Below are 144,179 nucleotides of genomic sequence, written 5' to 3'. Positions count from 1 at the left end.
TCTAGATTTACTAAAATCATACATTACATAACTATCGTGTGTGTTTCTTTTTTTTTTTTTTTTTGTTTGTTTTTTTTTTTGGCTGTTGCTTAGTTATTTGAGAGACCACAAGCTGTAATGCTTATTCTTATTATTAACTCCTTCCAAGCATGTTTATACAGTCCATAGACTTTAAATTATGAGACCCTTCTAGTTTCTTATTTGTTATAAATATATTTCCATCCTTACATACACACATATCAATACTTCAAGCATGGTCAACAATGCCCATCCAGTTTTGCCAGAATACCATTCACTAGTTCACGTGGTGTGTTTCCAGGCTGTTCTTAAAATATCCAAACCAATATCGGTCCTGTTCCATTTTACCAGCCTCTTCTATGCAGTGGCCACTCTGCCAGTGAACCACTCAACACACCTTCCATTCCCACAGATATTTCCATGAAGGAAATCTGATGACTCTCTAGCACTTCCTGGCAACCCCAAACATCCCTAGAATCAGATACCCCATATGCCCAACATGTCCGAGCAAGCTCACCTCTCAGACTACTGCAAAGGGTACTGCACAAGACCAAGTGCTCTTAGTCGTTCACAATAACTAAGACTTCCACTCTTATGTAAGTCCTTAATGTGTTTGGATCAAAAACATTTTAACTATAAAATCGCACTTATTATTTTATTTTTTATTTATTTATTTTTTTAAATCAAGAATCAATTTAATGAGCTAAACAAAGTGTTGGGTTGGGAGACCATCAATACATGTACATGTGGTTTAAAACAGCCCTTTTATTATTTATTTATGTTTTTTAAATTAAAAACTTCATTGCCGAGAAAAAAAACCTCCCAACAAGCCACCATAACAAGAGATAATACGTTCTTCCAACCTTCCCACCTCTCACTCAGCAGATGTAAAAACAAACTATTCTCTGCCAGGATATCCCAAATCACAGTTTTATCCACCCCCTTCCACTGGATCCAGGCTAAAACACCAAATGTCTCTTCCTAATACACAAGCATCAGAAAACATTGATTACAAGCTGCAACCCACAACTTCCCGGAGATGAAAACAGTAACATACAACAGCTGCCAGACACAGCTGCATCCACATACACCATGTCAGGCTTAGTCAAACAGCACTTGAAGCTATGATACCTGCCATAACTGATATTAATTATGTTTAGACAGAATAATAATGACATTTTGTACTAGATCCCAGACATGGCTGCATCCACGCACACCATATCAGGATTGATCAAACAGCACTCAAAGCTATGATACCTGCCATAATTGATATTAACTATATTTATACAGAATAATAATGGCATTTGTACTAACAGCTTGCTATTATTATTTAACCAATTAATGTTTGGGTAATTGAAATTACCCAATATCAGGGTGTTTGGTAGGACCTTTATGTTTCCTAGTGTTTCCAGGAATGCGGAGTGGGGGTCCTGGGACATGGTGTGTGATCTGTAGCAAGCTTTAATTTGAATAGTAGTTTTGCCCGTTGTTAGTTGCATGTGGATGATCTCTGAAGCATCGTGCTGTGCCACTAACCTGGAGGTGTGGGTATCCTTGATGAATATGGATACTCCCCCACCTTTTGTATTTCGGTCTGGGTTTTGTGGCCAAAATGTATGGTATGAGTTGTAGCCTGGTAGTGCTGGGTTGCTCTCTGGAGCCTTAAACCAGGTTTATGTTACTGCACATATATTGATTTTCTCCATACTGAGGAGTGCCTCGAGTGCATGCATTTTGAGGTTTAGACTTCTGGCATTGAGTAGCATTACCCTCAGTTTTTTGTTACTTGTGCTATTTACGGTGGTAGGTTTGTCTTTTGAGCCTTGCCTAAAAAAGGCACTATGGGGGTGGCAAGAGCCTTGGCCAGTATTCAAAAGCCTAAGGGGGACAGGTGCAAGCTGCCTCTAGCAAAGCAGCGTGGCTTGTTGAGCATGTCATCACAGTCTGACAGACACTGGATCCCCTTTGAATGACACCAAAAGCTTAGCCAATTATAGAAATTGATATTTTTTTCTCTATGCCGTGGTATCCTTCTTGGTAAGGGCAGGATGCTACTCAGGGTCAGGGTCACACCAGCCTGGGCTATGTGATCAGAGAGCTCCTCCATGTATCTTTTCATGTAGTCCAGGGAGGTATGGCTCAGGTCATTCACACCATCATGGACAATGACAGAGTCATATTTGTACTTGTTCTGGAGTGGCCTGAGTGCTTGTGTTATGTGGCGGATCCTGGCACCCGACAGGCAGCTAACAGTAACTTTCTCCTTGTTCAGCCTAGTGAGTGGGACATCAGGGTGACTGACTATAGAGTCACCTATTACTAGTGTGTTGGGTATGATATTTTGCCATAAGGGCTGTGATTGTGTGGCACACTGGTTTTGTGAAGTATGTGTTTCATGGTTTGTGTTGGGGGGTGGAGGTTGCTTGGATGTTTGCTTTGGAGGTCTCTGTTGCTTTTGCAGATTTTTATTTAGAGCCTCCGAGTATGTTTTCATGTATTTATGTGTGTTTTTTTGCCGGTGCTGGTTTCATAGGTCTATGTGAGACTGGTGGTGTGATGCAAGTAATTCCCTTTTCCTCTTGACTGCCTGGTCCAGTCTTGGGATGAGAGAGCTTAGACTCCAGTTTGGCTGTATAATTGCATCTCTGGCATGCATTAGTGTTTGGTGGAAGGAGGAGAGGGTTGTCTATGTACATGAGGCAGTTGTAACATTGCCTCAAAACGCCCAGTTTCACCAGTTGGACTGGAGGAATACACCTGAAACTGCCCTTTGTACATGCCTGGATAGGTACAGTGAACTGTTTTACTGATTGGTAAGGTCGAAAAGAGAGCCTTGTCATTCTCTACAATATAGGGGGGTCTAGTGCTAAGGTTTATTAGTGCTTGCTATGAGTTTTGAGCAGGTGCCGGGATGAGAAGTGAATGGTTTGAGTGCTTAAGTTAAAAGTTTGTCTAGTTCCAAGGGAAAAATTGAAGAGTAGACATTGTGGAGCCGGGAATAGTTATATCCTAGCTAAACGGTGCTGTCTGGTGCGCAAAACCACGCAAATGCGTGTTTTATAGCAATGAAATGACAGAGATAGAAATTAGCCCAAAATGGCCAATAAACTACTAATTCCTGGGCTGAAACCACTCCTCCAGGGACAGATAGGCTGCTCAAAGCTCCCTCTCTCACAGTGAACAGAGAAACTTCCTTATGTCCAAGGTATGGGCAAACACAGAAATTTGTAACACAGCCCTGAATTCAGCACTAACCTGAAAATTCGACTATACTAGCTTAGAAAGACAGGAAAACAAGTACATTTTTTTTGTTTTTTCATATTTTTTTCAGGAAATAAAGCAGATACAATAAAAAACACTTTAAATGCACAGAAATGGCTATCAGACTTGAGTGTGTCACCTGCAACAGTTAAACAGGTAATTTAAACACAAAAATGACTTTGTTAAAGTGCAGGCAGTAAAATAAGTACAATATGTAGCTGAAACAAGCTTTTAAAATCACAGAAACTCTAGACAATCAGTGTTTTAGGTGGAATTAGCTAAAGGCAGCAAGACAATGCAGAAAAATGATACGTAATCACTCCAAAGTCTCTCTTTTGTCTCTCTGCTGCTGTAGAACAATGCAGGGCACCAGGCAGGAGATTGCCGAGCTGTATACTAGCACAAAAACCTTGCAAATGCAGGTTTTATAGCAGGGAAATGAAAGAGATAGAAATTAGCCCAAAATGGCCAATAAACTACTAATTTCTGTGCTGAAACCACTCCTCCAGGGACAGATAGGCTGCTCAAAGCTCCCTCTCTCACAGTGAACAGCAAAACTTCCTTCTATCCAAGTAATGTATGGGCAAACACAGAAACTTGTAACACAGCCCTGAATTCAGCACTAACCTGAAAACTGGACTATACTAGCTTAGAAAGGTGGGAAAACAAGTATTTTTTTTTGTTTTTTTTGTTTTGTTTTTCAGAAAATAAAGCAGATACAATCAAAAAACACTTTAAAAGGCAGCAAGAAAATGCAGAAAAATGATACTTAATCACTCCCCAAAGTCTTTATTTTGTCTCTCTGCTGCTGTAGAACTCGGCAGGGCACCAGGCAGGAGCTTGCTGAGCTGTTGTTTCTCATTTCCCTGTTATCTAAGCCATCTGTTTTGTTAAGCAGCCATGTATTCTGTTTAAGCATAAATTCTTTTTGAAATTCTTCCTCTTTGAGTATCCCTTTAGTGTCATTTAGGGAAGTCTCTATATTTGTTATTTTTGTATGGTGTTGCTGTAATAGTTCCTTAAGAGTGTCTGTTTTTGAGAATTTCATTTGAGGTTTTTTAAGTAATTTTTAATGCCATCCATCTTCAAAGATAGTTCCTGTAAGATAGATGTCACCAATTGCAGTTCTTTTTTTCAAAGCAGCATCTGGATGAGAATTCCTTGAGTTGTTCATATTCAATGACTCAATATATCTCCAAGTTACTTACAGGAAAATGTTTGTATATCTACTCCAAAACTGATATTTATATAGTTTAGTAGTTTATCTATAGATTTCTGAAATTTTACACTTGAAAATAATAAGATTTTCCTATATTATTATACTAGTTTATGGAGCTCTCAAAATTCACTGCTCCCAGTCGGCCATCTAGGCTCCGCCCCTTTCCCTAGACCAGATTCTCAATTGACCCCAGATACTGTCTGGTTGAGTGACTTGCTCAAAGTCACATAGCTGGCAAATGAAGGCTGAGAAAACCAAACCCTTCCCACGTTTATCCTCTGCACTGTTTAGTGAATGGGATTTGTTTCTTTTTAAGTCCTATTGAATGTGCTATGATTGAAACATGCATGGTAGTATGTGAAGAGATGTGTTTGTGTTATATACTGATATAAATAAATATATATATATATATATATATATATATATATATATATATATATGTATATATATGGGTCTACGTTCATTTATCAAAATTACACTTACCTAAATTCCTAATGAGTGAGACCACTTCTACGAAAGACGACAATTACAAAGTTTAGGATCACTGACAGTCATTCCTAGGGTAAAGAACCACTTGGCCTCCATGATGAACTTTGACAGTTTCTCCTGTGTAGTACGATCTTGGAGTTAGTGTATTTAGTTAGTGGGGTGGGGTATGCATCCCCTCACTTGGGTTGGTTTAAATGTGTTCCCGATAGTTGTTTTTTCATGGTGTCCAAGTGGTTCTTTACCCTGGGAATAACTGTCTGTGATCTGAGGCTTCATAATTGTCATCTTTCGTAGAAGTGGTCACACTCATTAGGAATTCAGGTAAGTGTAATTTCGATAAATGAAAGTAGACTCCCCCATACATACAGATCTGTGTATGTGTGTGTGTGTGTGTGTGTGTGTGTGTGTGTGTGTGTGTGTGTGTGTGTGTATGTATGTAGATATATATATATATATATATATATATATATATATATATATATATATATATATATATATATATATATATATATATACATATATATATATATATATATATATATATATATATATATATATATATATTATCTCTATACTCCTACAACATTTAATGCCTTAGGTAAAAATCTGCTTATCCATAAATTGAATATGGAGTTCCTCTTCTAACCTTACATTGTAACTTAAGCATTTGTAGCATGCAAACTACTATAACCAAAATTTGCAGATTTGTTCTTCTTGTAGAACCCTGAACTTATCACTACCAACTTTTGATTTTCTAAGTATAAATGACAGAGACGCATTTCTTCTTAGCTGTTAAATCCACAGGCTGTTAGAAATAGGGCACTATACCCCCAAAGAACAAAATTACAAATCAAGCAGCCTAACTTCACATTTATTGAATGCCCACAAGATAGCATACCCACATTAAACCTCCTTTTAAAACCTTCATAGGAGAAAGAACGATATCCTGGCTAGGCCCAGCTGTCTGAAATCAGCAACCTGCGGAAGAATGCAGCAAGTGAATCTTCAGTTATTTACAAACAAACTAGAACAACTGTTTAAGGGCACCAAATGATCCTTCTTCCATAGCAATGGCTACTCCATGCAGCTCACAGTATAGTCATATCTTTCTTGTAAAGATATACACTTTTACAAATGACCACTAGTTGAATGTGGACCTTAATTGTACATACAATACCTAATATCACTTGCATTTATCATTGTAAATATCAAAGAAATGTATTAGCTCTACTTTGCTGCTGTACTGTCTCCAACTCTTTGTGTTTTCTTTAGTCTGTACATAATTTTCTCCTTATGTCTTGCACCAATGTGCTCTACTCATGGTTGAAAATGATTTTTTGGCCAGTCAACTTAGCCAGTTATCAGACTGAAATAAATAAATAATAAACAAATTCAACTTAGCCAGTTATCAGACTGAAATAAGAAAATAAATAAATAAATAAATAAACAAATTCAACTTAGCCAGTTATCAGACTGAAATAAATTAATAAACAAATAAATAAATAATTTATTGCATTACTTCAAATTTATCAATATCGAACAAAGATTCACCAAAACAAAATTTGAACTGACAAGGTATCATCAAACTAAAAATCGCAAAATGGTGTAATAGTGGTTTGCTTTTTGCAGGGGAGGCAAGGCCCACCTCCACACATACATTCCAACACCTCGTTACCAGCTCCATGGGTTGGATTCCATAAAGTCTGCAGATTTGTGGACAGTGCAGCATGCCAAAGAAAGACTTCTGTGCACTTTCTGTGTATATGATTTCAGAAGACAGACTGAACGCAACCAGAGTACTTAGATATTCAGTGTGGGATAATTAAGTATTCCCCAAACAGTGATCTGATTCCAAAATACATTGTGCACACACAACAAAACTTAAATGCAACAAACAGTAATGCCAGCTTCATTTCTGAAATCTTTGGTATATGCTTTATGGACCCCAAGGAATTCAAGAAATCAATATGGATTATAGCAAAATTTGTAGCAAAACATCAAAAAATATATAAAAATCCAAACTGCTGTTAATGAACTGCAACAGAGTGCAGTGATACAAGTGGCTGTGCAACCTAGAAGTCAGGCAGCTAGAGTCAGAGCAAGGCTGCAACTAAACCAGTTATTAGACCAGCAAATAATCAACAGGTACTGGCTAGAAAGACAACTGGTGCAGGCTGTCTACAACATGTGTGCCACACATGTCTGTGCAGCCCTTGCAAGGAAACCCTATTCTCCTTGAAACCAAAATGTATCTCAGCCTGGGTGTGCACAAGTATAGCGGGAGTATCACAGACAGATGGCAGTCATATCCTGACAAAATTCCTGGAAGGAATGATCAGCAAGGTGGATGACTGCATACACTTCTAGTCCACCCCCATGGAATGGAGAACTGTAATGCATAAGTTTTACAGCATCCCTAACATCCTCCATGTACTCGATGCAATAGTTCATGCACACAACCCTATGAAGACACTGGTTCATCCTGAAGCAGACTGATACATAAACAGAAAGAGTTGGCCATCCATCAACTGCTTGGTTGTGTGTGCAGCAGGTGGCAGCATAACAAACATCATGGCAACACACCCTGGAAGTGTCCATGATGCTGCCATATGGAGGGAAAGTGGACTGAGGGCTGCATTCCAGCAAGGTGAAATATCTGAGGGACTACTACTAGGTAAGTACAGGAGCATAGCTAGGATGGAAGTTAAAGATATCCCTTACAACAATATCCATTCTGACCAAATGTGTTTTCATTCCCTGCAACAGGTGACTGTGGTTATCCACTTGAGCCGTGGCAAATGGCACCATGCTGTAAACCATCCAGACCTGCACAGGAGTCCTAATATAAATCACATGCAACAACCTGAAATACCATAAAGTGTGTGTTTGGTGTATTAAAAGCTAGGTTCAGATGTCTGGATACATCTGAGGGTGCACTGCAATACACACCCAAAAAGGCAGCACAGGTGATAATGGTTTGTGCCATGCTGTAGAATGTGCTAATTAGAGCACTTGGTGATTTTCCAGCTACAGTTGTGGGTGAACCACCCCAAGATCCCCAGATGTCTGAAGATGACATTCCACAGGTATCAGAGGAGGAGCATGAGGACAGAAGACAGGGGTAGGCAACATAGGATGTGACCACAAGGGCAGGCCCAGGGAACACGGCAGTGTATGTCCCACATCTTTGAGTTCTGACAAGCCACATGTACCTGAGTACACAAACTGAACATTGAAGTTCAGGTGTTGCCCCACCACAGCAACACAGATTGCATCTAATGGCAATTGTCCACTAGATGAGCAAACTAAACATCAGACATAACACCATAATCATAACATATTACAACATGAACTTATGTAAATATGTCACAGCAGGGATCATCAACTCAGGTCACAACTGACACAGTTATACATACACACTCATGTTGTTGTATCATTGTATGGAAATCAGTAAGGGACATGCATCAGCACTACACATTCTTATCTCTGCAATATAATAAAGTAAAAAAAGAGAAACCACACAGGACGTAATGCAGAAATTTTTAATATCAGATGACACATATCACAATAACATGAGCCAGCTATGTGTACTACACTGTTGGATACAGTCTAACTCAGTCTAGGGTAGTCTTGCTGATATCTCACACAATGGTCTGCTCCGCCCCAACCATGTACAGACACATCTTGCCCTGGTTGCTCTATAAAGGAGATGGATGAGGTTACAACACCATGTTGAGATGAAGAAGCATGACTGTGAGTTGAAAGCCTTGTGACTGATGAGACCACAGCAGAAGGGCCAGCAGTTGAACTCTGTGCAGGTTGGGCCACAGACAGTGATTCTCAATGGTTCTGCAGACAGGTGGCCTGCTTCTCCCATGTTGCAATCTGCTGAAAACAGTCAGGAAATGCAGAATCCTGCTGGTAGTATGATACTGCTGCAGTATTGTAGAGGCCAGAGTTCAACTGACCGTGCCACAGCAAGCAGACTCTCATTCTGAGTAGCCAATGCAGCCATAATCTCACCATGTCTGCCAAGCATGACATGTAGCTGGTGTGCCACACAATTTGTGGCATGGGCAACTGCACCAACATCTGAATGATGCCATTGCTGTGACTGTTTAGCAGGAGGAGGACACACTCTGACACCTGGCCATGCACAGCATCTACTTGCCTATGTCTACCACAATGTCCTGTTTCTGGTTGTTGTGTGAAACTGCTCCTTCATCTGGGGTGTATTTGTAAATTACCTTACCCTGTTCAACATCAACAGCAGCAGCATCCTCCAAATGGCTAGATAAGTTGACCTCCACATGTGATGCTGTAGCTGCAGCAACATCACTGTCAACCTTATGGATGGGCTCTCAAAACAACTCAAGGTCCTGTGAGCCATGGTCTTACTACCATGCTGAGACACATCTTGAACCACATCATGATCATTGTATGGGCTACTGGATGATACAGATAGCTGATATGCTACCAGCTAAAAAAGGCACAGATCGGGACAATGTGCTTAAATCATGTAATGGATATCATCCAATACATCTGACATATATATCTCACTGCAACGTTACAAATGATAATGTCTTTAAATGAGGTCTACCATATGTATGTTTCACAGCGTCCACATACATGGAGTATATAATTTGGTTACCAGGCCAACTCTCATGACATATGTGGGGAATACAATAAACACACACTTGACAACACATCACGGGAAGATGTTGCTGTAGAAGAGGGATGAACTTCAACTTTTGAAGGGAAAAAACAGCATTAGTGATCACATCATTGAAACCATTAACCAAGTGAACACAGTTAAAATATACATAAGATATGACATACACATATCACTTGTATGTGCACTCAATGACGTTGATGCAGATTGGCCTAGGTATGGGAAGAAGGGCACAGTATTAATGGAGGACAACAGGATTAACAGTAATGACAGGTATGAAGCACAGTTAATAGCATACTGCCTCTCCTGTCTAGAACTTGTATGGATCATGCAGTGGGAAAGTAAAGTGAAAGCCAACACAGTCATTCATTTATTAAAAACAATACTGACAGCATCACATATATCACACAGTAACAGGGGCTGCAAATACTCATGTAATGGGCATTGCAACTGTAAATCAGATGTGCCTGTGTTTACAAATATCGGTATAAATGTTATGAATTACATGCGTGCTGCACAATGATGCAAGCTATTATAATTTTGCTGTAACACACCTTGTCTGTCTGCACTTGAACTTGCATGGCTTTGGTCCCCACTGGATGTACTTCTAGTGTACAATGTTAGATTAATAACAATATGACAGTAAGCAGCAGTGCCATGAAATTAGGCTGAGGCAATAATACGGTAGTGGTGCAGTAAAAGTATGTAGGCACTCACCTGCCAATCCCTGGTTTACTCCTGAACTTGATGGACCTGTGAATATTAATGCAAATAGCATCACATATTTTGTTTGGAATGCTCTGTCTGTACTTCAGTTGTATCAATAAATGTCATGAGACTTACGTTCATCATCCATACCTTTTACAAATGTGTGTGCATGGCTCAACTCTGCTGCTGTGAATCAAAAACAATATATGAATATGCATACTACAGCAATATGCAGTAATTGTCTCAATACACAGACATCTAATGGAAAGAAAGACATACATGTTCAACCTGGAACCCCAACTTCAATCTCACTACTGGGAATGCATCACAGCCCTGTTGCTGTATGCAGTGAGGACAGAAATATTGTGACGTCATGGGGGAGGTCAATGGTGGTCCACCACCCATGGCATCCCTCAGTCTGTCATGATGTTGGCTGCACAAAGGATCATGTCAGAGCAGCAGCACCTACAGGCTTCACAGGAGTGGTTTTGGCCTCCAACTGCATTGATCATGTTGGTGAGGTCAGTCTTAATTTCATGTCTTCAAACTATATCACCTGAACTGCTTAGGAGTCACCATCCATGTTGCCAGAGAGCATCAATTATGATGTTATTTTCCTGGGGAGAAGCTGCCATCCCTAGGATGGTTGGCCATCTGAAAGGCAGTGATACACACATGATAATATTCCCATGTGAGCCCATTTTTGCATTTGGTTCTGTGAACAGCACATATCAACATAAACAGTATGCATTTCTGTTCAGTGCAAAGGTCTGTGTTACACTGTCTGTGATAATTACTAACACAACATATAAAAAGTAACAACAATACATTCGTACATAATATTTCTAAAATGAACATAACATGGAATATATTTACAGTTTATGAGTGAGATTAGAACCCCTCACATTACATATATGCTGAATGGATGGCCAAAAAGAACAACATTGTGGCACAAGAGTCTGCTTTGATTTCTCATTAAAATACTACAGCAAGTGAAAATTTAGCAACTTACAAAAAGCATTGGAAAACCTCAGGATCTGTAGGCAGACCACAGACAGTATGGATCCTCAGTACATTGAACCAGTAGTGATAACACCTTTGTTAAGAAGCATCATTAAAGAAATATCTGTAACAGTAACAGCACATGTTTTTAACAGTTTTGTTAGGAAAGATAAATTAAGAAATATCTGTAATATCAGCATCACGTCATAGATACAGATAGTGTCAGAATCCATAGGTTTCTATAGCTCCACCACAGAATTCCAGGAATTACCAGTACGAACTGGGGATGGTCTGTAAATCAGCCTTTATATACTGTTAACATTTATAATATAATCAGTCTATACAACTGCTTATGGGACTGAAATCACTTATGTAAAATAGCAACACTTTGTGCATAAAGTTCAAACCAACACCACACCAGTAACTTATAACAACTTCTGTTAAAGATAACATTTTGAGTAACAATTAATTTAAACAGGTACCTTTGGAAATGACTGACTTGAAAAGATTTACTATTCACCAAAGCAGAAATGCTACCAATTGCCAATTTACCTCTCACTCCGAATCAAAGTGCACCTAATATACACCCAACTTTAAGTACCATTTGTGCCATACATAATTAATGAAGTTCATTAAAATTTAAGTTTTTTAGAATCTCATTTGTGCACCTCTGTGTAAATAGACTTCATGTGCTGTAACACCAAGGCATTCTGTTGAAGTACCCAATAGGTATTGATAAAATACCATGTGTGGCATATGCCGGTTATCTTCCAATGATCTGATAACATGACATCAGCGTCACTTTTAAATATTGATTTTGTAGCTAGCTCAAATATTGACTTTGATACATTTACTTGACCAGACCATTGCTAACTACTAACAAGTGGTGGATTTAGGCCTTGAGGCAGGGAACCACGCCCCCTTTTCACTAGCCCATGCTACAACATGGCATCAGACCCTCACACACATTTTTTATTATTTTGGTGAGATCAAAAAGTGTACCATTTTGTTAGTATGTGACTGAGAGCATACCTAATTTGACAGTACATTCTTTTTCTTCCCCAAGCATTTAATTTCATTTTTTTCTTTACCTTTAGTGTGACAATTGGAGATCCTTTTGGATGAAGCAGTCAAGTGACCTGACTCTAAGAACATAAATGGCTCCTCCAATGGCTTCTCCATGAGAAAGCACTTAAGAGGAACATTTTAGTGGAGAATAGTAAGCCCTGGCATGCCTGATAGCTGAACTGACTAGTAGATTCCAACAAGAGTGCGAGTTAAGTCTTTGTTTTTTTTTTTTGTTTTTTACACAGCCCTTGCAGAATTCCTCATAATGCATGTGAGTTTGTGTGTTTGTTTTGTAAAGGCTGTGAAGTCACTTGGCCGCTGAAACACCTCGACCACTTGTATAAAATTTAAACACTTGGGAGACTCTGAGGATCCTAATTTCAGTACAATTTGCTTATTTTTTGCATTTTCTTCTGGTTCGTCGTAATGCTGGCGCAAACAAATTCAGTAGGTAATGGTATATATCTTCAGCAGGATACATTTGTATTAGTAGAGAACTGCATGCAGGGATCCTGTACTGTTTTTTTTTTACTTATCGCAACTGCAAAAATGCATTATAAAAGAAGATACCAGTTCTTAAGCCATAACATGGCGTAATTACAATGATAGTTTATTTTCATTCTTGCCTACTAACACTACTTGGCAGAAAACATCTATTTATTTTAAAGACAGGTTAGGGAAAATGAGAACATGAAAATGTAGTGCATGCTTCTAATGTACTTTCTAAACCACTCGATAGTCGATGGGGTCAGAAAGATGATATTTTGAAGCAGCATTTTAACACTTGCAGATGATAAATCTTGAATATGTAGAAACTAATCTGATTAAGTACATACACTACTGAAAAATGCAAACTGCACTCTACTGTTAAGGGTATAACCCATAAAACTCATTTCTTATGATATGGAGGTGAAGAATAGAAAATGTTAACCTAGTCTTTCCCTTTGGACCCATCGACAATAAAGAGGTCACGGTGTTTCAGCTCCCAAGTGATTTCATGGGGTTTTTTCATTTGGTTATCAGTTGGTTATATGCTATTTGCCATTGTGTGTTTTGTTTGTAAAAGCCCTTGTGGCAGCATAACTTTTGCGTCAGACTATTGACCCTAGTAATTTGGCAGCAGGCAGCGTCATTCTGTTTAACTTGTGGTGCCTTGTCTTGCATGTAGAGGATTATAGTTTAGTGTGTCTGTGTGCATGAATACTTAGTTCCTACATCCCAGGATAGTTATGGTGCAAAGGAAGGGAACTGATTGTAGTAAACAGGAGCATTATCATGTGACCATGTTGTTTGGATGTGATCCTCTGTTTCCTTGTTTTACTGACTGCTGACAGTGTGTTTATTATTGGCCGTGAATAACTAGAGAGCATAAAATCTACAAGTTTAATGTTAATACTTTAACTATGAATGTGTTAGAAAAATATGTATTAATGTGTGTATTAGCAATATGCTTAGTGCATTTAGTGCTTGAGAAGGGTTAACACATTTATTCTATTTCATACTGCATAAATCTGTACAAACTGCAGTTGCTTCCTGACCTTGTATTGTCAGCTAAATCTTGCTTGTGCTTTGGAAATTTGCTGAGAAGCAGATGATTTCTGCTTGTGTTAGGAAAATAATGAATTGAACAATACTGCTTATATGAAACTCAGACAAGAAGTTCCGCTGTGCTATGAGAACATACACAGCTGTAGAAGTAACAGATAATTAGGACAAAGCCTGCTTGAAAATATGAACTGCAATCAGCATTTGCTTGCATCTGTATTAGAAGAGTACCTTGAAATGTAACACTGTACAATAGAGGCTTGTAAGCGAAGTACTGGTCATCAAGGCCAGGTTGTTTTTCTGAAAAGTTTCTCACAAATCTAGTCATGTCAGCAGAAAATCTGAAGTAACACCTGCTGTAGTACAATGCTTAAAGTTGTGTTTGATTACGTCAGCTTAGAAGGCCATGTCTTGTAAAACAGTATACAAATGAACATACTTCCTGTTAGTAGTTAGACAAATCCTTGTATTTGCATGTTTTTGTCTCCTTGCTGCAAGTAAATTAAAGTGCCTTAACTGAACCTTACGTGTATTGGTCTTTGGAGTTTTTTCCTTTGACAGATTGGTCCTTCGGACCAGAAACCTTCACTTCGCCTCGGATCAGACAGGCCAGGTGGCTTGAAACCATACGGGGAAGAAACCACATTGGTTCTTCTTATTTGAAAAGTCCTCCAACTGAATTGTCGTACAAAAGAGGCCAGCCACTTTCTGATCTGCGACTGAAGGACAGGTTTACTCGAACCAGGTGATCAATCACGAAGGCTCAGGTAAGTTGAATCCACCTTCTTTTCTCTGTTTTAGATCAGGGACTAGATTTGTATTTGTTCTGTTAGAGACTTTGTTTATAAGTCAGGGACAGAAAGATTACTGTCTTGTCATAGATCAGGGAAACAGAGCAGGTAAGCAGTCATTCTGAAGAGACAATAAAAACATCCGTGGTACCACGTTAAAAATAAGGTGTTATGTAACGATTAAAAGGGTAGAATAAAATGGGTAACAATTGTACAAAAAGGTCCCAAAATCCACCGTTAATCGAAGATGCAAAATACATGCAGTCACAGCATGCTAATAATATTAAATACTACTCAAAATGGGTTAATAAGTATGAATTTGATGGTAAATTAGAAAAATCCTCGCTTGTCAAACTTGTCAGACAGCTTAAAACCGATTCTAAAGGTCGGGTAAAAAAGCAACGTTAATTAGGAATTCCTCAGGCATACAGGTGGATTGAGGAAGTAAACCGAAGGGAACAGAAAAATAATAATTCAAAAGCAATGTTTTTAGATAGAGAAGACAATAACTTAGTAATAGCATCAGCCCCTCCGCCTCCCTTACCAGAATATGAGGCAAGTGAACAAGTTAGCCCACCCCTGCGATATCCTGCTGTCACTGTAAGTAGAGACACTACAAAAGCAACACCGTTTATTAGAGATCCCGTCGAGACCAGGTTTCGAACATGGGCAGGAAACTCAGAAGGGGACATTGAGTTATAAAAAATGGGTAGAAATTCACTATTTATGAGTGAAGAAGAAATATGCCCACTTATAGAAGTGCCTAATCTTCACGCAGGGCAAGAAGGTCAGGACCCAACTATTCTAGTGTATAGACCCTAGACTCCGGAAGACATCCGGAAAGCCACTGAGGGAATTCCCCATCCAAAAGTTAATTTTAGAAAGTTCTTAGAATATTTGCAAGGAATGAGGCTGAGTTATAATTTAAACGGAGAAGAGGTAGAAAAAGTAGTTAGACAAATTGTGGGACCAGATTGGCACATGATTAGTGGCGACTGGAATCCCCGTGATATTGCGCTCAGGCCCCTATCACATAGCAGCGCAGAATTAGACAACAGAGTGAAAGGTCTTACAGACCGAATCTCTGAGAAATGGTAGCCTAGGGCAGACTGGACTTGCACTAATCAATGCATCCAACAGGAAGGTGAAGCTATTGACTGGTATTTTGACAGACTATTAGAATGTTTTAATAACCATTGTGGAATGCAGGTTCCTGAAGATCAGACACATGATTCCCCATATGAGCAGCAGCTAAAGAATGCATTTTTGAAAGGCAGTATTGCACCCATCAGCAGCTTTATTACAAAACACATGGTAGATCATCGTACAAGCAGGTTACAGTCATTGCTTGAGTATGCTAGACATGCCGAAAGGCATTTTAATAGCAAAAAGAAAAAGAAAGCCCAAGTATTTTCTGTAGAAGATGGAGCAGAAGTATATGTAGTACAGTCCGGGAAAAAGGGCAAGAGAAATGCCCAGGGAAACAAACAATCAGATCAATGATCAGAGGACTTTGAAGGGTGAAAGAAAAGAGGTGAATGTTTTAAATGCGGTAAGAAAGGACACGTGGCAAGGGATTGCAAGAAAAACAAGAAGGCAACCACGGAAGATAAGTAGGGTGAGGACTGACTGTATTATAGTCAGGAATCACTAGAAGGGGATAGCAGAGAAGGGACAGATGAGAATGTGATAGAAGGAGTAGAGAATGTGACAGAAGAAATACAGGAAGTGCAGGAAGTCACGGATAATGAGGAAAATGAAATATTGGATTTGGCTTTATTGAGCTTAGAGCTCTATTTAGCAGACACGAAACCAGAAATTACACTCCTGGTAGAAGGGATGGAAGTCAGATTCTTGTGTGACTCAGGGGCCTCACGGACCCTGATACATCCCTCCAAACTGCCAGAGAATTCAGAGTCACCTGATTACATATTAGTGAAAGCAGCTAATGGACAGCTGTATCGGGAGCCTCTCTCCCATAATATTGTGATAAGTGATCCTGTTTCAGGATTGACCCAGAAAAGTAAAATTGCTGTATCTGCAAAATGCCCAGTAAACCTCTTGGGCAGAGACCTTATGCAGCTATTTGGTATAGTAGTAGTTCCGACTATGCAGGGTATGGAAGCACAGCGACAAGATGATACGTTTGCAGTGCAATCGGAGGGTAAAACGTATTATTGGTACAGCCAAGACTTGGTTACAACTGGTCCAGGGGCAGTGCCCGAAGAGTTGCTGAACATAGCCGTCAGCAAGTTCCCCTCCCTTGACACTGATAAACAGCATTTATTGCACTGTACTGTGTATTATTGTAATACACCAGGACCTGATAAGGAATATGAGCAAGAATTGTTTAGAAATTGTGCAAACAGATTGATATTACGTAATCTGTACTGGGACACAGAAGGGAACAGTGTAGCCAACTGTTCATTGCCCCAGGAGTTCTTTGCACTCTATAAATCTAATTGATTACCACATGTTAGCTTAACTAAGGACAAGAATGTAAAATGAGTAGACTTAGGAGAAAATGTCACGAGATGGGAAAAACAGACAGAGTTAGAACTGTCAGAACAGGGAATACAAATGCAGAAGTTGAATTGGATAACTCAAACCCACCCAGCTGTACACTTGCAGTCTAGCAAGGACAGCTGATTAGCACTCCTATTGAAGGAGGAAGAAAATGCATTACAGAATATACCAGAAAATCTCTGGTCAACAGGAAAATCAGATGTGGGACTTATTTGTACAGTGAGACCAGTTACTATTACGCCAAAGTCAGCATTTAGACCACAAAAGAGACAGTCTCCCTTAAGAAAAGATGCAGCGGTAGGAATTAAACCTATTATAGCAGCTTTACTTAAGGAAGGGGTGCTGGTTGAATCTCCTGATTCACCATGTAACACACCCTTATTTCCTGTTAAGAAAGCAAATGGAGAGTGGCATATGGTCCAAGATTTACAAGCTGTAAATGATGCAGTTATACCAAGGGCACCTATGGTGCCAGACCTACACACCCTGTTGAATGATTTAAAACCTCAACAGAAATAGTTTTCTGTGGTAGATATCAGCAATGCGTTCTTTTCGATGCCGATACACCCTGACAGTCAGCATTGGTTTGCATTCACATTTCAGGGGAAAAGGTATACATATACGTGACTACAACAAGGGTATTGTGAAAGTCCAACAATATTCTCACAAGAAATGTCAAGCAACTTAGTGGGGTTTACCCCACCAAGAGGTAGTCAAATTTTGCTTTATGTTGATGATATCCTGCTGGTATCCCCCACCCAGCAAGATTGTAAAGAAGACACTATAGCGCTATTACAATTTTTAGCCATTGAAGGACATAAAGTAAACAAAAATAAACTGCAGCTTTGGAGAAAACAATTTAAATACCTAGGATATGTAATATCCAAGGAGGGTAGGACATTAGATGAGGACAGAAAAATAGAGATTTTGCAAGCACCAAAACCCACTACCAAGAAGGAAATGATGTCCTTCCTGGGTACGACTAATTTTTGTTGGAGTTGTATTCCAAACTATGCTTTGGAATCTGCACCGTTGACTAACCTGATTTATAAAAAGCCTATGGCAGCACAGGATTTGTTACAATGGACACCAGAAGCAGAATCTGCTTTCTGCAAACTGAAACACTTAATAGCGTCCTCATTAGTTTTGGGATTACCAAACTATCATAAACATTTTTTCCAAACTGTAGATTGTAAGTAAGGTTATATGACATCAGTATTAACACAGCAGCATGGGGACAAGCAACGCCCTATTGCTTATTATTCATGACAACTGGACCTCACTGTGTACAAGCAGTAGTTGCAGCTGCAATGGCAGTACAGGCTTCGGCCTCAGTAGTGTTGTTCCACCCTCTCACATTGAGAATGCCTCATGCAGTCACAATTATTTTACTGCAAGAGAAGGTAGCATATCTTTCCCCTGCTAGGCATCTTTCCTGTATGACTATACTGTTGAGCCAACCTCATATAACAATTGAACGATGTACGACTTTGAACCCTTCTACCTTGCTCCCAACCCCTGCAGATGGCACACCACACAGCTGCCTTCAGATGATTGAGCAAAAGACATTACCTAGAAAAGATCTTACGGATGTTCCCTTGGATGATGCCGAGGTGACATATTACATGGATGGCTCATGCAAAAGGGGTCCTGCAGGACAGAAAGTAGTGGGATATGCAGTCATTTCTGACACAGACATTATAGAAGCAAAATCTTTACCACACAGTTTATCTGCACAGGCAGCAGAATTGATTGCCTTGACATGGGCATGTACCTTAGCAAAGGATAAATGTGTAAACATTTTTACTGACAGCCAGTACGCTTTTTCTACTGTACATGTTTTTGCGCAACAGTGGAAAAATCGAGGAATGATAGCATCTACTGGCAAACCAATCAATCATGCACAGTTTATTTTAGATCTTTTAGAATCTATTCAGTTACTTCAGAAAGTAGCTATTTGTAAATGCACAGCTCATACCAACCAACAGGATAGGATTTCAAAAGGTAATGCGAGAGCTGCTACAGCTGCAAAACAGGCAGCTTCAGAAGTATTTCTTTTGAATGAGGAATTACAACCCTCTGAGATTTTAGACTTAGAAATGTTAAAGACAATGCAGATACTTACTACGCAAGCTGAAAAACAAAGATGGGTAAAACAAGGAGCAATTCTCAAAAAGGGGCTGTACATCTCTAAAGAAAGGAAACCGATATTGCCATCTAATTTGTTTAGATATACAGCTTTGTTAAGCCATGGGCAGAGCAATGTCTCAACAGGGGGGATGGTACAGCTGGTGAACCGAGTGTTCACGACATATGGCTTCTCAAATTACTCTAAAAAATTCTGCGCAGTATACCATGTTTGTAATAAACATCATGCACAAGTGGCATTAAAGCCCAAGCAAGGGAGTTTCCCTATATCACCATATCCATTTCATACTATCTGTATGGATTTCATAGAGTTGAATAAATGTGAAAATAAGAAGTATTGTCTTGTCATTGTAGATATGTTTTCCAGATGGGTGGAAGCCTTTCCGACTAAAAATCCAGATGCTTCAGCAGTGGCCAAGGTCCTGGTAAAAGAAATCATCCCTAGATTCGGCATTCCGGAAAGGATCTACAGTGACAATGGCACACACTTCGTGAACCAGACCATACAACAGCTAAGTAGATTTTTCGGTATTTCTTTAAAAAACCATTGTGCATATCACCCACAATCTGCAGGGCTAGTAGAGAGACACAATGGGGTTTTGAAAAGTAAGTTAAGGAAGTTAATATCAGAAACACAGAGAAATTGGGTGTACCGTCTGCCCATGGCACTGTTGAGCATGAGAACTGTTCCGAATGCGAAAGGTTTGACTCCTTTTGAAAAGCTCTTTGAAAGAGCTTAGTATATACCTCAGTGGAAATCTCTCATGCCCGCAAACCAGGAAGCTGACAGTACATTAGCAGAGTATATGCATAAGTTATTAAATTCTAAACATTTGTTGCAGTTAAATTCTGTTTCAGATAAAGAATGAGCCAGACCATCAGAAGTGGCAGTGCCCCCTGGAGCGTGGATCTGGCTGAAGGTAGTTAAGAGAAAAAATTGGACGTCTCCGAAGTGAGAAGGTCCATATCAAGTACTTTTGTCAACACCCACTGCAGTCAAGATAGCGGAGCGAGCCTCTTGGATCCACCTGACACACTGTAAGTTAGTTAAAAACTTTGAACTGGACAAAAATCTTGTTACATGCCAAGAGCAAAAATGATAGAGTCCAGAAGAAACAGGAATGCAGAACAACCCTTTCCTCAGAAGTATTGCATAATCATCCTGTTAACTGCATTAGTGACAATAATATTTTTGTTGTGGCCTTTCCTGTTCTCAGCCACACAGACTGAACTGAATAAACGTGAAGCGTTACTCATAAACTGGCATCCAAACTTTAACACTTACCAGGCAATTAAATATGTGTATGCTGAGACTTTTAATGTTTCGAATTGCTGGATTTGTACAGCTTTGCCGACAGCATACGTGGGGTTATTAATGACTACGGTCCCCCTAGGGGTCAATGAGACCTGGGAGAACTTGATTTATGATACCTCAACCATTACAGCATAAGATAAAATAGCATTGCACTTGTCTGTTCCCCAAAAGGGAACTATGTGTTTTTATAAAAATGATACTGTTCAAGTGGGTTGGAGCAATTGCAATGTAACTGCTCCTTATAGATGTTACACTAAAGGTAACAAAGTAGATCTTTATTGTAATACAAACTATGATTCATTTCTTGGATTGATGCACAAAACACTTGATGAAGTAAAACATAATTCTGTTCTTTATAAACAGCTGTCTACAATTGATAGAAAAATGAATCATGCAGGGCGAGTGTATATTCATAGCAAGGTTACTACTAAAGTAGAGGACTGTTATTTTGTGTGTGGTAGAAAGGCATACAAATGGTTACCTGAGAATTGGTCCGGCAGTTGTTTTATGGGTTACCTGGTTCCGGCCATATGACACACTGCAGTTTTGCCTCATGGGAAAATTTGAAATGTCCGAGAAGTCGTCAAGAAACCTGTAAATCCAGTGGGACAAATCGATGCATGTTGGAAAGACCATCACTCTCTAGGCAAAGGACTGACACACATGGACTTGAGTGATAGCGTTATATCATGGGCAGGCATATTACCAGCATATGGAGCAGTGAAATCGATCTGGGAGCTGAGAAAACTGTCAAAACTTCTCGAAGTAATGGGCAATGCAACTTTTTCTGCTCTCGAATTGGTGACCGATGAACTGAATGCTATGAGAATGTAATGCTCCAAAACCGCATGACTCTTGACTTCACCCTAACGGCAAGAGGTGGTACGTGCGCTTTAACCCAAGAAGAATGCTGTTTGTATATTCCTGACCATAAACACGAGATAGACAATCATCTTGAGGTAATTCAGCAAGTGTCGGCCATGACCAAACCAGGCCCAAACCCACTGACTGACTTTTTCCAGAAATGGTTTGGGGGTGGGGTACCATCCTAATGAACATCCTGATTGCCTTTTGTGTAGGAATGCTCCTACTGGGAATATGTGTTTATTGTGGTATCCCCTGCATGAAAAGATTGGTTAAAGACCTAATAGACATTTCAGTTTCTGAAACCTTATATCAAAGTACTGAGTTTGAAGAACTGTTAAAAGACTAAAAATGCTTTCATAAGTTTAAACTGAATGACTCTCTTAACTGCAACTCCTGAGTGGAAGAGGTTAGGAAAAGAAAACAAACTGTTTATGCTTATTTTGAAAGTAGAATAAAAGTATTAATAGGGGGGAAATGTTAGAAAAATATGTATTAATGTGTGTATTAGCAATATGCTTAGTGCATTTAGTGCTTGAGAAGGGTTAATACATTTATTCTATTTCATACTGCATAAATCTGTACAAACTGCAGTTGCTTCCTGACCTTGTATTGTCAGCTAAATCTTGCTTGTGCTTTGGAAATTTACGGAGAAGCAGATGATTTCTGCTTGCATTAGGAAAATAATGAATAGAACAATACTGCTTATATGAAACTCAGACAAGAAGTTCCGCTGTGCTATGAGAACATACACAGCTGTAGAAGTAACAGATAATTAGGACAAAGCCTGCTTGAAAATATGAACTGCAATCAGCATTTGCTTGTATCTGTATTAGAAGAGTACCTTGAAATGTAACACTGTACAATAGAGGCTTGTAAGTGAAGTACTGGTCATCAAGGCCAGGTTGTTTTTCTGAAAAGTTTCTCACAAATCTAGTCATGTCAGCAGAAAATCTGAAGTAACACCTGCTGTAGTACAATGCTTAAAGTTGTGTTTGATTACGTCAGCTTAGAAGGCCATGTCTTGTAAAACAGTATAAGAATGAAAATACTTCCTGTTAGTAGTTAGACAAATCATTGTATTTGCATGTTTTTGTCTCCTTGCTGCAAGTAAATTAAAGTGCCTTAACTGAACCTTACGTGTATTGGTCTTTGAAGTTTTTTCCTTTGACAGAATGCATTTTTAATTTAGCTAGTTTTTAGCAGGCTTGAACATTTAAAATGCATTGAGTTATCTACAACAGTTTGTCTCACACACAGTGCAGATGAATAAGGCTATGAGCTGTTAATGAGCTGCTTCATGTAATGCAGGGTTTGCTTCCCTCTGTGTTTTGTTTATCAGCTATGTGATTCTGACCAAGTCATTTCACCAGGCGGTGTCCTGGTCTGTCCCTGTAAATGATCTTTTATATCCGTTGTGCTAATCAGGATATTAGCAAATGCATTACAAGTTTGTCTTTTGAATTCTTGCATACTTTACAAAGTTGCTAATGTGTGCTTTACTATATGCTGTTTGACTATGAGTCTCAGTATACCTCTTGTAGTTTAATGGGTTGTCAGATGCATTTTCAATTAATGTGAGTTTCAAGGGAACAGAAGTTTACTGCTGTTCATGCTAAATCAGTTTTCAGTGTGAGAGGGCGTTGATTTGTTTATCCAATAGCTCAGGGTTTTGATGTAAATTTTGAAATGAATGTTTGAAATTAAATCCAAATCTATGTAATCATTGTAAAAGTGAAGAGTTTGGGAGGATGGCCTAATGGTTAAAGTGTTTGCTTTACAAACACAAGGTAGATGGTTTGAGTCTCACAAGGGATAATTGGCTAGGCTTAAAATGGCTGGCAAGGGCAGTTAGTCCTAGTACTAATCTATGAACCTGTAAGAGGAAAATAGTAGGTACACTGACAAGTCTGAGCAGTATTTTATAGTAATTTCTAGAGAGACAGTCAACTAATGGGATATTAGCAAGGTTAGGGCTAGGTGATCAAGTACATTACCCTGTCTAGAGCCCTGTTTGACCATGACCCAGCTCTGCAGAAAAACAGAGACATACCTCTCAACTGTTCAGATTTTTGCCTCATATTTTGATCTGTTCATCATACAATTTGTGATTTTTTTTGGATTTTGTGGCAAATCAGTGAGGATTGAATGCACAAACTAATGACAGGCATTTGAGTTTCAGACCTCATATGCTTCAGAAAATGCATGGTAAAACAAAAGCTTTTATTCTAGCAACTTTCTAAGTTTATATACATTTGGATTTATTTTTGGGACTTTGACCCCCATTATTTTTGGCTTTGTCCACATTTTTTGTGCTAAGAGGTTGAGAGATATGGAGAGACAGCAAACAACTGCACACCTCTCAACTTCTCTACTCACGAATTCTGGACAGAGTCAAAATAATGGGGGGACAAAGACTTTAAATTAGGGAGAGTTTTTAAATATAACTCTAATTTGCTTAAAACATTAATAGAAAGACATGTTTTGTATTAACATATTTTTCTGACAAAATAAAATACTGCTATCTGCAGAAATATACCAGAACATTAAACATTTTTGAAAATATCTGGCAAAAACAAAGGACTGCTGAGAAGCAATGGCTGCACTGCCTTGCACTGTATGAATTTTTTCATTCATCACAGTGAAATATCTGAGCTGTATTCAATAAAGAAAGTGACTGTAATCGCTGGGAAAATTTGTGTGTCTGTCTGCGTATGTGGTCATTGCATACTTACATAATGTATATCTTGGATGTAAAATACTTCTTCCAGCAACAATAACATGTCCTGCAGTAACTATGAAACATTAATGGAAGAACTGTTTTGTTATGAAAACTATAAAAAAATGTATCAAGCATTAACCCCCCCCCCTTTTGTACATGGAGTTGGGGAGTCACATCAACAATGACCAAATCACTTAAACCCAATGTTCAGACTGCTGAGTGGCTGCCCCTGATGCCTTTTTTCTTCTGTACCACTTACACACACACACACACACACACACACACACACACACACACACACACACACACACACACACACACACACACACACACACATGCATTCACACCTACAGGCAATTTAGAGTCTCTGATCCACCTATTACATGCCTTCGAAATGTGGGAGAAATCCTACAATAAAACAAATACAAAACACTTTATATAAATGCAACAATGACATCCAAAGTTGTTGTTAAAGGGGAAATAATAGATCTTTGAGGTGTAGAGAGCCCTGGCACCATAGCACCCTCATTTCCTCAATAAAGCCTACCTTGTCAGGCATTTTTTTCTAGTTGTGGCATTAAATGCTTATATTGCTCACACTTGTACTTTCAACTTCTGCAATTTAGAATGGTGGACTGCTACTTATAAACAAACACTGAGGGTGGCTTGTGTAAGCCTTTTTATGTTATGGGTTTACTATCAGATTAGTCTTGTTATGCCAAGACGCATACAATTAAATCTACACAAAGGTTTGGTATCACTATAAAATAAGTTAGATACTGTGTCTTGGTAAAACCAGTGACACTAATTATTCAATTTTAATTGATCTTTTCACAACCCACAACTACCAGTGTTCTGCTTTCCATCCCTCACTCCACTGGTCTACATTGCAGACTGCCCCCGCCCTTCTGCAAATTCCTGGATCCACCACTGCAAACTGAGTGGCACCTCAATGAGCATTTCTCTGTGGTTGTATTTTCCAGACTTCTTGAACTTGAGGATCATTATGGCTACTTCCAGGAGGCTAAGATGTGTAATGTGCCCAAATGGACTGACGAGGAGATGACCCAGATGTTGACTATGTATGCCATATTGAAGCAGAGGATGACAGCTTGACCCAAGAACCTCACCATAATAGATGTATAGAACTGGATTGCGAAGGAGCACAGAAAGAGGGCAGGGATCTACCACACTGGAGTGCAGGTTCACCAATGCATTGGTGGACTGAAGTGATGCTGAGGATCTACAATGGAAGGTTGCAGAGGAGTGGAGTCAGCCTGTAGAGTCCTACTGTAAGTGTCAATATTGTACAGATACCTGAGCATTCCTATGGATGTTACAGATATTTCTGTGTCACATATATATCAGATAGATGTTTTTATAACCAGTTAGTGAGTACTGTAACAATTAGATCATGGGGATAATTAAGTGGCCCTGGTAAATACTGTCTTATTAACTGTGGGTTTTACTCCCATGTTGTTAATTCATTTAAAACTGTCTATAATATCCATAATTATGACCTTTGTAGAAATACATATGTCTTATACCATCTAATGACATAATTTTACATAGCCACTCTCCTCGTGCAACACCGGTGCCTATATCACCTAGGCCGTGGATGACTGCACACTTTATAGTATTCCATTATAGTACCATGGTATCCCCTACTGCACCATTATACATTGAAATAAAAACACATACATAACTTCATTCATTTCTCCTAAGAAAGTACACATACACATTTATTTAAGATGACTGCTTATGCATATGATTTCTGTTATGCGCTGATAGCTGTCATTTCTGTACAATAAAATGTCCAATACATTTTTGCAGTTTATGTATTTATCCATTCCCTGCAAGAATTCTAATAAACACCCACAGTACCTATTTTCAGAAATGAAACCCCTGCTGACTATTATCTTGGCCTGTAAGGCAACTGTCCTGCATGTCTAAATGTTGGCGTGCTGTGGGTTCCAATTCAGATAAAACATATATCTATAACTGTTATCTTGGTTTAATTCACCCAAAGCATTTTTTTGGGGAAGTATATTCCAAAACTTGATATTAATGTTTCTGTTCTGGATATTTATGAATAACTTAGTTAGTCACTGAAGTCCTAGGAATATGCTCATAATACATAATGCTCTGATGACATCAACTTTCTAACAATGGGTTTTGTAGAGCAATGCCTGTTCGTTTGGGAATAAAGTGTGCTGGCTATTATCTTGGCTTGTAACGAAACAGGGCAGCATGCCTACATTTTGGCATTGTGCATGTTCAAATTCAGAAACAGGACACATATCTGAAATTATTATCTTGCTTTAATCTACCTATAGCATTTATTTAGAGAAGCATATTCCACTTATTGATAGTAACGTATATTTCAAGCATGGCTGTGAAGAAACTTGGTTATTCAGCAAATTACTGCAAACATATCTGTAATCCAAAATATTCTGTTAATATCAGCTATTTAACAGCAGGATCAGGAAAGCTTACTAAAGACTGTTATATGTCTGAGCAATTCTTTGGTTAATATTGCATACTTTGAAAAAGTGATATCAAGGTCTGTTTTATCATAACATCATACATTTAATTCATTAACAACATCATACTCATCTTTTGAGGGAGTGAGATGGCCAGACTAACAGTTGAAATGCAGAATAGGAAAGATGTATTTATTTTCTTAATGATGTCCACTTTGGCAAAGAATATCACTACCCTCACACATACATTACAGTGTCCTTTATGTACAGCAACTTGCATATTTCTGTTCACCATAGCTGTATGCTACATGACACTGTCCCACGGTCTGAGGAATGGATGCTGTCCATTACTGAACACAGTGCTGACATGAGTGAAATTTTCAGATTGTTCAGCTACATGACCAGCACATGTTCATACTTTTATTTTTTATTTAACATTTGTTGACCGGGATAGTCCGACTGGATGCATGTCCATTTTCAGTGGAGGCTCTGGGAGAAAAGCTCCAAGGGTAAGCAGATACAGCATTACATAATACCAGCATTACATAATACAAACAGACTATTTACAGAGATTACATAAGTAAGCAAGTTAAACAAGTTCAACAGGTTAGAGTTAATCCCGAGTGTAAATCAGGTTTAAATTAAATTGCACAGTAAACTGGTTAGCAGATTCTTACACATTCTAGAGAGAGTCAGCCAGGCTTGATACAGTGACTTACTGGTTTGGTGCATACTTTGAAATCCCAAGGCAAGATACTTAGTAGTAGACCATCCCCCAGCCAGATGATATCATAAAAAGAAGTCTTCTTACTGCATTCAAAACATGCTGGTTCAATCAAGATATGTTAGCTAGGCAGATAGCTCTCAAGATTAGAGACTGGATATAGATAGTGGCTGCAGGTTTGAATTTCATGTCCTCCAATCTGTACTCAGTAATGATAAGACCAGTATGTAACACTGCCAAATGTTTAGTGGAATTATTTAATGTTCTTCAGCAATAAATGTCAAGAAACTGTGCTGAGAAATGTATATCACTGTTATGTGAGGAATACATCCTATTTTCTGTTTTCGGGTAAGGATGATCGCAGCAGGAACTGAGCCATTTGAGTTGAGCAGATGCACAGGCTTGAGAAGCAGTGGATGGAGAGAGGTATGTGTATTATTTTTTCTGTTTTATGAAATAAAATGCATCTTTCCCTGTTTAAAGACCTGCATATTTCACAATAACGTATATTGATTAGAATGCAGGAATACCTATCTTCGTAAGTGACATCATTATATGATAGCTGTGTTTACAACTGTGATTTAAATCTAAAAATGTTGAACTTTCATGTAGCAGTGAGCCATTGTTTCAGCACGCAGTTTTTGTATTGTACTCCACAACCAAAATAACAGTAGTTTTGGTATATCTGTGACACATATTTTGAGCTGGGTGTTTTGCAGTATAAGTGCTTTGATTGCTTCCTATGTTGCATGGTTTGGTGCATTGTATGATTGTATTTTCCAGTGATGATTTATTGTGCATAGACTGCTTATTCACAGAGTGAATGGGTGTCTCTGCAGGCTACGTGGCATACCCTTCAGTTTAACATTGGCATTGCATCTGCTTTCAACACCTTGGGTGTTTTTGTAGAACCACATTTTTAGCCTCGGTTTACTAAAGCTTGTGCAGATAGACATCTGATAGCAGCAGTTCATATTGCACAAGCATATTCACAATGTTTTGCTTTTTCAGGTTACTGATTCTTGATGCGGTTTGGTAGATAATGAAAGGAGCTGTACGCCTACAATACTGTTAGTACCAGATATATTTGATTCTCATTTATCAGCAGCGATGGTGATTGAACAAATAACATTGTTTTTACTTGTACATTCAGTGTATTGATGTGTGTTCAGCAAATTATCATGCTGCCTGTCTCAGACATTTGTCATATGGCTTGCTTATCGCCCAGAATATTGTCATATCACAGTCTCCACCTTTTAACAGTGGCACTTTGTTGATATAAATCATTGAATGCACAGAGTATAATCTATTGATGTGAGCATTCAGAAATTCTTACAAAGCTAATGACCCAAGTGGGTGTGTCTAAACCTATAGAATTGTTCAGAATACTGACATCCTGCATATGGATAGGACATACAGGCCATGCATTTATGAGATAACTCTGTCCATAATGGATGTGTGTCAGTCCCTGTGTAAATTGACATCATAATCATATTTTGCTGTGCTATGGAATTCATGGGGCTGTTTTGTGTGATAGACATTTGCTTTTCTTTTCTGATGTGTTTTACAGATAATCTTGACAGAGCATGGGACCCGTGGATGTTCTCTGATCAGAAGACGATGATGAGCACATGCCAGGCCACCCCCAGAGTCCTCCTAGGATGTCAGTGATGATGTTGATGATGACAATGATGAGGAACCTGGACCCACCCCTGCTTAAGCCATTGTGCCTACACCCCAGAGAAGATGATGATGACACAACCAAAATTGAGGTCATGACCAATGTGTTCCAAACACAGATGAGGGTCATGATAGGGTCCTTCTTTGAATATATGGCATGGGCTATGCAGGATTCATTCAGGGCAATAGCTCATGAGGTCATTTTGGAGTTTGAGCCCCAATGGCCCAGTCCTTTTTGTCTGTAAGTATTGTCTGTGTGTTCCAGTCATGCTATTCTTCCAACATGGTTATTGCCATTTCATTGATTGGACTGTGTATGCACTCTTGTGTATGCATACCATGTGTCTGTTGTGCTTATGTGTTGTTGTCATGTGATATTTACTTCTATTTCAATGTGTGCATGACACAGATTAACACATTACACTTTCCTCCCATATTCAACTGTTCATGCATTGTGGCAGTTAAGCTGCAGCTAGTATTGTAAGAGGTAGCCTGTATACATGTCTTTTACTGGGACAAATAGCAGGCAACATATTTTGTCCATACTCCATCAGTAATAGTGTGATATGCTTTGGAATTGTGTTTTACCACATCAGGTGTCAGCAACAGGCAGACATGCTATTCCCCATGTGTTTTGGATGACAATTGTCATGATATCCCACTGCCATGATGTGGTGTTATGTGGCATGGTTTGGCAATACTGATACCATCTGAGATCATATACAAGTATAGCCTGTCTATGTGCACTTCTCCTTTTCTGACTACATCGAATAGGAATATAGCATGAATCTATATACAGTGTTTCAAGTAACACATTCTTTAACAATATATTCTAATCTATATCTATATCTTTATCTATATGTATCTATCTATCTATACATATATATTTACACACATACACACACACACACACACACACACACACACACACACACATATGTGTGTGTGTGTGTGTGTGTGTGTTTGTGTGTGTACATCATCTGTCTTTATATATCCAGTTATTTATATTTTTAACTTTAAAGGAAGGCTGTGATATATGGGTGTATAACTTTAAGGGCAATAAGTTAATGAGTTAGCTACAGTAATGTCTACATTATGTGGTGCATGTTTCTTTCCAGGGAGGTCCCTTTTGGAATATAGGCCTCAGGAAATATAGACAGCATCTACTGTATCTGTGTGCAGTTTATTGCATCTCCTTATAAGTTAACCTCATTATGGACATAATCAGATTCATAGGTTCATAGGTTCATAGGTTCATAGGCAGGTACTAGGCTATCAGCCCAAGGGCCTGTGTAAGCCTAGCCAACAAGGTTCCCTGGCTTATGCCACCCAAGAAAGTTATTTTCCTGTGCCACTGTTGAGCAGAGACACAGAAGTGATCCCCGGGGTGTATTTCCTACTTCCCATCCACTCATCAAGATTTTTCTTGAAGAGTGCTAATGAAGAACTTTGCTTGACATAGATGGGTAGCCTGTTCCAGAGTATGGGAAGTCTCTGGGAAAGGAATCTATCCCTCCAGCATGTCCTGTTTATTGTGGCGACAAGGCTTAGGTCCCTAGAGCATGTAGCTTGGAGGGATTGGGATTTCTTTAGGTGTAGCATGTCCAACAGCTCTGGGTTTGACATTGCTTTATATGTTAGGCAGAGATCACCTTGGAGTAGGCGATATGCTACGGAGTAAAGCTGGAGTTTTGTGAGGCGGTCAGTGTAGGGCATTTGTTTGAGGCCAGTAATCCTCTTTGTGAGGTACTTCTGTGGCCTTTCCAGCTGCTGTAGATGTCTTGTGAGGTACATTCCAAAAGAGGCATTCTACTCTATAATGGGTCTAATGAGTGTCGAGTAGAGAGGAAGAATTACCTCTTTTTTCCTGGATGAGAACCCTTTTATGATGAGGTGTGCCACGTAGAAGGACTTCCTGACTACTGTGGCAACGTAGAAGGACTTCCTGACTACTGTGGCAACTTGACTATCAAAGGAGAGACTACTGTCCACCTGGGTCCCAAGGTCTCTTATCACGCATTCGGTGTTAAGTAGATTGCTGCCTATGTGGTAGTTCATGGGTACAGAGATTTTACCAAAGGGGATGACACTGCACATTTTGGCATTGAGCTTGAGGCCATGGCTCTGACACCAGGCATCTGTCTCATTGAGGCCCTTCTGTGGGATGCCCACATCATTTGGGGACTTGATGCCAACTTCATTAGCCAGAGGCCTTCTGTGTTAGCCTGTACTTCAGAGAAGTAGATACCAAACAGGAGAGGTCCCAGGACAGAACCCTGTGGTACTCCACTTGTCACTGCTTTGAGGACAGATTTGGAGTCTGCAACTTTTACAGTGTGGGTTCTGTCAGTGAGCCAGTTGGCAACCCATCTTGTGACGTAGGGATTTATACCTAGTTTAGTGAGTTTAGCTATAATTCCAAAATGGGGGATGGTGTCTAAAGCCTTGGCGAGGTCAAGATAGGCTATGTGAACCATCTTACCCTCATCTACGGCTTTGGTGACTGCCTCAAAGAAGTTGATCAGGTTCAGGAGGCATGATCTGCCTTTCACAAACCCGAACTGGGTGGGATCCAGAGTTTGGAGGATACTATTGTCTTTGTTTATGAGTTCCATGATGATATGTTCAATGGCCTTGGAGATCAGGCTTGTCAGGCTAATAGGTCGATAGATCCTGGGATCAGTGGTGGCTCCCCCTTTGTGGAGTGGGATAACTGTTGCTGTGCACCATTCAGTGGGCACAAAGCCTGATGCGAGGATCATATCTTGGAAAGGTTTATGGCTAACATAATGAAGACTATAAGTATGTTAATTTAAAATAGATGTCATGGAGACAACAGCTTTTAGGCAATTTAAGTGTTTACTCGAGTATGACACCCAAAAACAGAGAGAACACAAGCCAGCCTGATGTTCATATATGACTTCATAACAACAGTGACAGTAAGGAAGAAAGACTTTGAGTGACAGCTAAGGACGACCTTGTGCCAGGTGAAGGGTTGGCACAGCGGTACTTGGATGATGTTTCCCCTAGAACCCAGTACATGCTTCTGGGTACATGGCACAGACAGAAAAATGACTGGTTGTGATATAGATAACCAGGCTTGATTACTTACCCAAAGTAGATAGGGTGAGTGTCTACCACTGACTTTCCTGGGCTGGTTAGGAAGGATGTCACCCTGATCTGCTCCAGTAATGAAACAGGGTATGTGAAGTATGGTGTCAATCAGTGTTAAGGCCAAGAATAAGGACCTACCTAGAAGTGGGCTTGCTGTTTCAAGAGAATAAAGACTTGTGTGAGCACATACAGGCTTGTCACTTTGTGAGTTCCATTGTTCCAAAGTTGCCTTTGAGGGTGTGATGCCCCACCACTGGCCAAGTAATCAAGGTGCCTCAATCATCACCACCGGCACCAGTGGGGGATGTACATTGGGAGGATGACAGGTACAGACACAGTATTTCCAGATACATCTCTCTGCATCCAGTGCAATTTCCCTTAAGAGCACACAGAGACTACAGTCAGTCTGGGGCTGGTTTCTCCCTCTTTCTCATATCTCCAATAAGACTTCCCACTGGCACAGCTATAGAGTTCAGATCTCAGCTGACCAAACCAAGATCTCCAGCACCCTCTCTGTCCAACCAGTGCTTCATGTCCCTCCCCAAGTAGCTGACACACACAGTCTTTGAGGCTTGAGGTACACACACACACATACACACACACACACACACACACACACACACACACACACACACACACACACACACACACACACAGACACACACACACACACACCTGGGAAATGCTGGTACAGGTTTACTGGCTACGCCCCTTCTCCCCAGACTATAAGGTAGTTTCAAAAATAAGAATAAAAATAATGAACAGAGCACAGGATGGCACATGGCAGAAGATAAAATGTTAAATTTTATTTAATATTTTATCTTCTGCCGTGTGTCATCCTCTGCACTGTTCATTATTTTTATTTTCATGTTTATTTTTGACCTGCTCATTCGTGAGTGCGGTAGAAAGTTTATTCACAGTGGCATACCTACTTTTTTATATAAGGTAGTTTCCCCTGTCACCAGTCACTCCTTATCAGCTAAAGACCCTTAACAAAGGGTGTCCAATTTTACTGTGCAGTGTTACTTTCAATACAAATTGTAGTTTGACCAAGAGCAAGGCTATTAGGAGTGGCCCACACATTGTCACCAAATAAATATGCAAGTACTTTCAGAACATAAATATGTCTCTACACAGACCAGCCACAATGAAAGGTTTAAATATATTTAATAATAAATAATAAAAGAACAAGAAAATATTCAGTATATACTTACAGTTACATCTCAGTTCAAAATCACAGGAAATATTTAAAACAACATTGCCGGACAGTCTCAAATAAATAACAAAAACATCTAAGCTAAGCTTTGTTGTATTCCTGACTGTATCTAAGAGAATTACTGTACTCAAATAACTTACTTTAGAGCAAGTAAGGCAGATGTGGTGAGTGGATCTTTATGTTGTCAGACCAAAGGCAAAATATAGAATACTCTCTCTCTCTATGTCAGAGAGTTCTTAAATTAATTTCTCAAATATTACTGCTGGTATAGCTTGCAGAAAGACATTATTTCTTGTCATCTGACTCTATCCCAGGTAAACCGCCACTAATGCAGCTGGTAGCATTTAGCATCTACCTGTGAAAATACATAGACAAGGGCTTTTCTTAAATCTAAGGCAGATCCTGGAAGTCATAAAACAATAAAATACTTCCAAAACAATGAAGACAACTTTTAGTTCTAGACATTGTGTATGTTACTGCACCGAAACTGAAAGATAATATCCTTATATGACCATAAGGTAATTTAATTTCAGCTATTCGTCTAAAGTTAACCTCTTGTGTTACAGTTTCCATTTTTAAAATATATGCATCTAAACAGTTACAATAGTGCTGGTATATTTCTGTTCTAATCCAGTAGGGCATGCTGTGGTTACATCTTTAAACAGGACTTTGTAAAATACCTCTTCAGCACACGTCTGTACAAACCATCTTATATGACATACAGTTCTAATACATTTGTAATACAAACATATGAATCATGTTGATATTCACAAATGACTTACAAAATTCCAGATAGCTGTGCTGGCAGGATCTCCTTTCATGACAGAGGGTAAACAAGGCTTAATGCAAGAGAAAGCAAGCAAGAAAGAAAGGCCTAAATGACTATCTGGATAATGTCTGATGATGGCCTTTTCCCAGAAAGAATGTATCTGAAAATAGGCAAGAATGAGAAAAAAAATCTCAAAAAAAAAAAAAAAAAAAACACAAGAAAGATTCAGATTAACATATAATAAAAGGATGTTATCTTTCAGTTATGGTGCAGTTACAGACACAATGTCTAGAACTAAAAGTTGTCTGTATTGTCTTGGAAGTGTTTTATTGTTTTATGACTTCCAGGATATGCCTTAGATTTAAGAAAATCCCTTGTCTATGTATTTTGGACTTAACTTCTGGAAAGAAAACTTTGTCTTGATAAAATATGTCTGCCAGAATAAATATTAACCGCACATGTTTTGTGAAAGTTTTTAAAAAGGGGACTATGATAACTGTTTGTAATGGACAGATAATTTAACTAGGCATCAGGCCTCTGAACTGTCCATATTTTTAAAGAATGCTCGTGTTTCCCGGCCTGATTTACCACTGCACAGGATGTCTCTATTTTTTTGTGGTATTTAGCCCCCCTCATTGATTGTGATTTTTGAAGCTGTCCAGTGCACATAAAATTGCACTTAATGATCAGCATACTAGTGGCGACAATAATTTAAAGAAAGAGATGTGCATCTTATAGTTCCCTTTTTCCACAGCAAAAATAAATAACTTTGTGTGATATAATTTTGAAATAGAGTTTATTAAAATCTTCAGATTTTACACTATCTCTTTGATAATGTGATTGATTATATTTTCCATCATTTTTGTCACTGGGGGAATTCAATAAACGTGCACGTTGAGCAATTTGAATTAGTTGGGTTCGAGTTTGTGTGGATTTTTTTCATGGAATTCAATAAAGCTTAATGCTTTTACTGTGTGCACATCGCAGCTCGATGTGAACATAGGCATGAACAGTTTTAGATTCAGTAAAGTCCATGTAGCGGAGCTCAATCACATTCACTCACATGCATATACTGAAATTTTTATAGAATGCAAATTTCAGCATAATTAGGTGAAATTTATGCTAATGAAGTGAAACAACATGGTGGAGTAATCCAACCACCTCTAATAAAACTGTGTAGACTCCATGTCTGTGTTGGTAGAGTAAGCAGAAATTGTCTATGTACAGGAATCTACATGGAAGCAAGGGCATGTAAGAGTCCAGACATATGGACAGAACTCCCTTGAAAATGGTTTTAGCTATGATTGCCAAAAAAATCATGTTAAATAGGACTATAATAGGTTCATAGGTGTGTACTAAGCTAATGGCCCTAAAGCCTTTGCAAGCCTAGCCCATGGAAGTCCTCTGGCATTGTGCCACCCGACATTAGTTCCCGGTGCCTCTATCATGTAAAGCCACTGGAGTGATCCCCAGGATGAACTTTCTATTTCCCATCCACTCATCAAGATTTTTCTTGAAGAGGGTCAGTGAGTTGCTCTGCTTGACATGCATGGGAAGTCTATTTCAGAGCATGGGCAGTCTCTGGGTTATGAACCTGTCCCTCCAGCATGTTCTGTTGATTGTGGTAATGAGGTTGAGGTCTCTGGAGTGTGGTGTGGAGGGATTGGGATTTCTTTAGCTGTAGCATAGGTAAAATAATACCTTGCTTTAAAATTGTGCTCCTGTGTGGTTGACCAGCTTATATGGCTTCTACCTGTGTAGATTCCAGACTGTCAGCATGGTTATTATGCAAATGAGTGCAAAAATCTATGGATTTGTTGAATCACAAAAAGCATGAACCATGTAGAGATGTTAACTTTATGTAGGCACCTACACAGTGTTTATGTTTCCAATCGATGGTGATGACATGGGGGGGGGGGGTGACAGGTCACGTTCTTTTTTTTTTATTTTGTATTGTGCATGGTCGCATAGTGCTCCACTTACCACAAATAGTTTTGGCGATACATACCTTGTTTGTGCAACTAGACCACCCAAGTATATGACATCAGCTATACATCCAAAACTAGAAACTGGATGCATTCAATTGATATTGCTAAGCACAGCTGGACATCACACAAACCCAATAAGTGGGGCTGTGCTATGCTAATACCCTCAAGTTAATGGACTGTGTGTAATTACTCCTGTGGCAGCAGGTGGTAAGTATTGGTTTGGATTAAAGATAGTCATGGGTTCTAGTGCAGGGTATGAAAGCTGTTCTTATAGTGCTGTGACATTTCAGCTTTTACAAATAAAGTGTAACTTGCAGTAAATAACATTTTCTGCCTGTTTCATGATGACAGAGATAAAAATATAAAATTTTGACATGGCTTACCTTAGTTATGCACAGTAGCACTCTGCTGCACAACAATGCATACAGTACACTCCCATGCATTGAAGCAGGAATGTTAAATCATGTTAATTACAGCCTAAGGAGGTGAATTGCATCTTAATTAGCCAATCTCACATGGTGGACCTACACAAGAAATGTATAAAGTATGCATAGAGCTTACATTCTGATTTTCCATCGATACTTCAAGACTATTGGAGTAGAGGCTTGGAAATTTTAAATGGGATAATGCTAGGGACTGCTGCAGCTATTCTACATTTGTATGTGCTAGAGGCTGAAGTCAATGCTGGGTGCTGCTGACAATAGGCTTAGGCCGAGAAGGAGAAGAGTGCTCAGGCTCAGGGTTACCTTCCAGGTGCTACATGAGATGGAGATTGTATAGTGCTACAGGGTGGACAGGAACATATTACAAGTACTCTGTGAGCTCTGCCACCCTCAACTCAGAGCCAGAGCCAACCAAGGAGAACCCCTCCCAGTGGAAACTAAGGTATGTGTAGCCTTTAGGATATTAGCTAGAGGTACTTTTCAAAGGCCAACTAGGGACTTGATGGGGTGTCACAGGGATCAGCATCCAGGATACTTCACCAGTTCTGGATGCTCTGCTCATACATGCCAGTGAGCACATATATTTTCCCCTTTCCTCTGAGGAGAGGGTCAAAAATATACAATGGTTATACCATGTAGCACACTATCCTGAAGTACTGGATGCCACAGATTACACTCATGTATACATCAAGACACCACCTGGTGAATAGGGTAGAATCTACATTAACCACAAGAGATATCATTCCATCACCTGCAAGTCTTGTGCAGTGCTTAGGGGGTTATCTTGAATGTGTGTACTGGCATCCCTGGCAGTTATTATGACTCACATATCTGGCGCACATCACAGCTTTACCAGTTGTTTGTTAGGGAGGACATCCCACAAGGCCATTTACTGGGGGATGCTGGCTATGACCTGGAACCGTGGATGAAGACACCTATTAAAAATGCACACACACCTACAGAAGAATGCCATAATGAGGCACACGCACAAGCTAGAAACATCACGGCACAGTGGTGCAGTGGTAGCATTGTCGCCTCAAAACAAGAGGTTCTCTGGTTTGATTCTCAGTTGGGGTGCCTTGTGTGTGGAGTCTGCATGTCCTCCCTGCATTCATGTGAGTTTTCTCTGGGTGCTTTGGTTTCCTGCCACGTTACAAAGACAAGTTTTTGGAGCATTTCTCCCTGGCATCCGCTGAAAATTGGCTCGCTTCAAGTTGGACTTTCCCATTTAACAAGTGTTAAATAAATAAATAATCAATAAATAAATCATAAAGCATATATTTGGGCTTCTAAAGTCATGGTTTCAATGCCAAGATATAGCCGGTGGAGCCCTGCAGTATGCTCCATGCACATATACACAAATATTCACAGTATGTGCTATGCTTCACAATCTGATCTTGTGGAAACAGCTGCAGCAGGATCAGCAAGGGGAAGGGACATAAATTCCCCTCACCCATGCCTAGGTCACCACAGCAACAGTCACAGGAGGACTCGGAGGAAGCAACCCCAGCTGATGTCCCTGTAGGCAGACATAGGTGTGCTCTGTATGAGCTTGCTTTGGCCAAGAGACATCACATAGCGCATTCACTGACCACCTAGGGACTAATACCTTTCTTCTACCCACATGCATATATTAACATTAATGCCAGGCAACTCACACAACCTGTACCTATCCATGTATTGGCTGTGTACTGCTTGTATCAGAGTCAGCCCTGAGCTAAAGTTGTGTCAACCGCTCCAATTGCAAGTTAAGGCCTGAACCTAGACTGTATTCTTGAAGAGTATTATGACATATCCTTGTATCTATTACCTTGGTACAGTATGCAAGTATATAGTGGTGATTTTGTTGACAACTTAAATTAAAATTCGAGTACAGACACTTGTATTACTAATATGTGCCCATATGTAATTAGTAGGTATAAAATATTCACGCAGTCCTACCTCAGCAGAATACTGGTACATCAGTCAAGAGACAAGTTAGAAAGTGAGGCTTGGCACTGCAGTTTCTGACTTCAGACTTGTTTATATCCTAACAGTAATGTGGTTTGTTTCCCCACTCCCCAAAACAGGAATATCCCCTTGTAACTGCCATAACAGTAACTCAGCTATGCTACCCCCAGACCCATGGTATATGCATGTTTATGTCACAGTCATTATCCCCCACATTTTCAGTACAATTATATAGACTTGAGTATATGTCATATGTATTAGGTAACTGATGAATTAATTGTGTGATGAATGACCCCACTTCTGGCAAGCTGCATCTGTGGCCAAAATGACTAAGGCAGCCATCCTGCTTGATGAAGCTGTATTGCTGTTGAGGGTTCTAATCCTGATATAAATAGAAGTTTTGGAAGTGGACTAGCCATAGGTAGTGTATTTTACAGACTGTAACTCAGCGTCCCATACTGTTATCAGCTTTGTATTGTTTTAATTCCACATTTGGGCAGTGCACCACATTTATAAAACATTTTTGATAAGGCTTAGCCAGTTTGCGGGAAGCACAGCATTGCAGAAACAGTGAAAGAGGAAGTAGAATTTATGTCAGACTGCCAACCACAGACACTGCATGCATTCAATAATTATCATTAGTAACTGGGAAATCCCAGCTTGGAGTAGAGGTAGGAGTGGACTCTAGTAGCAGGTATATATTATATTATAATAACTCTCAGATGTAAGCAATGTGCCTCACATTTGCTCACTGCATACATATGTGCAAACAGGTAAAGAGGCAAATGTGCAGGCATGTACAATCACAGCCCTTAAGGCAAAATAACATACCCAACATACTAGTAATAGGTGACTCTATAGTCAGGCACAGTGATGTCCTGCTCACTAGGCTGAATAAGGAGAAGGTTACTGTTAGCTGCCTGTCGGGTGCGAGGATCCTCCACATAACACAAGCACTCAGGTCACTACAGAACAAATACAAATAGGACTCTGTCATTGTCCATGTTGGTGTGAATGACCTGAGCCGTACCTCTCTGGACTACATGAAAAGAGCCATGGAAGAGCTCTCTGATCACGTAGCCCAGGCCAGTATGACCCTGACCCTGAGTAGCATCCTACCCTCACCAAGAATGATACCACGGTATAAAGACAAAATTCTCAATTTCAACAATTGACTAAGTTTCTGGTGTCATTCAAAGGGGATCCAGTGTTTGTCTGCCTGGGATGACATGCTTGACAAGCCACGCTGCTTCGCTAGAGGCGGCTTGCACCTGTCATCCTTAGGCTTTTGAATACTGGCCAAGGCTCTTGCCTCCCCCATAGTGCCTTTTTTAGGCAAGGCTCAAAAGACAAACCTACCACCGTAAATAGCATAAGTAACAAAAAACTGAGGGTAGTGCTACTCAATGCCAGAAGTCTGAACCTCAAAATGCATGCACTCGAGGCATTCCTCAGTATGGAGAAAATCAATATATGTGCAGTAACAGAAACCTGGTTTAAGGCTCCAGAGAGCACCCCAGCACTACCAGGCTACAACTCATACCATACATTTCTGCCACAGAACCCAAACCAAAATACAAAAGGCGGGGGTGTATCCATATTCATCAAGGATACCCACACCTCCAGGTTAGTGGCACAGCACAATGCTTCAGAGATCATCCATGTGCAACTAACAATGGGCAAAACTACAATTCAAATTATAGCTTGCTACAGATCACCGACCATGTCCCAGGACCCCCATTCCACGTTCCTGGAAACACTGGGAAACATAAAGGTCCTACCAAACACCCTAATATTGGGTGATTTCAATTATCCAAACATTAACTGGGAGAACTACTCAAGTACTAACTCCCTTGCCCAACATTTCCTAGAATTTATAAACTCAAACACCCTGGTTCAACTGGTCAACAATCCCACCAGCGGTGACAACATATTGGACCTGGTCATCACCAATATGGGTGCCTGGTGTTCCACACCGGAGGTCAACCCATTGCTGGTTAGATCTGACCATAAACAAATCACTTTGGATATCCACATTCTGCCCCTATCCCCGGACAAGAAAACCGCCGTGAAAAACTTTTCAAAAGCAAACTTCACGTTACTTAAGACCAAGGTGGAAAGTTTCAAAGCCCCAATGCTGAATGATAATGCTGTCTAAGCTGCAAAATTCTTTACTAATGCATTCTACGGGCACCTACAAGAATGCATGGATCATGCGATCCCAAGCAAAACCAAGACTCACACCTCCAAGAAAAGGAAACCAGTCTGGTGGACTCCTGCCATAAACAAGCTATGCAATAGAAGGAGGAAACTAGTGCAGAAAAGAGTAAAATCCCAAGAAGGGAAGACATCCCTGATCAGTATCAGCAAGAAACTATGATCCCTCATAAAATCATCCAAGGTGAGCTTTGAAAGAAAAATTGCCAAGGACTCAAAAGATAACCACAAGACATTCTTTAGCTATGTCAAGAATCTAAGTGGCAATGCTAAGATCTGCTCGGAATTGGTGCAGAATGGCACAAAATACACTGAACCGACCAATATCGCCAACATCCTGGCAGACAGGTTCAGCGCAAACTTCATACCCCTCTTACCCCCAAGAGGACCCATAACCATACCAGAAGAATGTAGAGTCCCTGAAATCACAGACACTCAGGTTAAAACAGCCCTCTCCAAAGCCAAAAACACAGCATCAATGGGACTGGACGGTGTCCCAGGCTGCGTCCTACAGGAGCTCAAAGACAAACCAACCCCTCACCTAAACACACTGTTCAAACACAGCCTCTCCACAGGCTACGTACCCATAGAGTGGCGCACAGCAGCGGTTATTCCTCTCCACAAAGGTGGAGCCACAACAGACCCCGGGAACTATCGCTCTATAAGTCTGACTATCTTGGTCTGCAAGGCTAGGGAGCGCATCATCATGGAATTCATTAACAGAGACATTGGGAACCTCCAAACACTGGACCCTACCCAGTTCGGCTTGGTTAAGGGCAGATCATGCCTCCTAAACCTGGTGGACTTCTTTGAGAGAGTTACCAAGGCTATAGATGAGGGAAAGGTGGTACACACAGCCTAGCTAGACCTCGCTAAGGCCTTCAACACCATTCCCCATTCTGGTATTATAGACAAGCTCACCAGCCTGAACATAAACCCCTACATCACAAGATGGGTTGCCAAGTGGCTCATGGACAGAACCCACATGGTGAGATTTGTGGGAGCTAGGTCTGACTCTAAATCGGTTACAAGTGGAGTTCACCAGGGCTCAGTCCTGGGACCCCTCCTGTTCGGCATATACTTGTCAGAGGTACAAGCAAGCACAGGAGGACTATGGCTGACCAAGTTCGCAGATGACTGCAAACTAGGGGCTATAATTGACTCTCCAGCTGACACAAACATCCTCCAAAAGGGTCTCACTGAGAAAGATACCTGATGTCAAAATCATGGCCTCAAGCGAAATGCCAAAAAGTGGATAGTCATCCCCTTTGGAAAAAGCAAAGTACCTACAAATGACCACATCGGTGGTAGTCCCCTAAATATGGAAGATGTAATAAGGGATCTGGGGACCCAAGTAGATAGTAATCTCACCTTTGATAATCACATTGCCAAAGTGGTTAGAAAATTCTTCTACGTGGCCCACCTAATCACAAAAGGGTTCGCATCCAGATCAAAAGAGGTCATTGGGCCCCTCTACTCATCACTCATCAGACCCATCAGAGTACAACACCTGCAACAGCTGGAAAGATCACAGAAGTACCTCACCAAGAGGATCACTGGCTTCAAACAGATGCTCTATGCAGCTCGACTGAAGAAATTACAGCTGTACTCGGTTGCATACCGCCTGCTCAGAGGTGATCTCTGCCTGACATACAAGGCCATGTCCAACCCAGAATTGATGGATCTGCTCCACCTAAAGAAAACCTTATCCCCACGAGCCACACACTCTAGGGATCTAAACCTCACCACAACAATAAATAGGACATGCTGGAGAGATAGATTCCTTTCCCAGAGACTTCCCATGCTTTGGAACAAGATCCCAATCTACATTAGACAGAGATCCTCAGTAACACTCTTCAAAAGAAATCTTGACGAGTAGATGGGAAACAGAAAGTTTACCTCGGGGATCACTTCAGTGGCTCTGCTGGACAGAGGCACAGGGAACTAATCTAAGGGGGCAACGAAAGCCAACACATTCTGGCTAGGCTTATAAATGCCTTTGAGCAGATAGCCTAGTACCTACCTATGAACCTATGAACCTATGTACACTTAGTTAACCATAGCACAAATCCAATACTTCTCACTCTATTGCATTATATACATACTTATGATATGTCCTTAGTGCCCTATCATTCGCAGATCCCAACTCTCACCTAAGACTACATGTGGAAACAATATAAGTATATGTGTATATATATATATATATATATATATATATATATATATATATATTGACAATCCATCCATTTGTTTTCCCAACAGTAACAACAATAATCTCAACAACCCTGGGTCTCCATGATTTTTCCATACACATATCAACCACTGTACAGGTTTTAATATATAATGTTGTGTGCTCACTCATGGACAGGGCCAATTGATGGTGCCCACAGGCCTGCTCATCCAAATGCAAACAGATAAATATGCTCAATAAGGGCATTTTGCTTACATAACTAAGCTAATAAACAGTATTTGTCTGCAAGGCTACTAGTCTCAGATGACACTAAGAAGAAATGTGATTATGCAGGCTTCCCAAGCCATTGTTCAATACATGGCTTGGTTATGTCATATAGTATAAGTTCACCTGCAATCTTACATATATCAAACTTGTGCCATGGCATGTGCATTAAGTACTGTGTTCTGTAGTCCTTGTACTTAGATAGGTAGGGGTTCTAATCTCACGGCAGTCAACTGTGTGAGCTGTTGGTGGACATTACATAGAGCATTTTATAGCAGCCTATGGGATACTGTCCTCTTGTCCTGAGTAGACACTGCTGATTTAATCAGTGATATCAGATTATTGAATATGTGTTCATCACAAAAGTAAAACAAAGACGAACTGAGTAGGGTAATACTTAATCGTAAGAACAAAGCTTTCAGGTTAAACACCCTTCATCAGTATTAAATCAATACACCTACTTAAAACAATTTATATAGACATTAATTAGATCACAGCCAATAAAAATTCATCACACACTTAAAGAAACATCACAGTCTTTTTTTAAAAATATTAAAAATGTTGCACAGGTCCCAATATATAATGGAACATATGCATAAAAAATAATGTAAACAGTTATGTCTCTGTTTTAAAATCAGTTTCAATGATATCATTTGATTTAAAACAGGTAATTTATCTGCAGATAAAATAAGTATCCATTTATATTCACTCAATTCTAATTTAGTGTTTATATCACCCCATCTATTGTCTTTAGTTATATTTCCAATAACTTTAAATATAAAACCATGCTCTTAGTCTTATTTATATGCTTAGCTAAAGCATTTGTCAAGATCTTCCATCTATTGTCAGAATTATGTTCAATTATTCTATCCTTAAGTCTTCTATTACTTACCTACATAGAAACAGTTACATTTTTTGCACATAGCCAAGTATGCAATGTTAGCACTATTACAAGTTGCAGCACATTTAAATTCAAATCTTTTTCCAGTTTGTGTATCAAAATAGTTCACATCTTTATCAATATAAGTGCAGCAACAACAATTATAGCATGGAAAAGTACCATATTTATTTATCCTAGTTGAATTCCTACTCCTCTTTGTAACATAATTGTTGCTTCAAATTAGCACTATTTCTATATGCAAACCTAGGTGTAGGATTAATAAATTTCCTCAAATCTAGCAATGCCTGTAATATGGGTCAATTGTCAGAAATAATTCTCTGTATTTGTGAGGTACTTCTGTTATATGTTGCTACATATCGAAGTTGTACGCAAATATCAGGGGCAACAGATTTTATGTCAGTAATATTTCTTCGGTCCCTCAAGTATGGACTAGCCTCACCATCTCGTACTCTAGCTATTTCATTGTAATAACATGTAATCATATTGGAATCATACCCCCTATCTATTAATAGTTTGCCCATCTCATCTGCTTGTTGTTGAAAAAGATTAATGTCAGTATTCAATCGACTTAAATGTTTCATTTGGGACTTTATTATTCCCCTAAAGATATGTGGAGCATGCATACTTTTTTATGCAGATATTTATTACCATGTATAGGTTTTTTTATATATGGTGGTATGTATATCAATTTCATCAAAATGCAATGTCACATCTAAAAAATTAATTCTGTTTGAAGAGCATTCCATAGAAAACTTTAAAAAAACAGTGCTGCCATTCAGCATTTCAACATAGTCATCCAGTTCTTTTCTATTGCCCTTCCATATAAAAAAGACATCATCCACAAAACGTTTTAAAAAACAAATTTTGTCTGACATAGGTACATTACTATTAAAAATAATTTCACATTCCAAACAATCTAATACCAATGTTGCATAAGTATTAGCCACCGAAGTACCCATAGCAACACCAGATACCTGGTGGTAATATTTATTATTGAATGTGAAAACATTATTTTCAAGGACTACTTCAAGTAGTTCACAAATGGTTTCAATACGACGCCCATCTAATAACCCTCTTTCACATAGCACTTTTCTAATAGCTGCTATTCCATATTGATTAGGAATTACAGTAAAAAGGGACTTGATGTCCATTGTGACCATCATAAAGTTGGTTACATCTGTGTCATAAAACCATGTGCTCAAACTAGTTAAAAAATCAGGAGTGTCCTTGATATAACTTTGTACGTATCTCAAATAAGGTGAAAGGCAATACTGTAGGCTCAGTAAGCCAACCATGTCCATAGACAATTGGTCTCATGGGTGGATTTGTAAGTGACTTATGTATTTTAGGACGGCCATATAAGGCCGGTATAACAGGTGCAGGTACTGTAAAAAAACTAAATGTTTCTAAATCAATATCTTTCGTAAGCTGTAAGTCATAAATTATCATATTGACCTGGCTTATCATTTGCTTAATATCTAAGCCAGATATTTCAACAAAAGTATCTCCATCATTCAACAATACATTCATATTAGAAAAAGAATCCATTCTATTCATTAGTACAATCGCACCACCCTTGTTGGCCTCTTTTATAATTATTTCATCATTGTTCTTCAATATTGTTAGAGCCATATGCTCATCATTAGTCAAATTATAAAATTTAAAAAATCGGCCTTTCTCATATAATTCTCTAATTTTTATTTCACAAATACTGTTAAATGCACAAACAATTGGATGACTCAAAGGAATAAATGTACTTTTACGTCTATATCCAGCTCGTTGCATGCACAAAGTATCACAGAAAGTTAATTTCAAGTCCAGCTCTCTGAAAAACAATTTTAAATCAGTTAGTACATCAGTTACTGTGTCTAAACCAGCCAGTATGAAACTGAGTCCCTTTTGCAACAATAATACCATAGCTGGTGTAATTTCATAGTTTGAAAGATTAACAATAGTTTTAAGTGTGAATGTTCTCACTTCCGTTGTTTGTGGTTGGAACAGGATCCACTCTGACTTCTCTCTCTCTTTTTCTGTGCCGAATGCCCTCTCGATACACTCCGCAGTCTTTCCTGCACTTGTTCCGGTAATTTCAAATGAACAGGTTGCTGAGAAGGCTGAAAAGCCAAAGGAGTGTCTTTATTCTGTGAACCAGCCAATCGTTGAATGGAAGGTGAAACATCCAAAGTGCTGTGTTCATTGATAGATTTAGAAACCGGTTGCTCTCTGCTCGTCAAGCTAGTGGGCGGTCTAACTGATTTAGCAGACATTTCTGCTACATTTATTGTATCCACTGTATCCATTGATTCATGTGTTCGTCTACGCAAACCACTAGCATTATTAACAGTACTCCTCAATGGTTCATAAGAACTTTGATTGGGCCATGAGAAGATATGGCTGGTATTAAAATCATTAAAATCTCTCTTAAGCTTGTGACGCTTGAGAGCCTCCATTCTAACATCACAAAAGGCCATGGTCACACACTGGCCTGCCAGACAGGTAGATGTCATATCATCCTATATAAGACAGACAGTGACATTCCTTGTATTCCATGCACAAACATCATGACATCTATTTGCAATGGTGATGGACAGTTTGACACATGAGATCACATAGGAGTCCCTGTGGACTATGCTGTTTGCGGATGATACTGTGATCTCTACAGAGAGTTGGGAACAGGTTTAGGAAACTCTGGAGAGGTGGAGATATGCTCTACAGAGGAGAGGAATGAAGGTCAGCAGGACTAAGACTAAGATTTTTGACAGACAGGTACAAATAGAGTGAAAGGGAAGGCTTACAAGATGGTAGCGAGACCAGCTATGTTACATGGATTGGAGACAGTGGCATGCCAAAATGACAGGAGTCAAAACAGGTGTTGGCAGAGTTCCAGATGTTAAGATTTCCATTGGGTGTGCTGAGGATGGACATGAATATTAATCCATATATTAGAGTATCAGCTTAGGTGGTATGGTTGGGAAACAAAGCCAGGGTGGTGAGATTCCGTTGGTTTGGACATGTACTGATGAGTGATGCTGGGTATATGGGGAGAAGGATGTTAAGAATCCAGCTGCCAGGTAAAAGGAAAAGAGGAAAGCCTAAGATAAGGTTTATGGATGTGGTGACAGAAGACATGCAAGTGGTTGGTGTGACAGAGCAAGATGCAGAGGACAGATGGAAATGGAAGCAGATGATCTGGTGTGGCGACCCCTAATGGTATTAGCCAAAAGAAGAAGAAAAAGATGACATCTGTGTTTAGAGAAACGCCATCTGTACAGTTGTGGCAGGAGTGTACAGTAGGAGCATCTATCTGAAGGTTAGTTTTTCTGGACTCAGTTTGAGCTTTGACAGTGTTTCTTTGTATTACCTACTCTGTTCTAGATTTTTTGCAGAGGCTGTAACAGTTTGCCCTTATACATGCAGAAATGTCAGTACACTTATTTTCGAGTACAATCAACTGCTGCTATGAAACAGAGCAGATCTAGGTGTCAGAACTTCTGTTACATAACAAGCAGCATAGGTTAGTCCCCTGAAAATAGAGTCAGATTACACATCCCCTCCTTTTTGCATTCTCTGTGCAGATACCAGGTTCAAACCTCTCATCATCACCTATCATTTTCCTTCTGTTTCCCCTGCTAGCCTAGTTGACATGAGTTTTTTGACTCAATGCAGGTACTGCCTCTTGTGTACTGAACAGCCTGTATCTCCTACATCACTGAAGTACAATTTTCAAGAGATCCACCTACAGTAGGACTCTGGAATCAGTGCTCTCCTGCTTCCAGTATAGCAACACTAAACAGGTTGTCTGCTCACACACCTTGATTCCTACTCATAATATACACCCAACACAAATCATCATATGAGGAGATACTCCATACAAACTAATCTAAACAGCAGACACATCCTAAATGCAATCATGCTACATCTAACACTACACCCAAAGCAGACAGTACACATAAGAAATATTATCATCAGTGTCTCACCATAGAAGTGCTTAAGGCAATGGAAAGGTTTCATAATAGTTGAATGCATAATGAGACATACAGATGTCCCACTCCCCAGCTTAAACAAGGATAAGTTTAGTGTTAGCTGTCTGGCAGAGGATGTCGTCACAGCACGCATGCAGTCAAGTCTCTCAACAACAAGTCATGCTTTTAATCCAGCATAGTTCATGTTGTTATGCATAACTTCAGATGTGATTATAGAAAATATATGAACACAGACATGATTGAACTATCTAAACATCATTCTCAGACAGGTATGTCCCTATGCTTCAGCAGCATTATACCCTCGCCTAGGATGATATTACTATATAAAGAACAACATATTTTCTGAAATTGCCTAAGTTTCTGGTGTCATTCTAAGGTGATACAGTACCTGTCAGTGTGGAATGACATAGTGGATAGGTCATGGTGCTTTGCCAGACATAAGGCACTTGACTGCACCATAATCCCTTTATTAGGCAAGGTCACAAAAGCAGAATTACCAATGTGAAGATATACAGCTTCAACAAAGTAAGGGTCATGCTGCTAAACCCTAGAAGTTTACATCTTAAACTTCACTCTCTGCCACCACTCTTTGCAGTGAAGATGTTGATGTCTGTGCAGTCACAGAAACCTGGTACAGGGCTGCAGTAAGTACTCTGACCTTGCAAGGCTACAATGCCTTCCAAACATCCAGACAGCAAATGGAAGTTGTGTGAACCACAGGAGGCGTTGTATCTATTTACATTGAAGATAATAATTATGTTCAGTGTACTGTGGATAGGAAAGCCCTTCATGTTATTGCCATTAATAGGTCCCCATCCATAAACATGAAAGGACACACAGCCTGTTTATAAGTACTTGGAAAAATTAAAGTAGAACAAATCAACCCAGTCAGGTGTGAGTGAAACTATTCTTCCATTGATCAGGATAATTATAGGATGACAAACTCACTTGCACACTATTACCTGGAGTTTATGAACTAAAATTCCATGGAAGAAATAGTGCACCACCCCACAAAGTTATCTCATATTCTAGACCTACTACTCCACAATATGCGTGAACAATGTAATGGCACATGTGTGGTGCCTGCACTGTTAATCCAACCATAAAGCAGTATGTTTTGAAGTCCATATGACTACTGAACTCCCTAAAGGAAGAGTCAGGTTCAAAAACATCATCCAAGGTAACCACACCCTCCTAGTGGATGGTATAATCCACTTCCAAGTCCCAGTTTACACAAAGGACATTGGCAGGTATAGTAAGTTACTCCCCGATCCCCTGTCTACACACAAATGTGTACACACAGCCGTGCCTGATAGGCTTGAACAAAGATCCTCCTGAAAATACAAACTATACTGGTGGATGTCTGTCATTACTGCATTATGCAGTAAATGAAAGAAGCTGCTGTTTACAAATACAACATTGAGAAACCAGTACTGGAACACCACTCTCCCCAGCATAAACAAGCAAATACGACACCTTCAAAAACCCTCACAAGGCAACTCTGCTAATAATTTACAAAACATATCCAGGGATAACCATAAGGCTTTCTTCATTTACATCTGCAAAGTGATATATATACCTCAGATGTGTTTGGGTATTTGGAACTACTTGTGGATGGTATCCCACACACTGGCCCAGTGTAAATTCCAAACCTGCTAGCAGACACGGGTGGCTGAAAAGTGTCCCCCCTTCCATTACCAAACTTACTACAAACCATGTGAGCAACATCACCTCCTACCTATGGTATCTACAAAAAGAAATGTATCACTGCCTCTCCAAGACTAGGACCACAGTCTCCATGAGACCAGATGGCATTCCAGGCTGTGTTCTTCATGTGCTTCAACAGTGAGCTACTCCACTAGTCACCATATTCAACCACAGTCTGAATACTGCTGTTGTCCAAACTGAATGGAATACAGTGACCGTTTTCTAACCACACACGTGATGTTTGGCAATATACAAGTGTAATTATAGCCCCATAACTTTATTCAACCTCTGCTGTAAGACAATGGAAACAATTTGCATGCATCTCAGACACAAGGACATAGGTGACCTCTAAACACTAGATGTGTTCCAGTTATTTGTTTTCAAGGGTAGCTTGTGGCTGCAAAACTAGTGGGATTCAAGACTGTGACCAGAGACATAGAAGAATTCATAGCTATGCACACATCCTATCGTAACTTGGCAAAGACCTTCAGCACAATCCAACATTTGGTCTCAGTGAGAAACTAACTATGGTGAATATCAAATCCTATGTTATCAGTTGGTTTGTGAAATGAGATTGCAGACCAATAACATTTAATCACAGTGGGAGACTTCACCTCAAGCAGCAAACCTGTCACCTGTGTCATAACAGAAGTGTCAGTGCTGTGGCCCCTCATTTTTGACATATACTTTTCAGAAGTCCAGAACAAAACTGATAGTCTGTGGCAAACAATCTTTGTGGCATTAATGACTACTGACATAGCCATGGGTGTTACATCACCTGCACAAAAATGCATCAGCATACCCTGTGGTGATAACAAATGTTCCTGCTTATTATAAAATAACCAAGAATACACTATTCGCCAATCCTATATTGACAGACCTTGGACCACATTTCTACTGCAATCTGGGTCTACTGTGGGGAGTAAGGCATTCTACACCTTACACCTGATAAGCAAAGGCATTACATCAATAGCACAATATGTTATCAGTCCCCTATACTCATCTGTCATCAGCTGTATTAATGAATATAATTCTCCCTTTGATATGTATTGTACTAGACATGTGCAACAACTTGACAGACTTCAGAAATTTCTGAGTAATAAAACATCAGAGAGTCTCCAATACATCTTCTATGGGCATATTGAAGTAGCTGTCACTGTATACAGTATTGTATTGCTAGCATTGAAGCAGATTATGTATGCCTTACAGGGCTATTTGTGGCCAAAATGGGATGAAAATGCTGCACATCTCTATGTCACGTGGGACTAGATTTACCTGTTCCAGGGACCTCAATGTACACTATGACATACATAGGACATGCTGTAGAAACAGATACAAATCTCAAAGGTTGTCACTCCTCTGCAGCAGGCTTCAAATCCATGTCAAGCAGAGCACCTCTATTACTCTGTTAAAGGCCAGGCTGGATGACTTGATATGAAAACATTATCTGCCAAGGATCACTGCTGCTTCTCTCCTGGACATGGGTAGGCCTTGCTAGATAAAACTTGGCCATGCATTATATCTGCCTTTGAATATTATATTGTGATGTAATGGCTATGCTTCTAAATACCATCTGGTCAATACCCTAGTCACATCCTATCAACTTCGGAACCTATGGTGATGTACATGCAAAGATGAACATTATATTGTATTACCATTCTGATGAGATTTGTCTTCAGTGCTGACATGCAATCCAGAGTGCTGAATCTCATGAGTTGACTTTGGATGTGCACCCATAAGTTTGTACTAAGGAATCCTTAAAGAGAAAGCTAGATATATCAATGAGACACATTTTCATTGTCTGTCTTCACAACCCTTACAAAAGCATCCACTATAAAGTAGATATATTATTATACTAGCAACTGTGAAACTGGCTAAGTACAATCTAACTGACAGGTACAATTATCACTTCAACAGCAGAAAAGGAAGCACTACATATATATATATATATATATATATATATATATATATATATATATATATATATATAAATATAGTCACCCTGTGCATCAGACACATAGCTTTAGTATCCCTGAACCCAAAAGATAGACAACAGTGATGTGGCACAGTTATCATCACTTGGACAGGGTGTTGTGTGGGGGTGCATGAGGCCTAGGCTGACACAAAAGGCTGGTGATTGTGTGTGTGAGTAAGTGAGGGAAGCAAGCAAGATGGACCATGTACTGTAAATGTGTGTGTGTCTGTAGGTGCCCTGAATATGACACTGGTGTGTGAGTGTCTGCATGAACACAGCCAAGCTCAGTGCTAGCCCTACATGTCTGTATGTCAGACAGCTGTGAGCCATGCATGGTAGAGCTGACAGTTCATTGTCTCTGCCCCTGACCATGAGAACTGGTTCTGCAGGAGTTGCACTGGCACCTCCACACCTAGGTCAGATGCTGTGCTACTACCTGAAAATGACTGATGTCTGTTGGACATGCTTCCTTCATGGGAATGCCCAGGACCATAACTCCATGGTCTGCTGCATCTGAGTGTGAACAGCACACCCCTGCTTGAGCAGTGGATGCACTGCCACTATAGGAGTGTAATGGGGCACTGCCCTGTTGGATCTCAGCAGATGTAGTTGCTAACCTACACCCACGAGGCCAATGTTCCTCTCCCAGCAGACATTCCATCACAGACAATGTGTGTTCCATGACAGATACTCTGCTCTCCCTCACAAACACATCTCATTCCAACATGTCATTCAACCGATCCAGACAATCAACTACACAGTGGAGGTAGTCACAGATGTCAGACTGTGCTGCATCTATAACCCTATGCATTCTTCTGGAGTTCCTTTCTGAGCATGCTTCTGCCTCCATGACAGCCCTAAACATATGTCGAGTGACACATGAAGAGATACCTGCAACAGGTGGAGGAGGGACAGCAGGCCTCTTCTGAGCACCCCTATTAATCCACTTGCATAGCACCTTGCCAACAGTTTGGCTATGGCCAGTGTTAGCACTCACTTAAACCAGAGTAGCCACACTTCCCTGGTCAATTTCCTTGCCCTCCAACTGTCCAATATCTGTGACCTCAGTGGACTGGGTATGCGTAGGCATGCTAGCTGTGTCTGGTGATAATGAGGGGGCTCACTGGATGTCAACCTCTGTGTCAGATTCAGCCTCTGCAACCCCTGGCTGTTCCTCACTTTGGCCACCATCATCATCAGAGTCTGATGAGACACTGACATCAGGTGGTGCACAGGACACAGAACCACTTCCATATTCACCTGTGATAGAAGGAAGGAAAACAGGAATGCATCAATACCTACACTATTATGTTGCAATATATGTTAAGCAATGTACACTGCTGTCACCATTTCAGGCATTTATACCTCTCACACTCTTAGAACAAGAAATGTGGACAATGCCATGAATTTTGGATGGAAAAGGCCAAAGAATAGGGACTATTGTCGCATATTGCCCTTACAGACCTCGAACGTTGATAAAATAATAAGTATTGCTTCACCATGACATTTCTGAAGGGTATGCAGTCTGAATGTTGACTCTTTGTCATTATTTTATGTCTCCAATCATTAATGGCTTGTCAGTAATTTGCAAGTCAATCACTATGATCATAAATACAGGCCAGAAGTATGAGTCATACATCTAGACATTCAGGAAAAATCTGTACAGTTGATAAGTATGCAGACAGTGCAATATACATATAGTAGGCTGAGAGGACACTTTAGCAGATATGTTGGAATATATCTAAAGTACTGACATAAATGTATTCTGCTTACCAGCTGCAGGAGCCCTATATCTGTGAATTCCTGATGGTCCTGAAAAAAGTAAAGGGAAAGGTAATAGGAACAACACCACATTTAAGAGTATAACAGAAGATAATACTTTTAATTATCTATATATAAAGTAACTGCAATGTTAACAAGAATGTGGTTGACAACCTCAAAATAAGATAAAGCTGTAACTATCTTAATATCTCCACCAAAAAAAAAAAAAAAAACAACCTGACACACACATAAATATATATACTATTACAGAATGAATGCAAGAGTATTCTACTGATAATCTAACAAAGCTTACCTGGAAGCTCCTCCTGAGATGCAGGAGTGGCACCCATGTCCAGAACATATTGGCTAATGGATTGCTAGGAGCTGTCCTGTGTGATAATATTTGCCAGGAATTCCTCTGTGGCAGTGAGAGGGTGTTCTGTCGCAGGCCCACCACTGGTGATCTGTCAATCATGTGCCACGTCAGCTGCACACCTTCTTGCAGCATGAATCATGTCTGTGGCTCTGTGTCTCACCTGCTTGTAGCTGTGACTATGTCACACAATTGCATTAAAGTTGCATTAAAGGTTTGTACCAATTTGTCCCACAGGGCTGCAGATTCTGACATACTGGCCCACCCTCTGGACATCAAGACTGCATCTTAATTAGCCAATTATGAGGTCATTCTCTCCTCAGAAAAATGGCTGGAAAACAAGGCCACGTCATAAGTACAGTTCTAACAAATGCATACAGATTTACTTCACATTAATCCCAAGTACATTCCAGCATATGCATTATTTAGGTAACAAAATGGATACATAATGTTAGAACTGAGGAAATAGTTAAAAAAGCATGTGGCCTATGCTCCTAAGGGATTCAATTTTGAACTCTATACTTCCTGATTTTGTGAGTATTGCATATAAAAGAGCTAGGAATATGTCTGATATACAGGTACATAACCAATTTTGCTTACCAGATGTTAATGTCAGTCAGAGCTTAAGCATAAATGAAGGCACTGTTCCATTTGATGGCTGTTCCATCTGTCAATATGTAGTAAGCTCTTTTCCCTGTATTAATGACATCAAGTTTACAGCTAGACATGAATACAGTTGTAAAACGGAGGGGTTAGTGTATGTGCTGAGATGTGGATGTAAGAAGTTTTACATAGGGGAAACTTACAGGAGTTTTAGGGTCCGGTTGCAGGAACATATTAGGGACATAAAAAAAAAAGAGAGAGAGAGTCCCCTTAGGAGTCATTTTTTGATCACACACAACTCTAACCCTGATTCTCTTAGGGGTTGTCTCTTGGAAAAAATTGCAAGTTGGCATGGGTGAATGTGTGTCTTTAAAAAACAAACTCTTAAAAAAAGAAACCCTGCTGATTTTAAAGTATGGTAGTTTGGAGCCTCAGGGACTCAACAAAGAATGTAATTAGAAGTATGTAATTTGAATTGTATGCTTTGATTAATTGTTTTGTGCAATATGCTGTATTTAAGCAAACAGTATTTTGTAGTGTTTTTACACTTGGAAGGCTGTGTAAGCCAAGGTGCTAAGTGTTTCATTAGATTTGCTTACTTCTTGGATCGGTGGTCTTGGTGGTATTTTAACAAAATGAATACATACCTGATAGAGTACAATACTCTTCTGTCAAAATATATTGCTCCAAAATAAATGTGTAACTGAGTTTGATTTATGAAATAACTCTCATCCATATTGGTTTGCCTAGCTACACATTTGCCTTTTTATAATGGTGTACATTAGTAATTGATTGCATCTGACCTAGTGTGTGCTGCAAAGATACTAACTGCAGCATGCAGACCTGAGCTGCATGCTGATCAACCAATCCTTTGAAGCTCCTCAACAAAATATAAGGCATCAAGGCATCAATGTAGACTCCATGCCCTTTCTTGTATGTGGAGTGAGAAAATAGTGGTGTATGAGACAACATAAGCACAGATTGTTAGTAGCAGCTGCTTTTTAAATACACTTGTTTGTGCTACAGGCTGAAGGAGATGCTGCTGCTGCTGCTCCAATAGCCAGAGGCAGAGAGGGTGAAGACTTTTCAGGCCAACAACACAGTAGAGGAACTATGGGACCTCTGGTAGCCTTGAGTCAGATACAGAGCCAAATGCAGGGAACCCATCCCAGTGGAATATAAGGTAAGTGCTTAACTTAATATGATAGCCACAGGTGCCGTTAACAGACTACCACAGGACATGCTTCGTGTGTCATAGGCAACAGCATCTGGGATCTTCCAAACATTCCTGCATGTTATGCTACAACATGGTGGAGAGCACGTATATTTTAACATAAGTTCTGAGGAGAGAGTCACAAGAATACCACAATTTTAACATATATCGCACTACCCTCCAGTAATGTGTGCCATACATTGCAGTCATGTACACATGAGAACAACACCTGAGGAACAAGGTATGGTCTACATTAACAGTAAGGTCTACCACTCAAAAAACTGCCAAGTCATGTGTAATGGCATAGCAATCATCTGGAAATGGTGTGCAGGCAAACCTTACAGTTAACATGACTTACATATGTGCCACATCTCCCGGCTGCACCAGATGTGCTCTATGGGGGATATCTGCAAAGATCACATAGGTGGATGCATGCTATGCATGCTATGCACTGGAGTCATGGCTGATGAAACCCATTGGAGATGCACACACACACGCACACACACGCACACACACACACACACACACACACACACACACACACACACACACACACACACACACACACACACACACACACACACATGAACACCTTAATGAGACACACAGTCCAACCTGTAATGTCATAGAGCATGTTGTTCAACTACTGCACTTACAGTGCTAGTGCCTACATACCCAAGGCCACCATTACAATCCACATACTGTCCCAGAATAGCAGATAGATAACTGATGAATGACCAAGGAACACAGACATGTAAAATAGCGCTGCATATTTGCAAACAAATATCATAACATGGTGTGTAATCAGTAAGTGCAGTATTTTAAAAGTGAAACATTTCACTACATGTACAGGTAACATGTAACATTTTAGTACAACTGTATATTGTTTTCAAATTGATTGTGTGCTGGATGACTGTTGATGCTTGCTACAAAGGTGTATGAGTGAAAGACAGGGTTAAGGCACCCATCCTGTGTTCTGCATGTGCACTGGATGGTGAATAGGATTGAAGACCTATGTAGGCATATTTTCTGGGTAGTAGCAAGGTCTACTGTGTATGTAATACATTATTTTTTGCCTGTTATCCCTTCTTTTTATCTCAGTATTTGGAGCCACTGTTTGCGTGTTGCTGTGCATAGCACAAATGGTTTCAGCTATGCGCAGCTAGTGCATGCACAGTGGCAGTGCACAAACTGCAGAAGTGGACCACCCAGGTAGCAGACGGGACCCAGATATCTAAAAATAGACCTCAGATGCATTCTCTTAATGTCAGTCTGCATAGTGGAAACCTGCATAGCTCTGTTGCTCTGCATGTAACAATGAAAACCTCCGTATAAATATTAATGTAGTAGATTTTCATGTAAATTCTCCTGTGGCTACAGATGTTAAGTGATGGCCTGAAGTTCACATGGTCCTGAAGTCTGACAAAAAGATTGCAACTTGTATTTTACTAATGTGACCTTGCATTAGACAGAAATGAAATTAAACATACACATGTATTATTTTCATCCTTCTACTGGCAATAGCTGTGAGTGTAGGGCTACCATGGATAAGGTCCAGGGTTCTAATACTGCAGACATCAGTCTCTTTTCAATGGTGTCCCACTTCACATTGCAATCATCTTCAGTTATAACAGTTGACCTAGTATTTCTTATATCATAATGATTTTCCTGATGGATGACACACTAATATTGTCAGTTATGCGCTTATATGATAATATCGCTATTGGTTAACTTCTCTTTTTGGGTTTCCATTGTGCAAACACATTGCCTGTGTTCTCGTGATGCTAAGCAACATGCACCTGTTTCAAATGTTGCAAAATTCAACAGTGCACATTTTCAATATCTGTCATAACTGGAAATGGAAGAAAAAGTCATTATACATTGGTTTTCATCTGCATTAGACATGGCTAGTGTTTGAGGAGCAGTTTTGAGAATTTGGTCTCAAAGGTGGTGTGTGCAGGAGTCCAAAGTGTTTGTTGGACTCCTAGTGAATGATTATGGTCCCCAGCTCTTGCATGAGCACTATCATGGATCCGATTACAAATTAGATGCATGGAATAGTTTGGCCCAGGATTTCTCCATTGCTTCCAGTATCCCCCACACTGGTGAATGGTGTAGGAGTCACTACCGAGACCTCAGAATGAGAAAGAGGGATACCCTTGCTGCTGTTGATCAAGGAATGTAGGGCTGACAGCACTCCACAGATGTGTAAATATTACTTACAGGCACTGCTTGTAAGAGGTAGCAGCTGCATTTGTTCAGGATTTGTGTTCTTAATGGTATTCTTCTGTGTTCTGTTTTTTCAACAGCTAATGCGGATTGATTACTGAAGAAGCGAACTTATGAAGAAAGATTGACAAGGATGCGAGACTCAAGTGGTATGTATGCTTCCAAACAGTGCTGCTATTTTACCATTAAGAGTAAATATGATTTGTACTATAGTGTGTATGTGTTAACAAAGAGGGTAATATTCAAAGTAATACATTTCTTAACATTTGGTAGTGTTAAAAGTAAAGTGTAACAGAATATAGCAAATTATTTGTAGAAAGCTTTGTATATTATGTATGAAGATACTAATGTTCTTTTCATTTCTCTCACCCCACCCCTTCTCTTTTTGGTTTTTATGCATTTCTTATTTTTTGTTATTATTATAATTATTATTATTATTATTATTTGTATTATTATTATATTATATATATAAACTCATATTGTTATTATAATTATTTTATTACCTCATGTTTTATTATGTATTATTTTTTATTGTTTTATTGTTAAATACATTTTCACTTATTATTTATCATTGTGTTTACAATTATATTATTTATAATTGTCAAAGGAAAAATATACTTTAAAAATGATCAAAACACGGTAGGTTCAGGTTAAGGCACTTTAATCTTGCAGCAAGGAGACAAAAACGTGTTAATACAGAGTTTGTCTAACCAGAAACAGGAAATACTTTCATTTTTATACATTCTTAAACTAGTTATGTCCTATCATGCTGACGTAACAGATTACCACCTTTTCCATCATCATCTGCTGACCATCTTTCCCAAGAATTTCTGCTGATTTGTCAATTTTTATGTGAAACTTCCTGGGGAAAACAACATGGCCTTGGTTACTCTCAGTTAGATACATGTCATGTTACATTCAAGATACTACGCCTAAATCAAGCACAATGCTAGCAGTTCATTTCTTTAATAATCCTTTGTCTACTTTATCTCTAAATTACTAAAGCTGCAGAGGTTCCGCTCCTCTGGACAGAGCTGTTTGTCTGAAATCATTACATTTATAACATAAAGCATTGTTCATTCATTCGCTTCTGACCTAGCAGATAAACACCTGCTTCTCGAGTACATTTCCACAAGGCATAAAAAAGAATATTGCTATGTTAGCAGTTACTAGGTCAGAGGGCAACTTGCAAGTTTCAGAAAGCATACTGCAGTTTTCAAAAAGCATTCTTTCAGTCTCATGTGAAACTCAATTTGTATAAAATACAGTGCATGAAAAATAGAATGAAAAGCGTATTAAAATACTTGATTATTAATTGGCATTAAGCATACACATATTAATACATATTTTTCTAACAATAATTTTTATAATTATTATATGTTTATTGTTTTTAATTTTACTCTTTCCATTCTTTTGTGTTATGTTTTATTTTATTGTTGAATTATAATTTTATGTCATTACTATAGCATGGAAGGGTAGGCCTGTTTCCCGTGATCCGCCTATACTTGCTCCATTGGCTACAGCACCACAGCCCAGCACTTCTTGGGCTGCAACCTGGCAGCACCCCCCCTGCTGCCCCAGCCCTACTTAGACCCTCAGGTAGTTCTGCGCCAGAGGATAGGTCTGTGGTTCTCTCTGGGAGCAGAGGCAGAGGGGTGATTTTGTCACCTGAGCTGAATTGCCAGTTCTGGTGCATAGGATTGTGCACCACACAATTGGTGCACACCTATACTGAGTGGAGACAGTGCTCTCCGTTGTTGTCCTGAATAACACAAGGACACACAGATGTCAGACACTGCAGCCATTGGTGCAGTGAAGTGACTGTGATGACAGTCCTGTGGGTGAGGATGTGATTCTCACTGTCATCAAACTTAACATCCATAAGTTTGTAACCTTCCCAACCACCCCACAACCATGGTATTCACCCCTCTTGTGTCTTTCGACAACCCTGTCTCTTGTCTTGTATGTCTTGTCTGTCTGAAAATGCTTCCTCACTGTTGCTTGTCTTTGTTTCCCATTAAAGAAGAACAGGCGGGGTACTTCGATTATATGCTTTATTACAAAGAAACACATCAGGATGGATAGTAGCAGGACAAAATATAAACAAATTAACTGGCTGACTACACAGACATACATGTTTGCATCTCAACAGCTAACTAAAAAATAGCAGTCAGGTTTGCACGTGCTCAGTATTTATACACAGTCCCTAGAAAGCTTCTTAAAGATATACATACATATTGAGCTACATCTTCCCTCTTTAATGAAAAGAAACATGCAATGGTATAGACAATAAGAAATAAACACAACATCTATGTCCTTATGTCCAAGTTGCTGTGTATCTGGAACATGGTTTGGAAATTCAACCTGATCTAGTGATATAGCAATCAGAATTGGGTTTAGCAACAAGGGCAGTCACTGGTGAACAACTTGCTTCAGGAGTTTCAGAATTTTTCAATTCAATTCAGGAAGAGGGATATTTACTGGAACATCCTCTGGAACAGTAACGCTGGATAAGACTCTGAGAAATAGAGTCTTTCTTGCAAGTACGATTCTGCAATACTGGCTCAAACACCTGAATCAATTTTTTTCTGATTCTGCCTAAATTCTGCTCCATGTGATTCCACAATGTATGATCTCAGCTCTGGCCTACACTTTTCATGACACCAATCTGATCAAAACCTTTGGATGTCTGCATCCTCACTATCTCCCCTTCTCGTAATGGATTGAGTGGTTTGCTGGTCTTATCATAATAGGCCTTCTGAGATAAGTGCTTCTTTTATAGATTGGCTTTCACCGATCTGTTGTTCTTCACACATGGAACCATGTTGGTATTGTGGTTCTGGTTTGTCTCGACAGAAGTCTCTGTGCAGTTGAACAAAATGTTTATTAAGAGGAACATTTCTAAGATTCAAGAGATTCAAGAAAACATCACTATTGTTTCATTTCAACTGCTCTAGTAATTGTTTCACACTTTGAACTGCATGTTCTGCCAAACCATTTGACTGCAATTGCTCAGGGCTACTAATGACATGAGGAAAGTCCCACTTTTCAGCAAATCTTTTGAATTGCTGGCTTGTAAACTGTGTACCATTGTGAGAAATAACGTTGTGCGGATTACCATGGACTGCAAAATTACACTTCATATTAATAATGACAGTACTGGATGCTAGGTTAGGAATTAGGTCAATCTCAAACCAACTGGAATAAGAGTCTACTAACACCAAATAATGTTGACCATTCCATTTGAAAATGTCTGTAGCTACTTTCAACCAAGGTAGTTCAGGAATTTGGCTTAGCTGAAGTGGTTCTTTCTGTTGATGTGGCTTTGTACTATTACATGCAGAACAAGATGAAAGTACTCTCTCAATATCCTGTGACATAGAAGGCCAAAATACTAGTCCTCTCACCCTTCTGTTGGTAGAATCAGTTCCTGGGTGGCCACAATGCAAGATGGTAATATACTCTTGCTGTAAGGATTTTGGAACAATCACTTTTGGGCCTTTCATGATGATACCATTGTCAAACAAAATCTCACGCCTGTGAGGAAAATAAGGTTGCACTTCTATTAGTAAACAAGATTGCTTTGATGGCCATCCTTGACTGATAAAGCAGTTGAGCTTCTGAAGAACTGGATCTGAGGCTGTATGACTTCTAATCTCATCAAGACATGTGGAAGAAACACTTTCACTTCCATGACTTCAAAATCAAGTTCCTCATTTTCATGATGTTCAGTGGTATTTCTGGGTAATCTGGATAAAGTATCAGCAAGATAAAAAAGTTTGCCTTTTGTGTAGACAAGATTGAAATGATACTTTTGCAATTTGAGCATCATGTTTTTCAATCTGGCAGGAGCTGTATGCATAAGCTTTCTCAAAATAGTGACTAGAGGTTAGTGATCTGTTTCGATCTGGGTAGGTCTACCAGAAATATAATCATGGAAGTTCAAACATGCAAACACAGTTGCCAAGAGTTGCCTGCTCGTAGTGCATTTTGGTTTGGGTTAGAGTTCTGGATACATAGTCTACTGCTCTCCCCTCCTGAAGAATCACTGCACCAAGACCAAATTTCGAAGCATCACAAGAAAGAGTAACTGGTTTGTGAACATCATAGTACCTGAGAGTTGGTGGACTGGCAATTTTCTGTTTTCAGGACATCAAATGCTCTCTGGTATTGTTTTAACCATGACCAAGATACATCTTTGCATGCCAGCTCTCTAAGTGGTGCTGAAAGTCTGGAATGAACTTGCCTAGGTAATTAATCATGCAAAGAAAACATTGTAGGGCTTGAACATTGTCTGAAGCTGGCATCTCGAGAACTGCTGCTTTTATTTGAAGGATGTGGTCATAAGCCTGAATTGGTAAATAACTAACCAACATAAGTAACTTCTCATAGCCTGAATTTGCACTACTGAGGATTCAGCTCAAGATTCACTTCATGTGTTCTTTCCAGAACATTCATGAGGTTTCTGTCATGCTTAGCTTCACCATTACCTCCTACTAAAATATCATCTACTGTAATAGCACATGGATACCCAGAAAAAAGTTGCTGCAGTGCATGCTGAAAGACTTCCCTGGCAGAATTTATCCCAAATGGCATTCCCAAAAATCTATACCTTCCAAAAGGAGTACTGAAAGTAGTTAGCAATGAAGATTCACGGTCAAGCAAAATTTGCCAAAATGAGCACTTTGCATCCAAGACAGAAAAAATAGTGGCATTTGGCATAAGAGCAGCAATTTCTTTGACTGTACACAATGGATGATGAGGTCTTTTCAGTGTTCTGTTTAAATCTCATTGATAAATATATATTCTGATATCATCTGAGCTTTTATTATGAGCATCGACCATAGAAGATACCCATTCAGTAGCTTCTGCAACTCGACAAATTACACCTTGCTGCACCATATTATCTAGTTCAGCCTTGACTCTGCTCTACATAGCTACTGGAAATTTTTGGGCTGGCCTAACAACTGGACTGATTTTGGGGTCTAACTTCTTGGAGTACATGATTTGACGTTTGTCTAGTTTGTCTTCAAAAAGATCAGCATAGGTAGAAAAAAATAGACTGAGTGAAATCAGAACAGTGGTCTTTCAAGCTTCAGACAGATCCCATAAAGTAAGAGTAGCGGAATCTATGTCCAAATCCAGACCAGTAATGATCAGTGTGCCTCAGGGCTCTGTCCTGGGGCCCCACCTGTTTGGCATATACTTCTCAGAAATACAGGCAAGCACGGAAGGGCTGTGGCTGACTAAGTTTGTAGACGACTGCAAACTGGGTGCTATAATAGAGTCTCCGGCCGACATGGAGATCCTCCAGAAGGGCCTAAATGAGACTGATGCATGGTGTCAAAGCCATGGTCTCAAGCTAAATGCAAAAAAATGCGTAGTAATCCCCTTTGGAAAAAACAGAGTACCCGCAAACTACAACATAGGAGGTAATCCCCTGAAATCTGAAGAAGAAATAAGGGATCTAGGGACCCAAGTAGATAGTCAGCTTTCCTTTGATAACCATGTTGCCAAAGTGGTTAGAAAATCCTTCTATGTGACCCATCTGATCACTAAAGGTTTTGCATCAAGATCTAAGGATGTAATGGTGCCCCTCTACTCTTCCCTCATCAGACCCATTATTGAGTACAATGCACCATTTGGAATGTACCTGGCTAGACATCTCCAGCAGCTGGAGAGACCACAGTGGTACCTAACCAAGAGGATTACTGGCCTCAAACAGTTGCCCTGTGCAGCATGATTGAAATAGCTAAAACTGTTCTCTGTTGCATACCGCCTTCTCAGAGGCGATCTCTGTCTAACATACAGAGCCATGTCCAACCCAGAATTGTTGAACATGCTCCATCTTAGCAAAACCAAATCTACTTGAGCTACATGCTCTAGGGATATAAACCTCAACACAACAATGAATAGAACATGCTGGAGGGATAGATTCCCTTTGCAGAGACTTCCCTTACTATGGAATAGGGTCCCAATCTACATAAGACAGAGCCCCTCACTATCACTCTTCAAGAGGAACCTTGATGAGTGGATGGGTAACAGAATGTTCACACCGGGGATCACACCAACAGCACTACTTGATAGGGGCCAAGGGTACTAGCTGCTAGTACAAGGGTCTAGGGTACTACTAAAGGGGAGGTGAATACCGCACAATGTGGCTGGGCTAATATATGCCTTCGGGCAGATAGCCCAGTACCAACCTATGAACCTATATGGTGGACTTCCTTATTAAATGAAAGTAGTCTCATTTTCAAACTGTCTCTGAGGCCTAATGACTGCAATTTCCTTTTGATCATGTAAAATTGCAAGACATAGCTTCTAATAGAAGTACTAGGAAGAAGTGGAAGGGTAAATCAAGAATCCAATATTAAATTTTAAATGGTGTAGTGCTTTTGTCCATATTTATTAAAATAAACTTCTTCAGACAACAAGAGCAAAGTAAAGAACACAGTTTAAATAGCCCTCCATTAAATCATGTGACCCAAAAGGAAGTTACATCACTGAAACAAATCTTTAGAAACAACACCATCTTGTGGTTCAAAGACTGGACTAAAACCAAATAAACAGTCAATTCATTCATAAAAGTACCTAGCTACCATATACTATGATAGAACTGAAAACACATTGAATTGAAATACAACCATAAAAAACACCACATATAAACACCTAAAACCAAATATATTACCTATCCAGTGCATTCAGTTTTAATAAGCACTGTACTGAACATGTATCATTCAACCCAGGAAAGCTATAAGCATTTAATAGAACTTGTCACTTAAGTTCAAAGACCCCCTTTTTCATCAGACAAAACTTGCTCAATTATTTTGAATTTAAAATAATGTTCTGTGAAGGTCATAATTTGTCTGGCTAGAGCATTATGAACATACAATTTATTAATACTATAAATATGCTCATATAGCCGTTCTCGAAATCTGCGTTCTGTTTTTCCTGTATAAAACCTTTCGCATAACAAGCACTTAGTCAGATAAACAACACCTTTAGAGTTACAGTTAAACCTACACTTGATCTCATAATTGATATTATGGACTGTGCAATTATTGCCAGTATCAACATATTTGCAATAAGGCCAAGCTTCACACTTATACATTTTAGGGCATCTAGTTAAAGGAAATTTCTTAGAATCAAATGAATTTTTAGAATCAAACAAATGTTTAAAATTGGTACCTTTCTTAAAAACAACCCTAGGATGATCACCCAATATCTGTTTTAAATTAATATCATCCAACAATAGGTTCCAATTTTTATGTAAAATTTCCTTAAGGTAAATAGCATCAATAATAAAAGGGGTAATGAAACTCAGACTAAAGCCAGTTGTTGATAAATTACTGTCTTGAACTCTATGCTCATCAAGCCTTCCAGGCCTTTCCAGCCAGCCATGATGATTTAAAATTGCTTTAAAGAACACAGTAGGTCTCTTTCTTTGTACTTCATTAATTAATTGGTCCACTAAAATAGATGGATATCCTTGTTTAAGTAACATATCCCTTAAATTGTCACACTCATTGAAAAAGTCTTGTTCTAAACTAATCATCCTAGCTGCTCTGACCAACTGGCCTTTTACAATAGAGCATTTTTGGTGAAAAAGATGGATGCTTGAAAAATACAAAAAATAATTGGAATATGTACTTTTTCTAAAAATCTTCGAGGTATATCTAAAATTTATCTTGTCTTTCCTTAATTCAATATCTAAAAATGAAATCACAGCAGAATTATAATCAGAAGTAAATTCCAGAAAATCAGTATAATTATTAAAATATTCAAGTAATTCTAAACCTGTATCAGCATCACCCTTTATGATGAATAAAATATCATCCAGGTAATGGGTAGAAAAAAAAAAAATCTTCTCTCTAATAATGGGGTCATAAATAAAAACTCATGTTCCCGCATAGCCATGACAATGTTAGCAAAACTGACCCCACATGGTGAACCTGTAGCAACCCCTCTTTTTTGTAAGCAATACTGGCCATCAAAATATAAGAAGTTATTATCCAAAATTAAATCTAATAATTCCCCTATTTGGCCGATTTTGTCAGTGGTTGCTTCTTTCTTTAATAAAAAATCAGTTACCCATAGCATCCCCAACTAGTGGGGGATAACTGTGCATAAATCTCTAACATCAACCGTCAGAAAATTTAATTCAGCCTTAAATTCGAGCTCTTTCATTTTTCCAAGAAAGGACCATGAATCTTTACAAATTTAGGGTTCATGTTCAAGGAATCTTTTCAACTTACTATCTACAAATTTTGCACAAGCATATGTGATGGAATTGTTCGGAAGGGGGGGGTCATGTAAGTCCTTATGGATTTTGGTGATCCCAAAAATAACTGGGATTAATGGTGAAGGCATATTCAAATAATTATACAAATTTATATCAATATGGAAATCAATCAAGTTATTGATATGAGATTTAATTCTAGCATAAGCGCCATTTACTTCATTCAGTGATGCAGGTTCATATGTATTAGTATTCAATATTTTAAACATCCTATACTGATAGTCACCCAGATCCATTAGGACCAGCCCTCCCCTTAATCAGGTTTCATGTACCCTTACATGAGAACAACATAAAGAATAAATCAAATCTTGTTCATCCTTATTTAAGTTATACATATTATCACATTTAGGTTGTTTAACCAAGAGTGACCTGATGTCCATTTCACAAATGCGCTCAAAATTAACTAATAAAGGGTGGAGTGTTGGATTAAATGAACTACTGGCTCTGAATTGTCATTCAGAACAAGTATCAGAACCAAACAATAATGTTAAGTTCATTTTACATTTGAACAGTTTTAAGTCCAAAATAGTACTAGCAAGGTCTATTCTCCTTGATGGAACAAAAGTTAACCCTTTAGCCAAAATATTGGCTAAAGAAATTTCAACATCAACATCAGCAAAATTGAAAATTTTAAATTCACCTTGTGTATTAGTACAAACCTGTACACATTCTCTGTTGATTTCAGGTCCAGAATGGTCACTCATTTCACCGGAACCCATCTCCAGCGATGATTGTTTGACCTCCCGGTTTGCAGGTTCTGTCATTGGCCCCCTTTCCTCCTCTTGTTGGTTTGATGTCTCCTCGAAGATGTATGAAAATCCTGGTTATTAGACTGGTTGTTAGTGGTACTAAATGTAGGTCCTGGCTGTTGGCCTCTTTGCTGTCTTAAGCTGTCATATCAGAACAACTTAGACGTAGTGAATGCTTGAAGGTACTGGATAGGTAATATGTTTGGTTTTAAGTGTTTATATTTGATGTTTTTTATGGCTGTAGTTCAATTAAATATGTTTTCTTTTCTATCATACTATATAAGAGGGTCTCACAGCTAAAAATAACTGGTGCCAAAGTCATGGCCTTAAGTTAAACACAAAAAATGTATTATCATACCATTTGGCAAAAACATAGCCCCTACTGATTACCACATCAGTGGCAACCCCCTAAGCACACAACGTGTGGTGAGAGACCTGGGTACTCAAGTTGACAACAATCTCACATTCGACCATCATATTGTAGCAGTGGTCAGAAAAGCCTTCTACTTGGTTCATCTCATAAGTAAATGGATTGCATCCAAGACAAAAGGAGGTTATTACCTCTCTTTACTCCTCCCTCATTAGACCTATAATTGAGTATAATTCCCCATTTGATATGTACCTCTCCAAACACCTGCACCAAGTAGAAATGATACAGAAATACCACACAAAGAGAATCCATGGCCTCCAATACCTTTTTTATGTGGACAGGCTCAAATCACTATCACTTTACTCAGTATCATACAGATTGCTCAGAGGTGATCTGTATCTTGCCTACAAGGCAATATCGGACCTTGCCCTACTAAAGATGCTTCATATTTGTAAGTCTAACTCCTTGCGCATTACCTGCTCAATAGGCCTAGGGAGGGTGGCCTAATGGTTAAGGCATTTGCTTTACAAACACAAGATTCAGGGTTTGAATCTCACACGGGATAATTGGCTAGGCTTAAAATGGCTCGCAAGGGCAGTTAGCCTAGTATTAGCCTATTAATATGCGATATGAACAAAACCTGCTGGAGAGACAGGTTTGTCTCACAGAGGCTGCCCCGTCTCTGGAATAGACTTCCCATACATGTCAAACAGAGTACCTTGCTGACCCTCTTCAAGCACAACCTTGATGAGTGGATGGGGAATCACAAATTTGTGCCAGGGGTTTCACCTTTTTTCCCCTCACTGACAGAGGTGACATGTGCTGACTGAGGTTCCTTTTTTGGGGATAATCTCTTGGCTAGGCTTGTAAGGGCCCCAGGGCCATTAGCTTAGTAATCTCCTATGAGCCTATGATCCTATGGTAGCCAGGTACTTTTATGAATGAATTGACTGTTTACTTGGTTGTAGTTCAATCTTTGAACCACAAGATGATGTTGTTTCTAAAGATTTGTTTCAGTGATGAAACTTCTTTTTGGGTCTCATGATTTAATGGAGGGTTATTTAAACTGTGTTCTTCACTTTGCTCTTGTTGTCTGAAGAAGTTTGTTTTAACTCATTACATCCGAGTGACACCTCCAGGTGCATATGCACTTCACTCCTACTGACGCCACTAGGCATCAAATATTGCTTGCTCATATTTGCATCAATAATTCCAAAACCAAGCTATGTACATGGTTTTAAAAGATTTCATCTTAAAGTTTATACAATGGCAAACTCAGCTACATTAATATTTGATCTCTGTCTAGTGCAGGTAAATAGATATTAACTGTTGTTTTTATGATATTAATTTATATAGATATAATTTTCACATTTTTCTAAATATCTCAGCAACCAAGAAACACAGACAGAACTCCTTAGCCTCATATAAAAGCTCTCACCTAGATGAATAAAATGCTGCTGACAATGTGTGTGTAACTTGAGTGGTTGCTAAGATATTGTAAGTTGTTTACAAAATATTACAAAGGTAAGGGTTCCTATCAGATAGTCGAATTTCTGCAAGTTTGAACCTCATATGGTCGAGACCATTCATTCGAATTTGCAGAAGTTCGAGCATTTCAACAGAAATCTCTGTAAGGGGAGGTTTCCGTTTTGTTCAATGTGTTGCTATCTCAGAGCTGGTATATTTAAGTAGAGTGGGGTGTGGGGGTGCTGCTTACAACAGTTTAGTTTGTTTTCTTTTCTTTTTTTTGTTTTTTATCCATGCGATGGTGCAGCGGTAGCGTTGTCACCTCACAGCAAGAGGTTCTCCCGTTCGATTCTCAGATGGAGCACCTTCTGTGTGGAGTCTGCATGTCCTACCCGTGGTCAAGTGGCATTCGAAAGACATGCGTGAATGGGCATGCCCTCGTTGAAGGTTGGGCATCGAGCTGGCACATCGGCACCATAAACAAAATCTACTGCTAATCATTAGCAGACCGGAGTTCTGCTGTGGTGACCCCTAACCGGGAAAAGCCAAAAGAAGAAGAAGAAGAAGAAGTCAAAGTTTTTTAACTTCGAACAGGATGGTTCGAACATTCCATGTTTGAAGTTATTAAACTTTGACTATGTGATATAGACCCCAAAGGTAATAGTTACTGGTTTTACTGTGACTTCTAAAATTCGGTTTAAGACTTAGAACCTAAAGAATACTATCAGTATAAAAATACTTTGTGGTGAAGAGTTTGCCATTTATATTTCTTTCATAACCCCTATAGTTCCAGAGATATGAACATTTGTTTGAAATGACAGGACATCATTTAATTCTGTCAAAAGTCTTAGGCTTCTCCCATTGGAACTTAGAGTGCAAACTTCCTGAGCTCCATTGGAGTAAATGAGTTAATAAATATGGATGAAAGCACTTACATCATTTAAAATTTAGTGTCCGATTATTGATTTACCCTTCTGCTTCTTCCTAGTACTTGTACTACAAGTCATAGCTGTTCTCAGCAGAGTAACATGAAAGCACTACTGAATCTTCAGTTTGAATTTCTTCACCACCATAAGCAACAAGCTTCACACACTTTGCCAAATCAAGCTTCTTACCAGCACATACTCTAGCAAATGTTTCTGCTGATATAACATTGTACTTTTAACCTGTGTCAACTTTGAGTTCTGTGGGTCTTCCATTTATTTATATATATATATATATATACTTCATTCATCATCATCAGCCCCCTTTTTCCCATTTTTTTCTACATGGGGTCAGGGTATCATGTTACCTGTCACCAACTCTCTCGATTCAGTACCACACTCCTGCCTTCTTCAACACTCATGCCTGACTGTCGCAGATCTTCTTTCAGACAATCCATCCGCCTCTTTGCTGGACATCCTCGCTTCCTCTTACCTTCTTCCTGTCTCTCCCAAATCTTCCTCACCAGATTGTCTTCTGCTTTTCTACATGTGCCCAAACCACCGTAATCTGTTCTCTTTGATCTTTTCTGCAGATGAAGCTACTTTGGCTTCTGCTCATATGTCCCCATTCCTTTGTCTGTCCCACAGTGTGCATCCTACCACCCTTATCAGGCATTTCACTTCCATCACCTCTAGCTTCTTCAACTGTTCTGCCTTTACTGCCCAGGTTTCTGTACCATACAGTAGTACTGGTCACACCACTGTCTTGTACACCTTAATTTTCAGCTTCTTTGGCATTCTTTTGTCATAGACTACACCTGACACTCTATGCCAGTTGGCTGCAGCCCCTCCGATTCTAGCTTTGACCTCTTCATTCAGACTTCCCTTCTCCTCAACAGCCACTACCAGATACTTGAAACTGCTTACCTGTTCCACTATCTTCCCTTCTATCTCTATTCAAAACTTCTTTTGATTTCCCCAATTTTCTGCCATTATTACTGTCTTATCTGTGCTTAGTTTCATCCCATGCGCCTTCAGTTTTGCATTCCATTCTCCTATCCTTTGCTAATGTTCTAGCTCAGTCAGCCTGTAATGCCACATTGTCTGCATACAGCAACTTTATTGATCTGTCCCCTCCGACCTGTTTGCTAATGTAGTCCAAAACCCAACCAGTATGAACAGCATTGGGCTCAAATCTGAACACTGATGTACACCCACTCCCACTGGGAACCCCTCTGTGAGGCTGAATACTGTTCGTACTTGAGTCATTGGGTCCTTGTATATAGCCTGCACTAATTCTACCAATGTTTCTGAGGCTTAACCACTGCAGTACTGTCCAGATCAGCTTTCTCGGGACCTTGTCACATTCTTTCTCCAAGTCTAGGAATGCCCAGTTGGACTCTTTACTCATCTCTAGCTTCTTCTCAAGTATCTGTATCACTGCAAACACCTGGTCAATTGTGCTGCATCCTGATCTAAATTTGAACTGCTCATCTCCCATCTTACATTCTACTGCATATCTCTTTATCAATTTCCCTCTCCAGAACTTTCATGCAATGTGATAGAAGTTTGATGCCCCTGTAGTACCCACAGTTGTGGACATCCCCTTTGTTCTTGTACACTGGCACAAGTATGCTTATTCTCCAGTCATCTGGAATACACCTTTCTCTCCACACTGCTATTACTATCCTCAGGAGCCATTTCTCCCCTCTCTCACTCAGCATCTTTATTAAATCTGCTGTGAGCTCATCTGAGCCTGCTGGTTTCCCTGACTTTATTTCCTTTAATGCCATTCTTACTTCTTCTACGGATTGCTCCTCTTCTTCTCTCATCATAGGCTGTTTCTGGGGCAGTACAGCTTCTATTGCATTCAGAAGCTGCTGGAAATGCTCCTTCCATCTGCCTTTGATGTCCCATGGACTGGTGAGTAGGTTGTTGCGGGCATCCCTTATGAAGGGTGTCTGACTATCTTCCTTATCTTTCTGTCTTTGCCTTTTTGTGCCACTTACTGAGTCACTTTCCAGAAGTTGGTAAAGTGCCTCTCATGCCCTATTCTTTGTTATTGCAACTCCTTTCTTAGCTTCGTTGTTAGCCAATCAGTAGACTTTCCTATCCTGGTCAGTCTTTTTTATCTTCCACTTCTTCCTGCATGCCTTCTTTCTTTTGATGACTTCCTGGACTTCTGCATTCCACCACCAGATTTCCTTACATACATTATATACCTTATTTCCATACTTGGCTCAGCCACACATCTTTTCTGTAGTCCTAACACATGCTGTTTTTAGGTGCTGCCATTTTATCTAGTAGGTCCTGATGTCTGGATGCACTCTTTCCTCACTATCACAATCCTGCTGTGAAGTGTAGGCTGAGATTATGAATACTTCCCTGTCTGATTGTCATTAATTCTGATGATATCCCTCACTGCCTTCTGTAGGCTTTCTCTCACTACAAGTCCTACACCATTTCTAGCCTGTTCCCCTCCTGAGTAGTAGAGTCTGAATCCCAAGCCAAGTGGCTTTGCTGTACTGCCCTTCCATCTCATCTCTTGAATACATTGGATGTCCAGCCTCCTCTGTATCATCCACTTCCAAGCAGCATCCTATCAGTGAACCTACATTAAGCATAGCCATTCTCTGTTCATGTTTGGCAGGTTGTTTTTGCTCAACAGAGCTACCCCAGGTAACCAAGGCTGGGCATACACTGGCCAATAGGGGCACATATACCCCTCCCTACCATTATTGGCATTGATCAGAGTAGGCCAGGTCCTCAACCGACATATCACCGGTAACTCCCCATGCCCATTTTGGTGACACTGGTCAATATGACCAAATCACCTAGAGCCATATTTTTACAACATCAAGTGGCTAGCCCTGCCACAGTATGCAGTCTGTGATCCATGTTCTCCTATCTTGAGGATACTGTACACCACAGTAGATGCCCAAAGTGGTTGATCTGTACAACTTCCCCCCCTAGGGTACCATGTAGAGTCTGTGCTGCTGCTGCCCACAGCTCCATTTATTGGTGAGTTTGAGATGGAAACATTCAGCATGTTTTTTAGACATGGGAGAAGCCCCACAGAAAAACAGGGGGGATGTGCAAACTCCAAACATGCATTGCTCAGAGGTCAGGATCGAAATTTGTATCTTGCACCTTGTGCATGGGAGGCAAAGACCTTAACCATTATACCAACTGGTCTCGCTAAAATACAAAACAAAAAAAAAATACATTACAAAATACTTCATTATTTGCCCATAAATCTACTGCATTAACTGTTTCATTAAACATAGATATACCATCAACATAAAAAGTAGGGTCACAGCTTTCTAATTGATCAACTTGTCTCTTTGAATGTTCTCTTTTAATAAAAGAATGCCCCTTATTTGATTTACAAAACTTTTCAAAATTATTCCACTTGATGCATTTTTGGCATCGTTGACCAAAAGCTAAGCATTTTTTTCTTCTGTGCTCATAATTTGCACCACAATTATGACAGTTGATTATGAGGCTAGGTGAGGGTAGATGCTTTGAGTTTGATGAATCACTCTTGTGCTTCACTGAAACTGTGCAATTTCCAGACTATGCCTTGGAACTTGCTAGAAAAGTACTGGGTTTTCCAGTAACTGTTGCAGGGCTTACAGTTGCTGCCATGTGCTTGGGCCTGTTTCTTTTAACGATGTGCTGCACGCTATCAACATGAGTACTAGAAGATACTGGAAGCATGCATTTCCCATTTGTAAGCATATTTGTGTGCTTTTCTGTGAGTTCATATATCTGACAAATCTCAATGGCCTTATTCAAAGTTAAATCACTGTCACAAAGTAAAATCCTTCTCACAGCATCATCTTTAATACCACAAACAAGTCTGGCTTTTATCAACTCATCCCTTAAATCACCAAATCTGCACATTTTAGCCTTATTTCTCAAGTCATTCATATATGCTGCAAAAGTTTCCTCAGGTTTTTCATCTCTTTTGTAAAATAAGTGCTTTTCCATTATAATATTTGTTTGGGGGTTACACATTTCTCTAAATTTACATTTTAAGCACTCGAGAGTCTTCCCTTGACTCAGCTGGTACCACTATATGACAATTTTCCCCCTCCCCTGCAAATATAGCAGGTGCATACACAAATGAATGCTGTCTTTCTATGGCTTCTGAACCAGCTAAATTAAGCAGAATGCATCCCTTTGTACTGTTATCTTTATCAGAAAATTCAGCGTGTATGAAAATATTGTAATCTTGCTCAAACACTCTCCAATTCTCTGCAAAATTATTATCAAAGACAAGTGGAGCTGGTTTTCGAAATCTGTCAGCCATGCCAATAAATTATGTCCAAACACACTGAAAATGACCCTTGTAATTATGTGCAAACATGCACACACAGCCAGTACCTGTAATAACATTTAAATGCACAATAAACTCTTCGAAATACTGTACTTTGCAAAATAGGCTTTGAAATGGCTGTATTTTGCAAAATAACTGTACTGTAATACTGGACAATCATGTGGACTCTCTATACTTCGGATATCTTAAATAGTTTTAATTAATGTGAAAAAAGCATGTGTTATAAGCTACTTTGAAAATAATGTGGTCGTATTCCTTATTTTATTCATTTTATGAGATTCTGACTTTATTTCAAACATTTTCCATAGTTATTCGAACATTTTTTATCACTATGTCACAATTTCAGACATTTTGTTTACTTACAAATTCATTTAGAGCATTCTGAGAACTTTGTTTTCTATTTTGTAAATAAAAAATCATTTAAGTAAGTTTTGATACCTGAAATTTGTTTCTGACCTGTTTTTGCGAATTAGAAGTACAGTAGGGATGATCCACTCCTCTGTATTCCTCCACCTTTAACTGAGTGTCTTCTCAGTCTGGAATCCGAATTTCTGGATCCCACTTCTGACACCATATCCCTCATCTTGTTTCCCATTAAAGACAAATAGTTGGGGTACTTCATTTCTATGCTTTATTACAAAGAAACACATCAAGATGGATAGCAGCAGGACAAAATATAAACAAAGTGATTAACTGACAGACTACACAGATATACATTTTTACAGCTCAACATCTTACCTTCCCAACGTGCCTGCCCCAGACATAGCTATGTCCTTTCTCCAACATTCCACTCTCTCCTAAAAAATAAATAAAAAGGGACACCTGTCCCAAAAAAAAAAAAATATATCTATCTATATATATATATATATATATATATATATATATATATATATATGTATGTATGTATGTATATATATATATATATATATATATATATATATATATATATATATATATATATATATATATATATGTATATATATCGTCCCATGCATAGCTCTCCATTTCACACAAATGTCTACTTGACATGCTTAATTTGTTCCAATTGGCTTCAGAACACCATTATGTTGTCACCCCCTCTATGGAGGTGACATTCCAAATTCAGCTAAGAACCTGTACAGGCGCTCAGTTATTGTTGAAGAAATGGATAGGTATGGTTCTTACCTATATACTTCCTGCACATTCCTGCCTTTCTTTCACTCTGTTTATCCCCCTGCTTGCTCCCCCTTTCACCACTTTCCTGTATCCCCATTTCTTTTTCCTTAAAGAATCTTTTACAATGGTGCATGATGTTTCTGAGTGGTATCTCACATTCCTACAGGAAGTAGGAAGAATTATGTGCTTTTTGACATCCAAATTTTATGTTAATTATATACACAGAGTTTTGGCTAGATGGTCCTGTGTTCAAGGGCCTTTGTTCCTATTTCCATTGTCTGCAGGTTGAGAGGTTTACTGGGCAAAGCTCATTTCCCTTACTCATACAAATTTGATGATTTGGGATTTTTACCTAAAAAGTAAATGATTATTGTTTAACCTGAGAGTAACTTTGATAGTAAGATATATTTGCCCAAAAGATCAGAAAGAACTAGAACAGACAACAAAAATCCTGTGTTATAACACAAAAGCTTTTATTTTATTGAAAGTTTGAAATTATGAAGCAAAAGATAATTGTACATAAAGATCAATATAGCTGTCAATAGACACTGCTTAATTTTTATACTGAGAAGATTGTTTTAAAGCTGCTCTAAAATGTCAAAATAATGTACAGTGATAGAATGTTATAAAATATTTTAATGCAAATGAAGTGATGTTTTTATTGAAAACAAGTTGATTAAAATGTCACAAAAAGATGTGGTTGGTTTGTTTTGATAGTTAACTCCTTTAGAAGAAATCTACATGTATTGAGAGGTGTGATCACTACTTAAGGTACCTAACCCCCTTAAAAAAGATTTTGTTCATACATGAGTACTGGGTTTATTGCCCTGAAGGGCCATTTTGAGCCTAGCCTGAAACTTCAAGTTAGAAATAGACTCTGTGCTTTTTGTCTATAAGGTGAAGACCTTAAACAACATGCCAAACCTACCCCCTACCATGCTAAATGTGTGCTGAGAGATGTGACCAGTGCTTGACCATAGGCTTAGTAGTCCATCAGCTGAGCACCCAAATGCCGATTCTATAAGTAAGGCTTCTCACTCTAGAATAGGCCTTAAAAGTTAATTTCTCCAGTAAGTAATATTGCAGTAATGTGATTAGTCAGTTTTGGAGGTCAGACTAACAGACCGGTAGTGTGATCAATGAAGCAAAATGCATAATAAATGCCCTCTAACTTATTCATGGTCATAATCAATATTCAGCACCTCACTTGCAGTTTATTGTAGAGAGTTATGTTACAGCTGTGCCCCTATGGTGTTTTTTGTTGATTCTGACAAGAGAATTAAAATATGCCTTGTCAAACACAAAGAAAACTTATAATTCAGCAGGGCACATATACCATGTTTCATGTAAATTATTTAGTCATTGACATTCAAAACTGCTAATGTTGTCTGAATCAAAGGAGCTAAACTTTCAATAAATCAGACACATTGGCATGATAGATTCATAGCCCAATATATCCCTCACTTCTGGAACACACTTCTACCACATGTCAAGCAGTGTAGCACCTTTGCCATCTTCAAGGTAAGTCCAGATAATTACTCAGCTTCAAATTCTCACCTGGTCTAGTTTGTTTTGCCTTGCTTGAGGAAGGAGGGAGGAAACTATTGAACAGGGGATTTTGCTTTGCTTGTAATGGTCTACCTATGAATCCATAAACCTATTGAAAACACATGTTAATAAACAGTATGAAAAAAGCTGATTTTAAATATAGAACTCACAAACTATGCCAGCATGCAGTAACTATTTCCAGTACTTACAACAATCCCTAAATATAAACAAAAAGTATAAACAGAAATTATCAGATGTGTAGGAAAAGCACCCCCATATAAATGGGGCAGGCTCTCATTATAGAATATGGTTTAGAAATTATTCTGCACTTTAATTATAATGGCAATCAGATGGAGTGGTGAGACATTGTAGCTGATATGTTTGCCTTAAGAAAGCCTGTATCAGATACTGTCTAATAAGTCTTTTCACTCTACCTCCTCTTTTGATAGAAATATTGAAACAGCTCAAAACTGTTGTAAGAGGCCTTGAGGTAAGTGTTTAAACTTGGGAGACAGAAATGTCTAGCCACAATAGCATATTGTCTAAGATATTTACATTATGCAGAGTCTTGAAAAAAATTATTTACCATATTTTACACATTCAGTGCCTCTCTAGTCCCTCTGCACACAGTTGGATCAATTCCAAAATAAAGATGTGGACACTGCAGTGTGCCAAAGGAAGACTTCATTGAACAATTGTTGGGTGCAGTTCCAAGATCTACCAAACCAGAAACACAGGTATGGCAACTGTGGACTCTGTAAGTGCATGCCAAATTTCAAAACAAAAAGGGGGCACCTAATGGTACGGTAACTGTGGCCTCTGAATGTGCACAACCGATTTCAAAACACAAAGTGTGCACCAAATGATATGATAACTGTGGACTCTGCATGTGCACAACAGCTTCCAAAACACAAAGCATGCACCTAATGATATGGTAACTGTGGACTCTGCACATGCATGCCAGATTTCAAAACACAAAGCGTGCACCTAACTGTATGGTAACTGTAAACTCTGCATGTGTACGCCAGCTTCCAAAAAACAAAATGTGCACAACAGATTTCAAAACACAAAGCATGCACCTAATGATATGGTAACTGTGGTCTCTGCATATGCACACCAGTTTACAAAAAACAAAGCATGCGCCTAATAAAATGAGACAGACATGTATGCCAACACTTAAAGCACTTGGCTGAGGTCATACGTGTGATCTTTCAGGTACTACAATTTTTGTTTAAATCCTATATAATCCTTCAAACTCAGCAGCATACACAGAGCTGTATTAGAGGACCTTCTACAAATCCATCCTAGGAGACAGCTAGCATGGCAATGAGCCAGGCCCAAGTTGAGTCAGATCTCTGAAATGGAAATAATTGATAGATATAGATTAGTCATAGGGCTGGTACAGAATGTATATAGTATGTGTGCACGTGTCCACACTCAGTCTGCAGGGTCACGTAGTCCCAGTAGAAACAAATGAATGTCTGAGTTTGGGTTTACTGGTCTTTCAAAAATACCAGTGACATATGGACATGGAATGGAAGTATTCAATTGTCAACTTTCCCTGTGTCCTCAGTGCAATACTTTGCACCATCATACCTTTAAAGAACATCATCTGAAGATGCAGAATGTTACATCAACAGAAAGGGTTGGGCATCACCTCGATGTCAGGTAGTGTGTACTGCAGATAGCCTCATTATTAATTTCATAGCCACACACCCTGGCAGTGTCCACAATGTCAACATATGGTGAGAAAGTGAGTTAAGGTCAGCTTTCCAAGGGGGTGACTTCCCTGAGAGACTTATGTATTTAGAGGCATAGCTGGTTCAACTAGCGCCCTGTGCCAGTCTTACAGACTAATGCTCCACTCCTGCTAAGTAAAGAGTAGAAAAAAACTAACTTTTTTTTCTTTTAAACTGTAGCAAGTTTGCTACAGTTGAGAAACACATGGAGCATTACAACGCTCTAGTTTTACTAACAAAAAAAAAAAAAAAAAGGAAAGAAAAAATGTATATATTTTTTACTTTTAAACTGTGGTATCCTGTTGGAAAATATTGAAGCAGACCACACACAGAGTGCTACAGTGCTCAGGTTTGACTGCAAATGCAATACTGGCTTTTAAAATCTGGCATGCTCTAAATGGATTGGATGGCTGATCCCACCTGCTGGCACTTTGCCCCTGGGAAGTTGCCCCCTTTTCCCATCCTAACAAAATTACACTACTGTTTGCCTCAGTAATGTATTTTGTCTCAAGACATGGTACTGTATAGCAATATGTCTAACCACCTGTATGCTTTTTAGAGCAGGTGACTGCAGTTATCTACTGGATCTCTGGTGTATGACACTGTTTAGAGCTTATCCATGCCTGCTGAAGATGTATTTAACAGAACACGCACCGCAAAATTTATGATGAAATCATAATTCAGATGTTTGGATACATCTGTGGGTGCACTACAACACATACCAAAAAATGCTGAACTAATGATCACAGTGTGTACCATGTTGCACAATATGATCACATCTAAAAATGGGGGTCTGCCAGCGCTATGTGTGGGTGACCTACCCCAAAAACCCCAAATGTATAGGACGGAGTTTTCAAAAGCATTCACAGGATGATCAGTAGAACTCAATGGTGAGAACACCTAGGTGTGGATGACAAAGGCTGCAGATATATATATATATATATATATATATATATATATATATATATATATAGGGTCTATATTAAATCAGTGAATGCTTAAAAAAGCGAACACTGATTTATCGACCCCCATGTAAGTGAAAGCTTACAATCCCGAACACTTAGAACAGCGATTTTTTTTCCCCAAGGAAAAAAATCGCTGTTCCACAAAGAAATAAATAAATAAAAACTTCAAAACATTACATAAAGTGGGGGGCTTCACCCCCCCCCCACACCCCCTACTTAAATATACCATCTTCAAGATCGCACTACAGTGAGGAAAATGGTAAAGTAACAGAGGCGGCCAAGCGATTTCTTTCCCAGGGAAAGAAATTGCTTATATGCCGTTTCGCTGTTTTGCTGTTTCTTGCTTTCAGGTTCAATAAAGATGCAATCGAAGGATTGCATCTTTGATTATATAATAGGAACCCTATAAATAGCACAGGTGATATACAATTTCTGGCTCAGAAATCTGCATTGTTACACATTAGATGTACGTATCTACGTAGATAAACAAGTGATTTTACCCAGTAGTGCCCTCTTGGCAGCATCACAGCTGACAGCTACAGTAACATATCAGTAAATTGTTCATATGGAGCATCAGGCATACCTTACAGAGATGTGATATGTTGCACAACAAACACTTGTATGCACAACTGAAATGAGTACATGTAGATTTGTAATAACAAATATATGTAAATGGAAGAATATAGACTATCATACCTGTATGTGTATGAGACATATGTTCTGAATGCCATGAAAACAGTCAATTGACAGGGTTGTCATTTGTATATGTCAACTGAGTGCATATATGTAGCACAGTAATTTGTGCACAATTCTGCTTGTCTGTTGTATGCAAGGGGGGATTATCATATCAGAAAGAACTATACATACGGATGTAGAATAGGATTCCTGTCCAAAACTAACATGAGACAAGAATATTTTTTGTGTATGACAAGATGCTATCAGGCATAAAGTAGTCATGTTAACAGTAAGGAAATATGTCCACTAAAGACATATGCTCGATAAGGAACACACAAATCATACTGACCAGTACTGACCAGGATTGTCCTGGCCTATAATACTATATATAGTGCACAACATTATAATGCACATACACTTTTAACAACAGGACTTCATCACATACAGATGTATCTGCCATGGAAAAATTAACTGGGTATCAGTAAGATCAGGACATGTATGGAAACACATATGAAATTTTATATGTATGCACCAGTATAAGTGACTATTACTACAAAGTACACATATATATGGAAAGTGCAAATGGAAAAGGCATGTGACATCCATCACAAGTTCAGCATAGAATAGGTCAGTGAAACAGACATACATTATGGCACAATAATTTAGCATTCTGTCATGCAACTCATATAAAAATAGATATCTTGTGACATCACACATGTTGAATATCACTAATCTGTAAAATATATAGTGGTTAGGACAGCAGTCATCATTGCTACAGGATCATGGTGACAAAAGAACCACACTTGGGTAATTCTCACTGTAAAACTAACATAGTAAAGTGTGCCAATGCTGACAGCTCACATTGTGGTCCTAGCTACCTCTGGCATGTGAGGAAATGCTATTCCCACAGTGCTGTACCATTAATTGGTGCCATGTGTATGTCAGGACACACTATGGGCCTATTCAGTGGGGCAAGTGGTATGTTAGGATGTACCAGCTGTGAGTCTGATCATGACAACCCCATGACAGCAGTATGAGTACATTTCACAGACACTGATGTAGAACGGCTATGTTTTGGGCAAGCAAAAGGTGGTCTCCCTCTCCCAACTGGAGGTATTCTGATTATATGTGTTAGGGTCAGAGTACATGAGTTGTACTTTGGCAATGCACAAGCACTGATGTGGCAAAGCTCTTGAGAAAGCATGAAACAGATGCCACTCTGTCGTGATGTGTAGCTAGTGCTGCCATGACCTCTCCATGCCTGCATTCCTGACACTCATGTAACAAATGTAGCTGGTATGCTATACAGTTAGAAACATGAGCAAGTGCATGCAGTTTATTGGCACAATGATCCTAGGAATGTTCATGCACCTGTAAGAGAAGGCATATACCTTCAGACACATTTCCATGCATCTCAGCCACTTGCACATATGCTTTCCAATGGACCTTACTTGTCCATTGTGGAGCTGTGTTACCACCACTGTCGGACTCACTTGGGGGCAGTTGCTCAAGCCTGTCTTTTTGAGCAATACATGATCCTCCTCACCTTTATGCTGGCGGACTGAACTTTCTACCCTACTGGAAGTTCTATCCTTTGCAACAGGACTGACCACACCAAGACTTGACCCCAGTGCTGTGTTTTGCATGTTACTGGATGCATTATGTCTATATGACACATCATATCCTGCCTCAGGATCAGTGGATAGGCTTGTGGATCAGCTTGCATTTACCACAGTGTTTATCCCATCCATCTGAGAAGGCCATAATAAGAGCCTCAAATATTATTTTGTTTTCCAGCACAGAAAAGTTACTTCTTTTGCTTTTTGTTAGTTATCTTCAGCAAACATATATGCTCATATCAGAAAGTAAACCTCTAGTAAACCTACTGTTCAGCAGTGTGACATGTTGTAGTGGAAAAATACGATTTGTTATGCCATTGCAGTATAAACCATGCAAATATAATATGTATTGCTATATATCATACCAATCCCTAATACTCATACGTGTCAAAAAATGCATATCCCATAAGCAGTAGCACTCAGAAATGTAACTTAATGGGTGCCATATAAACATAACTGGCACACACATCTGTGGATATGCATAACACCTACAGACAATGAGGGCATCACACCTGTTTAACTGACCATGTTTAAATGTAGGAAAGTCAATGTTACCAGTACAGCAACAACGCAGGGGTGCTACACTGACATGGTTTAGATCACCTGTTTATTCACCTGCATAAGTTAGTACCACTGTCTGATGGCTTACAAAACCCAGGCATATGAAACTGACATAGGGCTATAGAACAAGCTTGTGTTACTAAGCAGAGTATAGCATCTACCTCAGAAATCTGTAAAATATGGAAGTTAAAGTTGTGAGTTTGTAGAGCACACAAAAACATTACAGTAAACCAAACCTATTAAATAGCTTGGTAAGGTTATTAACATGTGTCACCAGGGTAAAAGGTATGCAGCATGTCATGTACAAGTATCAACAGTTCAGTATTAGAAAAAAGGAAATGGTGCCAAAAGCAGCGCAACGACCATAAAACAAGAACAAATTCTCGCTATTAACGCCAGTTTGGTGTCCACAGGGAAAGGAAGGAGAGTCTATTTCCTCCTCGAATACTGGTGAAAGCTCGTTGATGTCCATGTTGTAGAAAAGAGTCTAGTAGGCAACCAATGCACCCAGAAACATTTAGAAAAAAGGAAATGGTGCCAAAAGCAGCGCAACAACCATAAAACAAGAGATGAAATTAGTAAAATTTTAACCGACTTCAAGATTTTTGTCAGGAAAATGAATTTAAAATGTTTAAATAGAGACAAAGCAAGTATTGACAACAGAAGGAATTCTGTCATATACAAAAAAAGTTGTTGGAATCCCCCCCTTATACCTATTTTGCATTTTTTTGAAAAAGTTACTGAGCAAGAGATTTTTAAGACCCTACGGACACATATTTATAGGAAACACAATTTGACCCTGGCAGAGAAAAAGTTATTGTTTGAGTTAAGGGACAACCGGAATGTTAGAGTCATGAAACCGGACAAGGGTGGGGGTATGGCTATTGCAAATATGGTAGATTATAAAAATAAAATAACTAATATGTTGAATGACAATACAAAATATGAAATTGTCTCTAGGAATGAAATTCACATAAGCTATAGAAAGATAAATTTTTTTTGGAGGACTCCCTAATGCAAGGTGTCATAAATGAAGAGGTTTTTAATTTTCTACATGTGGAGCATCCTGTTATACCTATTTGTTTTGGTATTCCCAAAACTCATACAAACTTAAAAGACCCACCATACAAGCTTATTATTTCAGGGCATAACAGCATTACTTATTCATTGGGGGTTTTTATTGATCGAATGGTTAAACATGCTTTGGCCCCATTAGAGTATGTACTTCTTAATTCTTGGGATCTTTTAAGGAGAATTAAGAATTAATTTTTTAATGAAGACATTTATTTTTCTACTATTGACGTAGTTGATCTTTTTACCTCCATTCCCCATGAGGTAGGAATACAATTTTTCAACGAAGTTTTAGTAAGCAAAACAAACTTGAGGGGTAGTTTAATCAACTTTATCACAGAATTAATGGAACTAGTGTTGAAAAATAATTTTTTTACTTTTGAGGGGGAATTTTACAAACAGGTTCGAGGAGTAGCCATGGGCAACAGTTGTGCTCCCATTTTTGCTAATTTAGTTTTATATGGGTGGGAGAATCAGTTTATTTTTACCTCTAGTTATAAAAATGGATGGCACCTTTATTTAAGGTTTTTAGATGATTTATTTATTTTGTGGAAGAGAGATACATTATTTGAATCATTTCTTAACTATATGAACACCATATGTGACTATTTTAAATTTATTGGAAATGGTAATTGCAAAGAAATTAATTTTCTTGACGTAAAAATATTTAAGGATGTTACCAACCACTCATTCCAATCCAAGGTTTATAGGAAATCCACTTTTTCCAATGATTATCTTGAATTTTCAAGTAACCATCCCCCTCATATTAAGAGAAATATAGTTAAGGGGCAAATGGTTAGGGTTGTAAGGATGTGTTCTATCAGGACCCTATCAGAGGTAGAAACCAAACTAGTTATGGACATGTTTTTGCACAGACGATATCCATTAGATTTTGTAGAGAATATTAGGGATCAAGTGATGAATGATTGGAATGGTAGATACAACAGTTACTTGTTCTGATGAAGTCATTTTGATGAAAGCGCTTATCCATTATTGATTATTCTGTGTTTTATTTAATAAAAACCTTCAAAATCGTGTTTTGGGGACTAGTTATTGGCACTGCTAGCAGCTTCTTGTTTTAACAGTTCAGTATTACACCTGAATTATCATACGGATTGCTCCATTATATACTGGCATCTGTAACTTAGACTGCATAATATCGCCCTTGTGGAATGATTCATTATCCATCAGTATCCCAACCTAGATTGCATACTTACAGTTGAATAAGCAGTTACTGTGGATTCACTTATGATCAATCAATGTCTACAGTGGAACATTGAACTAGGGATATGTGTCAATACGTCTGCAAAATGTTAGAACCTAACCTGCAATGCTTCTAACATTGTGAGATAAACATAATTACAGACAATGATATAAAAATATTATACCAGTTGATGCCAACAGTGAATCCAAGGAAGTAAATAACAGGTTACCAGTATACACAGTTTGTGAGGTGGAACATGAGGCTATAGACATCAGTGTTATAGACTTAAGCAATAGCTTACTGTCTGCTACCTCCTGTGACTATACATAATAGTATGAGGACTTAAGCACTCATGTGACTTAAATATCACTGATGTCATGCATAATTAAGGAGCTTCATTAGCATTGAATGTTTCTGAATCACATCCACAGACGTCTGTGAATGTTTCTGAATCACATCCACAGGCATCTGCTTAAGTTCTCAGACTTTGGAGCATTAGCCAATAGATCTATGTACATATTCAGAGGTTGATGCAGATGCCCAGTACTAGCCAATATCTGTGTAAAAATACAGGATGTCTGTGACATCTAGCAACAGGCTGATGCCAGCCTCATTGCACTGAATTTAAAATTAACACTGCTGCATTTCCAATACATTCCTTTGCTACTTGTGAGTATTACCTCAGTGAGTAAATTTCAAATAGTATTTTTCAAACTTCTATCAAATAATGTCAAGAGATAAGTCAACTGAGAGGAGTCTGAGGTGAGTCCAGGTGCCCAGCTGGACCAATGAGGTGATCGCATAACTGCTGACCATCTGTGTTTGGCATGGGGGAGAAAATGAGAGCATGCCAAAGGCACGTCACTATGATCGATGTCTGGAATTAGATTGATATAGCGCTTTGTGGAGTGGTGGGCATCTTCAAGACAGGTGTGCAGGTCTGTTAACATTACAATGACTTTCCCTGGATGTAGCAAAACCAACTACTGGAATAAATTGCTGAGGTCCACAGGCACCCAGCAGATTCCTTTAATAAGTGAGATATTCCAAATCATAACACCTTCTCCCTATAGTCTGCATCTAAAAAAAGGACATTATTATACTTTAACTGTGTGTTCACTGTATCGGGTTTAATTTTATACTAAGGAGGGGTCTTTCACTCGGTCTTCAATTGTTAGTTAAACATATTTATAATTAAATGACTACAGCTTTATTGCATGTATTGTGTTATATACTAAAACAATACAGTACTAGGCCCTAGATGATTAAACATTCCAGTTATTCATAGTTAAAGTTTATTATTGGTTATAAGTGACCATTGTGTAACTATAGAATAATCTTCCACATATGATATATAACTGTGTATCTGTGGTACTGCCTTAAGCTTTTGTATGTGTACTTAGCACTCAGGATGGGGATTTCCATACAGCAACAGCAATGGTAACACAACAGGAAAAGTATATAAACTGTAATGTGGAAAGATTTTGTGAGATCATTACCCATAGCTGTATTCTTTATTCTGTTGCAGGTAGTTCAACACATAGGGCCGATTTCACGAAGGCTTGCACGGAGTCTAAGAGTAGTGTAAGACTCCATGCAGCCTTCGCGATCCAGGAACAGCCCAAAGTCCGTGTAAGAGACAAGCTAAAACGGCTCTTACACGGAGTGGGCGTGGATAAGCTAATCACCTCACTTGCAGCCGAATAGCATGCAAATGAGGATGATTAGCGATCCATGAAGCCCAGAACAGCCCGTGTAAGAGCTGTTTTAGCTGCAGAAATGTACTCAGTTGACAACTGAGTACGTTTCTGCAAAAACTGCAATGGAGCCATGTCAGCTCCAAATAAAGGGTGCATATGTGTCATGCAGCATGCCAATGGCCAAATATGTGGTCATTGGCAAAGTAACCTGATGCAAATATATTAAAAATATAATTTTTTTTTCGGCGATTGCCGATGTTTAAACCCAGCGCAGCCCCGCGCAAACAAGCTGCGCTGTATAAAACATAAAAACGAAGGTTTTAAACCCACAAATGTGGGTTTTATGCAATACATGGAATGTCAATGCAGGGACCAGCAGACCAAAACCAACATGGCCACCGTGTAGTGGTTGCTAAGGGGGGAAGCTGAGTCTAAGAGATGTAACTAAGCATTAGTAGGCAATCTGATGCAAATGAGTTTTAGGATACTGAATTCCACTGTCACATAGCAAATGAGCACAGTCTAAGTAGTGTAAGAGTTACAGAAGGGGGAGGAACAGAGTAGGAGATAGGTGACATCACAGGGGGGAATGGTAGAAAGAAATGCAGTTCATTGGAGGTCAGAGTTACATGACAGATGTCAGACAGATATCATGGAAAGAGGTGTGCCACTAAATAAGCATGAGAAAGTCAAGAAATGGAAGGTGTACACTGTTGCCTACACCAAAGTTTCTTGCTGGGTGTGTATGCGTGCATGCACGCCATGAAGCGCGAGTAAGGCAGTGTGCGCGCGTGTAAGGCAGACTGAGCATGTGGGAGCGTGTTGGGAGATGTTTAACACTGTTTGCGCGGGCGTGCACGCGTTGTAATCCGAATAAGCAGATTCTGAACTGTGTAAGCATGTGTGCGCGTGTGTAAGCCACTGTGAGCGTGTTTCTGCTGGTTTGCACACGGCTCCTCCCTGAGGAAACAGAGAGGAAAAAGGAAGCAACAGATTTAGTAGGAAGCTAGCAGGGAATACTGCTGGAGCTAGCAGGTGAAAACAATTAGACGCAGGCAATTACACAGGCAGAATAGTAGCCCAGCCCAGCACTTAAAACTCTGCAAACAGGAGTGCAGGATGTTTCTCTCAAGAGACACTGCAAGACAGGAGTTAAGTTATCAGAAGTGAAAACTGAAAAAGCTGAACTCAGAGCAGAAATGTTAGGGGCTGCCATAGCTGTCATAATGAGACATAGGCGACTTGCTGAGGGTGGTGACAATGCAGATAGTGCCAGACAACCCACAGTGAGGAGACGGAGAAGAGTGTACAGGCCCAGGGTCACCTACCACGGGTTACATGAGCTGGAGATAGTAGAGCGCTATAGAGTGGACAGAGATCTCCTGCAGCAAATAGTGGAGCTGTGCAGGCCACGCCTCACACACAGAACCAACAGAGGGGAACCCATCCCAGTGGAAACCAAGGTATGTGTTGGCCTAAGAATACTAGCAACAGGTACCTTCCAGAGACCAACTGGTGATATGATGGGGATATCACAGGCATCAGCCTCCAGGGTACTGCACCAGTTCCTGGATGCCATGTCAGCACATGTCGGTGATCATGTATATTTCCCCAATGCCCGTGAGGTATTGGCCAGCAATATGCGTCTCTTAAAGCAAATAGCGGAATACCCTGAGGTAGTGGGTGCAATAGACTGCACGCACATACGCATCAAAGCACCAGCCGGTGAGCGGGGTAGGGCAAACATCAACCGCAAGGGCTTCCCCTCCATCAACTGCCAGGTCGTGTGTGATGCCCAGGGCATAATAATGAATGTGTGTGCTGGCTGTCCTGGGAGCTACCATGATTCCCACATCTGGCATTTGACGCAGCTGTACCAGACATTTGCCAATGGGGACATCCCGCACGGACACCTAGTGGGGGATGCAGGTTATGCACTGGAGCCGTGGCTGAAGACACCCATCAGAAATGCACACACACCTGAACAGGAATGCCATAATGAGGCACACGCACAAACACGTAATGTAATAGAGCATGTGTTTGGGCTGCTCAAGTCACGGTTCTGGTGTCTGGACACATCTGGTTGAGCCTTGCAGTACACACCAACTACATGTACCCAAATTGTCATGGTATGTGCTATGCTACATAATATGATCTTGCGAAAACAGCTGCAGCAGGACCAGCATAGGGCCGGGCCAAACAGCCCCCCACCATTGCCAAGGCCATCACAGGCAGAGCGTGACTCGGAGGAGGAACAACCTGAGCCTGCCCCAGTAGGCAGAAGGAGGCGTGCCCAGTATGCCCTGGCCTTGGCAAAGAGGCAACGCATAGCACATACACTGGCTCAGTAGGAATCCTGGGAATGATACCCCTCTCTCACTCACTCATATAGTAACATGGATGCCTAACATGACACAACCTGCTCTCAAACATGTACAGGGAAGTGTAATATGCACATCCGACAGAGGCAGCCCTGCAGCACCACCTGAGGCATGAATGCTATGTGTTAAGTAATGTAACACCATGTACTATCACCAAGCATCATGCCACAACATGACAATGAGATGATCAAGTGCAATAATTGACTGAAGTATCGCAGTTAGTCAAAGGGGATCCAATGTGTGCCGGTCTGGGATGACATGCTGAGCATGACATGATGCACCACCTGCTAGGACTGGCGTGCACCTATCAGTGCAGGCTGTATGGATACTGGCAAAGGCTGTTGTTACCCACAGTGTGCCCTGAATAGGTAAGGCTCAAAACACAAACCTATCTCCATAGGTATCAGAAGGGATAAGAATAAGATAAGGGATAAGTCGAAACAGCAAGATGCATGCAGTCTAAACTCACCCAGTATGGAGAATGTTGATATCTGCACTGTAACAGAAAACTGAGTCAAGGCTCACAACAGCACCCTAACACTACCAGGTTACACCTCATACTGTGCTGTACAGCCTCAAAACATGGAACAAGCTACAAAAGGAGGGTGACTAGCAAGAATTGTCAAGGATAACCATACCCCCATGTTGGTACCACAACAAAAAGCAGCATGGACTAGCCATGGTCAAGTAACAGTGGCTAAAACTGCCCCCCAGTTTATAAACTGCTACAGACTACTGTCCCAACACCAGGAACTGCACCTGGCCTATGCTGGAATACATGAATATATCAAGTCCTCCAAACCACATTATATTGGGTGACTGAAAATACCCAGACATAGACTGGGAGCATTATACTAGCTCCAACAGTGTAGGACAAAAGTTCATAGAATCCATAAACCAAAAGGCCCAGGAACAACGTACCACTCCCACAAGAGGGGTAAGCATACTGGATGTGATAATCAGCAACATGGGTACTGGATGGCAAGATGAGAAGTGTATTGCTCACTGGTAAAACCAGACCATAGAGTAATCACACTGGATATACAAATCCTGACCACAGTCCCTGGCCAGAAAACCACAGTGGAAAACATGTGTAAAGCAATATTTGCACTCCTCCAAACTGATGTGGAATCCATTAAAGGTCCTGTGCAGGTGCAAAATATGGGCCACACCTCAGAACCTGTAATACAGCCATTCCATGAACACTGCCAGGAATGCTTGGATTATGCAATCCTAAATTAAAACAAGACACAATGCCATACACACAGGAATCTGGCATGGTGGACACCAGCCATAACCAAACCATGCAAGAGAATGAGGAAGCTACTACATGATAGAGCAAACATAAACAATGAAGTAATCACTGATCAGTAGTATGGCAATAAAATCTGTCCACACATACAATCCACTAAGGCCAGCCACAACAAGTTGAATCTGTGAATCCTGAGGCAATGTTACACCTGCCCCAAGTACACAGACAACCCCCAACTCCACCCAAGAAATACAAATATATGTGAGAGATGCAACCATCTATCCAAACTGGAGGCTGAGCTCCCTCAACTCAGTACTCCCAAAACTAGTCAGGAGGAGAAGGTAACCACACACACCACAAACACAGTCCCACATAGACCTATCACAACTGCAAACCAAACACATAAACACAGAAAAACATTCTCGGAGGCACAAATTGCAAACACAGCACACCAACAGAGGCCTCTAAAGCAGACACCCAATCAAACAACCTCCAAACATAGCACATGCAACACATAGTACACAAAGCTGGTGTGCCAAACAGTCACAGGCCAGAAGGAGAAACAACATGCCTGATACAGTTGTAATAGGTGACTCCATAGTCAGACACACTGCTGTCCCACACACCAGACTGAACAAGGGAAAGGGTACAGTAAGCTGCCTGTAGGCTGCCACAATACGCCACATGACAGAAGTATGCAGGTCACTCCAAAGCAAGTAGAAATATGATGCAGTCATAGTCCATGCTGGTGTGAATGACCTGAGATGTACCTCCCTAGACTACATGAAAATAGACATAGATGAGCTCTCTGATCATGTAGTCCAGGCTGGTATGACACTCACCGTTTGCAGCATCCTACCCTTACCAAGAATAATGCCACAGTACAAACACAGAATGATCAGTCATAGCAAGTGGCACACTTACTGGTGTCATTCCAAGGGGATCCAATGTCTGTCTGCTTGGGATGTCATGCTTGACAAGCCACGCAGCTGTTCTTGGGATGGCTTGCACCTGTTACCCCTGGGCGTCTGGATATTGGATAAGGCCTTTGCCACCTCCATAGAGCCTTTTGTAGGCAAGGCTGAAAAGACTGACCCACCACCCTAGAAAACATAAGTGGAAAGAAACATAAGGGTAATGCTGACCAATGCCAGATGTGTAAACGCCAATATGCATGCTCCCAAGGCCATCCCCAGTATGGAGAACATCGATGTCTGTGCAGTGACAGAAACCTGCTGCAAGCCTCCTGACAGCACACCAGCACTACCAGGTTATACCACATATCATGTGTCATGGCCCCAAAACCTGGAACAAAACATAAAAGGAGGGTGAGTATCCATATTCAGCGCAGACACCCATACGTCCAGGTAACTGCCAATGCACAAGGCATTGGAGTCCACCCATGTGCAACTAACTGTAGGCAAGACTGCTGTACAGTCTGTAGCATGCTACAGACCACACTCTCACACACAGGAACCCCACCCAGCCGTCCTGAAGACACTGGACAGTATGAATGTCCCACCAAATACCAAACAAGGTACCACAAATTACCACATAGGTGGTAAACCATTATGTATGGAAGGAGTAACCAGGGACCTAGGGACACAAGTGGACAGTAACCTGTTATGTGACATCCACATTGCCAATGTGGCTAGAAAGACTGTCTACATTTGACACTGTATCAGGAAAGGATTCACATCTACGTCAACAGAGGTCATTGTGCCCCTATACTGTTCTCTTATCACACCCATAATCTAATGCAATGCCTCATATGGGATGTACCTTACCTGACACCTGCAGTAGTTAGAAAGACCTCAAAGGTACCTCACCAAGAGGATAAAGGGTCTCAAATATATGTCATATGCTGCCTGGCTGTAGACACCCCAGCTGAATGCAGTCACATACTGCCTACACAGAGGCATTGCATGCCTGTTGTAGAAGGCCATGCCCAACACAGGAGTAATGGACATGCTACACCCCAGAAAACTCAAAGCCATCGGAGCTGTGAGAGTGAGAGATGTCAACCTCAACAAATAATGAAATAGGATGTGCTGGTGGGACAGATACATAATCCAGAGGCTCCCCACACCCTGGACCAGAATCCCACTCCATGTTAGGCAGAGCCCCTCACTGACATTCTTCAACAGGAATCTTGCCAAGTGGATGGATGATTGTAGAGTTACACTGTAGGTCTTCACTGTGTCATGTCCAGACAGAGGCACAGCAAAGCAAATCATAAATGGCCATAATATTCACATAGCAAGAGGTGGCAAAAGCCACACACACTCTGGCTAGGCTAACAAATGCCCTAGGGTGGATAGCCTAGTATGAACCTATGAACCTATGAAGATACAAATTGTACAGGACACTAAGGATAATCCCAAGGCTTTCACAACTGATGGTAGGAACCATGTTGGGAATTCACAGATATGCTCTGAATCACACAAATATCACAAACACACACACATATTGCCCACATACATCCTGACAGGTGCAGTGCAACCCCCCCCCCCCAAATGCAGAATATCTATCCCAGCAGACTGCTGGCCCCCTGACATTGCAGATGCTGAGGTAACAGCCAGCATCTACAAAGCAAAACACACAGCAGCAATGGTATGAGATTGGGTCCTGGGCTTAGTGCAACATGGACTCCAAGATGAATGGAATGCCAAATCACACTACTGCTCAATGTCAGCCTTACCACAGAATATGTACCCAAAGAGCAGTGTACAACAACAGTGGTCCTTCTCAACAAAGGTGTTGCCTGAATGGATACTGAAAACTACTACCCCAGAATCCTGAGAAGCTCGGTCTGCACAGCTATGGAAAGGATATGTACCACAGACATAAAGATATTGGGGACCTACTGACACCGGACCCTACCCAGTGTGGCTTTCTTAAGTGCAGATCCTGCCCCTAAACATGTTTGACTCAATTGAAACAGTCATTAAGGTCATTGATGAGGGCAATGTGGTCCACACAGCGTAGCTGGACCTTGCAAAGGCTTCTATACAATACCCTACGTGTTCATTATAGATAAGCTCACCAGCTTAAATATAAACCCCTATGTCAGTAGAGGGGTTGCAAACCAGACCAAGGACAGAACAGACATTGTCAGACATGCTGCAGCCATGTCAGACTACAAACCAGATATAACTGGCATCCCACAAGGCTTGGTCCTGGGATCTCCCTCGTCTGGTATATATGTCCCATAGGTACAGGCAAACATGGAAGGACTGTGTCCGAACATGTTTGCAGAGGACTACAAACTGCTCACCACATATGATCCACCAGCTGACACAAGCATCCCACAAAAGGGCCACATAGAAACAGACAACTGGTGCCATAGCCATGTCAGCAAGCTAATTGCAGAAAAGTGTATGGTCAACCCCCGTGGATATACAGTAAGTGCCCACCAATTACCACATAGGTGTTAACCCATTATGTAGTTAACATGTAATGAGAGACCTGGGGACACAAGGTGATAGATATCCTGCATTGGACAAACATGTGCTGTAGTGTTTACAGAAACATACCATATACCCACCTAATCATGAAGGTTGTCAGATCTAGATAAGGGGAGGTCATTGTCGCTCTGCAGTCATCCTTCATCAGCGGTACAATTGACTACAATAGCCCCTGTGGGATGTACCTCAGCAGACACCTCCATCAACCGTAAAGTCCCCAACAGTACCTCACCAGGAGTATCAAAGAGCTTGCACAGATGCCATGTGTTGCCTGTGTTGCTGGTATCAATAAACATGCTGCACCTTGTACAATCTGAATGGCAGTGAGCTATGCACATGAGAGACCTGAACCCCAGCACTGACTTACATAGGACAAGCTGTACTGCATGATCCATAACACAGAAGCCACCCCCACCCATGAGTGAACTCCCAGTACAGGCTACCCATAGAGTCACTTATCAGTCTTCCTCAATAGGAATCTTGATGAGTGGATGGGAGATGGTAGCTTTATCCTGGGTATCACTGTCATGTCACAGGTAGACAGAGGCACAGTATACTAACCATGACATATGTCATGGCAAACTCCACTTACAATGTGTGTTGAAGGACAAACACACTCTCCAACTAGCATTAGACATGGACTAGGGCACATCGCTAGTGTTTGCAAATGTACACCTATGTTGTGGAATACACTACCAATGTTGGACAAGCCTGGTTTAAGTAGTTCATATCTGAACAGAATGCAACATGGTCAGATGTACACAACTGGCCCCTAACCAGGCTGTTTTGCTCACTATCGAAATGTAAAGCAGTGATAGCACTAAAGCCCAGGATACTGTCCACCACAGTCAAAGTACTACCAGTACACTATACAGTACTACAGTGTTAGGTCAGTGTGAAAGGATGTTGACAACTGTATGCAAAGTATCCCATGCAAATACTGCAGGCACAGTATAATCCTGTTGTGTTCACACACAAAGCAGTTGTACAGTAACTACACAACATGACACACAACACACAACCATAAACGGGTGATATTTGTTGAAGTTCACACTCATCCACAAATGTGGTGGGCTGCAGAGTCCAACATATGGAATGCTCACACTGGGCATGCTCACACACTTTGATAAATGAGACATATTGCAGACAACATGCCATGGGAAGGCTGAACTGGGCATGCTCACACACTTAGGCCAAATCTCAGTTTAGCAGTTGGACACACATATCTGGTATTTTTACGTGTTATTCCAGGAACCAACCACATTACAGCAGTCTGCCCAGTGCACACAGTTAAATGACTACAGAGACATACGTGATATAGTGGATCCCTCCCATATGCAAACATCTTCCACAGATGCACAAGTTGTTCATACAAACAGGGAATGCTATGGCAATAAAGATGTGCAAACAGTCTATCAGCAACAAATAATGTGCATTTAACAATTAAACATATGGGTGTAGAGATCAACACTAGGCTGTTTGACCTAGGGAATGACAGCTTAGCCAGAGTGTGCTTGGTGTCTGCCTCCCCACAGGATGCACATTCCCCTTTCTAAACACCGATGATGTCAGCACCCTATAAGTACAGCAGGAGAAAAGAAACTTCCCAGTAATGCGAATAGAGAGCTCTCCTAATGCGTCCTTCACAAGTGTCATAACATAGTTAGGTAGGGTTTTGAATCCTGCTAAATGCTCAGTGTGTGTGTGTGTGAGTGAGTGGGGTTGGTGCGTGTGTAAGTCTGTGGGAGAGAAATGTTCCTTTTGGCAACTAGGAAAACACACTACAGGATGCACATTCCCCTTTCTAAACACCGATGATGTCAGCACTCTATAAGTATAGCAGGAGAAGGGAAACCTCCCAGTAATGTGAATAGCGCGCTCTGCTAATGCGTCCGTCTCAAGTGTCATAACATAGGTAGGGGTTTGAATCCTGCAAATGGCAAGTGTGTGTCTTTGTCTGACGGGGGTTAGTGTGTGTGCAATTCTGTGTGAAGGAAATGTCCCTTTTGGCAACTAGGAGAACAGACTACAGGATGCACATTCCCCTTTCTAAACACTGATGATGTCGGCACTCTATAAGTATAGCAGGAGAAGAGCAACCTCCCAGAAATGCGAATAACGCGCTCTGCTAATGTGTCCGTCTCAAGTGTCATAACATAGTTAGGTAGGGGTTTGAATCCTGCAAATGGTATGTGTGTGTTTGACTGAGGGGGTTTAGTGTGTGTGCAATTGTGTGTGAGGGAAATGTCCCTTTTGGCAACCAGGAGAACAGACTACAGGATGCACATTTCCCTTTCTAAACACTGATGATGTCAGCACCCTATAAGTACAGCAAGAGAAAGGAAACCTTCCAGTAATGCGAATAGCACACTCTGCTAATGTGTCTGTCTCAAGTGTCATAACATAGTCAGATAGGGGTTTGAATCCTGCAATTGGCAAGTATGTGTTTTTGGCTGAGGGGGGTTAGTGTGTGTGAGGAAAATGTCCCTTTTGGCAACTAGGTGAACAGACTACAGGATGCACATTCCCCTTTCTAAACACTGTTCAGCTGAAGGCCATGGCTCTGGCACAAGTTGTCTGTTTCTATGATGCCCCTTTGGAAGATGCTTGTGTTGGCTGGAGAGTCGATTATGGTGGCCAGTTCGCAGTCATCTGCATATTTGGTCAGAAACAGTCCGTCCGTGTTGGCCTGTACCTCCAATAAATATATACCAAACAAGAGAGGTCCCAGGACTGAGCCTTGTGGGACACAACTCGTAACTGGTTTGGAGTCTGGCATGGCTCCAGCAATTCTAACCATGTGGGTTCTGACCTTGAGCCACTGTGCAATCCATCTAGTGACATAGGGGCTTATATTTAAGCTGGTGAGCTTCTCTAGAATGCCCAAGTGGGGTATTGTTGTGAAGGCTTTTGCGAGGTCCAGGTAGGCTGTGTGAACCACCTTCCCCTCGTCAATGGCCTTGGTGACTGTTTCAAAGAAATCAACCAGGTTAAACCTGGTAGTGCTGGTGTGCTCTCAGTAGCCCTGAACCAGGCATCTGTTACTGTACAGATATCGATGTTCTCCATGCCAAGGTGTGCTTTGGGTGCATGCATCTGGAGGTTTAGACTTCTGGCGTTGGGTAGCATTACTCTTAATTTCTTATCCGTTGTGATACCTATGAAGGTGGGTTTGTCATTTGAGCCTTGCCTAACATAGGCACTATGGGGGTTGCAAGAGCCTTTGCCAATATCTGAAAGCCCAGGGGTGACAGGTGCAGGCCGTCCCTAGCGAAGTAGGTAGTTCAACAGAAGATGAATATGTGAAGGTGTAGTGCCTGTGATTAGTTAGCAGTAGCATATATGACTGCTCACGTGGACACATGCCAGGTAAGTCATATGCACTGTGTCACAGGCAATGTACATGTGAACAGGACAAACAGTGACATCCTGTCAAGTGGGACATGGACATACATATAGTAAGCTATGCAGATGGCACTAGGAGTCCACAGAAGCTCTATACCTATGCATTGCAGGTGTGATCAGTATTCCAGGGTAATTGCAAGCAAACATGCATGCAAACAAAGCTACAGTAAACACGGCTGCATGTAGTCCATTGTACAACAAACAAGCTGTACCAGTTCCAGTAGGTAACACTGCAAATATGCAGGCACTATGCACATGTACATGGAAATACACGGGTCAGATGGCTAGGGTCCAGTCTCAGTGCACACAAGTGTACAGACCATGTACTGTCAGGATGTACAATAACTGGATGGAAACCCATGTGCTCATACCTGCAGTAATACACATGTCAAATAACAGACACTGAGCCTTCACTCAGTGGTTCCATACTTAGTAGGATGTATGCTACCTGGCCTGCCACCACAGTATCCCTGACATATATGGGGACTCTCCCTCCTGTGACAGTTAGTTTTGTGTGTTGGGGCTGTCTAGCACAGTATGAGATGTGAGCATGCAGTGCTAGGGTGCTCCTGTGTGTCCTGTACCAGTCGTGTAGTACTGCACACATATCAACATCCTCAAACATCTGCATTGCAGAGTCCAGTGTGGGCAACATGCCACTTGCAATTTACATGTCCATCATTGCGCATTACTACATTCATTACCTTATCCCCTGTGCTACCTATGTATGTAGCCTTCTGTTGACATCATTACCACCAGTATGCCAAAATGTGCAGATGATACACTATGGTACTTACCATGGGTGTAGACAACAGGACATGACAATCACACACTTACTGCATCAGACATGCTGTGATATACCCACAATTAATTCAGCACACAGTACTGTTAACAACATGATACTATTACTACACATCTATGTGGTCACCCTGTGCATCAGCAACATGTTAACCTGTACCTGCACAGTTGTTACAGATTGCAGAAGGTGGCACAGTTTCATCATATGCACAGGGTGTGAACTTGGTATGCCTGAGTCAGCCACCGATACCACCAATTGACATGTATGTGTATGTGTGTTGGTGAGGGACAGCAGTAGAAGGTGGGACAATGTTGATGCAGTGTGTGCGTGTATGCGGTAGCCCTAGGTGTTGTCAATTCGCATGTGTGTATGGATGCACACAGTTCCACCTCATGGCTGCCATATACTGGTGTTTGTGGACAGCCACAGACTGTACCTGCCAGGTCATACAGATCAGTGTCTCTGGCCACGGACACGGTACCTGTGCCTTGCAGGGGTGCTATGGACCATATCCAGTACCAACCCAGACTGGGTACTGTCATCAGAAGCAGGTGTTCGTTGACTGGACACAGATCCCTGTCGGGCCCGGCCAGAGCCACGTGCACGTGGTCTCCTGGGGCGGTCTGATGACAGCACAGACCCAGCATTGCTGGGGCTGCTGCTGGCACTACGGGGACGGCCGCGGCCCTGTTGTCATCCACGATGACTGATAGCTGCTGCTGTTGCTGGCATACGGCCACATCGACGCCTCAACCGCCCACCATCGCCCTGGCTCATGGACATGTAGTTGTGGAAGCGGTCTAATATGTCCCCACAACGTCTGTCTATGACATTGGTGAAATCACGGATGGCAGCCGCAATGTCAAGCATACTGTCAGTCATGGCTGTGCGACATGCTGTCAGCTCCCTCAGACCCTGTCTGGTGTACCGTTCCATACGTGACTGTGCCTGCATGACAGCCCGAAACATAGCTGAGGTTGTAAGACCTCTGTGGGCACGTCTGACAGGGGCAGTACGCCCACGGATGCTCCCACGAGAACCCCTGGACATCTGTCTGTGTGGTACCATCTCTGGGCCATGCCCATGGCTGCTGTGTGGGGAGGCATGTGCCACAGATACCACATTACCCTGGTCAATGCCCACTGTATGCTGTCCATCACCTAGGGACATTGGTGACAAAGGGTGTATTGGCAGGATAACTGTGCGCATTGATGGGGTCGACAGCTGTGTACTGTCAATCGGCTGACCAATGGCAGACCCTGGCATACTTTCCTGTGCCATTACACAGATGTCATCATTATCAGTACCCACGGCACCTGATTCAGGTTCCCTGCTACATGACACCAGAGCAGCAACAGAACCTGTGGGAGGGAAACAGGAAACACAGTTTACAAAGTCTACACATTACCAGTGATGCACATATGCACACATGCACACATGCACACATGCACAGGTGCACACATGCACACATGCACAGGTGCACACATGCACACATGCACACATGCACACGTGCACACATGCACACATGCACACATGCACAGGTGCACACATGCACACATGCACACATGTACACATGCACACATGCACACATGCACACATGCACACGTGCACATGTGCACACATGCACGCATGCACACATGCACACATGCACAGGTGCACACATGCACAGGTGCACACATGCACACTTGCACACATGCACACATGCACACGTGCACACATGCACACATGCACACATGCACAGGTGCACAGGTGCACACATGCACAGGTGCACACATGCACACATGCACATGCACACATGCACACATGCACACAGTTTCACACAATTGTACAGTACTCAGTATGCGTGATATCAACACACAGACACAGACACACCTACATCCATACAAAGAGCACTACTAAGTGAGCCAAATAGTACTATTACTATCAACACTATTACAGGAATTGTTAATACACACTCACCAGCATGGATAGGCTGCATTGCTGTTATACCAGAGGGTCCTGCAGATGTGAAGAAACTAATGTCAGTGGGCACAACTGTGCCATTGTTACTGAGTATGATACAGGTCAGTAGTACAACAGTCGCCTTTCACAGGTCAGCTGCTAATATTGAGGATATCACACTTGCACATTAAATACTATGGTGACAGCTACAAACCAAGGACACACCTCACACATGCATTAACTACCAGTGTACACAACAGTCAACTATTATGGCATATTACCTGCATGTTCACTGTCTTGCTGCTGCGTGGCTCCAGCCTCCATCATAATGCATGTCTGCTGCTGTTGTTGTTGCTGGCGGACTGGAGCCACTACACTCATGAGTAGTCCCTCCAGTCTGGTGAGTGGGGATGTGTAGCCACCCACCACCTGTGGCGACTTGTTGCCTGTGGATATCCGACGCACGCTGACGGACATGTCTGATTAAATCACTGCAGTGATGTCGTACCTGCTCATATGTCCTATTATGCGTGCCTATGTCATTTACCCGACGGACAAGGTCTTGCCACAGTGCAGCCCTCTCCTGCTGATTCTGGCTGGTGCGGGAAAAGAGTATTGCATAATCCCGCACCAGGCTCTGGTGTATCTCCTCATCCTCAGCTGTGGAGTAGGTGGGATTCCGTGGGTGGGCCATGTACCTGAGAAAGAAAATAACCTGATATCAGCAATATATGTCAGCAGAATTTAGCACACATACTACACATGCTACTCGACTGTTATGATACAACATATCTCACATATGTAGCATCTGTCTGTCTATTGGTGGATACACATGTAAATGGCCAGGTATCAGTGCTCAGCCAGCAACTGTGCAACAGTACCTGGCACACTCCATGCGACATACTACCAAACCCCAGCAGTCAGAACACTGATTCAGGTCAAGAGCACCTCCTCACTCTGGGGGTTTGTATCTAGGTACTGTATGGCCTACATCATCGACTACTGTGAGCTGACCACACACTGATTTCCCTGGATATACATGTCCCACCTCCACCACCAGCACAAACGACTATAGTGCATAACATTACAGATGCAAACTTTACACTTTGTAACAGTGACATGGTATCCTTTCAGCCCACTGGGCCAGTGGCAGATACAACCCACAATGTTGACCCCTACACAATTGCTTTCTACAGACATCTCCGAGAATGCATGGATCATGCAATCCCATATATGACCAAGACACTCTCCACAAAGGGACAGCATCCTGTCTGGTGGACCCCAGCCATAGACAGATTGCATTACAGAAGATGGAAGCTACTGCAAGACAGAGCATCATTCCATAAAGGGAGGGCATGTCTGAGCAGCACTAGTAAGGATCTATTTTCCATCATACAAACATCAATGGGCAACTTTGAGTCGGAAATCAAGAGGGACACTACAGATAACCAGAAGGCCTTCTTCAGTTATGTTAGCAACCTGGTCAGGATCCATCCTCTATGCCCATAGTTAGTACACAACAACACATATTTCACTGACACCACAGATATTGACAAAATTGTGGCAGACAGGTTCAGTGCAGGTGTCACCCCACCCTCTCCCCCAAAATAAGACATAGTTATCCCAGCTGACTGTAACCTCTCTGTCATCACAGATGTCCAGGTGAGAGCCACCCTCAGGACAGCAGAATACACAACATGAATGGGACCTGATGGTATCCCCAGTTGCATGCTACATAAACTCTGACAGGAGCTAAACACACATATAGAAGTGCTATGTAACACTAGCCTGACTACAGGATATGTACCTGTACACTGGCGCACAGCAGCAGTGGTTCCACTCCACGAAGGAGGCACCTCAACATACCAATACAATACAACACAATACATTACATTACAATACAATACTATACAATATGCTATTGCCCCTGGGACTACAGCAGCGTACTGTTCTGCTACCCTGACCATTGTGACACATGTGGTGTGATGGTACCTGCTGCTGTCACACAGTTACACAGGGTGACTCATATGGCATATTACCTATCGGACTAACATTCAGCAGGGGTATGTGTGACATGTACTCATGGGGAGTCTTGCTTCTTAACACTGTGTGGTTTATTGCAGGGTATGTCTTATCTGTGGGTAGGAACTTTTACCTCCACATGTGCACTCTATTGCAGTGGCACGGACGACACACAGCAGACATTTAGGTTGTGGATGGTGTGAGGTGTTACTATGGTTGTTGGACATCTGTCATGGGTGTGACTTACATATGTAAATCCGGGAGTGGTAACCTCTATGTGGGTAGTATATGTGTACTCTGTGGTGTTGTCAGTCACTGTGCATTGGTAATGTGTTTGAGTGCATTGTCACAGTGTTGTACATGTCACTGTGTCCTTCTCCATATCTGTAGCTGTCATGTGAGGTCCATACCATGGCATCCATTATGTGGTGTGGAGGGGTACACCGACCTACATGTCCATAGCTGACACACCATGTCCGCTGACACATACCATGTGCAGGTATTCCAGGGATAGTGTGCCACTGTGAATATCATTGGGGCCATTATTGTACATATTTATGACCCTGTTCACCCCTGACACATGCAGTGGTGGGCAGCCAATCACATATCTGGTGGTTACTGGTGTAGGTGATTTGGAATGTGGTATGGTACTCCGGTTTTGACACTGGTGTTCATTCCATGCCTTTGTCACCAGGCACCTGTTGCAATACATCTGTACACATGTGCCTCACTCAGAATTTATATACATCTCTCTCTCTCTCTCTCTATATATATATATATATATATATATATATATATATATATATATGTATATAGATATATCTATATGTATATATATATATATATATATATATATATATATATATATATATATAGATAGATATACATATATGTCTGTATACATATACACATATATATATTGATGTACATATATTGCTATAGATGTGGAGAGGGGGGGGACACAGAGGGGGTGTGAGTGACAGAGTAGGTGGGACAGGCTGTGTTGAAGGTCGTCATATACAGTCATACCTGTAGATAGTCAGATCAGTCTGTCTATGTATATGTATCTACATATATCTATATCTGTATGTGTGCATTACATAGATGTTTGTACAATATTCTATCTACATCTGTCTATGTATTCCTACATCTCTCTCTCTATGTATGTATACATATATGCATATTATATATATATATATATATATATATATATATATATATATATATATATATATATATATATACACACATACATATGTTGACATACATACGTATCCATATGTTAGACAGGTATATCAACATGTTTGTCTACCATACTGTATACACACACTAACATACTGCTAAACATACATAACTGTGAAACCTACTTTGTACATGGCACTACAACCTACAATCAACCAACATTGATATGTGCACATAGATGCTCTCACATACAAATGTATGTACAGCCTTCACTGATAGTTGCTGTATGTCCCCTGCCCTTTACACATCTTCATATACATATGGATACAGACCAATGACACATATGGAGGGTTCACAGTATGTAGACCTTTATAGTATTACTTTACATTATCTGTGTTTGTCACAGCTGCTTGTGTTGCCGTCTGGTTCTCTGTCCTGCTGCTCCACTTCCCAGTTGTCAGCTTTCAGGTGGCTGTTGCTGAACAATTTGTTTGTGTCTGCTTAATTGCAATTTTCTCTGTCTCTGTCTCTCTCCCTCTCTCTGTCTGTCTGTCTCTCACGTCCTTCTCAGGGTGCAATGAAAGTATTGCATGTGTGGACTGGGAGTACAGCATACTTTTGTAGGTATCTGCATATGCCCATGTGATGGCCTCTGCACCAGTTGTTAGCCAGCATTTGCTAATTGCATGCAGCCAGTTGTGTACTGATTGCAGTTCTCACTGTGATTTCAGAACAGTGCTATAAAAAGGTATGTGAGATAGGCGTAGCCCTTTCAGATTTTAAGGGCATGGACCATGCTGTTATGCTGTGGACAATGTTCTGTGAGTGTAAAGGTTGGTATCTCTCTCATATTTCTAGGTGTGTTGTAGATTAACATTCCACCATTCATTTCTCCAGTTTCCTGTACTAACTGTGTATGTACACTGACATCTACAACTACTACTACTGTTAATGTGTGTGTGTGCTTTCCTTTCACTTTTGCTTGCACTTTGTTGCTAAGGCTTCAATAGTTGCCCTTTACAGTCACTACTTGTATGCCTGCTAGGTGTCCTGACTGTAGTGTGCTGCTGTAGCTTTCCTATTTTCCATGTACATTCACACCTTGGAATGCTTGCTATATCTGCTAGGGTGTTACAGCATGCAGTGTGGTCTGGCCATGGTGTGGGCCTTGACATCTATTAGGGTATTTGAGTATGCTGCTGAGCAGGCCCCAGAGACTTTCAGGTTCATCTGTTATGTGCCTCATGGAATGGTACATATCAGTGGGGTACACCCATTAAAATGTCTGGTATGCTGCAGTTGTGACTGTGGGTTAGCATGAGCATATGTATTACTACACTTTTTCTGCCATGCAAGTGATGAATACTTTCAGAACTCCATAGTTACCATTGCATGTGTTACACCTTTCTGCCTACTGTTTGTACATTTCACATGGGGTCTGTGGGGCATCCCTGTAAGTCATTCACTGTTGCTATGTCTAGGCTCTTAACTATTCAAATATGGTGGTGTCAGACCCGTCATGTGTACAGATATTTGCAGGTTGTCCACATTTCTGCCTCATATTTTGGTCAATATCTCATGCACACCTTTTTCTGGCAAGTCACTCTGGGCTCAAGTCAGAATATGGTGACAAACATTCAAGTTTCAGACTGCATACCCTTCCAAACATCCCACAAAGTGCAGACCCTGTTACTCTCTGAACTGTCTGCGTTTGTTGTAACAATATTTGTAATGTGTCCCTGGTTTTGGGCCTTTGCTCCACATATTTTATTACTTGGTCCAGATGTGTTCCTGTAAGAGGTTGTGGGGTATGGGCAGTGCTTATCCTGCTGTGAGTATGTGTTTGGCTTGCAAGGTGCTATAGTGACATTATTACCTACTAGCTTCCAACTAGCATGGCTGTTTCTGTTCACACACTACTATTATGGAAATCCACTAGTTTTGATAGTAATTCTAAATGGCATGCTTTGTGTACTACACATCTATATTCCCTTTACATTCATTCCTACTATTACATGATATATTTATTTTAGCACAATGCTCTTGTATAAGAGTCATGGCTTAGTGGTAAGTCATGCAGACTACTGTTTCCAATGTCCTGGGTTCGGGACTCACAGTGGGATTTTATTTTGCTTTTGAACTGAGTACAGGACCTGTCAATCAAAGTGACTAAGGCACTTTTAAGCAGTTGTAACCGGGTTAGCACTGGTTTGTGCGGAGCTCACACATGCGCACTGGCGGTTAGCTCTGCGCACACCCGCTTACAACCGCTTAAACGTGCTTACTCTTGCGCACACCTGCGCTATTTTCTTTGAAAGAAAAGAAAATGGTGAGACAGGAAAGTGGTGAAAAAGGGGTCACAAAGAGGGTAAGACAGTAGGGAAACAAGCTTGGGATGTGCAGGAGGGATGTAGGTAAGGCCCATAGCTGCCCATTTCTTCATCAGCAACAGCTGTGCATATGTATTTAATTTGATGTGACATTTGAAACCTTCCACCCCTGAGAGAGGTGTTAGGACAACAATAATACTTGTTGTACAGCCAATTGTAATTGATAGGTTCCATGTCCAGCAGACATGTGTGCGGAATGGGCAACTATGTATGGGGCGTAATTTTTTGTGGGTACAGAGTGCCCTTTTTTTTCAGGTGAGAGTGGTATGTCAGGTGAAGGAAGTCGGTACAGCTGGGGAGGTAGGTTGGGTAGGTAAACAGACAAGACAAACAAGACGCATACAGGGGCGGTGTATGACACGTGTGGGGGGGTTACGCAATTGACGTGGACAGAGGTTTGGATATCCAGAGCCCATGAGCCCACAGATGGCAACAGTGGAACTGATATCCCCACCCATAGGCAGTTGCCACTGTTCCTTCACTGCCCAGGACGGGGCTGTGCTGGGGGCTGTGTAGGCGGGGCAACAGGCATGCCCGTTAGTTGCGCCACCCATGCCTCGAGCTGGCGTAGGGGCTCGAGAACAGAGTCCCGAATCTCCCTACGCACCACAGTCCGGACGCTACAGAGGGTGAGTGGTGGTTCTCCTCCGGCCACACTTGCAGAGGGGGGGCGAGCCACATCCCCTGCAGCGCTTACACCCGCAGGTGGCACAGGGCCACCGGAGAAGGGTCCGGACTTGGCACTAGTGCCAGGTGCACTCACCAGCTGAGGTGGGAGAGGTGGGTCCGCTGGAACCCGCCTTCCCTGTCGTCCTATGTTTTGCATTATGTCATGACAGTTTGGGTTAGTGACATATAATACCATTCACAATTATTTGTAACAGCATGCATTAGTATTCCCATTAACCAAACACCCAGATATTCACACCATTGAACATCGTGCATAACACATGCATAATTTGAACAGAAATACACAGTCCAACAACATGCAGGGTTAATTTATGGCAACAGGCCATCAGGTGTGGATGTATGAACAGGGCAGATGCATCAACGGACATGCAAATATATATGACCCAACAGGACAAACGTCCAGGGGTGTTAATTGTGATTGCACATACCATTTTCACGTGGAATGGGTTATATGTGGTTATAGGGTGGGGTAAAGAAAGTAATATTAACACCTTGGAATAACAATACATATGCTGTACATTTCTAATAGCTACAGTTATATACACACTACTGTTCTAACTACAGTTTCCTATATGATAACTATTTCAACTTGGTGATAGGACTGTTACTGCAACATCAATATACATTTTATGGTTCTTCATACACATTCATATCTAGCTTTGTTCAGCTACATCATCCTGCTACATTTGCTTTATATAGCTGTAGACAAGTGTGGATGTTTGGTATATCAGACAATCATCCTATCTGCATATTGCAGACTGAGAGCAACATATCCAGATTTTGGGATACTCATTCCAGATGCAGCAACACTTTGAACAGATTTTGCTGTTTGGTTTTGAATCTCAGATGCATTTCATTCTGTCTTGACTGCAGTATACTTTATTCAGGGGTTATTACTACTGTATTGCTGGATTCATGACACTTTCTCACACTCTCTCACTTGCTTTCATTTTACTATTCAGGATGGTACTTCTAGGCTTTATTGACATGTTTTACCAGTAGTTATTAGAATCCTTTCCAGCAGTCTCACTTCTGTCATGTTTCACTATTTCCACAGGGATATATTTCACACATGTGATTTCATCATCTTCTGCAGCTATACTTTTCAGCCTGCTGCAGGTTGTGTACTATTTTCTTACAGGTAGGGCATTTTTATTTCAGAATATATGTCAGACAGTTTCATTTTTTGGTTAAACTTACAGGCTGAAACACACTTTTGTAATCAAGCAATACTTGCATACACTTTCACACTGTTACTTGCAGATTTTATTTCTTACTGACTACACTGCACTCTTTTGCTGACTGTCATACTTTTATATTTCTTTACAGTTACTGGTAGTGGATTACTGACTTGCCTTGTGGCGCAACCACACCAGCCTATCGCCATAGGCTCTGTGGTTCGCAGAACGGACACCTGCAGCTGTAATATAAATTAAGTAATATTGGAATACACATCTCCATAATATCAGCTAGTTTAATTTCTTACATACATAATTAAATGTTACTTACTCAGTAGTGGGGCGTTGGGTGTTTGCCGGGCCTCCTGGATCCAAAGGTTCAGTTGGTCCTGCTTGTGTCTCTTCAGGTCCGCATGGTGGTGACGGACCTGCTCACCAGTCCTTGGAATCCCTGTGGCACTGGTGAGATCATGAGCCAACCAGTCCCACGCCTCGGCCCTGTATGCTCCCCAGAGGACCTGGCCCTGCATGAGTTGGGCCTCATGATTATGGACTAGGAGCCAGACCATGTACCTGGACTCCTCAACACCCCACCTCTGTGCTCGAAAGCAACTACCCTCTCCTACTCCTGTCATTCTGCCTGCAGGTCAGTTATACAATCGTTTATGCTGTGTATTCCCGCCTATGGGGCTTATATAGTCCGTTTTTCCCGCACATATCTGTGATTGGCCATTTTGGAATTGTATCAACTTCAGTAAACCTGCATTGTCATGCTCTAGTTTGTATTCATTTCCTATATATTAGCTATTATTGCATTTAAAGATACTGCTGTCATGGCTTAGTGGTTCTGTACCTTGACTATGGTGTATAGTATCCTGGGTTTGAACCTGGCCACTGCTTTTTATTTTTCATGACTGTCTAGACATGCTGAGGGGTGTGTCTGTGTAAAGGCAGTTTTGATACGGCTTGCTCAACGTTGCCCGTCGGTTAGCTTGTTTGCACGGTGCGCAGCTCCGCGCAAATGGGGTACGCTGCTTTAAGCCTCATTTGGCTATCGGCACGCATATTACGCTCAGCTCAGTTAGGGGCACATAGATTTAGGGTGCTAGACCACTGCTCAGCTACGGGCACTCATTTTGTGCCAGTTAAACCACTGCTCATCTACGGGCACATGCACTCACTCTGTTAAACTGTAGCTCAGCTATGAGCACATCTGGCATTTTTTATTCTTTTGTTACCTCACATGTCTTCAATATAAATGGGCTATTTCATTACATTTTACATAAATTGTGGTTTTATGTGTACATATTTGTCAGGGACTTGTTTCCTGCTTATTTTGAAAAAAAAAATTGGTGTTGTGGGGGCTCGAACCATGAATGCCTGCTCTTCAGCCAACATCTCTACCGCTACGCTATTGCTTTTTGGCTTATTTTGCATATTTACTTCTTATATGCTTTCCCACTGACTGCTAACTGTAGCTGCGCTACGGGCACGCCCATGCAAACGAGCGCACTCACGGTTAAACATCTTTACAATTTAAAAAAAATATATAACATGTTCATTTATATATATTTTATGTTCATAGTCTGTGGGGGCATGTGTTGTGTTGTGTTTATTCACATTTCCATGGACTCTGTTGTGGGTGTTTACTTTGGGCACTTTTACACTTCTGGGGGCATGTCCGCTTGCAGGGCTCAGCCTACGGACACGCCCCCTACTGTCTTACACGGACCGTGTTCAACTTAGGTGTGATTCAGCATGCTCTCATGAATATGCAAAGCATGCTGACATCACTCCGTTTAACTGCAGCCTCCGTGTAAGAGTTATAACTCTTACACGGAGGCTTTGTGAATCCTGGGGATACTTTTTCACTTTAAGTTTTATATATGTCTCATGATGTCATCAGGTGTACACTTATGTGTCTTACTGTGCATAAGTTCAATGCCAAATAGGCCCCAAATGACTAAGCATTCTATCTGTGTCCGCAAGACTCGATGATTAACACCAGTTGTATAATGGTGGAAGATGAGCACTCTTTTTCTATTCAGTTACATGTGCTTATCACACAATCAGTAGTGTAAGTCTATAAATAAACAGAGCCATAGCAGGCTCATCCAAATCCTAGTGCAAGTCTCTTAAACCCTAACCCACCCCTTTAACACTTCAAGGGAAGATGGAAAAAAGACTTCAGATAGCTGTAGGAAGCCAATTGGTTAATAGGCATGCCTACAGTCTAATCCATGCCCTTCGTACCCATGAGAAAAAAAAAAAAAAAGGACTTTGGCTGTGCTAACTGCAGCAAAAAAGAAAACGGAATTCATTAGGAATTCAGTTTACTGTAGGATGCTGATTGATGTATAAGCTTTCCCAGCAACCTATCCACAGTCACCCCACCCTGAGTAAAAAGCAAAAAGAAAAAAGATCAAAATGCTTCTGCACTTGCACTTTGTGCTCAGGGCAATTGTTACCTTTGACCCTGCACTGTTACACTGCTGTACATAAGCCTAATATGAGCTTTGTATAGATATGCAAACATATGTATGCATAAAACATGTTTACTCCTGTTCTGTATGTGGACATAAAAAAGGAAAATGTGTTTCCTTTTGTAGGTACATTTCCTTTTCACACAGCCCAGCTGTCATACAGCACATACTACTCTGAAGGAAGGCTAACATAATCCAGTATCAAAAGTAGCTCAAAAGGGAATGCATGTAGGCAATGTGGGTGTTGTGTGTCTGTGAGTTTAGTATCCACACCTGTGATCCTTGTCCTGTTGTAAGTAATTAATTTTGTTTACCTAGGTCTACTATTATGCCTCTTATCAGTCACCTACTCCTTGTAGGCAGCATCCACAAGACTATATCATTAACACAAGGAGGAAGTAAGGATAGCTATGAAGAGGATGAAGAACGGAAAGGCTGTTGGTCCAGATGACATACCTGTGGAAGCATGGAGGTGTTTAGGTGAAATGGCAGTGGAGTTTTTAACTAGATTGTTTAGTGAAATCTTGAAAAGTGAGAGGATGCCTGAGGAATGGAGAAAAAGTGTTTTGATACCGATTTTTATGAATAAGGGTGATGTGCAGAGCTGTAGCAACTACAGAGGGATTAAACTGATCAGTCACAGCATGAAGTTATGGGAAAGAGTAGTGGAAGCTAGGTTAAGAAGGGAGGTGATGATTAGTGATGAGAGGTATGGTTTCATGCCAGGAAAGAGCACTACAGATGCAATGTTTGCTCTGAGAGTGTTGATGGAGAAGTACAGAGAAGGTCAGAAGGAGTTGCATTGTGTCTTTGTGGATTTAGAGAAAGCATATGACAGGGTGCCTAGAGAGGAGTTGTGGTATTGTATGAGGAAGTCGGGAGTGTCAGAGAAGTATGTAAGAGTGGTACAGGATATGTACAAGGGTAGTGTGACAGCGGTGAGGTCTGCGGTGCGAGTGACGGGTGCGTTTAAGGTGGAGGTGGGATTACATCAAGGATCAGCTCTGAGCCCTTTCTTATTTACAATGGTGATGGACAGGTTGACAGATGAGATCAGACAGGAGTCCCCATGGACTATGATGTTTGCAGATGGCATTGTGATCTGTAGTGAGAGTAGGGAACAGGTGGAGGAGACCCTGGAGAGGTGGAAATATTCTCTAGAGAGAAGAGGAATGAAGGTCAGCAGGACTAAGACAGAATATGTGTGTGTGAATGAGAGGGAGGATAGAGGAATGGTGAGGATGCAGGGATTAGAGGTGGCAAAGGTGGATGAGGTTAAGTACTTGGGATCAACAGTTCAGAGTAATGGTGATTGTGGAAGAGAGGTGAAGAAGAGAGTACAGGCAGGATGGAGTGGGTGGAGAAGAGTGTCAGGAGTGATTTGTGATAGACGAGTACAAGTAAGAGTGAAAGGGAAGGTCTACAAGAGGGTAGTGAGATCAGCTATGTTATATGGGTTGGAGACAGTGGCATTGATAAAAAGGCAAGAGTCACAGCTTGACATGGCAGAGTTGAAGATGTTACGATTTATACTGGGCGTGACGAGGATGGACAGGATTAGGAATAAGTATATTAGAGGGTCAGCCCAGGTAGGAAGGTTTGGAGACAAAGCCAGAGAGGCAAGATTACGTTGGTTTGGACATGTGCTGAGGAGGGATGCAGAGTATATTGGGAAAAGATGCTAAGGGTGAAGCTGCCAGGTAACAGGAAAAGAGGAAGGCCTAAGATAAGGTTTATGGATGTGGTGAGAGAGGGCATGCAGGTGGTTGGTGTGACAGAGCAAGATGCAGAGGACAGGAAGAAATGGAAACAGTTGATCTGCTGTGGCGACCCCTAACGGGAGCAGCCAAAAGAATAAGAAGAAGAAGAAGAAGAAAAAGAAGAAGAAGAAGAAGAGAGGATAGAGCAGTAGCAGTGGAACACTGAGGACCCTTTCAATTGTATTTGTGTAGTGTCCGTGTATAAACATGCCTATCACCTTTGTTTTTTATACACACAAACAGAGATATGGACAACACATAAATATAGATTTATATATACCCATACACAGGGGGTACTGACCAGGTCACCTTACAATTATATCAAATGGGCTGATTCTCAAGTCCTTGCAGTACAGTCTTTAATTCATAGTACTGTGACAGAAAGTTGATACAGCACCACTGTAAACATAGCTCCGCATGCAATGCACGTTATCTACCAGGTAGAAAGCAGTGGGTTTGTGGGTTCAAAGCCCATATTTTCATTCCTTTTCCTAAAGCAGATAGTTCAGCTGTTTTTCAAGTTAGTTCTACTTTTTTGCCTCTTAGCAATGATATATGTCACGTGTTGATGACAGATATGCAGTTATAATTTTTAGCATTCTTGTCCACAGGCTCAGAAACAACAATAGTGTTTACATGTTATTTCTCTCCCCATGTAGCTATGTAAAGATGTACACATAAGCATATTTATCTACACACACACACACACACACACACACACACACACACACACACACACACACACACACACACACACACACACACACACACACACACACACACACATCTCCCTCCCACCCATCTTTTAAAACCACTCTGAAAGACTTCTTAGCTAAACTCTGGCTCTGTTCTTGCTCAAAACCAGGATAACCTATATCCCTATATGTGAACAAGTACCTTTTCATTCCTTACACCTCCTTACTCTCCCCTCTTCACTTGCTTCCTTACTAATAATTCTCTTCCCTGACATTCTCTCTAAATACATCATAAGCCTGTTTTTCCCACACTTCATATAGAAACTCCTATTTCTATTATACTAACTTTAATTTCTCTACAAACTGACTGCGGTGATGGTGCTGCAGTAGCGTTGTCGCCTCACCGTAAGATGTTGTCCGGTTCAATTCTTAGCTAGCGTGTCTTATGCGTGGAGACATGCGTGAATGGGCATACCTTCATTGAAGGTGGTGTGTCAGAGCTGGCAACTCAGTACATAAAAATCAACTGCCAATCATTAGCGGACCGGAGTTCTATTGTGGCGACCCCTAACCGGGAAAAGCCGAAAGGCACAACAACTCTCTAAAATTTCTCAAAGTTTTAAATGGTTGTCATATATCTTGCATCAATTCTTAGCCAATGTTTTTATATTATGTCTAATTTGTCATAATAATTTCAACTGCAGATGTTTTTGTTTTACTGCTGAAGACTGTAAAATTATTGTTCTTAAAATGCTTTGTAGTAATTTGAAACTTTTCTCCCCTGGCCTCCACTGGAAATAGACTTCTACCCAGTCAGACTTTTCTGGTAATCAAATGTTAATAAATAAATAAATATCTATATATATCTGAATATGACTCCATACGAGAAACTTGAAAATCAAAAGAGCGAACCACACAGCATCAGGCTAGGAAGATTGTAAACACAGAAACTGGAATGGGATGAAACTTCGAGTATGGAGGATCATGGCTCTGTGGGGATAGGAGTATAGCTCCTTTACGCAGTGTGGTGCAATCTTAAAGTTGGTATATATTATTATCAGGGGGTGTGGCTGCAAAAGGGCTTGCCCTTCTGCAAAAAGCAGGTGCTGTGTGTTTTCTATCCTGTTTGAGTTTCCAGGTTTTCAATATTTCCATCCTGATGTTGTGTGGTTTGTTCTTTTGAGCATTTGGTCTTTTCTTAGGGAACAACATGCATATGTATATACAGATATAGAGATACAGATTTTATATACAGTAGATAAATAGTTTGTGTGCATGTGCGTGCATATATGTGTCTGTGCATGTCTACATATATACAGACAGACAAATAGATATATAGCTAGATAGATGCATATATATATATATATATATATATATATATATATATATATATATATATATATATATATATATATGTGTGTGTGTGTGTGTGTGTATATATATATATATATATATATATATATATTTTTTTTTTTTTTTTTTTTAGGTCAATCAAGGGAAGACATTCATATATGTCTGCAGATATTAGATAAATCATATGATGATGGTAGTCGTGCTTGTGAACATATACATATCTCCTCCTGTATGACATGTACAGGTATAATGTACTTTCCAAATATTATATGTAGCACTACTTTGACACACATGTATTTCTTGCTACAAAACAATTAGTCAGATGTCTAATACATACAGAAAGCACACTTACAAACATTCTGATCCTTTGCCATTGACACTTGCAAAAGGTTTGTGCTATTATTTTAGTGTGGCTCCATCTGTTTGCATATATGTGCCCATATTGTCATAATTGCCACGTATTGATACAGTGTCCTTTGACTTCTGCCTGTGTCCACAATACTATCATTCCTTACAGTGTTTGCTATGCTCTGTGCACACATTCCTCTTTCATGCAGTCTTGCACTAATGGCATAAGGGCCTGAGGTGCGAATATGATTCTGTTTTATAATTGTGTATTATTGCACCTCCACTGAGTCTCTTTGTGGACTACTATGCTGAACCTATTGTTGTACCAGTGCTGCTAAACATTATGTACCTCAGAGGCATGCATCTTCTATATAAGAACTATTGAGTAGTATGCCTCTGTGTCCCATATGTTTAATATTGCATATGTGTGTGCTGTACATTTCCCTGGCCTTGTCTACATACAGGGGCATTCAGTAACATTGACATGTGCCATTCATTTTCACAGGACTGTGTATATGTATTTGTGTGTGTGTGTGTCTCCACTGTGTACTTACATATTGTAGTTGTACCATGAAGTCACTGTCATGCACATCTACCATCTGTGACATTATTCTGACAGACTTCCAAAAATGTGTGCATATTGTACATGGGTTACACTGAAACTACATCTTGGATGCATGTTGTACCTGTTTACATTGATCATCACACTATGGTCACACTATGGTGTACAATGTCTGCGTGATGTATTCACATGGTACCACTGTTGTGCAGTACCCTGCTGTGGCCTTTTTTTGATTTTTTTTCTGCACGTGTCTGTTACTCCACACTGTGGTGGACTATATATTTTTGCAACTCATACCTCTCAACCGTCTGCTTTCAAAGAATGTCCACATTTTTGCTTTGTACGTTTTGTCTATTCCTCATAAAAATTGTGTATTTTCTGGCAAATAAATTAGGAATGAAGTCACTAAATGATGGTAGACAGTTTACTTTCAGACTTCATATTTACGAGAAAAGGTATATTAACACAAAACCATTTATTCTTGCAATTTATAAGTTTATTAGAGCAATATTTAAAATGTGTCCCTATTTTTGGGCCTTTGTCCCACCATTATTTTTGGTTTTGTCCAGATTTCTTGTGCTTAGAGCTTGAGAGATATGAACCTCTATGTCCTACTTTCTATTCAAACACATTTACTGATACACTTGTATCTGTTTTGTTCACAGGTTCATAGTTTCATAGTTTTATACTAGGCTAATGACCACCAGGGCCTTTATAAGCCTAGCTGTGCAATCCGAACCAGTTGTGTCTGTATGTTGAACATGTAATTGCAGCATATCAGGAATGTGCATGTTGTGCTCACTGCATTCATGACAGATATTCTCATGGCTAACTTGTCCAACATCATTGCTATCAAGGATTGTGAGATTTCCTGGGCCTACACTGATCGGCAATGCATATATTATCATCACTTGTCCATAACACAGCCATTTGTGGAGGACTGGTGCTTGGCTTGGAGGATGGATAGATACCTCTTGAATGCATGATTTGAGATTTTAATCTGAACTCTACTTGTGTGATCATACATTTGTTTGTGTGGATCTGCTTTGACCTGCTGATTATTGACTTGTATGTGCAGTGCTAACAGCCAATGGCATGGTTGCAGATATATTTCAGTCTCTTCTGCATTGCCCATTTTGTCTAGGTGTTGCTCCCAATTATATGCATAATATCATTACTGTTCCTATCTATAAGAATGTCAAAAAATTACCAACATCACAGTGATGCTGTGGTGTGCTTTGGGCCATTGAATTCTATATTTTAATGTGGTGGACCAAGCATACGCTACATCCCTAATCTGTTTTCCCCCATGACTCCTACTGTGCATTCTATGTAGGTATTGTTGGTTTCCCATATCCTGCCCTTTTTGTTCTGTGGTGTGCTTTTTGTTATATGTTTCTTACCCACCCTTTTCTCCTACTCCATTTCTCAAGATTTCACCAATCCTTCATTTCTCAAAATAAGTAAAAATGGAGCCTATTCCTATTAAGAAAAAAATATTCATGCCCCATAGACTCTCCCTTTAACCTCCCTATGGCTCTTTCAATCATATGTGTCTCTGTTGCTTTTTTAACTAATCCACCTTCTTCTGTCCTATCACCCTATTTCCTGGGGTGTGTACATTATGTGTGGTTCCCCTCATGTCCTACAGCCTACTATACTTTTGGATACACAATTTTATGATGCTCATGATGTGGTTATATAAGCTACAACACACACACACACAAACACACACACACACACACACAAAATGTTTTCTAAATATTTTCTGCTGATTATGACAGACTCCACAGGACAATGTGGAATGTGTATAGTATAGAGAGAATATTATTGTTGGTGATTTATTTTGTTTTAGCTTATTACAACAATGCCATGTCATATAAGCCACATTGGCAGATGAATATGGACACATTTGTATACCCATCTTAAAATATCCTGCAACCTCCTGGTATTGTATTGTATGATATAGTACATACATTTCCTATCCGATACTTACTGTTGTGCTGAACTTACTCACCATCTTCAGTAGTTGTTTTATGCTGCAACTGATTAGCATATTACCTGGGTTTCCAAAATATTTGCACTAAACATGGGCCATTCTACCAAGTTCCATAAATCTTTTGGAAACTGGCCCAGTAACTTCAATTCCAGTATTAGGTATGCAGCTGTGATTCCCTAAACATTTAGACTGTATTTAAATTTCTGATTGCCCCTTAATGATTTAAGTTGCAAGCTGCAAGTTTCGGTCTGGATAGTGGCATCTATTTTTGCCAGCTTAGCTTTTTAGACCTTCTTGATCTGCTCATTATATCTTTCGGCTTTTCCCGGTTAGGGGTCACCACAGCGGAACTCCGGTCCGCTAATGATTGGCAGTAGAGTTTTACGTGCTGGCTTGCCGGGCCTAATGCACAACCTTCAACAAAGGAATGCCCGTTCATGCATGTCACCACACAGAAGATGCTCTAACTGAGAATCGAATGGGCAACTGCTCATTATAATTGATTAAAATAAGAAATCCTCCAAGAAGAGTTTTGTCAGGGTGCCCAAAGAAAACTGAGTGCAAACATAGGGCATCTACAGCTGTTTCAACTGTAACTTTGCAACTAGGAATTACAGTGGAGCAGAGAAAGATTTTCCCTCTTAAAGTCAGTATTTGTTCTCTGACTTTAGTTTAGCTCATTATTGAAAAACTTAGCAACTGGAAGGATGCCAAGTAAGTAAGCCTTTATATGAATGTTTTTTCTGTCCCTGATCCCAACCTGCAGTAAAGTTAATGTTCCCTGGAAAAATACAAGCCTACCAAGTACATGCATTATATTAGTGACATAATGACTTAATATTTGAGCTTTCATATCTGATGAGCAGTTTTTTCTTCAATAGCGCATGTTGCATCCACTGACCTGAAGGCAAAACCAAAGTAAGTCCTTATTCAATAGAAGGTTGTAAGTTGCTGCTGAAGAAGTACAACAACACTATAGGATATTGTTACAAGTTACAGCTACCTGGAGAGGAAAAGATTCATTTGTGCACTGAAAGACAAACAAATGGATAGCATATCCTGACTGAAGAGGTTAGACAGTGAAAACAGGTATTTACTCTGTTACTTTGTAATTGTAGAATGAAAAGAAAGTGAAATGTGAAAGCCCCTCCTTCTGGGCCCATCTCATTTGCTCACTCAACTGAGTGCAGTGAGATCATATTCTGATTTCAGACACTCCTACTGTGTACAAAGAGAGCATTTGGGAAGGACAACCCCTGTAGCCTCTTAATCCTGCTCTGTTCCCTCCCTCAAAAAAAATAAATAAATAAATAAAATAAATAAATAAAATATATACATATTTTATTCAGCTGCTCTTAAGGTAACTGTCTTAGTTGCTGTTCTGTGTGCTATCTGTTCAGTCACTCTTACTCTGCACTTATTATTGCTTGTTAGTAGCCTTCTAATTTACTGCCTTCTGCATTTGTTTTTTAGTCATTTGTTAATTTCATTGCATTTATTTAAACTGTATTTGCCGTAATATTGCTACACACTCAAGTGTGCTAGCCTGCACTGCAATTTGAATTGTATTTACTGCTGTTGTAGCTGCTTTTCTGTAAAAAAAAAAATTCTAAGCTTGTTTCCTGCCTTTCCTGTAACTAGTCTAGTCCAGATACAGACTTGCTGTATCCAGGACTGTTGGTAAGCTTCTGAGCCCCCCAAGCCTTTCTGTGTTGGAGGGAAGCCTTCTAGCTTATCAGTGGAAGTGGTAAGCACTAGGTAGCCTATCTACCACTGGAAGAGTGGGTTTTGCCCCAGAAATTGTAGTTCATTGGCTGTTTGGGCAGTTTTTCCATCTCTTTCTACTTTCTGGTTTAAAAGCCAGTGTTTGCATTTGGTCCCCACCTTTCCTGTAGCTAGTGTAGTCCAGGTACAGATTTGCTGCATCCAGGACTGTTGGTAAGCTTCTGAGCCCCCCAAGCCCTTCTGTGTTGGAGAGAAGCCTTCTAGCTTATCAGTGGGAGTGGTAAGCACTGGGTAACCTATCTACCACAGGAGTGGTTTCTGGCCCAGAAATTATAGTTTATTGGCCGTTTGGGAAGCTTTTCCATCTCTTTCAACCTTCCTATTTAAAAGCCTGTGTTTGTGCTTGTTTCCTGCCTTTCCTGTTACTAGTCTAGTCCAGGTACAGATTTGCTTTATCCAGGACTCTTTGTAAGCTTCTGAGCCCCCATGCCTTTTCGTGTTGGAGGGAAGCCTTCTAGCTTATAAGTGGGAGTGGTAAGCATTAGGTAGCCTATCTACCACAAGAGGATCTCTGGCCCAGAAATTGTAGCTATTGGCTGTTTTGGCAGTTTTTTCCATATCATTCAACTTTGTGGTTTAAAAGTCACACTTGCGCTTGTTTCCCACCTTTCCTGTAACTAGCCTAGGCCAGATACAGAGTTGTTGTATCCAGAACTGTTGGTAAGCTTCTGAGCCCCACAAGCCTTTCTGTGTTGGAGGAAAGCCTTCTAAGCTTATCAGTGGGAGTGGTAAGCACTAGGTAGCCTGTCTACCACAAGAGGAGTGGTTCTTGGCCCAGAAATTGTAGTTTATTGACTATTTGGACAGTTTGTCCATCTCTTTCAACTTTCTGGTTTAAAAGACCACATCTGCGCTTGTTTCCCATCTTTTCTGTAACTAACCTACTGGGAAGCACTAGAAAGCCTTAAACTGATACAAGCCTTCTAGCTTAGAAGAGAGACTTTGGAGTGATTAAGTATCAGTTTTCTGTACTTTCTTGCTGTACTTAACTGTTTTCCACCCAAACGCCAATTTTCCAGCATTTATTGTGATTCAAAAGCTTGTTTTTTTCACATATTGTACTTATTTGAATTGACTGCCTGCACTTTTAAAAAGTGTTTTTTTGTTTAAATAATTTGTTTAACTGTTGTAGGCTACACACTAAAGTTTGATAGCCTTTTCTGATCGTTTGTAGTCATTTAAAGCTGTTTTAAGTATATTTTTTTACTATTTTTGCCTTATCTTTTCAAAAAAACAACAAAAAACCCCAACAAAATGCCTTGTTTCTCACCTTTCTAAACTAGTATAGTCCAGTTTTCAGGCTAGTGCTTAATTCAGGGCTGTGTTACAAGTTTCTGAGTTGCCCATACCTTATTTGGATAAAAGGAAGTTTCTCTGTTCACCTGTGAAACAGGGGAGCTTTGAGCAGCCTATCTGTCCCTGGAGGAGTGGTTCCAGCCCAGAAGTTAGTAGTTTATTGGCTTATTTTGGCTAATATTAATCTCCTTCATTTCCCTGCTACAAAAATCGTGTTTGCATGGTTTTGTGCGCTGGGCAGTGTCAGTTAACTAGGGTTAAATTATTCCCGGCTCCACTAAGTCTCCTCTTCAGTTTTTCCCTTGAAACTAGTCTAACTCTCAACCTAAGCACTCAAAAAGCATCCTACAGCCCAGGACTTGCTCAGACCTAATAGCAAGCACTAATATACCCTGACACTTGATTGCCCAGCAAGGCAAGGCTCTTTATTGACCCCTCACCAACCAAGTGACTAAGCAGCTCACCCTACTATTCAGGCATGATCAAAGGGCAATTTCAGGTGTACTCTTCAGTCCAGCTGGTGAATCTGGGTATCCTGAGGCAATGTTACAACTGCCTCATGTACACAGACAACCCTCTCCTACTACCACAAAACACTAACATATGCGAGAGATGCAATTATGCAGCCATACTGGAGGCTAAGCTGTCTCCACCCAACACTGGAACAGACAGTCAAGAGGAGAAGGTTAACACTTGCACCACACCTCCAGCCACACATAGACCTACTAAACCAGCACTGGCAAAAAATACACATAAATACACAAAATCATACTCAGAGGCTCTAAATAAAAACCTGCAAAAGCATCAGAGACCTCCAGAGCAGACACCCAAACAACCTGCACCTCCTGTCACAAACCAGACAACACATAAAACATAAAATCAGTGTGCCGCACAATCACAGCCCTTAAGGTGAAATAACATGCCTAACACACTAGTGTTAGGTGACTCTATACTCAGGCAGACTGATGTCCCACTCACTAGGCTGGACAAGCAGAAGTTTACTGTTAGCTGCCTGTCAGGAGCCAGAATCTGCCACATAACACAAGCACTCAGGTCACTTCAGAACAAGTACAAATATGACTCTGTCATTGTTCATGTTGGTGTGAATGACCTGAGATGTACCTCCCTGGACTACATGAAAAGAGAGATGGAAGAGCTCTCTGATCATGTAGCCCAGGCTGGTATGACCCTGACCCTGAGTAGCATCCTGCCCTCACCTAGAATGATACCTCAGTATAAAGAAAGAAATGATCAATTTCAACAATTGGCTAAGCTTCTGCTGTCATTCAAAGGGGATCCAGTGTCTGTCAGCCTAGGACGACATGCCCATCAAGCCACGTTGCTTCGCAAGAGACGGCTTGCACCTGTCACCCCTAGGCTTTCGAATACTGGCCAAGGCTCTTGCTGCCCCCATAGTGCTTTTTTTAGGCAAGGCTCAAAAGTAAAACCCACCTCCATAGACAGCACAATTAACAAAAAACTGAGGGTTATGCTACTCAACGCCAGGAGTTTAAACCTCAAAATGCACACGCTCGAAGCACTCCTCAGTATGGAGAACGTCAACATCTGTGCAGTAACTGAAACCTGGTTCAAGGCTCCAGAGAGCACCCCAGCACTACCGGGCTACAACTCGTACCACACGTTTCGGCCACAGAACACAGACTGAAACACAAAATGAGGGGGTGTATCCATATTCATCAAGGATACCTACATCTCCAGGTTAGTGGCGCAGCATGATACCACTGAGCTCATCCATGTGCAGCTAACATCGGGCAAATCTGCAATGCAAATTGCGGCCTGCTACAGATCACCCTCCATGACCCAGGACCACCACTCCACCTTTCTGGAGACAATGAAAAACATGAAGGTCCTACCGAACACACTGATACTGGGCAATTTCAATTACCCTACCATTAACTGGGAAAACTACTCGAGTACAAACTCCCAGGCCCAGCGCTTCTTGGAATTTATCAACTCAAACGCACTGGATCAGCTGGTAAACTCCCCTACCAGAGGTGAAAACATATTGGACCTGGTCATCTCAAACATGGGTGACAGGTGTTCCACACCAGAGGTCAGCCCATCACTGGTTAGATCAGACCATAAACTAATCACTCTGGATGCCCACACTCCACCACCACCCCCAACTAAGGAAACCACAGTAAAAAACTTTTCTAAAGCAAACTTCACCTTACTTAAGACAGAGGCGGTAAGTTTCACAACCCCCACTCTAAAGGATAACGCTGCCCAAGATGCAGAAACCTTTACAAATGCATTCTATGAGCACCTACAAGGATACATGGATCATACCATTCCTAGCAAAACCAAGACTCACTCCTCTAAGAAAAGGAAACCAGTCTGGTGGACCCCTGCCATAAACAGGCTATACAATAGAAGGAAGGAACTAGTTCAGAAAAAAGCAAATCCCAAGAAGGAAAGACATCCCTGATCAGTATCAGTAAGAAACTAAGGTCCCTCATAAAATCATCCAAGGCTAACTTTGAAAGAAAAATAGCCAAGGATTCAAAAGATAACCGCAAAGCCTTCTTTAGCTATGTTAAGAACCTAAGTGGCAACTCACAGATATGCACTGAACTAGTGCAAAATAGCACAAAATATGCTGAACCTACTGATATTGCCATCACCTTGGCAGATAGATTCAGTACAGACTTCACCCCCCCTCTCACCCCCAAAAGGGCCCACAACAGTACCAGAGAAGTATAGTGTCCTGGAAATCACAGACACACAGGTGAAAATAGCCCTTTCAAAAGCCAAAAAGACATCGTCATTGGGGCCAGATGGTGTCCCAGGCTGCGTCTTGCATGAACTACAGAATGAACTAACCCCCACCTAAACACGCTGTTCAACCTCAGCCTCTCCACAGGCTATGTGCCCATAGAATGGCGCACAGCAACAGCTATTCCACTCCACAAAGGATGGGCCACAACTGACCCCATAAGCCTAACTAGCCTTGTCTGCAATGCTATGGAGTGCATCATCATGGAACTCATTAACAAACACATTGGGAACCTCCAAACACTTGACCCAACCCAGTTCGGCTTTGTTAAGGGCAAGTCATGCCTACTAAACCTAGCTGAATTTTTTGAGACAGTCACTAAGACCATAAACGAGGGAAAGGTTGTACACACAGCCTACCTTGACCTCGCCAAGGCTTTCGACACCATTCCCCACTCAGGTATTACAGAAAAACCCACCAGCCTGAACATAAACCCCTATGTCATGAGATGGGTTGCCAACTGGCTTACAGACAGAACTCACACGGCAAGAATAGTGGGTTCCAGGACCGACTCTAAACCAGTCACAAGTGGTGTCCCACAAGGGTCCATCCTGGGACCCCTTCTGTTCACCATATACTTCTCAGAAGTACATGTAAACACAGGAGGACTATGGCTAACCAAGTTCGCTGATGACTGCATACTGGGAGCAATAATTGACTTTCCTGCTGACTCAGACATCCTCCAAAAGGGCCTTACTGAGATGGACACCTGGTGTCAAAGTCATGGCCTCAAGCTAAATGCCAAAAAATGCATAGTCATCCCATTTGGGAAAAACAAAACACCCACGAATTACCACATAGGCGGCATCCCCCTTAATACAGAAGAGGTAATAATAGATCTGGGGACCCAGGTAGATAGTAATCTCTCCTTTGACAATCATATTGCCAAAGTAGTTAGGAAATCCTTCTATGTGGCCCATCTGATTACTAAAGGGTTCGCATCTAGAAATAAAGAGGTTATAGTGCCCCTCTACTCGTCACTCATTAGACCCAACATAGAGTACAATGCCTCATTTGGGATGTACCTCACGAGACACTTCCAACAGCTAGAGAGACCACAAAAGTACCTCACCAAGAGAATTACTAGCCTCAAACATATGTCCTATGCAGCCTGACTGAAAAAACTCTGGCTGTACTCAGTGGCATATCGCTTACTCAGACGTGATCTCTGCCTGACTTACAAAGCAATGTCCAACTCAGAATTGATGGACATGCTCCACCTAAAAAAATCCAAGTCACTGCGAGCCACGTGCTCTAGTGAGCTAAGCCTCGCCACAACAATAAATAGAATAGATTCCTGCCACACAGACTCCCCATGCTTTGGAACAAAATTCCAAATTAGACAGAGCCCCTCAATAACACTCTTCAAGAGAAACCTTGACAACTGGATGGGTAACAGAAAATACACCCCTGGGATCACTTCATTGTCTCTGCTTGACAGAGGATCAGTTAATTAATCAATGGGGCAGTGAAAGCCGACACACTCTGGCTAGGTTTATAAATGCCCTCGGGCAGATAGCCTAGTACATACCTATGAACCTATAATACGTGCTTTTAAAAGGAAAAGAGATGCAAGGAATAATCACCAAGTCAGCCCAAAACTGAAGGAATTCTGCAGCTGGTAAGGAGGAAAATGGAACATTATGTTAAATAGGTTCATAGGTTTATAAGTGTGCAGGGAACTGCATTCAGGCCCTTTGGGGAATGCCAGCTCCTGTACTCTGTAATCATATACTCCTAAACCAATCCAATAATATAATTTCTATTTTCCATTATTGTGAATTGTTCAAGTTTTCATCTCTATGTCCTAGTTAATAGTTCTTTTAAAAGCTGCTTTTGTATAGAGAGTTCAGATCAATCCATTCATACTCTTGAGTTGGCTTTTACATCATTAGATTTTGCTATAATAATCCAGTCCCTCTACATATTATTATATATTAATATACCCATGTGACATTCTGTAATGCTATTAAAGTACCTGGATAATCTCCACAGCTACTCAGTAGTGAAATATTTTGTATGGGGAAAAATGTTATTCAAGAAATCAACCAGTCATCCACCTGAAAAGTTGATGGGTGAGCAGGAAATTATCCTAATTTGTTCAAATTGTATTTATTCCATATGAGGCCTAGTACAACTGTAAATGGTAGCAACTCCCCATCAGTATAACAAGCTTTTTACGGAAGGCACCACATAATGATACCACAGGCTTGCTAGTAAATAATAGAGACGAATGACATGAAAGGGTTTGCTGATCGCCAAATGAAAGGAGACGTTCTTTTCACATTTATAGCATCTCTACCATACATGCACTTAATGTAGCATCCACTTGCTACTGTCTGACTCTGAGCAAATCATGTAGCCAGACTGCGTTCCCAGGCTGCCTAATTCCAAAAAAGTCTATGTTGATCAGTGGTCTACCATCATCAAAAATCATCATCATCATCAACCCCCTTTTTCATATTTTCTGAATGGGCTCAAAATGTCAACTGCTGGCATCTATCTTGATTCCATGTCACTCTTTTGCTTCCTTGACACTCCATTCCTGACCGTTGCAAGTCTTCTCTCATCCAATCCATCCATGTCTTTGTTGGATGACCTCATTTCCTCTTGCCTTCTTCCTGTCTGACCCAAATCTTCTTCTTCACCAGGTTGCCTTGTGTTTTTTTGCACATGTGCCCAAACCACCATAGTCTGTTCTCTTTGATCTTCTCTAATTTGAGCCACTTTGGGTTCTGCTCTTATGTCCTCATTTCTTCAACTGTCCCACCATTTGCATCCTACCACTTGTATGAGGCCCTTCAACTCCATTACCTCTAGCTTCCTCAACTGCTTTGCCTTAACTGCCCAGGTTTCTGTACCATACAATAGTACTGGTTGTGCTCCTGTTTTGTCCACCCTACTTTTCAGCTCTTCAGCATTCTTCTTTCATACATTACCACTGACACCCTGTCCCAATTAGATGCAGCCCCTGTGATTCTAGGTTTGACCTCCTCATTCAAACTTCCCTCTGCTCAACCACTTCTTCCAGGTACTTGAAGCTGATCACCTGTTTCACTATTTTCCTTCTATCTCAATTCTTAGCTTCTTTATATTTAAATAATTATCAGCTTCTTAGTTTGTTTCGTCCTGTGTGCCTTCCATTTTGCATTCCATTCCTCTAGGCTTTGTTGAAATGCTTGCTCAGAGTCTGCTTGTAATGTCACTTTGTCTGCACACAACAACTTTGTATATCTGTCCTCTCTGACCTGTTTGCTGATGTAGTCCATCACCAATATGAAAAGTAGTGAGTTCAGAGCTGAACCCTGATGCACACCCACTCTAAATGGGAATCCCTCTGTCTGATCAAACAATGGAATACTTGAGTCATTGTGTCCTTGTACATAGTCTGTGCTAATTCTGTCAATGTTTCTGGGACTTCACACCACCACTATAGTACAACCCAAATCAACTTTTTGGGGACCTTGTCATATGCTTTTTCCAAGTCTAGGAATGGCCAGATGGACTCTTTCCTCATCTCTACCTTCCTCTCAACTATCTGTGAGACTGCAAACATCAAGTCAGATGTGTTGCATCCTTATCTGAATCCAAACTGCTCATCTCCCATCTTAATTTCTACTACTGTACAAATTTGTTAATCAATCACCATCTCCAGAACTTTCATGCAATGTGACAAGAGTCTGATCACATTGTATTGTCCACAGTTGTGGATGTCCCCTTTCTTCTTGAACACTGGCACTAGTATGCTTATTCTCCAGCCATCTGGGATACCTTTCTCTCCATACTGCTATGAGTAGCCTCAGGGGCCATTTCTACCCTATATCACCCAACATCTTGATCATATCTACTGTGACCTCATCTGGGTCTGTTGCTTTCCCTGACTTCATTTTCCATAGTGCTTTTCTTACATCTTCTTAGGTGTGCTTCTCCTCTTCTCTCATTGTAGGTTGTGTCTGTGGCAGTACAGCTTTAGTGAGGTTTTCTTCATTCAGAAGCTGCTGGAAGTACTCCTTCTATTTCCCTTTTATTTCCTGTGAACTGGACAGCAGTCTGTTGCTAGCATACATTATACAGCATGTCTAATGACTATATTTTTTATCTTTCTCTCTTTACCTTGCAAACTGATTCAGTTGCTTTGTACCATCTACTGAGTCCCTTTCCAAAATCTGGTAGAGTGCCTGTGATGCCTTGTTTTTTAATATTTCACCTCCTCTCTTAACCTTTTTGTTAGTCAACCAGTATTCCTTCTTAGCCTCGTCTGTCTTTTCTAATTTCCACTTTTCCCTTCACTTCTTCTCTCTTTTAGATGACTTTCTGGACATCTGCATTCCACCACCAGCTTTTCTTACATACTTTGCTTCCATACCTGGCTTGGCTGCATATCTGTTCTACATTGTATGCCAACTTTGTTACTGGGGATGACTTTTCAATTACTGATTCTATCCCCATGTGCCTTTTCTTTACTCAGAGGATGTCTACCCGATTTGCATGTTGGCCCCTCTTGTATGTGATCTTGTGACTGTCTCTCTTGCTGAACCATGTGTTGTCCACCATCAAATCATTGCTAGAGAGAAGTCTAAAATGACCTCTCTTTCTGTATTCCTGCTACCTCAGCCATGGGGACTCAGGCAGTCCTCATATCCTGTTCTGTCTGTATTGATATGTGCATTCAGATTACCCATTATCAATGCCAAGAGATCTTGTGCTGCTTTCTCCTGTTTATCTTGCAACTGCTATCTCAATGCACTCTTTTCCCCATTATCACTACCCTGCTCTGGGGCATTGGCTAAGATTATGAATAAGGCCCTATTTTAACACTGGAGTCAGATTGCCATGAGTCTGTCACTAATTCTAATGACATCCCTAATTGCCTCCTGAAGCTTCATCATTGTAGTCTGTCCTCCTCCTGAGGTAGTAGAATCTGTATCCAAGCCAAGTGGCTTTGCTGCAATGCCCTTCCATCTTGATTTCCAGTCGCCTCCTTACCATCCTGTCATCCATTTCCAAGCTGCACACTTTCAGTGAACCTACATTGAGTGCAGCACTCCCTAGTTCATGTTTTGGCAGGTTGATTGGTTTTATGTCCAACTTTCACACCACAGAGCTTTCCTGGGTAAGGGAAACCAGGGAACTGGACATCACCCAGCCAATAGCTTACTAACTTAGGGCTGGGCTTTATGGTAGACACATAGTGGCCAATAGGGGCACATATTCCACCATTAGCATGGGTCCATGGCATATGTTTTCAGCCCACCTAGCAGCTGCAAATGCCAATGCTCATTTTACCAACATTAGTCAATAGGACCAAATAACCTGGAACCAGTTATTGCACTGTCAAGTTGCTAGCTTGTTGGCAGTCCCTGTCTTCTTATCTAGAGGATATTGAACATGACAGATGATGCCCAAAGCAGTTGCCCACAACTCCAATCTTGGGTGTGTTTGAAGTGGAAACTCTCAGTATGTTTTTTTGGAGGTGAGATGCACCCCACAGAGACACAAGGAGAACATGCAACATCCATACAAGCATTGGATGGAGGTCAGGCACAAACTTTGAACCTTGTGCCTGGGCTGTGAAGACCTTAAATATTATAGAACTACCATGGTTAAGAAATACAAGCAAACAAAAATTAGTTCATAGGTTCATAGGTGATTACTAGGCTATTGAACCCAGGTGCCCTTTTTATTTATTTATTATTTATTTATTCCAGTTTGATGACCGGGGAGGTCCACTGGGCTCAGGGAGAAAAGCCCGTTTTCAGTGGAGGCCCAGGGAGAAAAGCTCCACAATACATAGTTTAGTTACATGAATAGTAATAAAGAAACTTTGCATTACAAACAGCAGGTAGCATACATAAAGGAACTTTGCATTTCAAACAACAGGTAAAAGCAAAGGAAACTTTGTATTACAAACAACAGGTAACATACATACAAGAATACAAGCAATTATTGTTTTGTTTAGGTGAGAAAGAAGGCAAAAGGCCTTGAGGCTAGATTTTACAGGTTAGTTTTTTATACAATTTTTATTAGAGAGAGGTTGGCTAGGTGAGAAGGTTAGCCGGGAGTAAGAGTGAAGGAGAGCTTGAGAGGTATGGGGTGAAGAGTACAGTTGCATTTCCTGTTTAAATAAAGGAAGGAATGAAGAAGAGTTTTAAAGTTTTCTAGGTTGTCACAGGTCCTCAAAGAGGAGGGAAGGGCATTCCATTTTTTAGCTAAGGCGAAGGATAGCAGAAGTTGACCAGCTGGGCGCTTGGGTTTTTGGACAGTAATAAGGTTTTGGTGGGTAGCTCTAAGGGTTCTGGGGGGGGGGTGTATGGTTGTAGGATATTGGATGCACTTAGTAGGTTGGAACAGTAATCTGTGGACTGTGGCGATTTGTAGAAAGTCAAGTTGGTTAGGGAGTTCGAGCCAGTTTAATGAGTGGAGGGAGGTACAGTGGTGACAGGAGGATTTGGCTTTGGTAACATATCTGGATATTTTATTGTAACATACTTCAAGTTTGGAGGAGAGAGTGGAGGATAAATTGGTGAGCAGAGGGGTGCTATACAGTAGAGAGGGAAGGCGATAGGTTGTGGCGAGAGTTAGTCTAGTAGCAGGAGAGAGGAAGCAGTTGTTTCTATAAAATAGGCCGAGTTTTATATGGGTTTTTTATGTTTAGCTGGATGTGAGTGTTAAATTTTAGGTGTTCATCAATGGTGACACCAAGAAGTTTGGCAGAGGGAATGACCTCTATAATAGAGTTGTTGTGGCTGGTTATTTGAAGTGAGCTTTTGTCCAAAGTAAATGATTTTGAAGGAGAGAATAAAAGGATTTTCATTTTGCTGGCATTTAGAGATAGGTGATTTTGGAGCATCCAGTTTTCGGTGGTAGAGAAGGCAGCTTGTGTCAATGATTGGAGATCAGTTAGGTTAGAGGTGGAGCAGATTAATGTGGAATCGTCAGCATATTGGACAATTTTGGTGGTAGGTATGGCTTTATGAAAGTCATTAATAAAGATATTGAATAGTACTGGGCCAGGTATTGAGCCTTGGGGTACTCTGGTGGGGGTGGGAAGGAAGGTGGAGATGCTCTGGCCCTATTTTACAGCTTGAGACCTGTCAGAAAGATAGCTGGAGAACCAGGAAAGTGTTTTCTGAGAGAGATTGAGATTAGACAGGTGATTTAGCAGGTGGGAATGGGAAATGGTGCCGAAAGCTTTAGATAAGTCCAGCAGAACTGAGGATACTATTTTACCAGAGTCATGGGCTGAATTGACCATATGTAAGAAGGAGAGAAGGGCGGTGTTGGTACTGTGTCCACGGCGGAAGCCGTGTTGGGTGGGAGAGAGTAGCTGGTGTTTGGTAAGGAATGGCAGGAGCTGAAGGTGGATGCATTTTTCGAGAAGTTTAGAGATGGAGGAGAGGATGGCTATGGGGCAGAAATTAGAGATGTTACAGTTTTTGCCACCCTTGTGAAGTGGAAGAATATATGCAGTGCACCATAATTTGGGTACATAGGACTCAAGTAGGGATCTATTGATCAGGATGCTGATAGGGAGAGCAATACCTTCGGAGGCTATTTTTAAGAAGTAGGATGGGATGTTGTCGGGGGCGTTGGTGCAGGGCTTAAGAGTAGAGAGGAGTTTCTTTATTAAGAGGGAGGGGATGGGTTTGAATTCAAAAGTAGGGGGAGACCAGGGAGAGGAAGGTTGGGCTGGATGGGGTAGAGGGTTACTGTTGGTGAAGGTTTTGGTTAGCTCAGCAATAGAAGAGGTGAAGAAGGTGTTGAATAGTGAGGCAATTTCTAGGTCAGATTTGCTAGAGTCAGGACAGGGGTTGTTAGTAGTACCTGGCTTAAGGAGGGAATTGTCTGAGTTCCAAAATTGTTTGGGGATTTTTGTGTAATTTACTTGTAATTTGATGTAGTAAGACTTTTTATCTTTGATAACTTGTTTTTTGGCTAGGTTTCTCAGCTCTTTGTATTTAAGTAGGTTTTCTGGTTGTTTGTATTGGAGGTATGTTTTCCAGGATTTATCTCTTTGTAGCATAAGTTTTTTGGTGTCTTTGGTAGGCCATGGGGTGGTATTAGTTTTTACTCTTTTTGTTCTTATAGGGGCTAGGGAGTTAAGGATGTTTAAGAATGTTGCATTGAAGAAGTCAATGGCTGTGTCTAATGGAAGAGTTTTTAGGGGGTTCCAGTTAGTATACCGAAGAGAATCAGAGAAAGTAGTGGGATTAAAGTTAGAGAGGTTACGAGTGTGGATGAAGTGGTGGGGGTATGGGGAATTCAGGGTAGCTCAATGAGTGAAGGCAGGCAGGTGGCCTCCTAAAGGGTCAGGAATGACACCAGATTTAGTGACTTTATTTGGATGAGATACGAGGATCCAGTCTAGTATGGAGCCTGGGGGGTTGGTTTTGTTAGGCCTAGTAATGGAATTAGTGAGTAGAGTGTAGTTAAATAGATTGATTGACATGCTGGGATAGGGGTCATCGATTTTGTTCCAGTCTATGTTTACATCTCCCATTATGTAGGTTTCCAGCTTAATATTTGAGGAGGCCCAGGAGAGGATGTCTTCCAAGGTGTTAGTGTTGTTACCTGGAGGAATATAGAGGGAAATTATGCAGATGCTTTTATGGTTGTTTATTTTTAGTAGGCCAGTTATAAGTTCAGCATTACTGAATGAGGGGATGGGATTGGGATATGGAGTAAAGGACAGCTGTCTGGAGTAGATTAATGCTACACCACCACCTCTTCTATTTAGGTGGTCAGCTCGAAGTGATTGATATCGTGGGGGAAGGAATTCGGTGTTACGTATATGAGGTTTTAGCCAGGTTTCAGAGATGGCCACAATATCATGTGAGTTGTGATTAAGCCAGGCATGGAAGAGGCTTAATTTAGTATTTAAGCTTTTGGCATTGATAGTGAGGAATTTAAGGTATTTACTGGTGGATTTATAGTTGGTGCTAGGGGGTGGGGGCTTGGAGTGAAGTTTGGTCCTGGATTAGGGTGAATGTCACCGGCTAAGCAAAGGTAAATAAGAAATTGAATGAGTTTCTTTGGTTTGTACTTAGATTGGAGTGTCTGGTAGAGAATGGGTCTAGGTTTGTAGTGACTAGTAGGGATTGAAAAAAGCTTTACTTTTAAGAGGAGGATAGGGTGGGAGGGGACTAAAGAGGCAGATATGTTGTGGAAGTGTGTAGTGAGGGGGAGGTGAGGAGGAAGAGGTGAGAGGTGAAGATGAAAGTGGGTGAAGGAGGTGGCATGGTATAGACAAAGTAGAAGAAGGTTGAGAATGGATGAAGACATAAAGGTTTTGGGGTTAAGAGGGAGCATGATAGGTGCAGCTTGTAAGATGTAATAGAGAGGAGGGAGATGTGATTAAGATGGGTGGGGGGTGTAGTAAGGAAAGTCAGGTGGTTGTAGGAAGGGGTGGAGGAAAAGTGTTTGAGGATTGGTTGTTGATGAGGGGGAGGGAAGTCTGGGTGAGAATAAATGTAGGGGTACTGGGGTTGGGTGGGTATTGGAGGTAGGGTAGGGGAGTGGAGTGAGCCCGCCGGGCGAATGGAGTGGGAAGAGCCAAAAAGAAGGAGTGACTAATGGGAAAAACTATCAGTAGCTGCAGTTCATGCAGATAAATACGAGAACTGGCTAGCTATGTAGTAATGGAGGTAAAATAGGGAGGGTTTCACTTTGGGTTGGGTGGTCCTGCAGGGTAGAGGGAGGTAGCACATAAAATAGGTTGAGGAAATATTAGAAAATAGCTATTATTCCTAGGTATAAACTTTAGGAAAATAAAACTGTGTGAACAATATGCCGCTGTCTTTGCTGCCACTTACTGGCAGAAGGGGAAGGTGTACAGAGAGTTAGCATAAGTTTCCTTCCACTGCAGAAGGACTGATGCTATTATGAAAGTGTTTCTAAAAGCTAGAGGGGAGAGGGAGGCACACAGACTGCGGTAGGCTGCTAACACGCACACGGGAGGTCGGTTTAACAGTTGCAGATAAAACTAACTTTTGTAAGGTTATTCCTCAGTGTTACATACATTGGCTTTCTTTGAGTGTAGAAGTCCTTCTTTTTATTCTGTTTTGTAGCAGCTTACAGTGTTGCCAGGGTAGCAGGCAATTTAAGCTGACCTCTGGAGTAGGCAGTGAGGTAGTCCTTCAGTCTTAAGGCAAAGAGGGAGCACCCGAGGAGGTAGACTGTAAAAATAGAAAGAGACACTGAGTTAGATAATGTGGAAAGCAAGGATAGGAATGTAGAAGGATAGAGCTGTAGAAGGGATATCTGGAAGGGGAGGGGTGCACTAGCATGTACAGTAAATAGAGAGAGCTTGGAAAGGGGAATAGGTAAGAGGGGCAGCATAGAGAGATGAATAAGGCAGTGTTGAGAATGTAGAAGAAGCACAGATAGATAGTAGAGACAACACAGGTAACTCAAAGGAGCTTTGTTAGAACAGTATCCTCAGGCACGAGGGAATAAAAGTACCCCTAGCCCATGGGAAAGAATATGGTTAGGAAAAAAAAAAACAATTGCAGGGCAGGCAACAAAACAGAAATGCAAGACAGCAGTACAAAAGCTCAGGCGGTATCCCTTAAGGAGAGCATTAAATTACTACACTGATTTTCAAAGACTGTAAATATTACTAAATATTATTAAATATTGTACTACGGTGGTGGTGCTGCGGTAGCATTGTTGCATCACAGTAAGACGTTGCTCCATTCAATTCTCAGTTAGAGCATCTTCTGTGTGGCGACATGCGTGAATGGGCGTTCCTTCGTTGAAGGTTGTGCGTCAGGCCCAGCAAGTTGGCATGTAAAAATCTACTGCCAATCATTAGCGGACCAGAGTTCCGCTGTGGCGACCCCTAACCAGGAAAAGCCGAAAGACACAACAACAACTTTCACAATGCTCTTCAATATTGCCCAAATAATGCTCTAAATATGCATACAGCCTCTTAGCAACACCCTTAAGGTAAGCAGTACCTCAAAATCGTTCAGCTTTAAAAAATACAAAGGACAAACTCTGCTGTTGATTGCAGCTCTAGTGAAATACAAACATTGCTGGTGTTCGGAACTCTAGAAAATACAGCCCTTCTAGAGGTCATAATAGAGTATACAAATGACATTCAGATATTACACATTTAGTTATTAAAGCAGACCTACCGGCGAGTCACGCAGCCCAACCACAGGACAGACACGTGGGGATGTGGACACTAGTCTAGGTTTAAAAATGGTACCACAGATAGTGTCGGCCAGTAGTAAGCTCGGGGGGGGGGCTTAGCTGAGGGGAGGAGATAAAGGGAGGGGTGTGATAGGAGACAGAGAGGTGGAGTGGGAGACATAAAACCCAGGAGGAAGAGAGCCAAGAAGAAGGAGTGAGTACTGGGAAAAACTATCAATAGCTGCAGTTCATGCAGATAAATACGAGAACTGGCTAGCTATGTAGTAATGGAGGTAAAATAGGGAGGGTTACACTTTGGGTTGGGTGGTCCTGCAGGGTAGAGGGAAGTAGCACATAAAATAGGTGGAGGAAATATTAGAAAATAGCTATTATTTTAAGCTTTGCTATCCTTCCCAAATGTATCTAACAAGTTTTGATACCCCAAGGTTATTTTTAGGTTTGAACATGAGTATTCAATCATTAACAGGCTGTCTTTGTCTAATAAAGACAAAGGAGCCAGACCAGAGTAAATTTCAATTTCCTCATCCACTGATCCAAGTTATCCTTGAACTAGGTTAGGGAAGAACTCTGCTTCACATGGATGGAAAGCCTATTCCAGAGAAGGAGAAGTCTCAGAGACATAAAGCTGTCCCTCCAACATGTCCTATTTATATTGCAGATGAGGTTTAGGTTATTGCATTGGGTAACTCTGTTAATTGTTTTGTTGCTTTATAGGCCAGGCATAAATCGAATCTCAGTAGTTTGTAAGAAATTAAGAAGAGGGATAGGGCTTTAGGCAATTCACAAAGAACATGCTGTTTACTCCTTCTACTCTTTTTATGAGGAACCTCTGTGGATGCTGCAGTTGTTGCATATGCCTGGTAAAGTACATGCTGAATGGGGGAGTTGTACTGAATGACTGGTCTGAGGAGGGCCAAGTGCAGAGGAAGAATGACATTCTTGGACCTAAATAGCATGCCCTTGCTTATAAGGTACGCAACATATAATAATTTCCTTACAACCATAGCCACATGGTCATCTAAGAGACAGTTACTGTCTACATGTGTTCTCAAATCCCTGACCACTGAGTCTACTCATTGGGTTGAGTTAGGGTAGCGGTAGTTTCTGGAGATAGCTGTCTTCACAAAGGGCACTAGTGTGTATCTCTTAGTATTGAGTTTTAGACTGTGGCTATGGCATCAGTTATACGCCTGTGTCAGGCCTTCTTGAAGGGTATTTGTGTCTTTGAGAGAGTCTGTGACTGTGCCTAGTTTGCAATCATATGCAAACTAGATATACAAACAAATAAATAAATAATGTGAATTAAATCTATAGCTATTAAGTTGGACTTGGTGATGGACAGGTGCATAAAAGCAGTATTGATGAGTCTGACAGACTGAATGAAGGCTTTTTTCATATGCAAGACAGCTGAAATGTTTTTTTTGTCTTCAGCTTCTGAAGTTGTATGCAGTACACAAAAAAGTAACAATAGATCCTTTCTCTTTCCATTACCAAAGACAATATGTAATGGTACATTTGTAGTACAAATAACTAATGAAAAGTGTACTGGCTTGTATAATAAATTTTTATTTGGACAGGGTATTTTTTTTCTTTCAGCTGAACATTCTGAAACTGATAGCAACTGAAGTGTTACAGATTTAACAGACTTATGTCGTCTGTGATACTGTGAAAGGCAAGCCTCATTTGCCTGTTTCAGCTTAGGGGTGTGTACAAAGTGACAAAGACCTGACCCAGATGTGTATAGCCTTACATAATGCCATTAAATAATTGAGTTTCTGATACGTGTGAATTAATTCTGTGCCTGTAACTACAGGACAAAAAAGTAAAGAAAATGTATCGCTTAGTGTCTCAGGTGAACTGAGTCTACCATCCTATCCAAGATTAACTTCTTTGCCATATACCCAATGACTGCTGGGATAATCTAGGGTTCTCCTGTAACCTTGAAGTGGATAAAGTGGCTATCGGAGAAGGAATGAAAAAAAGATGAATAGATGCATATGATGGAATCATTACAGACCTAGGTGAAATTCTGCCTCTCTGAAATTAAAACTGCAATGAAAATTTTACTTTATTTATAAATCATTGAATCATACAGATTTCAGCCTGCTAGAAAAATTCAAGCTCCAACATCCAGTTTCCTGAAATGTGAATATGTAACTCAACACATTGGCAAAAGTGCAGTACAAATGTAAGGTATTTTTACAAGTATTAACTTATCCTTTATATCTACATGAAACAGCGAAAGTGGTTCCTGGCGAAGAATGGGAAATTTATTTATTATTTTTATTAATTTACAATTTATTCACCAGGAAAGTCCGACTTGGAACAACGCCAATTTTCAGCAGAGGCCCAGGGAGAAATGCTCCAGGGTTTCCAAATGAGATGGGTATGGCATGCACTGTCTCAGTTGCTTGAGCAAACCATCTGAAAATAAACAAAAGGAGAAAATGTATTACACTCATACTTTTTACTTTAATTTTTATTTTACTTACAGTTGTGTATTGGGATCTGGGAGTGCTCAAATCAAGTAGCCCACATGGAAAACTTAGCAGTTTATAGTTGGAAGTTGAATGAGTGGTGATGGACTGAAGGTACTGTTTTATATAAACTGCTCTGCAGGAGTTGTTTGTTTGTTGAAACACCCAAAAAATGGGCTTCAAATATCAGTGTTAATAACACTGAAAGTTTTAAACACCTCAAGAACTGGACAGCAGCTCTGTGGCATAGAGACATACAGCCCAATTATGCCAGAGATGGCCACGTTTAATTAGTAGCAATGGAAGTCTGAACAGCTAAGCAGAGAAGGGTAGGGAGTATGACTGACTTGATGATATCAGCTCACCCATCCTGGGGGAGGGTGGCTGTCTGGTCTGCAGCAATGCAAACACCTATTTGGGTGTGATGTGTTGACATGCAGCATTACATATCCGCTACTGGTTTGTGCAGCAGGCTAATGCAGAGAGCCTGCATATGATGGGTGCCCAGTTCAAATCCCTTTTCCTCCTCTTCTTTACATAATCTGTATTAGTTGTGTTAGCTCCATGTCTAATGTATCAGCCATTAGCATGCAAGTTCTAGGTTCTAGCCTGGCAAATAGAAAGTTTAGGGGGAGGTATAATGGTTAAGGTCTTGACCTACAAAAATATGAATTCCAATAAGTAGAAACAATTTATTAACACCACAGAATAAAGCTTTCGGGAAACACCCTTCATCAGTATTCACTCAAAATTTAAAACATTAGCCATTTTATACTTTAAAACACAGTACACATGACACAGCCAACCAATTAAAACTTCCAAACAATTAATACATAAAACACATTCACTAAACTTTTTTGTATTTTTGGTGTTCCCTGTGGTTAGCTGCAGTCGACCCATATTTCTGGTCTTAAGGTCTTGACCTCACAGATATAAGGTACAAAGTTTAATTCTGACCCCTCATTATTGACTATGCTTGTAACAGTCTGCAGACTCATAGCCTAGTATTTACCTATGAACCTACAGATGAGGGTGACGACCATACATAGACATATGAAAGCATCTTGCTAGGAGCAGCTATAGTAGGAGTCACACTCGCAATAGGGAGAGGTTTAGATGGGGTGGGGGTTGTTGCATTCATAGTCTCTGAGTACATGAGGATGTACTCCATGCTATTGATTCTCACCTCCAAAGAATGACCCATAAGGGCTCTTTCCTTGGTCAAAGTGCCATGCCTCCTATTAATTTAGAGCAATGAATGGGTCTGGCTCTCACCCTGGGGGAAACACATGGGGTAAATAGAGTCCTTGGAAGGAGAGGCTTAATGGTTTAGTGGGGCTAAAAAAAGCAGCCATCAATGATTGTTGATACTGTACTGTGTCTTCTAAATGGAGATGTACTATAAGAATGTATTTGTAAGCTGAATATGATAATGAAGCATAGCAAACAAGATGATAAATGCCAAAAGTCTATGAGTCACCAGCTTTGTGGCACTGACTGATAATACCACAGATACAAACTTAAGACTAGGCTTTGATTAATGGGCCTAGAAACAGGAAGAACCAACCACAGAACCATGGAGAGTACAGTTGTCACTGGCTCAGTCATCCCAGGAAAAATAAATTGGTGGCCTTCCACTACAGGAATACTGCATGAGAGTTGCAGCTCTGTACAACACACACTAGCTGATAAACTACTCCTGCCAAGAAATTTGCAGCCACTCATGGAATGGGGGATGTGAAATTTCTCTCCCACGTAGACAAGAAAAGGCAGACATTGTACAGTGCTACTGGACAAAATGTAGTGAAGTACATAAGCTGTACATGATAAAAAATTGAGCTGCCATGCATTACATTCTACTTCCACCTAACTCTTACAACCCCCAGCCATTCAATGATGGGGACTGCTGTGGAGCAAATATCACTTGGAAAAGAGAGCACTCACCAAGAGAACAATATGAGGCCATCAGCAAGCCGAACCAGAAGACAACACTAATATGTTTATAGAAGGGACTTGATGATTAAGGCCAATAAGAATAGAAAAAAAGATACCCATAAGCTATGCATGATGCTACAGAACTAGCAAATAGTTTTAAATGTTTTATTTGATGTGGTCATAAGGCTATCTGACAGAAAATGAAAATGTTAGTGAGTTTTCCTTCTGTATATTTGATTGTAATCATGTTAGGTTTTGAATAGCTGTAATGCAATCCAAATAATCCACTAGTATGGATAGGTTAATCACTACAAGGCCAAAGCATTTCAAAAATGGTGCACAGATCATCATCAACCCACTTTTCCCCGTTTTCTACATGGGGGTCAGGGTGCAGCTGTCATCACTTTTTTCAGTACAGTGCTATACTCCTAACTTCTTCAACAGTCACACCTGATTGTTGCAGGTCTTCTCTCACACAATCTGTCCATCTCTTTGCTAGACATCTTTATTTTCTCTTACGTTCTACCTGTCTCTCCCAAATGTTCTTCATCATGTTGTCTTCTGATTTTTTTTTCTCCACATGTGCTTGAACAACCATAATCTGTTGTTGTTGACCTTTTCTCCAACTGAGACTATTTTGGCTTCTGCTCTAATGTCATCATTCCTTCATCTATCCCACAGTGTGTACCCTACCATCCATTCAGGCACTTCATTTCTATCATCTCTACCTTCCTCAACTGCTCTGCCTTCACTGCTGGGGTATCTGTCTTACTTTCACTCCTGTCAAGCACACTACCCCTGACATTTTGAGCCAGTGGGCTTCAGACCCTGTGATTCTAACATTGGCCTTCTTATTCAGACTTCCCTTCTTGTTAACCACTCCTACCAGATACTTGATGCTTTTAAGCTGTTCAACTATTTTACCTCCATCCCTATTTTCAGCTTCTCTTGATTTCCACCATTTGCTGCTGTGACAACTGTCTTGTATGTACTCATTTTATCCCATGCACCTTTAGTTTTGCATTCCATTATAAAAGGAGGTTACTAAACCAAAAGCCCTAGAACCTTTATATGCCTAACCATTCATGCCCCAGTTTTCCCAATTATCAATGCCCATGGGCTAGAATGGCTTTGATATATGGCTTAGGGCATCTACAAACTGTCCCTGTCCATAAGAGCAATTGGTGACAAGCCAGAGTAAATTTGCATTTTTCCCATCCATTGATACAAACTGTGTTTAAATAGACTTAGGAAAGAGTTCTGTTTCACATGGATGGGGAGTCTGTTGTAGAAAAGGGTTATTCTCTGAGACACATACCTGTCCCTCCAACATGTTTGTTTATGTGGCAAATGAAGTTTAGATCCTTTGATCGGGTAATTATAGTGCTGATTGTTTTGTGAATGTGTATCAGATCCATCAGGGCTGGTTGGATAATGCCTTGTAGGTTAAGCATAGATCACCCCCCCCTTCAAAAATATGTAGGAGACCAATTACAGGGACAGGGCTTGAGAAAATCCACATAGAACATATTATTATTTTAGTGAGGAACCTCTGTGGCCACTGCAGCTGTTGCAAGTGCCTGGTTAGGTACATGATGAAGGCTGCATTGTATTCGATTATTGGGTTAAGTAGGGCTGAGTATAGTGGGACTATGATGTCCTTTTATCTGGATGCCATGCCATTACTTATAAGCTGTGCCATATAGAAGGATTTTCTCACTATCATGGACACATGGTGATCAAAGATCAGCTTACTGTCAACCTGAGTTCTCAATTTCTTTACCACAGGATCTACTCTTAGGGGAATATTATCAATGCTGTAATTTGTAGGGGTGGCTGTCTTCCTAAAGGGCATAATCATGCATTTTTTGCATTAGGTTTTAGGCCATGGTTCTGTCTGCCAGACCCTCATGGCGGATATCTACATCTTAGGGGATTCAATGACTGCACCCAGCTTGCAGTTGTCAGCTAAAGACCCTATACATTTGCCTTGACTTCAAAGAAATATATTCCAGACAAGAGAGGTCCCAGTACTGAGGCCTGTGGGACACCACTAGCAACAGACCTCTTGGTGGGGGTGCATTCCCACACCCTAACTACATGTATCTTATCTGTGAGTCATATGGCTATCCATCTGGTGACATAGTGATTTATGCCTAAATTTGTGAGTTTGTCTACAATAACTGAGTTAGGTATTGTATAAAATGCCTTTACTGGATCAAGGTAGGCAGTATGTACTATTTTCCCTTGTCCAGAGCTCTACTGACCTTCTTATAGAAGTCCATCAAATTTAGTAGGCATGACCTGCCCTTAATGAAACTGAAATGGGGTGGGTCTAGTATATGAAGATTTCCTATGTCTTTGTTTATAAGGTCCAGAATAGTTCTTTCCATGGCTTTACATATAAGACTAGTCACCCTTATGAGTCTGTAGCTCCCTGGGTCTGGTGATGGTTCTTTTTTGTGTAGATGGATGAAAGTTACAGTCCTCCATTCCCTATGGATGAAGCCTGTCTGAAGACTTTGGTTGAACAGAGACACTAGTGGGTTTGACAGATCATGTATCAAGTTATTTAGGAGGCAACCTGGGATATTATAAGGAACCATCAATGTAGTGTTTTTAGTTCTTGAGAGTGCAGTGAGGACCTGTCTTTAGTGATAGTTGGGGGAGAAATGGTAGAGGGCATTTCCTGGGGAAAAGTTGGGGTGATGCAGGTTGAAAGTGGAGTTATTTATTGGCTAACGATGCTTCTACATCACCTCGTTCAGTGTAGGATGTTCCATTTACTATTAGTTCAGCACACTGTTGGGTGTTTCCTTTAAGGTTGTGTACACGACTGAAAAATACCTAATGATTATCCTTACCCTGGGAGGTTATTTTTGCTTGAAGCTGGCTTTGGTGGAGTTGACTAGTCCCCTGAGTTGCTTGATAAGACTGAAGAGGGAGGTTTTTTGTCTTTTAGGTTCATAGAAGGGTGCTTGGTGTGACATCTGGAAAGAGGAAGGAGGACAAGGAGACCTGGTGGTGGAATGAAGAAGTACAGGAGAGTATACAGAGAAAGAGGTTGGCGAAGAAGAAGTGGGATTGTCAAAGAGATGAAGAAAGTAGACAAGAGTATAAGGAGAAGAGGTACATGGCAAAGAGAGAGGTGGCAAAGGCTAAGGATAAGGTGTATGAAGAGTTGTATAAAAGGTTGGACACTAAGGAGGGAGAAAAGGACCTGTACCGATTGGCTAGACAGAGGGACCGAGCTAGTAAAGATGTGCAGCAGGTAAAGGTGATAAAGGATAATGAGGGAAACATACTCACAAGCGAGGAGAGTGTATTGAGGAGATGGAAAGAGTACTCTGAGGGGTTGATGAATGAAGAGAATGAGAGGGAGAGATGGTTGGATGATGTGCGGATAGTGAATCATGAAGTGCAGTGGATTAGCAAGGAGGAAGTAAGGATAGCTATGAAGAGGATGAAGAACGGAAAGGCTGTTGGTCCAGATGACATACCTGTGGAAGCATGGAGGTGTTTAGGTGAAATGGCAGTGGAGTTTTTAACTAGATTGTTTAATGAAATCTTGGAAAGTGAGAGGATGCCTGAGGAATGGAGAAAAAGTGTTTTGGTACTGATTTTTAAGAATAAGGGTGATGTTCATAGCTGTAGCAACTACAGAGGGATTAAACTGAACAGTCACAGTATGAAGTTATGGGAAAGAGTAGTGGAAGCTAGGTTAAGAAGAGAGGTGATGATTAGTGATCAGCAGTATGGTTTCATGCCAGGAAAGAGCACTACAGATGCGATGTTTGCTCTGAGAGTGTTGATGGAGAAGTACAGAGAAGGTCAGAAGGAGTTGCATTGAGTCTTTGTGGATTTAGAGAAAGCATATGACAGGGTGCCTAGAGAGGAGTTGTGGTATTGTATGAGGAAGTCTGGAGTGTCAGAGAAGTATGTAAGAGTGGTACAGGATATGTACAAGGGTAGTGTGACAGCGGTCAGGTCTGCGGTGGGAGTGACGGATGCGTTTAAGGTGGAGGTGGGATTACATCAAGGATCAGCTCTGAGCCCTTTCTTATTTGCAATGTTGATCGACAGGTTGACAGACAAGATCAGACAGGAGTCCCCGTGGACTATGATGTTTGCAGATGACATTGTGATCTGTAGTGAGAGTAGGGAACGGGTGGAGGAGATACTGGAGAGGTGGAGATATGCTCTAGAGAGAAGGGGAATGAAGGTCAGCAGGACTAAGACAGAATATATGTGGGTGAATGAGAGGGAGGACGGAGGAATGGTGAGGATGCAGGGAGTAGAGGTGGCGAAGGTGAATGAGTTTAAGTACTTGGGATCAACAGTTCAGAGTAATGGTGAGTGTGGAAGAGAGGTGAAGAAGAGAGTACAGGCAGGATGGAGTGGGTGAAAAAGAGTGTCAGGAGTGATTTGTGACAGACGAGTACCAGTAAGAGTGAAAGGGAAGGTCTACAAGAGGGTAGAGAGACCAGCTATGTTATACGGGTTGGAGACAATGGCACTGACAAAAAGGCAGGAATCAGAGCTTGACGTGGCAGAGTTGAAGATGTTAAGATTTGCACTGGGTGTGACGAGGATGGACAGGATTAGGAATAAGTATATTAGAGGGTCAGCCCAGGTTGGAAGGTTTGGAGACAAAGCCAGAGAGGCAAGATTGCATTAGTTTAGACATGTGCTGAGGAGGGATGCAGAGTATATTGGGAAAAAGATGCTAAGGATGAAGCTGCCAGGTAACAGGAAAAGAGGAAGGCCTAAGATAAGGTTTATGGATGTGGTGAGAGAGGACATGCAGGCAGTTGATGTGACAAAGCAAGATGCAGAGGACAGGAAGAAATGGAAACAGTTGATCTGCTGTGGAGACCCCTAACAGGAGCAGCCGAAAGAAGAAGAAGAAGGTTCATAGGTTCATAATCTACTAATCTATGAACCTATGGACCTTTTTGTCTTTTGGACATAGCCCTTCCTATTTTTGGACAGGGTTTTCTTTCTTTTGTTAACCTACTTATACTGGGGGTGAAATGCCCCACGAATATGATCTTGGGCTGAATTGTGACTGACTCTAGTACGTTCCAGTATGTGGTATGGTTATCCTGTGTCATAAACAGGGACATACAGCTAGCAAAGATATGGTATTGGACTTTACCTAAGGTTAGATGGACATGGAGTAGCTCAAGCATGTCATATTGTTTGCCTGGTCTTGAGGTATACTTATTTCTTATATAGATTGATACACCTCCACCTCTTGTCCCTCCTTGTGCAGTTGTTGGTCTAAGTGTGTGGAAGGCATTATAGTCTTGTACTACCAGTATATCTTCCATGACTTTAAGGCATATCTCAGTAACTGCACAGATGACAACACTCTCCAGGGTGAGGAGCATTGCCAGGGAGTTGAGCTTCTTGTTGAGACTCCTAGCGTTAAGCAGAAACAACTTTAGTTTATCTTGTGTAGCATTTAGTATGTCCAGAAGGTTTATCAGCTTGGCATTGCCTAAAAAAGGCACTATAGAGTTGGATAATGTTTTAGTCAATATCCAAAAGCCTAGTGAAGGCAGGTGAAGACTATCCCTGGCAAAACAGTGTGGTCTACCAATCATGTCCTCCCAAGTTGATAAATATGGGACCCCCTTAGAATGACACCAGTAAATGAGGCAATTGTTAAAGTCAATTATCTACTGTTTGTATTGTGGTATCTTCCCTGGATAAGGCAGAGTTCTTCCCAGTGCTAAGTTCATACCTTACTGGGGCACATAATCTGAAAGTTGTACCATGTCTCTTTTTGTATAGTCTCAGGAGGTAAGTTTAAGGTCATTAACCCCCACATGGACTATGACAGAAGCATACTTGTACTTGTAGTTCAAAGTACTGAGACCATGTGTGATGTGGTGGATCCTTGCTCTTGACAGGTATCTAACAGTGACTGTCTCCTTGCTCAGCCTGGTGAGGGAGGCATCAGTGTGTCTCACAACAGAGTCTCCAATGGCCAATATATTGGATTGTGTGGCAGTTTGCCTTAAGGGCTTACAGACTAAGACATTGTAGGATGTGGTTGTATGTGTTCTGGGGAGATTTGTTTTTGTAAAGTGTTTGGGAGGCCTTTAAGGTTTAGGTAGATTACATTTAATAGCCTCTGCATGTATGAGTCAATGTATCTGATCCATAGTAGGTATAGTGTGGGTGTTTTTGAAACCTATTTAAACGTATCAGTGCCTGTATGTGAGAGCTTTGCCTCGAATGACATAGTGTAATTATATCTCTCATATACTGAGTCAATCTGCTTAAAAATAAGATGGT

Source organism: Protopterus annectens, chromosome 3.part0 (genome assembly GCF_019279795.1).
Source record: "Protopterus annectens isolate FY-2018-M chromosome 3.part0, PAN1.0, whole genome shotgun sequence".
NCBI classification, from domain to species: domain Eukaryota; kingdom Metazoa; phylum Chordata; order Ceratodontiformes; family Protopteridae; genus Protopterus; species Protopterus annectens.
The sequence above is the reverse complement of the archived record's forward strand: the minus strand, read 5'-3'. Positions refer to the sequence as shown.